This window comes from Centroberyx gerrardi, chromosome 6 (assembly GCF_048128805.1).
Source record: "Centroberyx gerrardi isolate f3 chromosome 6, fCenGer3.hap1.cur.20231027, whole genome shotgun sequence".
Taxonomy (NCBI): Eukaryota; Metazoa; Chordata; class Actinopteri; order Beryciformes; family Berycidae; genus Centroberyx; species Centroberyx gerrardi.
This window is the reverse complement of record NC_136002.1, coordinates 18977797-19121975: the sequence shown is the minus strand read 5'-3', so window position 1 is coordinate 19121975 and position 144179 is coordinate 18977797. Positions and strand designations below refer to the sequence as shown.

Sequence of the window (144179 nt, the reverse complement as noted above, 5' to 3'; positions counted from 1 at the left end):
GGGAAGCTGCAGCGGTGGGCCTTGAGCCTCTCCACCAGCAGGTAGTAGATAGCAGCAAAGTGGTTGTAGCTCTTGTTCTGGAGAGACTGGAAAATGACAGACGATGTAAATGTCGGCCTCTGTACTTGAAGCCATTACTGAAATACACCTTCCATTTTGGGTGACTTAATTATGCCAGTTAGTTCTTAAGATATGCCAAGATGAAACTTTAATTATCCCTGCATGAAATTGGGTCATTGCAGCAACTGAAGAACACGATATAGATATGAGTATAACAAATAAAATGTACTGAAGATAAAAGTACAGCGTCTTCGCCATGCTAATACACAGCTTCTATTTGCTTGAAAATGCTCAGTGGGCAAAAAATACTTGGGCTAATGGTTCAGTTTTGGGATCACTGAGGGAATGGTTCACATACTTTGCATTTACTTTCTGACCTACCCAAACACGTATATCTGTAATGTCAAGTCAAGTCTGTAAACACTACACCACTTTAAGCTCAGGAACCATATATCCATGCTTCACGAGGCTCAGGACATATTCCATGCATTTTCAACCTACTTATTATAACTATCTGTATGTTGTTCCATGGACTTTCACCCCCTCACCCTTCTGCATGAATGCACATAGTGAGAGAATGCTGTTTTGTACACATGTACAGTGATATGTATAGTCCACCATGTAAAGTCCTGCAGTATCCCCTGAACAGTGAGCGTGAGGTCTGGTTGGCCCTGCACCATGTATGCCAGTGTGTACTGATGTCACTGTGTTGTCAGTATATCTCTACACCACATTCCTGCATATTTATTATAGTTGGTGAATTTAAATTAAAAAAATTCTTATGTATCACATACACTACCAAAAGTTTGACACACCACATTTTTCTCTATTTTCACTATTTTCCACATTTTAGAATAATAATAAAGACATCAAAACTATCTTATATTTTAGATTCTTTAAAGTAGCCGCCCTTTGCCTTGATAAATTTGCCTAAGAAACACATTTCAAGCATTCAAGCATAAGCCTTTCCATCAAAATGGCTTTAAAGAAATAGTTTAATAGGAATAGAGTGAGTGTTTTGTCTTCATACAACTTACCTGGAGTTCTCCAGGCTCGCTGCTGGAGGAGCTTCTTCTAGTGAATGGGAAGTGAATGGGGAGCTGGATGTTCTGCTTCAAAAAGGGCAATAAATGTCCCTAAAATTACTCCATAAAGCTTGTGTAGTATAATCAAAGTCTTCTGACGCCAGACGATCGCTCTATGAGTCGAAAAAAACGTAATTTGATCCATTATTTCATGAAAATCCGAGTCGATCGCCATTGCATGTAGTTCCGCATTACCAAACCTCACGGAGCCACCGTGGCCGCGCAAGGTTTGTGTGTGCGATAGTGCCCGACCTCCATCTCGTGAGGTTTGGTAATGCGGAAGTACATGCAATGGCGATCGACTCGGATTTTCATTAAATAATGGATCAAATTACGTTTTTTTCGACTCATAGAGCGATCGTCTGGCGTCAGAAGACTTTGATTATACTACACAAGCTTTATGGAGTAATTTTATGGACATTTATTGCCCTTTTTGAAGCAGAACGTCCAGCTCCCCATTCACTTCCCATTCACTGGAAGAAGCTCCTCCAGCAGCGAGCCTGGAGAACTCCAGGTAAGTTGTATGAAGAAAAAACACTCACCCGAGTTTGTACTGGCATGAGAATGAGTAGATAATGACCGAATTTTAATTTTTGGGTGAACTATTCCTTTAATATAATGAAAAACACAGTACATTGAATCGGGTTTGTCCAAACCTTTGACTGGTAGTGTATATTAAACATATGCTTTGATATCTGCACTGTATTCTGTGCTTTGTTGAATAAATAAAGCTCGAGTCAAATTCTAACACCTCCCTCAGGCTCAGCCCTCACCTCGACAGTCTTGTGCTGGTCAATGCCCAGGCTGTGCATCAGACGAAGGACCTGTTCGCTGTACTCCCCGACGCCCACCTCGCCCTCAGCAGACACCGACTGTTGGTACAGAACGGGCCTCTGCACCGGCACGTCCAGCATCATCCACTTGTGCTCCTTGATCTGGGCCACGGACAGGCGCTTGGACGGGTCCAGAACCAACATCCTGCGGATCAGGTGTTCACAGTCTGGCAGGGACGGAGGGTGTGGAGGGAGGGAGGGAGGGATGGTGGAGAAAGAACTTAGAGGGGTTATGACGAAATTTCTATATCCCTCCTTATTTTAGATCACCGCAATTGCAAAGGAAGCGAGAGTTTCTGTTTGACAATGCTGAGCACTTCTCGGATAAGCTATGAGGAAGCAAACTAAACCACAAAGTGTTAAGCCCTTCTGAATGTGGCCCAGATGAAATGAGGCAGAAAGAACACTTAGGGGCTTAAAATCTCTACCATTTTCTTTTCTTACTCTCTTCCTCCATCTCCTTCGAACAGTGTGGCTACACTCCTTTCCCCTCTCCTCCCCTCCTAACGAGAGCTCCTCACCTCTTGTTAGTGGGTAGATGAGTTTGACGTCAGACACAGCTGGGTTCTTAACAGGATTACAGTTCCCCTGGCTGCGCCGCTTTGGCCTGGCTGCACCCCTACTGCCTGCACTGCATTCCTGCCTACCACCCTGCATCCTTACCCATATACCCTGCTGCTACTGCTAAGGTCTTAAAGAAAAATACCCCTGTTTTTGACACGAGAGCTCTACCGTTTGTCGTTCTTGCCTTGATCTTTAATACCCTGGGCTGTTGTTTTGCATCTTTTTCCATTATGGAGATATCTTTCGATTTTGGACTGATTCATCACTGGCACGGGTCTTCATTCTAACTGAAAATGGACCTTAAATACTTCCTAAATACTCAAAAAAACCTATGAAAATGACCAAGTTACTGAACTTGCAATGCTTTTAATAAATACACTTCTGATTCTTCTGAAAATTCCCCTTGCTCCAATCAAAAAAAAATAAACACTTTGGAGGCACAGTAATAAAACTTCTCAGAACTTCTCGGATCAGGTATTTATGTTAGACATGGTGGTGATTTTAGCGTTAACAAGGAGTTAAGGTGAATTTTCTAGATGCATTAGAAGCCTATGGCAAGTCAACTTGCCGCTCCACTAATGCCCACAGATATCAGATCGCAGCCACAGAAATCAAAACAATTCTGTCGCCGAGTTAGGAGGGAGACCTCACCAGTTCTTAACAGAGAGCCCAAAGACCCGGCTGCCAACGCTAACCCCCTGCCACACATTCTTCCCGGTTGCCCTGCTGATCTACTAACGTCCGCTTGCATCAGATTTTTTTCTACCTCATGCCTGGTGGAGCAGCCAACTGGATTTTTTTTTTCCATTACGTGTACAGTACAGCCAGTGTGTCCTCCATTGCATTTTTACTCCATGCCATGGCATCTAAGCAGCTTGCCTAACTACTAAGCTCCAACAGTTAAGATTTACTTAAATACAATTTGCTTGACCCGGGCCTTACTCAGCCATTCATCTCTGAAGCTTAAGAGGCACATCGCTACAGCCTTGTTTATAGCAACGGCTGAGGCTGTGCACATTTCTCAAAGCTTCAAACCACCAGGGAAAGACGGACTATGCAACTGGCCCAAACTGAATGACTGTCTAGATGGCTGGCTGGCCGGCTGGCTGGCCGACTGACTGATTGACGGACTGTCTCTGGCCAGTACATACCATTACACCACAATGACTCAACTGCTGAACCATTCCAGTTAACACTTGCAATCTGTCAGCGGTGTGGAGTTACACCAAGTCCCCCAATGAAGCACAGCGGTACTCTGATACAGTAGCCGGGAGCTGAAGAGCAGATAGCAGGTACTGAGGCTGACTTTATCTGTTACAGACTACAAAACAGACTATAACCAATACATCATGTATCCGAGTCACTGTCGGGACTGTTGGGAACACAAGGGAAAGACTTCTACAGATAAGGGATAGGACAGACTCAGGGATTAGGTTGTTTGTTGTTCTGGAGAGCATGACTCGGGGCTGTCCTGTACCCCTATCTACCACAAGCCTGTACAATAGCAAGGGAAACAGAGGAGGACATCTCCAGATACAGTCGATAAGATTGGGGTAGACGTAGACCACAAGTTTCACAGTGTTGCCATGTTCTAGCGAGAGTTTATCGTGCTGTGCTGGGCTGCGCTGTGTCCCGAAGGGTTGGCCGGTGAGAGGAACAAGAGGAGAGGAGATCTACTGTTTCTAGATGGAGGAAACGGCACACTCTGTTCTCCTTGTTCAGGGAACTGGGGCTGGACCGGGTGTGTGTGTGTGGGGGGGGATTGGGGGGGCGGAGGGCGGGTTGAGTGTCGGTTTGGCCGCGGGGCTGACATTACACTCCTACATTCCCCTAACGTCTTAATTGTTTCAAGGTCCTGAGCAAACCCTTGTCGACTCCCTCGCCAACCCCCCCTGTGGAGAAAGTGTTACAGACTGCGGACAGGACTCAGGCAGACAGACAGGAGAAACAGACAGACGGAGAGGAAGCCTTTTCGCAGAAACACGGAGAGTGTGAGTCAGACAGACAGACAGGCAGGCAGACAGGCAGGCAGGCAGAGTCTCCTGAAAGAGACAGGCAGACAGACAGACAGGCAGGCTGCTGGAAGCATTCACTGGCTCTTCCCCAGGTTACATAAACAGCTCCAGCTCTGGAGTTAATCTGTTGCCAGCTAGCTAGCACAGCCGCTAACAGCAGGGCTGCTTTGGAACAGTTAGCTAACCTGACTCACCCTGCAGCCTGCCTGCACGCACGCACGCACACACACACATACACACACACACATGGCTGTAGAGAATAGAGGACAATGACGGGCTGTCTCCTACTGTATTCCTTTCAAATGAATGTGGTGTTCGTTAATGAAGTGACCCCCTGACCAGCTATAACCATGGCAGAGTGTGCCAATAAACATTCAACTCAAATAGGAAAGCCTGCTCTACTCTTCTGAGTTACAATGTCTTTCTCAGGATTTTTCATGGCCTTTTATGGTTCATTTGATGGCATACAGTGGTAGAAAGAATTAGGGAGCAAGGGGTATCTGACAAATGTTGGGATGTGGACTTAAACCTAGAAACACATGGGGTGCGTCCTAACTCCTCGCATCACCAGGCTGCTCCATATGAGCTACATAGTTTCACTTGGGCAAAGTAGAGCCGGGGGTCACGGAGAGTTGAACGCGGGAATGTGAGGGACCGTAGCATGTGACTCCATGTAGTGTCCTGTGGTTTTTTTTCCATGTGTTGTGACCCAGAGAGAGGGAGCTTGTCTCACCTTCGGTCATGAAGTAGGGGATGCGGAACCTTCCCTCTAGGACTCTCTGTCGGAGCACAGGCAGAGTGGGCCCATCGAAGGGCAATGCACCACACACCAGCACGTACAGCACCACCCCCATACTCTGGAGAGAGAGAGACAGATGCACACACATACACACACACACACACACACACACACACACACACACACACACACACACACACACACACACACACACACACACACACACACACACACACACACACACACACACACACAGAGAGAGAGCAAGGTCAGAGCAGGGACTAGGAACAATCATTACATCACAGATCAATCAGAGGCATCCAGATGTAAATAGGCCCAAGATTAGTGTTGGCACTTACTCACATACTCTCTCTCTCTCTCTGACACATACACACACACACACACACACAAATATGGTAAATTATTATGATATACAGCAGGCTATAAACTGTGGTTGGGAAATCATATTCCACCCCCTCACCCCTGCGGTGCACATGACAGGAACAAAAGCTGGTGAGTTTATGACATCAAGACTTTGTTCCCACTAAATATACATCAGATACTCAAAACTAAATGACATCAGCTGATTTCAGGTAGATAGGTTCACACTAGGAAATAGATCATATCAATGTAACTTGATAAAATAATCCAAACTACTGTGGTTAAAAGGATTTTTTCTGCTTTCTAATGATGTAATTCTTCTTCTTACCCAGATGTCCAGTTGCGGGCCCTCATACTGTTGGCCCTCGAAGACTTCAGGGGCAGCATAGGGCGGGCTGCCGCACCATGTGGCCAGAGGCTCCCCGGGCTGGAAAAAATTCCCAAATCCAAAGTCTACACAGGACAAAACACAAGGGGTGGGGTGTGAGGGGAGAGAAAGGGATAGAGTTCATATCAAAAATGTAACTTTGTTAAAACTGTAAAGCCTTTTTACAGAGCTATTTTGATCCTTGACCACGTTGTGTACAGCAGTTTCTGTGAAAAGCTAACCTCAAACTAACTTTATCTCTTGTGATTCACCTTGAAAGTGGAAGAATGGTAGAGGTCAACACAAACTGAGTAATTTATAGGTGCGGTGAAGTATGATATGTCAATGAGGTCACACGACTGTACAAAGAAAACTATAACAACGCAACAAAGATGGGTTATACCTTGTGTTCGAGAATGTGTAAATGTCTTGGAGGGGTCTGCAGGTTTTGCATAATGTAATATTATGTGATCTGCATATTTGTACATTGAGGAAATGGGCTTTCATCTGAGGTAACCTCCCTGGAGACTGACATGAGGTCATCACAATGCTGTGTTCTGATTGGTCATCCGTACAGCGCCTAGAACTCAGACTTTATCTTCATCAGAGGAACAAGACAGAGAAGTCAAACATACACTTGCACACACACACACACACACACAACTCTGAGAAGTTCAAGTCTGCCTTTCATTAAAATCCAACTAAGAGCTGCAGTAATATCTGGGTATTGCCAAATCTCGCTTAGCCAACTTGCGTGCCTGCAATCACTCAGCCTACCCCCTTTTATATCACTTTATATCGTTCTCGCTCTCACCCCACCTCCCACTTTCTACCCCCCTACAGTGCAGTGTATGATCCTTTGTCTCTTTTTCATCTCTCTCTCTCTCTCTCTCGCTCTCTCTCGCTCTCCCTCTCCCTCCCCTCTCCTCTCCTTTCCTCTCCTCTAACACACACAAACACACACACTCTTGCATGTCGGTTCCTAGGTTTGTGTGTTTTGTTTTGGGGTTTTAAGCTTCACATCTGAGTGAACTTGCTCTTCCCTGCCCTAAGGTGTTACTTCATCATCAGTGGGGCCCTGTGATGGTGTCATGGGACCTGACAGCTACAGCGGTGGACGATCAAACAAGGCTCACTTAACTCCCCTTTTCTTTTTTTCTTTCTTTCCATCATTCATAATAGTTATATAAAACAGAAAAAAAAAATGTATTGCCAAACAAACAAATAACACTAATAAAAAAAAAATCTAGCTTACATAACAGGGGGTGTAGGGACACACACACACACACACACAGTCAGCAGCGAGAGAGACAGAGAGAGAAAGAGAATGTGTAACCAGTTCCTTTTTCTTCGCTCTGTTCTGCATCAACTTTTCTCTTTACCACCCTTTACCATGAATTGCAAACAATCTATAACCAACTGAATCTACATACATACACCAATTGACCTGCTACTGCAATGTCCTCTTCATCTGCCTTGAGCATTGTTTCAATTACCACCTTTAAGTGATAATTGTTGTTTCAAAACGCTCATTTACAATTATTAATCACTGATATTAACCTGGCTGGACATATTCAGACAGACAGGCACACACACACACAGCTAGTAGCCACACAACCCAGGTTGACCTCAAAGATGTCTTAGGGATGAGGATGATGATGATGAGGAATCTATATTGAAGGCCGTATTGTGACTGGAAACAAAACAAAATGGTAAGGAATATTTTGCAAGTGCACTGGAAAACACAGATAGGAATTGGGTTTGGGAGATTAGTGCAGGACAGACACAACGATTGAGGAGGAACTAGTGGGTGCGTGTGTGTGATCAGGGTGTTAAAATTTTAATCCAATTAGGTACTGCAGTGCAGATAGTGGCAGGTGAGGTGAAATAAAGTAGGGGGTAGAGCGGCGCGCCACAGTGGGGTTTATTACAAGTATGTTTACTGTGCGATGCTGCTGTGAAGGTGAGATGTGAGATGCAGGCAGAGCGGAGCGGAGCAGTGCAGTTGGTTTATCGTCAGAAGCTGTGACCCATTTCATGGAGCTGAATACTGAGCAGACTGGTTGACGTCAAGCGCTCCACCACGCTGCAGGCTACTCCGCTCCACAGGATGGGCGGGGTGTGTGTGTCGCGCACAAGAGTATTAGCATAATATTAGCCTAAACATGTCTCAGTGGAATACACTGCCACAGCTTAAAGAAAAATGTTTGTGTGTGTGCGTGTGTGTGTGTGTGTATATGGAGAATGTATCCTAACTATCCCACCGCAGCACTATTGTCCCGCTGCGGTGGGAGGCCAGTGTCCAGCAGTCAAAAATGTTACCGCGTCATTTCCAATAAGAAAGTATGAGCATCGACATAGTTATGCCTGTGGCTCACAACGTGCTGCCCTGGATTCACTCACTCTCTCTTCGCTCACTCTGAATTCCCCCCAGCTTTCCCCAATCACACTCACGCACTTGTTGTCACCTTCACACCTATTTCTTTTCTCCTCTCCCTCCGTCTTCCCCCTCCTGTGCCTCAGGTCACATCACCTCAGCGTCTTTCCCTCTTTTATTAAAGGGACATTTCAATGATTCACTGATTCTTTTTCCTTTAGTTGTAATTAATTCCCCCCATAAACTATTTTCACTTCGGTCTTAAATGTACTAGATATTTGGTTGTAGTGCTTTCTTTTGATTTGTATTGCTATAAAACCCAATACACCTCCGTGTATATAAAAAATTAAATTAGAGACGGTTTCTCCAGCAGGATCCCTCACTGAGGAGTTCGTCTCCACTTACTGTATTTTGCTTCTACATCATTTCATTGAGCTTTAACACCTTGAGGGTTCGGTGTTCTTCCAATGACATCACACGGCTTAAAACTCAAAAAGTCCCGATAACTCATAAAGCAAATTAAGTCGTAAAAGGCTGTTAATGGTTTCGGGTTATGAGATAATGTATGACATATTTGAGGCTTGGTTGTCCTTTGAGACTTTTTAAACTGCTCTTGCTTTATTCGACTGTAGGCATGTGACAGAGTTTGTGAGTCTGGTTTGAACTCGACCCGTTCCAGTACGTGGAATACGCCTTCGCCTGCTGAGGCACAAGGATTGCCGCAGCCTCCTTCCCTCTTCTGAACGAACAACAGCGCCCCTCTTTTCTACACCCTTTCTCCGCGCTCTCTTTCCCTCCCCGTCTTTCTGTCAGCTCAAGCTTAAAGGGGCTGTTTGAAGTGAAAATATAAAGGGCACCCCCCGCTACCTCGACTCCCCTCTCTTCTCCTCTCCCCTCCTCTCCAGCCACCATGAGCATGACCTTTCTTTGACTGACCGCTGCCTGGCTGAGCTTCATACAGATCGGCCGACCAGGGGTGGCCTTTAGAAGGCAGGCAGGCGTCACTGGACTAGAGGGAAAAAATCCAGGCCAAATATATATAAGAACACCTCTCAGTCTGAAAGTCTGTATGAAAGTTGGACTGTATATCAATAACACCAATACAGACCGAACACAAATAAGAAAAAAAATGGTGGTTCAATCCTCTATCCATTTTTACCATGGTTTGGTGACTGATTGCTTTTAGCTGATCTAAAATGACTTGAATGTCTTTAATGCATATTGTAACCAATGTAGGGGACAAGACTGAAACGTTTAGTCCTACTTTTGGGGTAGCGAGTTAAAGAGAGGAAGACGCCAACCTACTATTAGACAAACCTGTCAAGAGAGTGTGAGGTACAGGATGTACATCTCTGAGAGGTACAGGATGTACATATCTTCTGATATCCTCCCCAGAGAGGTTCAACTTCAACTTCAACTTTATTTGTCCCCGGAGAGCAATTGGTTTTGCAGCAAGACATACAAAACAGACATAGATACAAAACTATAAAGTACGAAACACCTACGCAAGGTACATCAAACGGGGGGGGAGGGGGCACTGCGGACTCGGGGAGAACAACAGTGGTCCCAAGTTGACCTTCCCAATCAAAGAATTGCATACAAAAATAAGGTGCTAAAGTGCTTACACAAATAAAACACAAATAAAGTGCTGAATTCCGGGACATCAGTTACAAGATCAACATGTCACCAATATAAATACAACATGAATATGTAAATACAATACAACAGCCTTATGTAAACAACATAACCGACAACATCATCATAAACAAAATAAAATCGACATAGTTAGCCAAGGTCGGCAACATTGTGAAACATTGTCACAACCATCGCCATCATCATCATCATCATCATCGTCACCATCATCATCATCAAAGAACAACACCATCACTGCTAACTACCCCCCTGGCCTGAGTTCAGAAGGGAAATGGCGGTGGGAATGAATGAGTGCTTGTATCTGTTGCTCTTTACAGGGGGAAATCTGAACTGGGAGCCAGAAGGTAGGATCTGAAACTCCGAGTGAAGGGGGTGGGCACTGACTGATAGGATGGATTTAGCCTTCCGCACTACCTGTCTGTTATACAGGTCAGTGAGGTTACTTTGCTGGACACCTAGGATTTTACTGCTGACTTTCACTATTTTGGAAAGAGCAGTTTTGGCCTTGACGCTGAGATTGCCATACCAGCAGATTACAGAAAATGTTAATACAGACTCAATGTAGGATTTGTAAAAAAGGGTCATGAGGGTCTTATCAACATGGAACTTTGACAGTTTACGAAGGTCTCTCTAATCACAGGCCAGGTAATCTTCTGTTCATGGTTTCCTGCTTCAAATCTAATCTGCTGCGTGGACAATTGGCTGCGAGTCAGACATGTTTGTGAAAATTACTGCTGGGGTAATAACACCTCCAAGTTGTCAACGTGGAACCTCCACAGAGACACGGTGGACAAAGCGACGAAAGATGAACAGGAGAAACACTTGGTTCCCTATCAGTCATCATATGATTCTTTCTGGTCTTTCCATAACTGCCTAATTCACCCTTTAGAGAAGAACACAAGCCACTGGACGTTGGCCAAGTTGAGTATGAAGGGTTACTGGGATGCTCAGTGGGATGCTCATCTCTCACTTTTTTTCTAAGGTAGTAAATTTATCAGAGCCCTAAACAATGATTTCTTTGGACATTTTTGAAGCAAGAAGCCCCACTGTAATGTGAAGTCCTGGGACAGGGGGCCATTTCTGCCTGGAGCCTACACTGTAAAGGCCAAATTATACTTATTATTAATTACACTACGTCAAATTGGTAAAAGCATTTATGGTTCTGCGATGGTGACGGCAGTGGCGCGCTTTGTTAACACGGAAGTAATAACAGAAGAAGTAGTAGTGTTTACATTCTCTGAAACTCATGTTCTGGGATATTTCTCACTGTGAATTCAGTGACATCAGGTAGTCTATATAATTCAGAGATTAGCTGTCCTACAAATGAATGTATTTGCAGCCGTCCTCAGCTAGTCTCTCTTCGATCTGCTTCATGTTGTCTTCACTATTGGCAGACATCAACTGGATACAGGTAAATACGAAGCGGGCCAATCACATTTCTTGTGGTCTTGCTTTGCCCTTCGCGCAGTTAGATTTTTGGAGAGGTGCATGTAAGCTATGGTGGCAGCCTCTGCGGTCGTAGGTTTGACGCAGAAGCATAAATTACCCTTAACTAGGCCCCTGAAGCAGGAACGCTTAGACTTTGTGGCATTCAAATATTATGCCACTGGCTCTGCATTCCCTCAACCCCTCTAAGGTAAACCCGGGAGTCACAAGGTAAATGTCCTGCGTCACAGGGTTTGCCAGACCTCATTGGGACATCCAACCGCTTCTGCACCTCTACCCCATGGCAAACCCTGTCCTCTTTTTGTAGTCAAATGACACCACGGCAAACAGCCCATCTCCAAATGACAGTTACATCACAACAATATCCCTCCCTTCACCGCCCAACCCTTCTCACCCTGCCTTCACGTACCTAAATCTAAGCACCAGGCCTCTTTACGTCATTCCCTGCACCTACACTCCTCTTAAGATAAACCTTGGCCTTTTTCAGAGCAATGTCACTGCAGCCAACAGTCTGTCGTTCCATGACGAACACCTCCCATGGAAAGTGCATCCCTGCCATCCCAATATGCACCTCTCCTTATCTTCTCTTCCTCCCCCCTTTCAAAGCAAGCCAGCCCTGTGTCTTCTCTTTAGCTCGTTCTCCAAAGTAGCCAATCCCTTTCACCACCTCCTCTCCTCCCGCAATTAAACCCAAGCTCTTCCATGACTTGCCCTCAATCCCTGCAAAGCCAGCCGCCCCTCCCTCCACTCTGGGACACAGCAGTAGGATGACATTCTCACCAGCTAGCTCTAAATGCCAGTTGCCTAATAATCGCTCTCTCAAGCTTGTACTACAGAACTCCGGCTTAGTCTCAAATCTCTGCCTTTGACTCTTTTCTTCTTTTTGTCCTCTTTTTTTGTCACTGAGTCACTGGGGAAGGATTGTTGATCTCCTCCGATCAACAATCTGGTTTTGGGGCCTTCAGATTCAGTCAGAGGCTTTTGAGACTCACCCAGAGTCTGCGTCTGTACTGGCCTCCCTCAGCCAGCAGCTAGCTAGCAAGCGGCCTCTGGCCACTTCTCAACACTGTGCCAATGGCCTGGGCAGGTAGTTAAGACATTTCTGAACTACACCGCCGCTGAGATCATAGTAGGCAATGGATCAAAACAAAATTATTCCATGCAGACAACAGAGCTTGTAGCTTTCAGTTGTCAGACAATTGTTGCTGTTCACTGTTGCTTTCACTTGCTGTTAATTACTTTTTGTACGGTTTATTACTTTGTGTACAACATATTCCACCACATATACAAGTCTTGTATCTTGTATATGTGGAGGCATGTGAATGTGCATCAGAGTATATATACACTACCAGTCAAAAGTTTGGACACACCTGATTGAATGTACTATGTTTTTCATTATCTTAAAGCCATTTTGATCTAAAGGCTTATGCTTAAATGCTTGAAATTTGTTTCTTAGACAAATATAAATAGTGAAGTGGATGCCTATGTGTGAATTTCTTTCCAAAGCCTTTGCCTTCCCATCAAGGCAAAGGGTGGTTACTTGAAATAATCAAAAATATAAGATAGTTTTGATTTGTTTAACACTTTTTTGGTCACTGCATAATTTTTATCTTATCTTATCTTTCATATTTTTCTTTCATAATTTTTTTTATAGTTTTGATGTTTTTACTAAAATGTGGAAAATAGTAAAAATAGAGAAAAATGTGGCGTCTCCAACCTTTTGACTGGTAGTGTATGTGTGTCCTACTGTACAGCACAGCTGCGGTACCTGCTATCTTGATGTTCATGTGACCATCCAGCAGCAGATTCTCGGCCTTGAGGTCCCTGTGGACAATGTTGCGGTTGTGACAGTACTCCACCGCCGATAGGATCTGCCAGAACTTCCTCCGGGCCTCCAGCTCACTCAGACGGCCGTGCTTTGCCAGGTAGTCTGCAGCCAGAAAGAAAAAGGGGGAAGGGGGCGGCGATGTGTCATGTTAGAACTATGCGTGGATAACGTTTTACATTAACTTATATAACATGACTGTACAGGCCTTTCAGACACAGTATAATATATCACTTTTTGCTAGGTTCAAATGCAAACATAAAAAAAAAGTCTGCCAGTGTTTGCATGCATGTGCATTTCTCATTCCACTGAGTACTGATGGTTACGCTGAAAACATTTACTTTCTGCTGAAGTGCAGGCCTGGTGCCAACACTAGTTTACACATGATGTATGTTACTGTTTGCTTTTGTAAATGACTGAATACAATATAATGATTCTTCCAAACCCGTGTCCTTACCCTGCGTGAATGTGTGTGTGTGTAAGAGAGTGTGTGTGTGAGTAGGCCAGGGGTTGACAGAAGAGAATGTAGTGTGTTGTCATAGCTGGAGGAGGAAAGGGAGGACCAGACTTCTGAGAACTGGCCTGCTTCTACATAATGTCCACATTAGTAGAAGTTGGAACAGGGAAGGGGGGAGAAAAGGGAGGACAAGAAGGGAGGAAGGAGGACAGGAGGGGTACAGCAGGGAGGCCAAGATGACCCAACCCTTCTGGTGTTGTAGTAATGATGCAGTGAATCTGTCAGTGTATGACTGTGTAGTGCACACACAGACATACAAATGTAAATATGAACCAAGGCTCTTTCCCAATGTCTAACAAAAACATCAGATTTATCTGTTTATCTACTTAGCACCGACTCCGCACAGATTAGGAAGACAAATAGAGAAGCTGCTTGTTTGGGTAGACAAATACATGAAAACCAGGGTCTAGACCCAGTGCTGGCTCTGGGGGCCCACAGGTCATGAACTTTACTCCAAGCATTCAAATCACTGACCTGTCGCTCATTGTCCGCTCTCACAATGACCTCATTGTTTCTCTCACGTTTCACCTTCAACGTTCTGTAATCTTTACAAAGTCAAGCTGATAGGCCATTACAGGCAACCTGATTTTATCCGGCCCTGTGAACTGTGGAAATGGTGGCGTTTGTGGTGTTTGTTGCCGTCGGCGGGGTTCCTCTTCACACCTCTCCATCCACATAGCTAGCAAACTCTTCATTTCACACTCTGTGGCAAACAGGACAGGACACTGTGTTGGCTTTCCTTGCAACTGGTTTGAATACAGACCACCGACCAAACCTGACAACACAACAACCACAATACACCCGACCAACAAAACGTCTTATAAGAGGACACAGAGTGCACAAAATGTTAGGAACACCTTCAGTTGAATTAAAAACCCTGCTCTAACTTGTCTTCTCCTATACGTCCCTTTCATGGATGAGGTGAAATCCATAAGGAATCATAGCTTTCCCTTGGATTTACTCACTGAGTCTACTTCATAGAAAGAGCAAGTGTTCTGAATTTTTTTGTAATCACAGAGCAGACAAGGCTGCTTTTATCTTAGATTTCTACAGATATTTTCTGTCTGGTCTCTGTATTTTAATTTATTGGTAGTTTCTTTAATTTCCTTTTTTCCACACCAGTAATATTGCAGTAATTTCCCTAGTGTACAGATGTCACAGCGAGGCAGGTAGGCAAATCAATTGTAGAAATAAAAGACGACTTTGACAGAATTTTTAACCTAGGCCTCTGTCATGCTATATCAACATGTCACGCCAAGCCAATTTCACAGCCCATTAATGTCAAAAACACTGTGCCATTAACTACACATAAGATGTTCAAAGTGGAGCAACATATGTCCTGAGGGCAGCGACATGCGTCACAATGTAAACACCTCAGCCTCATAATACTCTATTCTCCCAACACAGCACTGAGCAAAGTAGAAGGTGTAACTAGGCCATAACTTGCACTATTAAGTCCCAGGGAGATGATGCTATAGGCGCACAGGTTCGTCATCAGCAGCGTGGTTGATGAATGGTTAACCTCACACAGAATGAGAAAACCTGATTAGATAGGAGCTGACAAATTCCACAGTGGAGCCCGTCCAGTGACCGGGGCAGTTTTCATGCGACGCTGCTAATCAAAAAACACACTGGGCAAGGGAATGTGTCAAGGGCGTCCAAACATGGACCTGTGAGGGGACCAGGACAAAAAACTAATGTGCTGTAGGACTGGTAATAACTGCTCTGGGATCAAACCTCTCTCTCTCTCTCTCTCACACACACACACACATTACCGCACTTGCTTACACAATACTGACCTTATGCCCTGCAATAACCATGCCTCATTGGGGCAGCATCGTGGACTTTGGAGTATGAAATAAGGAATCCTGCTTGGGTGTTTAACACTTGAAACACTGAATTACTGAATAATACAAATGCTGAACGCCAGAAATCATCGTAGCTCTACAAGAATGGCAGCGCTGTATCTGCTGCTGCTGGTTCTAGTGGCTGAAAAACAAGCCATTACTGTTTGAGCAATCAACAGTAAGCAGCCATACACACACAAAAATACATGCACACACACAATGCGGTATGTCGCCCCAGTGGAGGGATGAGTAATCCACTGATTCAATGTCAGCGGGGGCAAGGACCTTAGCACAGTCAGGCACGCAGTGTTGCATTCTGGGAAAGCGAACAGAACAAGTATGAATCATAGGGGTATTAGGGAACAGCTCAACAACCAGTGTGTTCCACTTCTGCTAAGTGCTGGGTGAGGAGCTAAGTCTCTCAACAGCTGCTCAGGTTTGGATGGGACTAACATTATGGATACAAACAGGCTCTTCGGATTGCCCTCTGGCTAGACACCAGATAGCACCAGCCAGAAAGTGGGAGAGAGAGTCTGGAGGACAAGGGGCACAGACTCACACCTTTCTCCGTTTCTACAAATGTCTACATCAGTAATGGATAAATGGAGGACGCCAAACCACTTAAATATGGCACCCATATCACTTTCACACCTATGTGTGGAGTAATAGCCTAGATGTTGGTGGTGATTTAATTTTGGCAGACTCATGAATTTCTAACATGCAAGTATTGGTGTTACTAGTACTGAAGACTTCCATTTGATCATAGTAACTGTCACTGAAGATCTTGGAAATGATGTTACCCCTGTTTGGTCGCCTATTTTTGCAGATTCATGCCAACGCCATTAGCTCTTTGTAGATTTACTGTGACCTTTAGCAACATTAAAGACAAAAAAAAAAAAAAAAACTGCAGGACTTCCAGAATAATAATGCTTCAAGTTCAAAGGTATTCAAGGACTAGGTAGACAGATGTTAGGAAGGACTTTTTAAGCCTTGAAGTATGTTAAGACAACCTCATAGTCAGTTTTCAGGATGTATATGTAACAATCATGTATTACCAGACGATGTGCTGAACATCATATAAGGTCTATTAAAGATCTATAGGCTTGCTAAATTTTAGGGTGCTAATAGCGAATCAATGTCGTTGAATTTTCCATATTTAATTGCTTAAAATAACAATACAAGTTCCCCAAAGGCTTGAGTCTCTTGACTCGTTTTCTTGTTTGTAAACATACCACTCAGTAACAGGCAAGCATGGTACAGACATCCAATCTCATCATCAATGGCAATCTGTGCGACAGACACCATGCAATACAGAAAATGTTATTGAATTCTCAGGTCTTGTAAATCATTTGGTACCAAATAATTATCCCCACTTTAGGTAGACTTCCTCGCTTCATGATTACCTTCTTATATCATATATATATTGTTTTTTGTTTTTGTCTCTCAGCACCAAAATTTCAGAGGATACAGAGGAAACTGATCCAGCAATATGAGGGATGCTTTCTATGTTTTACGGTCAAATAGAAATTGGCAGCATAAATAAATAACAATACAGCTTGATAAATAGCCTGAATATGCTTTTGCGATGAACAGTCTCTCTCTCTCCTTCTTTCCCTTTCCATCAGACAAGAGATGTGTATGACTGAGTCTACTCACTGCCAGCTATCATACTCCCCTCTCTCCAGCAGCGCTTTCTTAAATATGCATGCCCTACATTTCCCCACCACCTTCCAAATTCAAATGGATGTCCCCTGCTCTCTCCCCTATTCTCCTCTGCCTCATCTCCCCTCCTGCCGCTGCCTCTGCGACTCCACTTTATTTGTGGTTGACCCAATTTCCAGGTTTGATCCATCCTGCAGTGGTGAGGCAGGCTGAGGAGGAGTGGACTGATAGACAGACAGACAGACAGCTAGACACAAAGGCAAGTCAACAGTCTGGCATGGATGCTTGTGCAGTGCCCATTACTGTGCCCACCCACCCCCTGCAAGAAGGAACCCATCACTCTCCGCCTCCTCGTGCCAAGCCCAGCTCCGCTTCTTTGTCTTTACAGCTCCAGACACACACACACACACTCGCACACACACTCACACAGACACACACCCCTCCTGCTCCTCATGTACTGGTGTTTGGTCTGACGAGAGAACTGAGAAGAGAGGGAAGGCTCATCTATCGTCTCGCTGATGTGCTGTAACTGGGTGGATCGCTAAACATCCCCAACTTGAATTACTTTGCTTTTTGTAACCTAGTCCCAGGAGGAGACCTAAGAAATCCATAATGTCAGAAAAGAGCAGGCAACTCTCTGGAGGACAATAACGGAGGAAGAGGCGAGATTTGGATTGGCCCTTCATCCATTTGTCCAAATGCAGCATGGCTGAATGGCTTGATCCATCTCCAGAATGTGTATATGCAAATTAGAAATGATTGTTCAATTTCGTGGGATGGGATACTGTAATACGGTCTGCTTCCAAAGCTAAGTCTGCTGCTGCAGCTACCAGTCAGTGTCTGCCTGGCAAATTCAATGCTGCTATTGCTGCAGCTGATGATGACATATAAATGTCTTACATAACAATATTACATTGTGCAATCAGGACATAGCGAATCAGGACAAAATGGTTTTGTAATACCTTGAGATGATCCATGAGGCAATCTATGGATTCTCTAAAATGAGGTTAACTAATCACGATGGGTTCTGGTGTGCTGGCAGAGGGGGGATTACACTGTGGTCATATAACTTCCCTGGGCTAATGGGAGCAGCCATTTCATCTACATACAACAGGGTATGGTGCCTAGTAAAATCTTTTTACTAAACAAACCACATTATCTCAACCTCTCAAACTACACCTCTTTTTCTGTTTTACCCTCCAATGATTCTCTCTTTCTCTCTGTACACTTCTGTAGTTCTCACTCTTTTCCACCACATCCCTTTCTCTCATTCATTTTTCGAGCCTCTGCTCCCGAGCTCTCTGGGTCACAGGAGTAGGAGTTGCTGTTGTTGAGTCAACATCACAAGTGGAACATTGGCCTCAGAATTACAAAGACACATGCACACACACACACACAGCTACTTTGTTTACGGCAGAGCGTTACTACAGTAATCCTATCAACTACTGTGTCTGGAAGCAGGCTAAGCACAAACATTCTCAGACTGTCTAATAATCCAGGTGGATCATGACCCACCTACAGGTGTCCACACCAGACATGTATTACAAATTCTAGACATATTTGGACTGGGTTTGTTAGTTCTAGTTTGCATGCAGAGAACAGGGGGGATTCCAGGGGTCCATTGCAATGGAAAAGAATAATCAAGCAATATTTGGCCTCGGCTTTTCCCTAAAACTTAATAATCCTGCAATGAATGCAATAAATTTAATGAATGCACAAAAAGTCAATGAAGGTAGTCGCTGTACTAATAACCAAAATTGATCCTTGCAGATGTAGGCCTCTGTGCTGCCTTTATTTCCTAGACCTGGGAGCAGAAAGTGTTCTTTCATAACAAAGATGTCTGCCAGTGGGCCCACGTGATGTCCGGAGTGCTGGATCTCGCTGGAGATCACAGTGTGTATGCAGAGTACAGAGAGTGTGCGTGCTGTACATGTGTGGTAGTGATAGAGCACGCGTCACTTGGCTCTATGGCAGACTTAGATAATTTCTTATCTTCAAGTACTACTCTTGCTCTGTTCAGACTTGTTTTTCCCTTTCAATACGAGTCTCTTTATTCGTGCTTTTGACGTTCCCGTGTGAAGCAGGTCTACACAAAATGATATTTGTAATCTTATAGCTATCTCTCCACATAACTGAGAGGTGCTGGCCACGTGGATTCCTTCAGGCATGGAGCAGTGTTTCCTCTGGGAATTTTTGCAGCAATGGGAGGAGGGGAAATTTCACTTTGGTTTTTAGTTCCAAACCAGTCTTTCCATTCTATTTCCATAGAGAGCTGCAGTTCTAAAACATTGCTGCTTAAAGAGTGACATTATACTGACTGGTACCAGGCTGTAAGGCTCATTATTGTACCTTAAATGCTCAGGCAGATCGACATGTCCTGTCCACTTGCAGTATATGGCAATTCTGGGCCTACTTCCTTATTGTGCTCTCATATCTCTCAAAAACTTGGTAAATCACTGACTGGAAATGACTGTCTATAATCAAAGGAATTATTTCCGCGATATGTCCCTAAGATCCAAATTGAATAAAGGGCTTTTATGTTCTCTGCCTCGTTCCAAAATGATGAAAGAGCTGGTCTTTCTCAGTGACTTCAAGAAGGATCTACAGCCCGACTCAACAAGCTATGCTTTTTATGTGAGATCTACTTATGCTTGACCCTTAACCTTACTGGACTACTATTACACTACTGCCTTTTGACAGCTCATATAGCGAATGTTGACTTTGGACTTTCAATACCTTTCATGTTCTTGTTAATTGTATTTTTGCTTATGAATGCTGTATGCTGTGTGCATGCAACTTTCGGGTGTTTTGTGACGCTGCTGGGTCTCTCTTGAAGAAGAGATTTTTAATTGCACAGATCAAATTTAATCTTCCATCTCGACCTGGGTGAGTGAAGATTACATTTAAAAACAAACAAATAAAAAAAAAAAATTTTGTGGGGTGGGGGTTATAAAAAGGATTTTCCTTAATTGCCATTTTTTCCCCAGAACTGGCAGCAACTTTCCAACAGTGGGATGTTCGAACGCTGCTGCTGAATTAGTGTAAAGAAAACACTGGACATACAGCCTGTAATCTGATGGTCATCTGAGGGTCACTGAAATTGGTGGTGTGGCATTGTTGCTAGCTAACATGCAGATAGTAATCTTGATATTTCACATAATCCGTGAAACAAAGACAGTCGACTCAGTAACGGACCGACTAAAGAGAATGGCCAGAGGACAGCCATATATTATATATGACTGTGCTGCACTGGACTGAACAGTAAACCTGTCAGCACCAACAAGTGATTCTGACCCACATACAGTAACAGTCAACTCATCATAATAAATGAGTCTCCCTCTCTTTGAGGGCGCCTCTCTGAGTCTTGCCCTGGCCTGGTGAACAGATGCCATCCGTGATGCCATTCCATATCCATGGCATAAGGCAAGAAAACAATGTCAGCACCTTCAGCAGGGCACATGGCAAGGGCTTCATCAGAGCATGATCTCATCTTTCCATCTAACATGTGACCTTTGAGATTGAGGTTAAGATAACTGAAAGACAAAAGCAAGCTTAAAAAGACTCTGATACTTCCTTGTTTGTAAACACGCACGCAACATTACTGACACAACGGTGAGGCTTTTTGTGTGGGGGGAGGACATGTATGAACTGGGTGGGACAACGTTTTAGACACTGAAGTCAGCTTGGCCTTGTCATTTTAAAAAATCACTCACCAAAGATCTCCCCATTCTTGGCATACTCCGTTACCAAGTAAAGCATGTTCTTCGTCTCCATCACCTGAGAGAGGGAGAGGACGAAGAGGTCGAGGGAGGGAGAAAGAGTGGGAGAGTGAGCGTAAATACACACAGCAGAAAATGGCTAAAATCACTTGCAAGTTATCAGATAATCCAGGTAAATAGTCTCCTGCAGCAAGAGAGAATGACAGCTTAGGAAAAAGAAATAATAATACACATAAATGACCAAACACAGACATAGAAAACATTATGCAACTGTCCACATGGCCTTATTTAGGTTAGACCGCAGTGTCTGGCATCCACAAAAATGCATGAATGGCGCAGGGCCTAAATATGGCATCCATGTAAGAGAATGGAGGTGGACGGATGGTGCTGAGTACATCTGAATGATACTTAAAACCTCTCAGTCCTGACACGGTGATGATGGAGCCTGGGTTGTGTAGGAGGAGGAGAACTGATTTAGAAGCAGAGACACTCAAGAGATGAACAGAGTTAAATGTGGAGGGGAGAATCAGATGGAGAAGAGAGGATGAATCAGACACACCGAGCCAGACATTCACACTAGAAATCCCACGCTTGTTGTTTATGATCAATTTTCCATCTGTTATACTGACCGATTCATGGATTTAGGAAACGAAAGCCAAGTCCTGTGGTTGGCTCAGGTTGTATAATGTACATACAGCCACATTTTGTCCTCAATTTTTATCCCCATTATAAACTGATAAATGACCTATCCACACCGAGGTATTGTAAGGTTGGAGTGCAATTGATTGATGAATTCATAAGCACTAATTGTGATTGTGCATATAGACAGCAGCAGTCCACAGTGAGGGACCCAAAAGAGTAAGAGGATGGCAAGGTGTCAAAGGAGGGAACAGAAGGATAGTAAGACTGGGGTCAGTAAAGAAAAGGCCGCAGAACACATGAACTGGAGGTGGGGTCTAGAGTTGGGTTTTTTGTATGTGTGTGTGTGTGCGTGTGTGTGTGTGTGTGTGTCTGTGTGTGCGTGTGCATTCGCTACCTAGGGCTTCCCTCTGGGCCACAGGGCCACCCTCTGTTTATGAGGTTGGAAAGGAAATGACTAATTGACTTGAGCTGTTTGGATGGATGAGCCGTTGGAAATAATGATACACACCAAAATTACACAGCAAAATGCTGGAGTGTTGCCATATGGTTGTATAATGATAATGAACACCCATTTAGTTTCCCTAAACAAACTAATAGGACCCAAAGGCTTATGTAATACAATTAAGTCACCCCAAAAAATGTTATTGGTGGTTGGGCCATCATGTGCCGGATAGCAAACATCATGGTAACTAGGTGAGATGAGTTTCCCTAGCTACTGTACCAACAAAGAGTGCAGCAGCCAGAACAAATTAATTCTTAGAAAAACTTGGTGTCCCATAAAATTTATGTGAACTTCCCTGGCGCATCTGGACTTGCATAATAGCTAGTATAAAAGTGCCAAGGTGGCATGAGGGGAATAACAACATCTCATTGATGGCAATAAAAATACTTAAAAATTGCTAACGGCATAAATAATTATAGTAAATAATACAGTTTATGCTAATTCGTTACTCTTACAAATTCATAAAACAAAGTTATTGACAGATCTCTTCTCGGCTACTGCAGATCACATACTGTATGTGTCATTTTAGCTACATCAGTGTGCAAAAAAACATAGTGATGCTGTATAGCCTTCTTTAAACAGGAGGGATCCACACTTTTACAAGGTGGCATAAAAATATCGGACATTGACATGCATTAATGAAGCTCTTTAACGTGCAATAAACCTGCCATAGTCTACATTCAACATTGTACAGGTCAGCTGGCAGTAAGTCATCAAACATAAAAAAATGTGGATGTGGAATGGAACAAGGTCCAATTTTAAGACATTGTCTAAATAGAGCTTGACATTGTAGTACAGCACCATTATAGAACATTTCAACTTATTCATCTTTTGATCCTCAACTGTCTACCATACTATTCTGTTTAAACAAAGCCAGTAGCACTTTGATACAGTGCAGAACACACACAGAGACACACACAGTGCCAAGTGTCAGTCAGTCATTAACTCTGCTCTCATATCTTAAACCATCCAGCGGTGGCAGGTCCTGCTAGGCAGGAGTTGTTTGCTAATGCATTAGAAAATGGCCTTGATAGGTCCTGTGCCTCAACACCCAGTCTGGCAAAGCAACATGGAAGATCAACATGGAACAGAATGAATTCTGCTCCACTGCATTGTTTTGTTCACAGACTAGAGTCAGAGGCACTGTTACTAATTCTGGGCCCCCTGAAAAGATGTCACACTGGGCCCCCCAATGCAGCGCATGTTACGTATTACAGTACCATTACATCATTACAGTATATATCATCCGCTCCTCCAGCTCGGGGCCTCATGAAAGTACTTCCCTCCCTCGCCCCCTATAGCAGCGCCCCTTATTAGAGTTAACATCAGACAACCAGCCAACAACAGGTGAAGAGACTTTGTGTGCCACACATGAATGCTTTGACTTGATATTTTACAAAGAGTCAAGTTGGGAACATTTATTATTCACAGAGCCTATGCAGAGAGTGGTTTACTAACTGGAATGTCTGTATATGCTGTCTTCATTCCTTAACATTACTGTTACAATGACAGTAACAGATGGTAAAGAGTGGTGACTGAGAGAAGCAGCAGCCATGGAACAAAGTTAGGTCTAAGCACACAAGACAGAAATAGAATAAAACAGCATGTAAATCAAGAAACAAAAAACCAGATTAAACAGTCCAAACCACATAGTTAGCACAACAGGTCACATGACAACACGGGCTACAACAATCGACAAACTTATTTCCATAGGAGGCAGTGATAAAACACAGGCAAAAAAAAAAAAAAAAAAAAAAAACAGACAGGAGCCCCAACAAATTCATGGCACAGTTAAAATCAATCAAAGCATGGAGAGGATAGTAGTAGCAGATCTTACATGCTTGTCAGACATAAAATGAGGATACAGGGTAGAAGTACTGTAGCTAGAGGCTCACCTGGTAGAGCTTGATGATGTGCGGATGGTCCAGCATCTTCATGATCTGGACTTCTCTGTAGATCTTCTCCAGGTTGACAGCATCCAGTTGGGTCTTGTCAATGATCTTAATGGCCACCTGCAGGACGGACAAACATCAACAACGAACAACAGTAATGAGTTGTTTTCTCCATAAGGAACACCAGAATCCTCGTTAGGGCACATGAGGACTTGTGGGAAATTAGAAATACCCCCACCCGACCCCCCCCACCCCCACTCGCACACATACTAATACAGACTGCTATTTAATATTCTCTAAGAGGCAAAAGTAGAGAGTGTGATCAATTTCAGCTGTGAGTGCAGAGATCTGTTTCTGAGATACTGTCTGGTGCGAGACACACAAGACTAAATACTTAAATACTGCTTATGCTGAATTTTGCACAAACAGCTTTAAGATCCCGGCCATGAAGCATCATCTGAAGGTACAGCAGAGGCAAACACATGCCTCATTGGATATACACTCACCCACAATGACACGTACATGTGTAAATCACACCCCGCACACACACACACACACACACACGCACACAACTTTAGCCCTCTTGGCTTTGATTAATGGTGCCCGGTAGGTAACAAGCAATATTCACGTCCCTCTCAGACTGTCTCATAAACAACATTTCATCAGTGTGATCTGAAGTGTTCCAAACGTCTGAGAGCCAAGCTGGGAAGAGTAAACAACAGGAGACCACAGTTCCCCTCTCAGTAATCACGCCACTATAATATGCAGCTAGCAAACTCTTACGCTTGGTTAGAATCAGCGGTTCTCAAAGCGGAGTCCGAAACCCCACACCCAAAAATCACCCTTTTAGATCCTTTTAAGCATACTCACAGTTAAGACATAAGAATGTGCAATAATGGATGTTGTTCCCTCGCATTGTTATCTCCCTAACCCACAGTACAGACAGTTTTGTAATTTAGTGCTAAATCCCATCAAAAAACCCAAATCTTTTGATGGCACACTAATTCCGGGGGCCTCGAGGAAATTAACTTTTTAAAGCACTTGTACACTGGGATTTCAGGGTTTTTAGCGTTAAAAGTTACACAACAACACTGACACACACAAACACAACTTAAAACCCCCTCTGAACCCTGTTGGCAAGGTAATTTTAGGTCAGTTACAGAGGATTTTTGCATATACACAACGTAATGAGACCAGAAATCTCAGACAATGCTGCAAGAACAGATCTGAGTGGTAGTGAACCAACTAGCCTGTACAAGGTCCACTGTAGGTCAAGGCAGGGCCAGGTAGGGCGGGTGGCTAGGGCTACACCGCGTCACCCCATGTCTGGACTGCAGTAGGTACATGAGCTGAGAGGTTAGTATGACATGCAGGGGCCATCAGTAGAAAAGTAGGTTATGCACACACAAAGGTGCACCTATCTAGGAATGCGCACACACACACTCACACACACACTAAGTCTACTGTTCCAAGTGTGATTATGCTATGGTATTCATTACAGACACACTAGGCCAACATCTCCTCGCCCAGGCTAACTCAAGAGGCAGGCGGCATCACATGAAGTTGATAGTCTGGCTCTTTCCCTGACCTTGGCCACTGTAACAAACAGCCCGGCTCTGGCCCCGGGCCTAGTCTAGCCAAGCAGCTGCATTTGCTCCCTGCACTGACCAGCGCTGAGTGACCTCTACCTAAAAGGCTAAACTAATGGTTTGCAGCCACGTGCCATCGAGAGCCATGTGTATGCAAGTTTTCGATCCAACCAAACATTAAATCAGCTGGCGTAGAGTTTGACCGGAATGAAAACCTGCATTCACACTGCTCTCAATCGTACATGGTTGCAGATTTATGGGCTAAACTGAAGCTGCACCACTTCACAGCCTACAATGACCAGAATAACAGGACAATAACTCGCCCCTTTATCCATGAAACCTAAAAAAAAAAAAAAAGGTCAGGTCTGGGTGACGTAAATCCATGTTTTTCTTTACAGTGTGATTGCTCACGTTCAGCCTCAAAGAGTTGTGAGTTCTACAGATCAAAGGCCGAAGTGTGCAACAGTGTTTTCCCCAGTCTCCCTGTTTGCCTGCCTGTTTTTTCTGTCACTCTCTGTCTCACACACACACACACACACTCCATCAGAAGAGCCTCTTCACACACGGTCTGGCCACTCTTCACACTGCATCCCTGTGTCTCTGTCATTACAATGGAAAGTCATGGCACTCAGTGGTACTAGTCAAGAAAAGACACGAACGCCTCAGCACTGATGATAAAGACCCCTCCCAGAATTTTCTCTGTGGAGAGCTGCTGTATAGGGTATGAATGAACATAAAATAGTCTATTGCTTTGAACAAATTTGATGCAAAATCCTAACATCCAAGCTCTGTTCCTCCTGTGACAGCCCTGTTTTACCCTGAGAATGCAGTTTCACATGTTTATAATATCAATCCCCCTCCAAAGAGCAGTGTCAGTGGATCGCTGTCTGTTAACTGAATACTATCACCATGCATGCATGCAGAACACTTTCCTTTCCAATTACAACGCACTGGCATGGCCTGGCCCTTACAAAGCTCTCGGCACTGCTGGCACAAGAAGCCACTAAATCACATCATTATTTGGATTACATAACGGGACCACCGACCCATGCTGCATGCCCCAGATACAGCAAGTGTATTACTGGGTTGTTTACACCAGCCGCTGGGTTGGTACTCTGCCTGGGTCATTAGCAAAGACTACAGGTGTGTGATCGGTTTAGGAAAAAACAAGGATGTTTGCATTAAGTGTTTCCCCGAAATTTGTTAGACCTCTTACTGGTAGTGATGCTGTTTGAGGTGAACGTGCAGTCGGTGCCCTAAACCTGCACGATCAAAGGTTGCACCATGCACCAGCTGTTGCCCAAACTGCCCCGGTTGTCACACTGGAGTAGCTTAGTGCCCGGTAGTTAACTGATCCAAGTTCATGGACACCGTTTCTATTACTGCACCATGTGGACAGCATTTCGGTATCTGCTGTGAATATTTGAGGTGTCAAGTAGTGCATAAAAGTTATGTAACTCAGTTGAACAGTAGCCTAAGTTAGCTTTTGGCTAACTAACACCGACACCCGACTCACCTCGGTCTTGGTTATGCGGTGTCGGGCCAGCTTCACGACAGCGAAATTGCCCTTTCCTAAAGTGCGCTCGATGTCGTAGAAGCCCACTCGGACCGGACCCCGGATCAGCGGTTTTTGGAGACTGTCAGCCATGACCATGCTGTTCTAAATGGGGCTGTAGTGGAAGAGTAGGAGGTAGCCAGACGGACGGGGACAGGGCTCACAGGCTTGAGCAGCTACAGATAAAGAGGAAAGGAAAACAAACCGCCCGCCGCCGCTCGAAACGTGTCCATTAAAAATAGACAAAGTTGATTTCTGTGTCGCCCTGCCAGCTTGAACGTTAGTGTGGCGACACTGTCCTTCAGTGCGGCGATACGAAGCAGGCCATTTGCTAAGCCTGAGGGCTGTCACGCCACGTTCTCCAGTACAATAGAGCTATAATATTTCAGCCTGAGGTACCTCTATCAGCTAGAGAGCACACGAGTTGACTTGCAAGAGGCATCATGTTCTCTGGTTGACGTGCATTGACGTCAGAGCCATGGGGGTATTTGTACAGGGGGCGGGGCTCCGGAGCCGCTCCACACTTCAGTGCCAATTGGTTGCCAAGACAACCAGACCCACCTCTTACGTCAACCGGTAAAATTGCTATTCTGAAATCTGTTTGCTTGCCTGCCCTCCTTGATTGCACGCATAGGTAACTTTGAAGTTTGGCCCCGCAGGTGTTTTACTAAGCTTCTGTCCGCCCTGAGTCAAAAGTGGTGGGAAAAGGGCTTATTTTACTCATGCACAGAATTACCTATTAGCATGCACATTAGTCAAGCTCATCCTAAAAAATTTGCTCTGCAAGAATATGGAAAAAGTTGTCTTTCAACAAAGTGCATGTTGGGATAACATAATCTCACTAAAGTAGACAAAGAAAAGGATTTTTTTTTACATTCCACAATATGCTTGGTTCTAGTCCTAGGATCTAGAAAATTTCCCAATAGGCCTTACAAATCTCAATATAATATAGTAAAACCTCATGTCAAAGACATTTTATCTTCCCAAGACAGCTACACAACAGCGCCATCTGTTGGCAAAAACCTGCAATTGAAACATTAGAAATTATGTTGTTTTTCAAATGCTTTTATCAATAGGCCACACACAATGCAACCTATCTGTACTTTAGTATCATGCATGTAATATTTGAGTTAAATTCTACACACACACACACACCCCTCCACTCCCTACACTCACACTTAAATGCACCCGTATTACTGAGTAAGGAATGCAAGCACAATGTTTTGCAACCAAACTTTATTTGTAACCCCAAATCTTGTCATATTTGAAATATGATGCTCATTCAGTTGTTGTCCTTAGCTCCTGCAGTGACAGTCTAAAACACAGAGAGCTGTGCAGCGCTAAGCGGGCAGGCAGGCCAGCGCGCCGAAGGCCTCCACTGTCACGCATAGACTTCCTGAATGTAAGAGTTCCAGATGTGCTTTTGGCATTTCCTGTCTTACATCCTCCAAGAACACACTCACTCAGCCTCTCCTTACTGGGCTCGCTGCGCCTTTCCATGACACCAACCCACCGCCCACTTGGTATATTCTCTGAAATAACATGGACATTTGTATTCAGTTCAGTTCATCAGTGATCATTTTAAAGAGTTACAAGACAGGGGACCTGCTTTTAAAAGCAACGCGCACTGCCGCATGAGCAGAATTGTGGTGAGTGAATCCGTGCCATATTCAAAACCGGACACTCCCAAGAAGTCTCTGTCCTTTCGTAACAGTGGGAGGGTCGAGTCTCTCACAGTCAGGTGGAGTCGGGAAAGCCCGCAGCTTTGAGGTTTACTGGGGTCACCGCTGTTCTGTCATCGATGTTTCCGCGTAGACTGTCCTGTTCCCTGACATCAGCTTCCAAACAGGAAGCCTCGCACAGCGGTGACACCACGCTTTGTAGCTTTAGAGAAAGGGTCAGAGCGGACCCCGAATGAGAGACTTCCATGGCGGTAGAAAGCCAACAGGATCTGTTTGTCCTTGTGTCTCATAACATCTGGTGACGTGACTGTAAAAGGGCTGAGTGGTTCACTTCTTATTGTTTACAAGATGAGTAACCTTGCCTTGAGCCGTCAAAACCTGCAATTGTTCCTAGAAGAGTTAAATGTGCAATTCACCATGCCAAATATAGTGCCACTGCTGCTCCACCAAACTCAACTAGCCTATTTATGCTTATTTGGGGCCAAATCCCTGGTGTTGTTGTGGAGTTGCATCATGTCTCACAGGTGCTCATCAAAACTGGACAACAGGAAGATTACGATTCAAGTGGGATGGAATAAAAAGATACGTTCTAACAGTTTAAACATATTTTAATTGCTATACTTTAAGCATTAATATGACTTAGAGGCTTTCCAGACTTTCCAGGCTTCGGATGCTCAGGACACAACACTGAATCCACTCAGGAGATACATCTATGTCCAAATAACCAAAGTCCAGGCTGAAACAAATATGGGTTTAGTATTCCTGCACCATACAATCCAACCAGCAGGGTATAGGGGAAGAAAAGGATGGAGAACGCAACGTTCTGCTATTCAGCTGGGTCGTATTAGTTAGCCAGTAAGATGGAGGCTGAGACTCACAGAGACCAGCTCGGCGTCAGCAGTATTATCCATAGATCTCATTTTCCACCCAACCAGTCTGACTGCGGCAGTGCCGGCTCTGTTCTCTGCAGGTCTCGTAGATGTCATTGGTCACAAAGCCGCTCTCTCGCTCCGGGCATGACACATTCTCATAATCGTCACACTGGGCGTCCGGGGAGGGAGCACACGGGTACTTTGTCTTGACGCCTGCTGGCACGCTGCTGCTGCTGCCCAGAGCCGTGTGATGCAGCTTGGAAATGTCACTGAAGGCGTAAGGTCCTTGTACGGTGCAAGGTGCTCCTGGTGTTGACATCCACGGCTCTGGGCCGCTGGGATAGCTCTCAGTTTCTGTCTTCCTCCTGAATATGAATGACATCACATTACATACATCATCAAAACATGTCAGGTAGGGAGACATACTGCCAATCAGTGATTCTTGACAACTGTGTAAAAACTTTCCTTACTGAGTAAAGTCTTGTTTTTGTTGGAAATGAAAAAACGACAATGATAAAGTTGTTGAAATGTTAAAACTTTGCACTCGTATGTCATTTTTTATCACAAAATTTACAAGCTACATGAAGTGGAAAAAGTTCAAAACTATTTCTGTTTTAGTTGCTATGTGATGTTCCTAAACATAAAGTTTTCTAAGGACATGATAAGGACAAAACATTCATAACAAATTATGCTCATAAGAAATTTTAGCTCAAAACAACCAAAAATCATCTTCTGATTCTTCCTGTTCATACCCAGTGAAGAGCTGCTTCGGTGTAACATATTGATAGACTATAACCATATCTACAAAATCTCTGTTGTCCCATCTCTGAGATAATAGATGTCTTCTGTAATTCCATGGATACATTATAAGCCCAATTATCAAGATTTACATAGAGCTTCTTCTGACAAAAAGGACATAATCTCCACTAAAATTGCTTCTCAGACAGACACTTGAATTAATCTGTATCCAGAAATCCACCTTGATAATCCACTAAAACAACCACATTGTTTTATATTTTGGAGTGTAATAAATAGCATGGTATTTCATCAAAACAGCACTGTTTTCTTTTAGTTTTTTGCCTTTACCTCTTAGCGACCTGTCTGTAGCAGAAGAACCCAGTGACTACAAACAGCAGCAGCAGCAGAGCGGGGATAGTTGCACAGAGGATGTAGGAAACATACAGGGTGTTGTCTGAGAGAGATACTGCAAAGGAAAACACATCACTTGGCATTACTTTACTTAATCGCGCCATTTGAATAATTGGGGTTCATGATTCTGTTATCACTTCACACATTCATTTTTATCACTTTCCCTGGGAACATATAGGGCATTAAGCCTAATTATCAAGCATAAAATGTGGATGACAGGTTTTCTTACCTGACGATTCAGGAAGTCCTATTTTTATCTTCTCATCGCTTTCTGTCGTTGGCAACAGGTTTGGCCTCAGCGATGGAACTGGGGAATTGAGAAATGAGATGAATATCATCAGATGAATATTATCAGAAACAATGTGACATGGCTGTTTGCTTTATAAATGGTAGAACCTTGAACCAGACATTTGAACTGATTGGTCTCACCAACAGAAATAATAAACAAAATACGTGGGAATGTGAAAATATATCTCATAAATGTATAGATTTTGCATAATTGATGGCATTTACTTGTTGATAATGATGCAAAAACAAGCATTTGAAGTCCAAGACTGTGAATACATGTGTTGAATGTGTGTTTGAATATGCTTTCATCCAAATGTTTTATAAGATTGAAGCTTTTTACCATTTTCCTGGCTACCTCTATCCCTAATGGATAAACAAGGCTCTATTCTATAAGGCAAACTATATCATATCATATAAACCACTAAAGGTTGCCTGCAAATAAAATCATATGATAGTGAATTATGAATGATTACGTTTGAAGAATGTACATGCTTTCTGCAATATGCTAAATGTACATATTTTACTATATAGTAGTGTTGTATAACATCCAGGGCCTTTATCGATTTTGACCACTAGAGGTCTTCCTTCATATAGATGCAAGTGGAAAGAAAAGACATTGAGCGTCAGTGACAAAAAGAACAGTGATGCAATGGTTTCGTCTGCCTGTCCTTGGTCCAAGTATAAACAAATGACACATCCTCGAGACCTTGAGCCTGAATGTCAACCACTTGCTCACCATCTATATTCCACAGAAACATGATGCACACGTCCAGGGACAGTATGTGATTGTCTCAAAAGTACCTGTGCGTACTGTGTTCCCGGCTTCAGTGAATGCTGGTACTTTATCTGCGAATGACAGAGATAATAAGAGAGTAAGTTAATCTTATTCAGTCATTAAATCTTTATATATACAGTTCATTTTGTAAAAACAACGTAATTAAAGGTGCTTCACAGAGTTATTAAAAAGAGTTTAAATAAAATGGGCCATAACAGCAAGGATTTATACAATTATACATTCCTGAAACATACAAGAGGAAGATAAAATAAAAAACACAATAGAATCAAATAGAATAGGTGAAATTAACTAGGTGCTCTAAGTCATGCTCAAAGTTAGGTTTTCAGCTTTTGTGTCGGCCATTATGAGTAAAAGAGGCTTCCTCAAAAGTCCCCAAAAAGACTACAAATAGATTAATATCAAAGGATCTGAGGGCTCTCATCCCTTAAAAACAGCTCAGACAGATATTGGGGGTCAAGAAAACTAATAAAAGAATTTTAAAATAATTATTTAAGCTATCAGGCAACTAATGAAGTGACATGAGCTCACTTTCTGGCCTTGATCAGAAATCTAGCTGCAGAAATTCAAACTAGTCACAATACATTTTTCCATTTTGTGACACCAGAAAGCTGACTATTACAGTAGTCCAGTCTAAAAGTAATAAAATATTGCACAGCTGTTCAGTGTTAGTTAGTGAAAGGAACGGCCATGCTTTAGTAAAGCTCTTGCGATAATAAAAAATCAACTTTCACCGTTCACTAAACGTCAGATTTTGTGCCATTAAAAATAAATGGATTCCTGAACAGAACAAAACCAAATGTGCCGAATGTTGACGAGTCCCAGCACAGAACAGCCAGGTACAACAGCAGCAGGTCTGGGATCCACTGGCTCACCTTCTGGGTATTTGCAGACATAGTTGTTCTTGGAGTTGCAGTTGTCATCATTCCACTGGAACAGGAAGTGGCCTTCTTCGTCGGGCGGTGCAGAGGGCTGGTGGTACAGAACCACACACATTTCACCACCGCAAGACGGCTCATCCCAGTGCCAGTTCCTACAGGGAAAGAGATGTAACACTTTAACACCCGATCAACTCTAAACAGGACCATTTACAGCAGTATATGCCTTGTTCCACTCTATAAGTCATAATGTCTCATTCCCACACAAGTGTCTGCCTTTAAAAGACATATTTTCCCATGATATTTCCCATGATATATGTGTGGTTTATCCCTTGTGTTCCCTTATACCATCATTCATCACTGACACAACCAAGCCATTCTTACAGCATGTGCAACAAAGCAGTTTCACTTGCACACAGAGTATAAAACATTAGGAAACTTCAGAGTAAAGACCTGAACTTGGCCTTGCTTCCATCCAGCCAGTAGTACTGTGAAGGGCAGCCCGGGCTGGTCGCCCCCGGCCTGAAGCGCTGCGGACTGCGGCGGAGCCCGATCCAGAAGTCTCCGTCTCCGGCCTGCAGCTGCTGTATGAACCTCTCTATCAGCCGTTGCTCGCTCTCTGTTTCGAGGCTGAGCAACTCGCCGCCATCCAACCTGCAGGCCTGCCGGGCATCCTCGAAGGTCAGCCTCCGCCTGCTGTCCTGGATGTAGGACACCTTGTAGCATGGGCGCTCTGTCCCACGCCGGCAGATCCTTTGGCCTGGACACAACAGTCAGCATTAACACAGTAACACATTAACACTAACACAAGTAGGCTATTGCAGATGGGTTTTTTTTTTTCAAAGACTTTATTGGGACCCAAAGGTGGGTGGCAGGAAGATTAAAAGCAACCACCAAGTTGTTCTGGATAAATTAGTCACCAGATTTTTTTGGTTAGGTTGTATTGCCAAAGCCCTCCCATTTCCCTGTAATGCAATGTGGGTGGAATAAACCATAGGGTGGAAGAATAGAAGCACAAAAACATTTTTTTTTTTGCAGATTTAAACAGACAAGTTTTGTTATGTTGGTCTAATAGCTTGCAAAATAGCATTGGTCTGCTTTAATCATGGGGATGCTGTTAGGTTGGGATTGCACAATGAATAGCCTATACTGACTGAATGATTATGGACTCCATATTAAGTTGCAACCTAACTGGCTTAGGCCACTGGTTGCACGTAATGCATCTGTTTTAAACATGCCAAATAATAAACAATCAAGAAATCAATCTCTCAGGCTTCTCATCTCTTTGTGTATTGTTGCTCATCATTTCCCTATCCCTTTCATTCTTACTAGCATATTGTGAAATATTGTAGATCTATAGATCCGAGCTTCTGTTGCATAACTAGAAGTCATGAATGCTATTATTATTAGCAGTAGTAGTGTTAAAGCTGTTACTATTATTAAAACAACTGTGCGACCTCCTTACTGAAAGTGATCTGAATTCCAAATAGATCTGCTGTTGACGTTTTCAATTTTCCACCACATCATGTGCTGCTGCTGACTGCAGCTTGTTTATCACTTCAATACCTATAGTTTTAGGCTCCTATAGTATTGGCCTATGATTTGTGTGTAACGGTAACAGCACACAGCAAAGTGCGCAACCTTATAGCAATAACGAAAAATGAAAATGAAATTCGCCTATGACAACAAATGCATAGCTCAGTAAGAGCTGCATGTAAACTTATTCAATGCAAAACAAAACTGTCTTGGAGGAAAAACAAACCTGTAAAAGTTTTATCTCGTAAATAGCCTAAAGCACATTGTGTCAAATTGTATCTCAACGCATTTATGAACAGGCAGATTTATGAGTTCACGTCGTGCCTGTTACCGTTAGATAACGTTTCTGCGAAGGAAATTCTTACCATTGATTTTAGACGCGGATCCAGGGTGGAACAAAACGGCGATAACAGTGCCAAACAGCTTCATAAAATCCATCTCTACATGTTCACTCTTGTGTTCTGGACGATTACTATAAAATCAAATATTAGCTACTACTCTGGTTTGGGGTGAAGAAGAACTTTTTCGCCTGTGGCAGCCACGGACTAGATAGAGGGAGCAGAGCAGTCTGTCCAGTCAAAACTGGGTCGACTGGTGGAGGAATATGCATATGGCGTCTGGCTGAGGAAAAAAAAAACTAACTCATGAGAGAGATAGCCCACGATTCCTGCTTTGAAGAAGTTCAAATACTGTGCATTTCAATGGCTTTTATTCTCTGAACGTTAAATCAAACCATTAAGGTATGGAATTTGAAATAGTCTACTGATAGCGTGCCTCTGCACAATTAGCAAAATCACATTTCCCCATATAGGCCTAGTAGCCTAATGCAATTTTATTGGGATGAATAGAGTTCTTTGTGCATATATGCATCATGTCCCCTGTACCGAAATAAGGACAGCCTGAGTATCTCTCATTCCTTCACCACACACACACACACACACATACACACACACACACACACACACACACACAGGCGATTGAGTGCTGTCTGGGGAAAACAGCTCTGAGGGGAAAATGAAGCGAGAAAACAGAAACAGACACAAGGCTGACTTCAAAAAGTGAAATGATGCGTGTTAAAAGTTCAACAACAGCCTCGCTCCGTTCTGTCAGTTTTTCCTCTCTTTGTCCACTTTAGCACATATGTGTTGATCTGCTGTGATTCACTTACAGTTAAGTTTATTGGCCACATGACTGCTGTGGCTGGTGAGCTATGGAAAACTGCAGTGGAGCTCTGAAAATGTAGGGGTGTCCCACAGAAAACTACAAAGAAAAACAACAAAAAGGAGCAAGATGAAAACAATGAAGACTAGCATTTGAAAGGAATCTGGCTACTTTGTGGGCCACTTGTTCAAAACATACGCATATGAAAACACTGTTAGATGCAAACAGGGACAATGAGAGACAAAACAGGCACAGGGAGAGAGAGAGAGATTGCCCATGGAACAGGAAACCATTGCAGAGGAGGAAGAGGAAAGAGACTTTTTTTTTTCAGCGCCATATTTCCTGTTCATCTCTTTAGTTTGGTTTCCAGGCACTGCAACTGATTTCCTGTCCCTCCACAAAATGAAAATAGTCCAATCCAGTTCTTTGATTGTGAAAGTCAGTAACAGCCATATAGGCTACGCAACCAAAGTAGATTATTTTAATCTACTCCATCCAGCAAATTGTCAGACTGTAGTTCTCCACAAGGACTGTGAGCCACTGCACAGATTCAGAGATGCTTATTGCATTTTCACATTTTAATCAAGCACATCCAAACGTAATGAGCTCTCAGTTCTTAGCTCGGCAAGCAATATTGGATTTATTCACACAATGTACACAGTGATGGGTTGAATCTTTACCGGCAGAGATTTAGCATTTTAATTCTTGGCTCCACACTTTAAGATGAGTATTTATGGACACACAGACACACAAACACACACATTCACGACACAGTAGTCGGCCACAACCTCACCACAGCACACAGTATATCTTCCTCTTGTGTTGTATGATTACCAGCAGCACCCATCAACAGATGGATGACCCTGGAAGCAAAGTAATAAACACATGGGTCTCTCTGACAGAGGCCAGACAGTACAAGCTGTATCTGTATGTGTGGCTCTGTTGTCCCGCTACCTGGCTGCGGGCCAGGGGCTCCCTGCAACACTGTTGCTTTTAATGGAATACTGCTCTCTCTCTCTCTCTCTCTCTCTCTCTCTCTCTCTCTCTCTCTCTCTCTCTCTCCCTCTCCCTCTCTCTCAATTCAATTCAGTTCAATTCAATATGCTTTATTGGCATGAATGCCATAATTGCCAAAGCGTCTCAGAACAGTAAACTAAAAAGGATACAATTGATCTAACAACAGAGTAAACAGTGGTAAACAAAGTAGTACAAAACAAAAGTAAACTCTCTCTCTCTCTCTCTCTCTTTCTCTCTCTATCTCTCCCAATTTTCAATTTCAATTTCAACTTGCTTTATTGGCATGACATGTAAATACATTTGAGAAAATAATAGCTACAGAAAGAGAAAGATAATAACAATGACATCTGGTAATCACAATATAGTATTAAAAGTGAACATAAAAAAAAGAAAAAGAAAAAAAAACATCTGATCAAATTATTAAATATAGCCTACAAATGCATTATATACCCTGTAGTACTATGTTTATATGATGTAGTACATTCATGTGAGAAGCTCTATGAATATTATAATATTCAATCTTAATACACTTAAACAATGCACATATTACAATACATATATTGCAATGCAGTACACATTAAGGCAGCTAAATGCAGGTAAAAGACTTTCTATGCATTCTGTCTTGTCCCTCTCTCTCTCTCTCTCTCTCTCTCTCTCTCTCTCCTTCTCTTTCTCCCCATCTCTCTCTCCCCCCCTCTCTGTCTCATGTCTTGTTATTGGTGACACGAGTGTGTGCATCATGCGAGGGGTCTTGATGTTGGACTGTGCCTCTGGATGCTTCTCACGCTATGTCACGCAAGGGCTGAGAAAATCACCTGGACCAATTGTAATTTGTCATGTTTGGGCCTTTTTAAGTCTCTGCAGCTGCTTAGTGAGTTTATTTGATTATTTGGTGATGGAAACAACTTTTGTCATGTGATGAATAACCGGTATGAAAACAATTAAAACTGTGTGATACAAGCACTGTTGACCTTGTTGAGCTTTTTTTACATCTTCAGGGATGTTTAATGATGGGAAACAGATTTAGTGATTATGCGTGCTCTACTGGAATGCACCATGGTAAATTGATGTAGCTGATTTATGTTTTACATATGTTTTGATGCTCACAACAGGACTTTTGTTCTGGGCCGTATAATACAGGTATTATTATGTTATGGATAATCACATGTACATTTGAGAAATGGTTTTAAGTTCCATGTCTGCTGATCAGACTTGGTATGTTCCTTGGGGCGGATGTTTTTGTAGATGACCTCGTCTCCTCAGGGCAGACTGTACCCAGGACAGCACATTGTTTGCTATTTAGGCAACTTCATTTTTCTTTCTTAGTTTTCCTCTGAATTATTTATACATACTTTCTCTTGTTTATTAGAATGGACGTCCATTATCACTTTATTTTTGGGAGATCCAAATAAACATTAACTGTGACCTTGACATCTGTTTGTGAAGGGTAAAGATGTGCCTCTTGGCTTACACCCCTCAACACTGGTAAATCATGAGTCTATTAAATAAACAAAACACTTTGAACACTGTCTACTTTTGGCCAGTAGAGGGCAGCAAAACACAGCTTCTTGGAATAAGGCATAGCAGGATTCAAAAACTCCCATTTTCTTATGTGCAACTCAATTAATGTATAATAATAATGATAATAATAACAGTATTATTAATAATACAATACAACAACAACACCACCAACAACAACAACAACAAATACTACTACTACTACTACTACTACTACTAATAATAATAATATTTTTTTTTATTACTAAGTTACAAAGTCCTTAACAGAGATAATTAAGTAAACCAGAGATAATACAATCCGACAAAGGCAGAGGTTAGAGAAATTAAATATAAAATAAAAGTCAAAAACAGAACAAAACAGAATTAAGAACAGAGCCAATACAGCAGAAAATAAATAAAAGCAATAAAAAACAAAATAGGTGAGTGAAATAAAACAATTAGCAAAAGGTTTTTCTATAAAAGGTTTTAAGCAGGGATTTAAAAGATGACACAGACTCTGCAGGCTGCTCCAAAGCATCAGGTCTCTGACTGTGAAATCCTTCAGTTTTAAGCCTGGATCCAGTGACAGCTAAAAGGGCGCTGCAGGAGGATCTCAGGCTATGTTCAGGCTCATAAAGCAACAAAACATCCAAGATGTAACTTGGGGCCAGACCTTGTAACAGTATGATCTTAAAATCAATTCTAAACTTAACAGGGAGCCAGTGCAGGGAAGCTAGAATGAGGATAGTATGCTCCTGTCTCACACTTTGGCTAAACGTCTGGCTGCAGTGTTTTGTACCTGCTGCAGACAGTTGAGGGAGCTCTTGCTTAGACAGGAGTAGAGGGAGTTACAGCAGTCAAGGTGTGATAAAATAAAGGAAGGGATAACCTTTTCCAGATCAGCAAAGGAGAGGCAAGATCTGATTTTACAGATGTTTTTGCCTGGGAGTCAATGTTAAGCTCAAAATCAAATACTACTCCCAGATTTCCAGCTGTGGGCTTAACAAAGGCTCAGAGGTTATTGAGACTAAAATGACACTAAAGCTGATTACCGTATGTATAAGATACCTGTGCAGCAATATGTTTTGCTGTTACAAGAGAAAATCCATTTTGTACGTTGTCACTTCACAAGTAAACAAAGAACTTACAGGCCTACACACCTTCTGCTTACATCTAGACGCAACATGGATCATCCCTCATCCAGGCAACATAGACAATAACTCCTCTGTATCTGTGGAGTGCTACAGGTGAGTATGTGCAGTTCTGATGTGAATGGGATAATTAGCTGGCTATATGATACGCTCCATACACGGGGGTTACCCATTCACCCCCTAAGGGGTCATTAGCTGTACTAATAATCCCCTTTACTGTACACCTCCACAGAGCACGGTACCATCTCCCCACACACTTCCCAGCGTATCTCCTTTCTTCCCAAATTAAATCTGCATCCACCGCTGGGCCTTCTTGCTGTCGGTTTACCGGTGTGATTGGATGTCAGCTGCCATTGTTGTTTCTTGAGAAAGGAGCCAGTACAGATGTAAAGTAGCCATTATTGCAATATGCTGTCAATTTAATCCTGACAGCCTGGCATGGACCTTGTCTAACAGTATGTTCATTTTATTCTTTCTATTGAAGACAATGCTTTATAGTTGCTTGGTTGCTCTTCTCTTCTCTTCTCTTCTCTTCTCTTCTCTTCTCTTCTCTTCTCTTCTCTTCTCTTCTCTCTCTATTCCATTCTATTCCACATATGTCTTCTGTCTTATGCTTATTATATTTTCACAGGTCACCAACACTCACATCTCACATGCTCTTTTCCACTTTCCCAAAGCAATGAACCAACTTTTATTAGCAGTTAATCTCTGATCCTGACCGACCCTTACAGACAGACAAACACATGTCCAGACATCTTTACATAATCTGCAATTATCATCTCTGACTGACCCCTGCAGCCAGAAGGATTAAAGGAAACAGAGAATGTGATTAGAGTGCAGAAAAATGCCCATCTAGCCGTTTCCAAACGGGAGTCATGGGAGACACAGAGAGGCGGACTGGAGAGATTGTAAAAGAGTGACGCATCGGTGGATAGTGTAACAAATGTCTCCTCTCACCACGGGCGTTTTGGCGAAAACATTGATGCTCCTTTTCATTCTATATTTTGGTGGAACAATGGGGCTTCTCAGTTGAGCAGTAACAGTTGTGGCCTATAGCTATATAGACTACCTGCAAAACAACTCCTGGGACACAACAGAAGAGAGGTCTGACATGTAAGTTGGCTGTGTACTTCGTAGCTTGCGGCGTGCGTGATCACGTTTCAAGCATTCATGGTGTTCCATTCTCAAGACACGAATCCACGATTGATGACTTTGAATCTCTACAGAATGATATTCACAGGAAACTTCATTTCTGCTTTTTGAGATTGAAGGGTTTGATAAGAGTTGCTAAATGCCACACAAAGGATATGTTTTTGGATTTCAATAAATAGAGTTTGTAAGGTGTTATCAATTTAAAGGATAATCTCAGTTGGAAATTAGTAATAGAATATGAATGAATATATAGAATACATATTTTTGTGACATTTGATTTGCCAGGGAGGAACCTAAACTCTAAAGTGCATTGCGAGAGGTGAAAAATAAATGAAAAATGGATGAAGTACTGTATATTCAAAGCCAATTATCATTTTTGAAATATTCAAAATGCACTCTGTTCATTGAAATGCAATAAGGATATTTAGAAATAAATGTTTAAACTATTTCAATGTTTAATGTGATGGCGCACAAATTTCGTTATAGCACTGTATATGTCTCTCTCAATGAGTCAGCCAACAACAACAACTCTCTTCTATTCTCCAGAAATCCACTTTATTGGAGGGAAACCTGAAACAGTTGTGCAGATTAAACTGTGGGATCTATGTCAAAACCCACTGACACATTAATCTGTTGGGTGAGGATTTGATAGTGAACCATGCCAGGAGTCGCTGTTGTTTGAAAGGAGAAGACACGGTGGAAAAGATGGAGAAAGAGTACGTGTGTGTGTGTGTGTGTGTGTGTGTGTACATAGGGGTCTATAATTAGTTGGGGGGAGGGCTTGAGAGTCACACCTCCTTGGTTTTAGATGTCTTGAGGCTGTCTAACACTATAAAAGCCACATTCCACTACTAGATCAGTGACAGAAACACCTGCTCAGGTACCTGCAAACCAAGGTAGGAAGACCCAACTCAGCTCACATGCTTTACCATTGAATAGGACTCTATATTGTAATTATTTCTTTCCAATTGCTACATTTTTATATCACTGAATTGGAAAAAAAAAACAGTTTAATTCAGCAAAACAAAGCTAAATTTGCAACACAATTTGGTTGAAAAAAAATCACGTTATTTTCATTTTCTATTCTATTTTTATTATTCTTTTCTATTTTTTATTCTATTTTTAAAAATTAAATCATTATTTTTTTTATCTTTTTGTCTCTGCTCTGACTCTTTGTGGTTGTTTTGTGGAGGGTAAAAATGGTTATGTTATTATTTTTGTCTGAGTTTTCCCTCTCACACTATACAGGACTGACCAGTCAGACACCATGACTCTTTACCTGTGTCTCCCTCTGGTGGCTGTGCTCCTCCAACCCGCTCTCTCTGTCTACAACTGCTCCTCCGAGTTCCAGAGGATCCCAGGTAGGTGGAACAGACCAATGTGAATAGGCCATTTGCTGCTGTAAATATGTTGGACTGAGTACACTACCAGTCAAAAGTTTGGACACACGCATTTTTCTTTATTTTTTACTATTTTTTACATTTTAGAATAATAGTAACGACATCAAAACTATGAAAGAACACAAATGGAATTATGCAGTGACCAAAAAAGTGTTAAACAAATCAAAACAATTTTAGATTTTAGATTCTTTAAAGTAGCCGCCCTTTGGCTTGATGGAAAGACAAAGGCTTTGGAAAGAAATTCATACATAGGCATCAACTTCACTGTTTATATTTGTCTAAGAAACAAATTCCAAGCATTTAAGCATAAGCCTTTAGATCAAAATGTCTTTAAGATAATGAAAAACATAGTAAATTCAATTCAGTTTCTACAGCAGTAACTGTATCATAAAATCAGTTTGATTCTAATGGAAACAAATTCTCACATTATTGAAACTTATTTCTGTGCAATCGTTTATCTCTCCTGGGTTCTCTTTCTATTCCCCCCCCCCCCCCCCACCCCCCCCCCCCCAGACAACACAGACCTGATGGTTGACTGTGGCACCAGCATGATCACCCTGGAGATCAACCTGTGCACGGCGCAGTGGGCGGGCTTCGACCCCACCGGCCTGGCGCTGAACGGGGAGCACAACAAGACCGAGTGCCAAGGCTCCCTCGACACCAGCGTGGACCCTCCCATCATCCGCTACCAGCTCCCTGTTAACCACAGTCTGGAGAACCCCTGCCGCCAGTCCCTGCAGGTCAGATGGTGTCTTTTACAGTAGAAGGAATAAAGCACAGACTGTACTGTAGGAGAATGGCTGGATTATGTAAGAGGGAGATATTGCCGGATGAATGGGATTGTTTTTTGCTGCATCTGGGTGTTAGATGGACGACACTTTAGGCTTATTTGGCAACACATAGGAGAATGCCATGAAATGATCCGGTCTTCTTCCGTTGTCTTTCTTAGATTGTGGATGAGGTCCCAGACTCCTCGGGTCCCTTCAGCGCTTTCTCCACTATCCAGTCAGTTATCATCACAGGGTACATTGACACTCCCAGCTCTGACCAGGGGGTGATCAGCTACTCCACAGACCTCTACTATCACTTTTCCTGCCGCTACCCACTGGAGTACCTGGTCAACAACACACAGATAGTGGCGTGAGTCATTTTCCATCTCTGGAGTCCCTAGTTTGTGCCTAAGGGATATTTCTATGATCTCTATCTAAATAAGGTTATTACTTTTTCCACTGCCGTACAATTGCTGCTGTCACTGAAGCAATACATAAGATTGAAATTCTCTTTATGTCTCTTTTTTCCCCTCTATTGCATCTCTCCCATAAACTCATGTTAGGTCCTCAGTCTCTGTGGCCACCAGTGATAATAATGGAACCTTCATTGATACACTAAAAATTAGTGTATATAATGTAAGTCGGCATTCAATAGCATATAATTTACTTTATAGCTATATATCGTGACAATTTTTTTTTACCGTTTTATGTTTTATTTCATCAGGACACTAACTATGGCCATCCATTAGTGGTACCTCCAACAGGACTTGAACTGCGAACTAGGGTCTATGTGGAGGTCAAGGCCATTAACCTCACAGGGAAGTAAGTAAAGCACATTTTAAAGACTCAGCTTAATAAATACTCTACAAGCAAATTCATTTATCTGAATGCAAACATCGAAACAGAGCTCAGCACAATGTATTCCTGTGACCAACAGTAACTCACTGGCTCATTGTCATTCTGTTCAGTTTCCATGTGTTGCTGGATCACTGCTTTGCAACTCCCAGTGCTTACAACATGAGCAACAGCGAGCAGCACAACTTCTTCACGGGGTATGACAGCCAACAACATCAATGTATATTTCCTTACATAGGGGGAAATAACAATACTTTTCATTCACCGATTATATCTAAACAATGCTGCTCTTCACTAGCTGTTCAGTGGACACACGGACATCTGTGACAAGCAACGGCCTTTCCAAGATCGCCCAGTTTAACTTTGAGGCCTTCCGCTTCGTAGAGCACCGCGACCAGGACAAGTCCAGCATCTACCTGCATTGCATACTTAGACTGTGTGAGCCCACCAAGTGTCAAGAGCTGCTGAATGTAAGTTGAAAAGTCAAGGCCGATCCACTCTGCTTCAAGGATGTTAGTGACAGCGATGGAAAGCTTGGTGGAGCAACTATCACAGGTGCACGATAAAAGAGGCAATGTTTACAGGGCAAAGATCTGGATAATGCAATGTATCACCACATATACTATAATAATAACTTCATAGTTTCATAATTGCTGTATCTTATCAAGTTATCATGAGTTCCTGTCCTCAGTACTGATCGGGGTATTGTAAAATACCCAATAAATATCAACCTGTGACCACATAACAGTTGATACACTGAACTATAACTGAAAATCACAACTCATACCAGTAATAGAACTATATTGCTTGGTGCAATAATAATAGCGATAATAATAATAATAATAATAATAATGCTAACAATAATAATAATGATTTACCCAACATTTGTATTCCTTTGAAATACAATGCTGCGTTACCACTGTTTTATAAAAGCAATAAGCCACTTAAGTCTGTGCTTTACAGTGATTTAAAACATTGTTCGACATGTAGATCAAACTAAACTGAACTGGATGTTTGTGTTTTGCAGTCTTGTAGTAACAGAAGAAAAAGATCCTTGATTCCTTTTGGAAAGGAGGACAAGGACTCTGCCACTGTTTCAGTAGGGCCTCTCTACACTGCTACAGAAGGTTAGACCCGCTGTACATCAACTCCTTCAGCTATTTCCAAGCATTATCATTTTAGTGAACCATTATAATGAATAAGACCGACTTTCACTGACTGTCTCTTTCTCTCTCATCTTCCCCAAAAGACAGACCCGCTGCAGCCGCCTATGGTGAGTTCAATTTCATCACATTCATAAATCACCATGTACATTTTCATCTCTGTTAGAGGATATTCATTTATGATTTAAAGGACATCCCAAAATATGCTCTCCATTTCCCGTGTGTGCATCAGGTGGCGGCGAGCCGTCGGGGAGGGAGGACGTGAACGTGACCGGCCTGGTGGTCGGCCTGGTGTTCGGATCGGCTGCTGCTGTCCTGTTGGTTCTAGGTGGCTGGTTCGTCATTAAGAAGTTCTACTGGGCCGGAGGACTACCTCATGCCTTTGACTGACAGATCAACTGACCAATCGTCAGAACCTCTTGACTTCATGCCATATAGTGAGATCATGTCACATATGTGATGTGTCATGATTTAGGTAGTCAAGACTCTATATTTACAGTTTTACCATGAAAAACAAGCAAATACTCTGGTATCTTTACAGCTTTTTGTATCTATATCTATAGCATCTGTATTCAGTATCAATATCATTATCGGTTATGAAGGAATAGTCAAACCTGAACTATGTAAGTACTTAAAGAATTGTGTAATTTTTATATTTTCTAAAGATATATGAAATATTAATTCGCTATGAGGTAAAAATGATGGCTCCATTTTTTTTTAACTCTTTGTTAATTTCAGCTACTCTGAAAAGACTGCCAGCCATTGACAGGAGTCTTAACAGTTTATAAATGGTTTTGGGTATCTAGGACTATAATGCTTAAAACAGCTACTACATATTTATCATGCTTTTTTGTACCAGTGGAGCACATTATAATATGGAGTGAATAAACCTGCTGCTATGCTTTGTACAGATTTTGAACAAAAGACAAAATAAAGTTTAAAACTAGATGGGTATTGAGCTCTGTTGTTGTTTCACGTCATGAAATTGATTTGATTGATTCACAAACTCAGTTGCATGAATATTTATCAAATGATTTTAAATGTGTCATCAAATGGGTGGAAAACAATAAATTGGCATTAAATGTAAATAAAACGAAAAATATGATTATATGTACTACAAGAAAGAGGAAGAAATTGAAGCCATGGTATTTAACATATGGCAGTGTTCAAATTAAAGAGGTTACAGAAGTCAAATTATTGGGAGTTAAAATACAAAACAATCTCTCATGGACGGCTCATATTACAGATCTTTCTAAAAGAGTGATGAAAATGGCAGGAATGGTTGGACGAATTGCAAAGTTTTTATCTAAAGACATTCTAAAGGTAATATCTCATAGTCTAATCTATAGTCACATTAATTATTGCTGTGCAGTGTGGGGCAATGCAGCTCAGAGAGATATGAGGAGACTGCAGATCACACTTAACAAGGCAGCAAGAATGGTCTTAAGGTGTGGGTTTGAAAAAGGAGTGAGTGAACTACATATTACAATGGGATGGCCCACAGTAGTAGAGCATGTGAGACAACATTCTATAGTACTAATTTCAAAAATTCAAAAGTTTAAAAAGCCAGTTAGTATTAAGGACAAACTGCTATTAGTACGTGATAAACATCAAGTTAACATAAGAATAAGAGCTAAAAATCATTACGTACTACCAAAAATAAAAACTGAAATGGGAAGACGGACTTTTATTTTCAGAACTGTTAAATTATGGAATTCATTACAATAACTCACTCAAGAACAGTACGGCGGTTGGATTGTTGATTGCAAGATTTCAAGATTTAAATGTAGTTATCATCACACTATTGTATTGCACTGTCAGTAGGTTTGTAGAGTGAACACATGTAGATTAATATGTGTATATATGTAGGTCCATACGGGATAAGTGTCAATGTATGTAGGTTATATGTGTCATGCATGTATGTATATGATATATGTGTGTCAATAATTATGTGTTGTATAATATGAATTATTGTATGCTTAAATGTTTTTAATGTGGACTCTTGGAAGATTAGCCAATAGGCTAAAAGAGATCCAAATCAAATCAAATCAATCAAACAGTTTATAAATGGTTTTGGGTATCTAGGACTATAATGCTTAAAACAGCTACTACATATTTATCATGCTTTTTTGTACCAGTGGAGCACATTATAATATGGAGTGAATAAACCTGCTGCTATGCTTTGTACAGATTTTGAACAAAAGACAAAATAAAGTTTAAAACTAGATGGGTATTGAGCTCTGTTGTTGTTTCACGTCATGAAATTGATTTGAAGGGTAAAAAGGAGGCAAAGAAAATCTTAAACTCTATTTACTCACAACAAGCAGTGTCTATTTACAGATTACAGTAAAATAAATGTATACAGACCATCACCCAGGCACTCACACACAGAATGAAACAAAATGCATTCATAAATATATACACACTACTTACTTTACCGGTACAATGTCAAAGAGTAAGCTGGGCGATGACATAAGCAAATTCACGGACAATGATACAGCTCAAATGCACCATTTTAATGGGACATTAATGGAGTTTCAACAAAATGAAATGTGCAGGTCTCTTTCTCACTGCACTGAATGCAGAATGTCCTGGATCAGGGCAGAGAGTTTGACTGAGAAGTCCTCCTGCAAAGAGCCACCCGGCTGTATGGAGGAGGAAGAAGAAGACGGGCTGGAGGCTTCCTGGACCTCCATCTCTTCTTCCAGTCCCAGAAACAGCCTCTCTATCCGGGCCTGGAACACCTGGCCCTGCAGAGCTGCGCTTTGGCAGAACCGATCCATACTGGCTGTCACTTCAGCCTTGAGAGGCTGCGCGGTTACGAGCAGAGCAGCGAGCTCAGCTTTGAGAGCCCCCACCCTGCTCTGCGCCTCCAGCCTCAATGAGCTCACTTCCTGTCCCAGCCTGGAGCTCATTTCCTGCCAGAGCCCTGGTTTGGCTCCCTCTTTGGCTCCCTCTCCCTCACTAGCACTGATCTCTTTCAGGTGATCGATCACCCCAGAGGTTTTAGTCTGGAAGTCGCTGATGATTTCGGCCAGCTTAGATCCGCTGTGTTCCAGGGTTTGGCTCATCCAGTGGAAGGCGTCCCGGTAGAGAGCTGGACTGGCCTCCGCTTGGGCCTCCGCCAGCTCCAGGCCCTGCAGATAGAGGCTCAGCTGGCCACACAGGTCCTGGGTGCTGCTGCTGAGCGAGCTCTGGAGCTGCTGGGTGAGGGGGGCCAGGCGCTCCCTCATGCTGGCCAGGGCGGAGCTGGGGTGGGCTGGGTATGGGGACAGCCTCTCCCGCAGCTCGGCCAGCTCTTGGCGCAGACGGGTGCACAGGCGCTCCGACTCCACATTGAGTTTGCGCCGCATCTCTTCCACCATGGGGTTTTTGTTGTGATCATCCTCCTGGGAGTAGAGGCCACTGCTGTCTACGTGGCTCTTGTAGGCATTACTGTGCAAAGAGAGAGAGGCAAGTCTGATTACATCTATGCAATTCAAAGATTTCGTGTTGACATGCATACAAAATGATTTCCGGTGTTTACCCGATTTACAGAACTTGATTCAATAAACTTACTCCACATCCTTTGTGAGTTCTGCCTTGTCGTGAGCCTGGTTGAGCTTTGGATCGGCCCAGGCTGCCTCCCTGCTTGTGGTGCCGCGGTGTAGTGGGTACGCTACAGACAAACAAACAAAACACACATCAGCACCTCTTATGCAAAACCTTATACACCTCCAATAAAGGATATTGAAAACCAGTTCAAAGGCTGAGGAGTATTCCATACCTGAGGTTGTCAAGAATGACAAGGCAAAGATCACTACTTTGAGATGCATGTTTGTCTTTCTGTGGAGTGACACATGAGAGAAATGCATAAGAATTACACATTAGAATTTACAAATGACTGTGTACGTTTCCATAAATTATCCGTGAGCTCTGTTTCGTAGACTGCTGCTGAGCTATTTCTTTTTCAATCTAAGACAGAAAGATCAATATGTGAGAGACTGGCTGGCCTTTACCTGTGGATCAGGGTCTGCAGAGTGACTTCTCCTCTCATCTGCCTTATAAAGGTCCTCGTTATCAGAGTGGCTGCCTATGTCAACAGCCAACACGTGGAGGGTCACACTGATAGCAGATCAACACACCAACACAACATACACACTGTCTCACACACACATGCGCGCGCACACACACACACACACACACACACGCACACACACACACACACACACAGGCCTAGCCAATAGCACCGGCGTCCACTGTTGAACGATCAGACAACTTACTAGCGTTCCTGCAACATTGATTGAAGGAAGTGTTAATGATGTCATGTAAAATGTGGGTCAGTACGTACACACTGTTGTAAAATGGAGTCACTGTCCAGTCATTAGTGAATGAATGAAAAAAAAACAAAAAAAAACCATAGCACATAACACACCAACTGAATCTGAATTTATGGACTCACTTCTAGTTTCTAGTTTCACTAATTCCAATGACAAACCTCAGTGTGTTGAAATTTGGTTTTAGCGTTTACCATGAACAGTTTGGAACTCTGCCTGAACGTCTTTACATCTGCTGACACTTTCAAACGACACATCTTTTTACCATTGCTTTCTCTTGAAGTGTTTTTTACCTGATGGTTGTTTTATTTTGTCTTATCCTGCTATTTAAATTTAATTTTATTTAATTTTGTTTTTTTCCCTTGTTTTTATTATTTTATCATAAATGTTATGATTATCTGCTTTTATGTTAAGCACTTTGTGTTGCATTTTATGCATGAATTGTGCTATATAAATAAAGTTTATTATTATTATTATTAATATTATTATTAACACAAAACCCTCCTAACCTGTGAAACGGCTTGCCAGAGGAAATTAGGATAGCAAAGTCAGTGTCTTCTTCTAAATCATTCTTTGTTTCTCTTTTTTTAGTGTTGTATTGTTGCTCTTATTGTTTGTTCTGTGCTGTGGTTCTCTCACTCTTTGTAAAGCAGTTTGGAAAATCGGCTTTTAAGAAATCTTTATTATGATTATTATGATTAATATTATTATTAGGATTATTATTATTATTGTTATGATTGTTATTGTTATTATTATCAGTTCTAGATATGGAATGGCTGAAGCCAACTCTACAACTTTTGCCCTCCAAATACAAATCAATAAATAAAAATGAGGTAGGAGTTTATTGGAACTAAGAGGTTCAATAAATTCACTTTGTATGCCCACAGTAAGATAAGAAGTTTGGCTTGATTCAGTTGTCGATCTTTGCAACGTCCATGGCCCACTTCGCTGGGAATGAGAATTATATGACCATAAACATTGGGGAAGTTTGTTTAATCCAGATTCCCCACACAGTGCCTGCTGTGGTGCTTTAATCATGAATTTTAGCAGAATTTATGCAGAATTCAGTTTATCTAGAGTTGGACTGTTGCTTAATATGCAGACCTGTGCATTATGCTAATGCTTTTTTACAGACAAAACTCTGAGTGCATGTGTGTGTACAGTGTGTGTGGGGCACATGTACAGTGACAGCACCTTTTGTTTTTGCATTCCACATTCCACTGGCATGTTGATAAGACGGCTTCATACATGACCACCTGTCCATGATCTCATGAACCTGCTTTGTAGTCGTCTATGCAGTGCGCAGGGCTTTGCCACTTGGAGCATGGACATGTGGGTGAAAGTTGAACCCTCTTCGGTTAGGTAAGTTACGAGTCGTCATTAAGGGTCGTAGTCCATGGCTACCATGATGAAATATGTAGGTTATTCAAGGTGCCCAAAGTCCATCATTTATTTCAATACAATAACAGTGTGAGACGAGGAAGGCATTAGTTACATAAAGCAACACTGCCAACTGCTTTCTGCACATACACAGTTGACTGTTGAACATAATGCAAAGGTTAATACATACACAAACATACTCACAGAAGGGCTCGCACATACACACACACACAGGCATTCACCCACACCCACCCACACATACAAGCAGGACCAACTTTTTTATTTATAGAGAACTTGACCTCAATTCTTGGTGATGTTTGTTTATATTAATGTTTATTTGTTTTGTAATTTGTGCACAGTTTAATCAGAATACGCTGTACCTTATAAAAAGCTAGGGCAGGCCTGTTATCTCTTCATTTGAATAGGAAGCAAAGGGTAACAATCTTACCTTGGATTTTGTACACAATCTTGCAAACCTTAACATCAAAGCTACTCTATCCAGGTCAAAGGTTTCCATGGCAGCAAAGAGAAAAGCATCAATTTTGTCTAACCTGTCTTTGTACCAAGAGAGATGTTATTTTATTTATATAGAAGTGCTTATGGAAAGTTTCTTTGGGTGTTACACTGAATCTGTGTTCTTTGACTATCAGGGTTAAGAACTGATTTTCAGAAGTAAGATATCAAATGCACTTCGACTTGCAGATAAAACAGACATTTATTGAAGCAAATGTGGTCTGTGCCACACAGACCTTGATCATGCTGTGATTTCACAGTGCCAGACAAAAAAAAATTCAGTATCTGTCTGTATTTCTTCTGACTCAAATGATGCTCTTTTATAAGAGAAACTGGGAGATACCATTGATTTGACAACAAAATGTAAAAAGCAGAATATGTTATAGATTTTAGGTTAAGCTGATATCTGAAACTGATATCTGACTTCTGAGAAGTGGGATGAATTCAATAACAGCTGTGCAGCCTGTGGAGTGCAGTAGAGTATTCTAAAGCAAAGTTGTGTTGACGTGCGTTGGGAGCCAAATCATTAATCAGTTTCATGGTGGGACTGAGAAGAACAAATACAGTAATCTGACCAGGCAGCACCAGGTAGCCGTAGTGTCTCTCTCTCTTCCCTGCTGCCCTCCACTGTCACTGTCACCCTACCTCACAGGCCTCATAAATCATTCAGCAGGCCAGTGAAAGTTATGCCTACCGACTAGCCCACTACCTTGCAGCTCTATCTTACTAATGGACAGATCAGGTCAGGCATGCGACCTAGGATAGATAGGATAGGATAGGTAGACCGAGGGAGTGAGCTTGGTATATCATAGTGTCACCAAGTTAGCTAGCATTTCAATAACGACTTTTTCAGTTATGGCAAAAATGAGACAGCCAGCCAGGGCATTTTTTACTGATCCTGGGTGAGGCTAAGAATTAGAAAAACTGCTGCCGATTCTCTCCCTAAGTCTGGAATAGAGCTGGCTTACTCCTCCACCTGTCCTTTCTTGAGGCAGGTGTTGTTGGGCTAGGACAGAGAAACAATGCTACAGCCATGGGGTCCCAAGTGGTTTGGGTGTCTGGGGTGGCTACGTGCTTCTGCGCTCCTTTGTCTGGTTCATGGAAACAACTTCAGTCAACACATCCAGGAGAGGCCTCCCTGCCCTTCAGGTAGGCTGTCTACACTGTTTGGAATACAGCAAAATGGACTGGTATTTGCTCAATACCAGAAGATCAATACTACATGACCTGCTTGTGTTGCATGCATTTAGTCACTCATGTCATTGATCTTTGTTATGAGTTTCACAACGAACTGAACTGCATGCCACATAAAAAATATCAAGGGATCACAACAGCCAGACATAGAGATTGCAAGGTAAATGAGGGTAGAGCTCTGCTAATCAAAACTCAGTTTATGTCTTATAGGAAACATATTTTTTTAATTCTAACAGGTTTCTACTGCCCGTTGGGGAGCTTCACTTCAGTCCCCTGTCCTAGGGGAACCTATGGGCCAACTGCTGATGCTACAACCATAGACAGCTGTGTTAAGTGTCCTCCTCAGCACTACTGTCCCAGACCAGGTCTGTCTGCCTCCCTGCCCTGTGGCCTCGGGGCCCAGCAGCCTCTGTCTGGGCAGGACACCTGCGTCTGTCTGGGAGAAGGACAAAGCTTCCAGGTGATACACTCCCAATGTTTACACATGATAGCAGGACTAAGCCAGTCATTCCTCCTGCTGAAATGAAAAATTACCTTTTCACCTTTTTAGCTTATTCTAACTATCATACCATACACCTATTTGACAATTTAAACACAAAAAAAAACACATTTTATTGTATTTTTATATCAAAATCAGAACTCTTTAGAGGTGACTTCAATATCTATATCCTGGTTCACATCACATACATCACATGAAGGAAGCAAGATGCTCTCAAAATGTAGTTTCATTGTGACTTTAGGAGGATCCTTGTGCTCCTCACGTTCTGTCACTTTCAGTCACTTATACTCTGTATGCACGACTGCACAGCCTCTCTCCACCATCTGCTTTTCATATCGACAACACCTCGTCCTACTTGTCACCCGTTTGCCTCTTTGTCCTACATGTTTCTTCTTTATTTACATAAATCCTATGAAGATCTTCTTGAGTCCAGGATTTTCTGTGTCACTCTTAAGTCCGAGGATACAGCGTGCACACTGGCATGGTCATCAGAATAGCTTCCTCACTGGCTTACAGAAACCTTAGACTAAACAATCTGTAGCTTCAAGCAGAAAGCGCTCTATATCAAGTTCCCTCACAGCAGGGTCTAGTTTCCCGGTCTGTTGCTGGGTGGCTGGCTGTTGAGCCCTCCGCTCATCAGCTCATATTGAGGGGAAATGAGATTCTTTTCTCTGACTCTTGCCTGGATGTTGGTGTGAGATCTAATATTGAATGAATGAATGAATGAATGAATGAATGAATGAATGAGTGAGTGAAGGAAGAAAGGAAGGAAGGAAGGAAGGAATAAACAAGCAAACTCACATAGACTCATATAGATAGATAGATAGATAGATAGATAGATTGATTGATTGATTGATGAATTAATAGTAAATAGTAAATAGTAGTAAATAGTAAATAGTAAATAAATAAATGAATGTGTATGAGTCAGTCAATGAATAAATGGATTATCAAGTTAGGGTATTAAGTAACAAACTAGCCAACACATGAAAATGTATTTGCACAAAATGGCAGCAGTGTAATATTCACGTTCTCCTTCTAGTCTTTAGCAGCTTTTCATGTTTGTTCCACATTGTTTTCTTCCTAGACCAGCGATGGGCAGTGCCTCTGTGTTCTGGGGTATGAACCTACCAACAACGGAGATGTGTGTGTACACAGACTGTATGATGTCTGCAGGGACGGAAAAACACGTACACAGTATGGAGATTGTCTGGACAAACATCAGTGGACACTTCACTGTAGGCAACAGGTTAGACCTGGTGCAATCATACACACACATGTGCACACTGAAAGTAGAGTAAAGGTGAATGCCATATTTTTCACAAAATGCCTCTTTTTTTTTGCCTGTTTGTGGGGAACTCGTCTGAAAATCTGTGTGTAGTGCTTCAAGGTTGTTGAAAGAGACACAAGTTAATAGGAACAAAGTGTGAACTGTTTACAGATTAGATTGACAAAACCTAGGCCAACAGTTTCCCACCGGGCTGGTGACTACAACCTAGATGTCTTTGCCCTTTCCTCCCTGAAACCGACATTAGCTTACCAAGTACAAGCCTTTTGTCCAGTATTGGGTCCACTTAATATGTAACTATGGACTGCTTCCAGTGACTGATGGTTAGCCCATTCATTGATCTCCCCATGCGATGTGTTTACATGTATCATGGTTGTAGTCTGTGGCAAAAATGACCCTTCACCCAGATACACACTCAAACTGACCCAAGTCGAGTTGAGAATGCCATTACCAATTTTTTTTAAATGTTTTTTAGATTGAGCTACTGAAAAAATACACATAGACCTAAGCTGGTCCAAGCAGGGAATAACTGTATAATAACTGCATGCTTTTAAAAACGATCAAAGTTAATGCAATAACGTTTTTAAGAACATTGCGCTCCCGGCTTTAAAATTGTTTACTCTCATGCAGGTGTGCCAGTCTGCAGAGGACTACCAGGGTTACAACGGAGAGCTGGGGCTGTGTGTGTGCAGAGAGCCCCCTGGACGAGCTGCATGTGGAGGCCTATGCAGAAGCAGGCCTACAGCTGAGCTAAAGCTGCAGTGCCACTTCAGTGGAGACCTGGAATTGGTATGGAGCTACAAGGGTCAGGTGGGTGATGGTACATACAGATTTATGTCAACACACACACACACACACACACACACACACACACACACATTCACGTCACACACAAACATATCCATCCACAACAAACCACCCTTCCTCCTGTTCCAGGTCAACAACAATTATAAGAAATTTACTCCCTACTCATGATATCATCCATATAACAGTCTAGATAGAAACTGTCTTAGCGTAAACAACATGAATAGCTTGAGTTACACTACCTCATCAGACAATGCATACAAAAGATGCATACAATATCCTTTTTATTGCACCAACAGTGAAAGCTTAAGACAAGCGTCTCTTGTGTTACAGTGACCTAGTAATGATAAACAGTGTTATTGTGTGTGCAGGTGTCGGGCGTCTCAGGCAGCGTGCTGGAGAGGGTTTTTAAACACTGGGACTCCCAAGGGACCCTGCTGTGTGACCGTCACCTCAACTCCTCACATCCTGTATACATTGTTCAGACTACAGGTGAAGACATACACACACGCACACACACGCACACACACACTGAAACATGTGCAGGCAGTGTGATATAGTAACTTAACTAATAGCCCTGAATTTACAAAGTGACCACCGTTCTCTCTCTCCATCTCTGTCTCTGTCTCTCTCTCTCTCTCTCTCTCTCCATCTGTCTCTGTCTCTCTGTCTGTCGGTCTTCAGCGGCAGGCTTCCTTGGCCTCCTCAGTGGCCTCCCAAAGGAACTTCATCAGCTGATTCCTGTTACCCCAGAACGGGAAACTCACAGCTCAGCGGGTTCGTTAGAATAACACAATCATTCCTAATCAGATAATATCATCATTAAAACGCGGATGATAATGAATCCTGGATAATTGCTGCAATGATAAAGATCCTTTCCACTGCTGTTTATTGTAGATAGAGATTCTGACGCTATGTGGGAGGGGCCTAAAGATCAAAACATCAGTCGTGAAGGCAGAGAATTGAATTCCAGTGGCAGGGAAGAAGACAGGCGCAGCATTGGGGAAGAAATGAGAGAGCTCAGTGTTACTGGGGTGCTGAACCCCACTACATGTCTCCATCTGGGTGACGTTCTACTGTTCACTGTCAACAAGCATCACTACCCTCAGTATGATGTGTAAGTCTGCTTGTTTGCAACCAGTGTGATTCATGTGTCAGAGTCGGTTTGCAGTACTGACTTGACGTATTATGCACTTTGCCTTAATCTTTGCTTCATGTCTTTCAGTGACAACCTGTACAACACAAACAGGGATTTCGACTGGGGTGCGTTCAGACAGCTGACAGAAGACCTGACTCTGTCTTGGACGCCTCCCAGCCTCTTTTCTCTGGTCTTCAGCCAGCCTGGAGTGTATGTTCTTACACTAAGCAGTCATCCGTACAAACACATGGTAACTAAAATTAACTTAATATAAGCATTAAGTTTGCATACCTTGGTCTGTTCTCTGTCCTCAGAGGCGAAGGCATAAACTTGATAATGTAATGGCCTGAGCACTCTTGTATTTTTACTACATCCATCTATGTGGTAATAAGCTGGTGTCAATAAAACTTGGTTGGGGTGGACCTAACAAACACCCGTAGCCTTGAGACATTCCCTTTTTCCATTTGCTGCCAACAATTCAAGATATAATCCTATTCATCCTTGAAGAAGAATGCACTAGTGTTTGTTGCTATTCATGTTGGACTAACATCGAACAATCCACAGCACCATTATTTCTCTACTATTTCCACAAACTCAACTTCCTCTTTCTACTTTTGCTGTGATCTTACTCTGACTCTGTGATGTTTATACTGGGATAAAAAAAGTTATGTACAAATCAAACTGACCCCCAATCCTGTTCTCCCTCAGTATGTGCGGGTGATGCCTGCTGGCGGCCAATGTTATGAGGCCGGCCCCTTCTTTCCCACCATCCCTCGTCATGTGACCAGGGTAGGGATCAATACCAGACGCAACCTATTGCTGCGGCCAGATTGGCTGGTGACTGGAGGACTGCTGTTTGGAGCTGTGGTCATCCTCTGCTTATGTGTGACACTGCTGGTTAGAATACACACATACCCACACACATACTGCAGCTAGAATATATATTGAACAACGTATTACTCACTCAGTCACATTCACAAACCTATCCCATGTGTAGATCCTGTTCCGTGAATACGGCTGGCCAGAGAAAGAGCCAATCAAAGCGCGGTATCGCATGTTGCAGTTGGGCTACCATATGGATGACTACTCATCAAAAGGTTCAAGGGTGATATCACTGAGGAGGACTCACCGAAACCTGCAAGCCAGAATGACACAAGACTCCATCCAACAAGGTAGAATGCTATACCAGTAACCACACACACACACACACACACACACACACACACACACACACACACACCATACACATGTTACTCATTCATGTTAGAGCCCATAGGCAAACATGCACCTTACATAACATACATGCAAACACAATGTAGAGGCCCATCATGTAACACACCAGCTTATGCACCAGCAATACACAGACACTGACATCACCCACGCACACACACACACACACACACACACACACACAAAAGCACACAAATGCACACACACATAAGCTTGGTTGGTCTCTGAAGACCCTTGTATAGAAAGGCTCCTTATGTAATGCTGAGAGTGACCCTTGGGCATCGCTCACACCCAGCCAATTACTGTTGAATAGGGCTTGTCAAATACCTCATATCACGTGCAGCTACTGATACTAGACCTGAAACAATCTAAATGTCATGGACAATCACCCCAATTGACGTGGACTTATGATTGGTGTATCTTTGTCTTCTGATTACAGCACTCATGGACTATTTACCCTTGCTACATACAGTTATTCACTCCAGCTTATCATTAGACTTAGGCTTATAGTTATCATTAGGCTTATAGTAGTGTTTGTAGGATGCTTATATTATGCAAAATTTCATGCCTTATGCTGTCTCTCTAAGGTTCTATTTTAAGCGAGAGATTAAAGATTAAAGATAAAAACATTTAATATTGTAGTTATGTGTGTGTGTGTGTGTGCAGAGATGGTGGAGGAGTTCTGGGATTATGAACACCAGGTGGATCTGGAGGCATTCAGCACCAACACCTTCTACAGCCTCCTGCTCAAACAGAGCCTGTCTGTCACCACTCGGCTGGGACAGCTCACCACTGAGGTATGTCAGTCGCACTCATACACACACACACACACACGCAGGGGCACCATGAAGAATTCCAAGACTTGCGATAAGATGTTACACTGGCCCACCTCACTCATCCCGATGCATCGCGTATCTTCTCTGAAGGGCCCCTTGTTTCCTTGGGCCCCCTGAAAGTATTCCTCCTTTCCCCCCACTAATGGTGCCCCTGTGCACACGTACACACACAGAATACACACAGTGCATCAATATCCCATAATGCTCAGGCCCAGATGATTGTTTTTCGAATAGTTAATGTGCTGTATGTGAAGCCTCGGGCAACAATTTACACAACATAGCTTTTGTTTGACTTGGCCCAATAATATCCAATAGTATGAAACATTGCTCTGAAATTCAAAAAACTGACATATGACATTCATGTAAATTTAAATCCATATTTAGTCAAATCATCAACTGAAAGCTGCAATATGCAACTTTTTTCAAATGAAAATGCAATAAATAAATAGAATATAGTAAACGTTATGAATCTGTGTCTGTCAGTGTGTGAATGTATACCATGTGTATATATTCTGAAATCCCCCCCTGAAATAGGCTTTTCAAAGAGTTTTGGGATGTTTCGGGGATTAGTATTTGCTGTGGGCAAGTGTTGTATGGGAGCTGTGTTGTGGCTATCAAGGTGAGCGGCCACAGTGCAGGGAAGTCATAGTAACAACAACAATGGCAGAAAACACAGAAACAGTAAGAAAGTACAGCAAAGCTAAATGTGCTGCAGACAAGACCCATTCATTAACATCGGCATTGCTCTCTTTTAATTGCAGATTTCTTGCATTTGCCTTCTACTACTTCAGCACCTATGGTTGCTTTATGTATGTTGGTCATCTGAGCCTCAGGGTAGATGCAAGTTCAAGACAGACAGCTCATCAAGTGTTGAGGCATGAATTTACTCAAATGAGGGGGAAGAGGGCAGCAGTATTAAACACATTGCTCCCTCAAGGCAAAAAGTTGCATGTAGTTAGTTAAGGTTAGTCCTCTTCGCATACCGTAAATTCCCATGTCAACTGTCCTTGGTTCAATCCACTTGACAATATCAGTCCCCCCTTCTTATCTCTCCCTCCTTTTCTCTTTGCCACTGTCCCTTCCCAGGCCTCAAATGTTCCCCTCATAAAGTTCAAGTCTATTGAAACAGATTGGGTGTCGCATCGGAATGCCTCTGTTTTTTGGTCGCGCCCCTCTCCACTCCCTTGCTCTTTCCTGTTTGTACTGTACAAGTGCTGGCTGTAGCGGAGGAGACAGCGGTTGTTGTTACAGCCCTCAGGATAGCTGAGGTGATAAAGATGTAAGGGGAGACGGCACAACTCGCATCCCTGTCTCATCCTGCAAACGTGCCGGTCTCGCCAGTGCTAGGTGTGTGGTAGATGGGGGAGAGAGGGTGTGTGTGTGTGTGTGTGTGTGATTTGATTACTACCTGTAATGCAATGAGGATACTGTATATGGTAATTAATTTGTATCCTTATATGTTTGTGTGTGCATGTTCATGTCCAGGTGAAAGAGCTGTACCAGGGAGTGCTGGGGAAGCTGCAGCTGCTCCACCCACGCTTGTCCATCGAGGAGAGGATGGGGGAGGGATACGAGAGGCTGAGGAGGGAGGTGGAGAGGGAGGTGGTGCGCCGCAGGTCTCTGGCCCTGCAGCTGAGGGCTCTGCTCGACAGTCAGCTGCAGGTTTACATCACATTACATTACATCTCCCGCCATGGAAGCTGCAGTCAGAGATCAACAACATACAGATCGAAACGGTCCTAGCTCTGAAATTTATTTTCCCACTCTATTGTCCTCCTGGCAATAAATGTAATCATGCAAATTCTTTATATCAAGTATCAATCAAGTGTCTCTATTATAAAAGGGCAATACATATACTGAATGTACAAAATATTTTACTCTTCATGAAGTACACTGATGAGTTGAATCCAGGTAAAAGCCATTATCTCTTACTAATTTTTCCCTTTTTCTATGCCAATCACAAATGAGGAGATGTAGATAAAGAGAAGCTAATGAGTTACAGAAGGATTTTTAAGCTTTGAGACAATTGAGGTGTGGATTATGCAAAAGGGGCTGCAACTCAATGTCAGGGAGATGTCCCTGATATTTTGTACATTCAGTGTATTTGCATATTTCAGTCAGAAACAAAAATGAAACAGCAATCTTTAGGTCAGGTAAGTTAGGATGAATGACTACAATAAATGGTGAAAATGTGCCTTCAATTTTCCAGAAAATAACTAATTTAGCATGAACATAATCTAAAAAGACCAACTGACTGGAAATTTGTTTGCATTAAGATCCCAGTGACTAAAATATTCACTATTTGAGACGTTTACTAGATGCTCACTTATCTGAAATGAAATTCAGAGCATTCTAGTTAAACATTACACATTGCAAGTAAAATAATCAGGGAAATGCTAGCCAAGAACACAACTAGATCAACTGTGTTTGGTTTGCTGATGTCCTCCAGGTTCTGAGGCGAGAGCAGCAGGCGCAGCAGAGCGTCCACAGCGTGTTTACAGCTCACCTCAGAGAGTGTACCAGACTCCTGGCCAAGCTTTATAACAACAACCAGCCCTCCTGTGAGCAGCACCAGCAAAAGTAAAGCTTACATTTATTATGTTAAGCACTCACATTAATATAACCAAGTAGAGTGAATCACAATGGAGAGTTTCATAGAATCCATTTATCAGAGAGGAATTAGAGTTCCTCCACAAAGAGTCACAAACAATAAGTACAGCATGTGGATTTGTAACAAAGCTGGTACATTGCAGTTCAGAGTATAGATCAGCCTGCTCAGAAGTGTCATGAGAAATTTCACAAACGTAGAGCCTATTCCTATTATCTTATGAGCTTTGTGTTGTCTACCGTCTTCAGTGTGATGCAGAAACTATCGTCCCTGGTAGTTGAGATGGGGGAGCTGGTGTCTGCAGAGTGCCAGCGGCAGGGTGCCTGGGGGGTGCTGGGTGAGGGTACAGGGGCCAAGCTGCTCTGCCCCAACACTGGAACTGTCCTGACCAAGGAGCATATCATTGGTGAGGCCCTAACCCTCTTTTATCTGCTCTGAGTTGGAGGACCTCATAATCCAAAACCCCTGACCTTGCATCTTAAAGATAAACAGCCCCATCTATTGGTAAAAATGTGCACTGCATGAACAAGTGGGGCAGTTTACAGTTTACTTGTTGTTAAGCGGAGCTTGTTGCTGTAATCTGTAATCAGTTGTTGATTACAACACAGTAGAGATATCCAGTATGATGACCTCACAGCCACCTCTCCTTCCACCTTAACCCAGGTCCAGATGGGTCTCTGCGTGCCTGTGCCTCAGTTCATTCTGATTTGGTCACAGGCCTCATCAGGCCAAATGCCCACAGCCATATGCTGTTGAGCAGCAGCCACACCATGGCAGTGCCTCCTGATTTCTTCCTCCACCCACAGACTGGCCGAGTTATGCCCATAGCTGGTAATGTGGCCTATGATCCTGCCAGCTCCACTTTAGTGTTCACGACCGACTCATGTACAGGTAACAGGATGTGTGTATTTGTGTGTATGTATGTTTGTGTATTTTGGGGGGTGGAAGTTAAATACAGATCAGGGAAAAAACAAGGAATAATCCACCCTGAAACACTTTCAAACTGTTAAAAAAACACCTATTGGCAATGAACCTTGAATTTCTGGCCCATTTTGTTTGTATTTTTTAGTGTATTTTTGTTATTTCTATGGATAACTGGCCAGACGTAGACGACATGACACATGTCACATTGAGATATTTCCAGCGCAGCTACATTGGTTTTTGATAGCAGAAAAACATCAACTGTAAATGTCAAGTTTTAGTGTCAGTCCCTCAGAACAAAACGAGCAAGGGCTTCTTTCTACACTCACCGTTTTGCACTGAAATTCATCACCAATACTGGAAAAACTTTCACTCTCTTGCTCTTAATATTATTATCATTATCGCAATTGCTCTCTCCACCTACACATGTAGCCCAGAGCTGAATGCAACAAGTTCAGGCTCATTCTCTGGGGGTTTTTTGAAAGACATTCTGAGAAATGTATGTGTCAGGCTAAGGGGAAGTGGTAGACCTAAAAATTACATTACAATCCATCATCATAAAATACCGTCTGTAATGCATTGAACATCACACAGATTAATGATACATAACAAAGAAAATATCTGAGGGTGGATTTTTCCTTTAACAGCCTAACATGTGTCACTCTTAGCCCTAGGAGACAACAGAAAGTGGGAGAATCCTCTGCTTCCTTTCGTTCCGTACCCAACCTCCTGCCACTCCGACCAGCCTCTGCCCTGCACCCGGCTCAGAGGCCTCAGACCGGGCCAGAGGCTGCAGCTGGGCGCCCCCATGGCCGACCCAGACACAGGGGTCCCAGTGCCTATCCTGGCGGTAACCATCCACCCCCAGACGGGACTGGTCTATCCGCTGGGAGGGGTGCATGTCTGCCCTCTCACCCGCCTGCCACAGCCCATACAGATAGGCTCTCCCATGCTGGACCCCAGGACGGGGAACGTGGTGCTCACCGCCGGGGTCTGTCTGGATCCGACAACAGGTTAGTGCTGCTGCGGCCCGTCAGACACACAGGTGTGTATCTGTTACAATGCTTCAATTCCAATGTGTTCACCTTGTTCGTCATGTTCGTCTAGGAGCTGCCCTGCCAGTAGGCGGCGTTCTCCTAGCTGAGTCGTTCATGGAGCCTCTGAGTGGGCGGATGGTGAGAGTGGGAGGAGCCAGTGTAAGGGCCGGGCAGTTGGTGCCTCATGCAGGAGGATACCAGGCTCTTCTGGACAGCAAGGTACTGGATTACATTTGGGAAATATATATGATATTTCCAAAGATGATTTATGAGATCTATTATATAGTTTGAATGATATAAATGGGTAACACTTTACATTATGGTTCATTAGTTCATTTTAAATTTTGTAGTTAATCATTGATTAACCACTAACTGATATATTAGTTAACTACTCACTACCTCTTACTATTAAGAAATATGCTTTTAAGTGATTAAGCACATATTAACCGCTGACACAGAGTTTACATATTCATTTCCTCTCTGGTAGCTGCTGGCAATTATAATGCTAATGAATTATGTAGTATGTCCTGTATGCTCATACTGTATAAAGGAGTAACATGGGAACATAGCAGTAGTTATATGATAGTTCTGCTAATTACACTAATCATGCGTGCTCCTCCAAATTTTATAATAATGAATTATTGTAAATTTGTAAGAACAAGAAACAAAGAGTTGAAATATGACACAAAAGATGTACTCCTTCCAATAGAAAGATTCTGTAGTAATATGAAATGAATAACATGAAAGTGGTGCATGATGTTCTGAGCAACAGAATCATTCATCAGGTGTATTAATGATCAAAAAGTGACTGCCTGACACGAGTGGAGTGAAACTTTCTCCCCCAGGTGCTGTCGGCGAGGGTCAGAGTGGTGGAGCTCCTGAAGGGACTAACTGAGGACTGGGGGTCAGACCCAGGCCTGCAGCCTCCACAGCCCCATCAGGGCAGTGAGAGAGGGAGCGGCCGCCAGGACCACCTCCTGCCTGCGGCCCAGGAGCTGCAGCAGGCCTGGGGCAGGAGCCTGCACTGCCAGCTGCAGCTGCACACCAGGCTGGAGGTCCTGCTGGACTGGGCCGCGGGTCTCCAGCAGGACGGAGGCACTCTGGGTGAGATGGATTCACGATTAACGAGCCATTCAAGTTATAGAAAAATCCTAAGTGTACTGTTTGGTACACTTAGGGACAGAGAACAGGATTGTCAGTATTGACAGCAAGAGCAGGAGTTTTGTTACAGAGAAAGTGAATGGATTTGAGCAGCTTTTCCTAAGGAAAAACATCACAAACTCACACTGCACTTTTCTTATTACCTCAGTTCTGGCTCCCTGTGCTGATATGGTCCTCTCCTCCTGCTCCTCCTCTTATCATTGTAAATGAGTTGCTTGTTTTGTACTGTAGGCATTGGAAGCTATCTATTTTCCACTTTAGCCTTTTGCTAGTGTTTGAGAAAATATTGTCCCAGGAGAAAGCCCTTATTCATTATTTCTTTCCATTTTAACTTCTCACTTTTATCTCCACTTGTCATCATCCTGCCATAAATCTTTGTTCATTATTCACTAGGAAAATATACAGTGCATTAATCTTTTTCTTTACTGTTCATCCATATAACTGTTACTGTGATATGTGAGAGAATTTTCAATGTAGCCTAGCCCCTCGCTGCTTCTGGGAGTAAGAACACTTTGATATAACACTGCATGACAGAAAATGTGCAGTCCCTGACTAACTTTCTGCTGCTGTTGGGGGTAAACATTGTTTCTCCAAAATGTCTAGTTTTCAGAAAAAGAGCTTGTGTCTTAAATTGACGATCTTGTATTTTTTACAATTTTACAATGGGCTTTGTTTCATAAGCCTAAGGAGCATAACATTTTCTCATCTCAAAACGTGAAAAAACATGACAAGCACTTTACTACCTTAATTTGTCTGAACCTGCCTGTCCCATATACTTCTCTGAACACATTAAACTAGTTTGCACCAACTCACATGTAACCTACATCCATATTCTATGATTGTATAATATAGTCATGTGGAGACAGGAAGGGGGGAAACTCATAACTATTATATGCAAATATCAGCATCAGGACTTCACCAGTTGGTTGTGCTGTGAGCTCACAAAATCAGATATTCAAGTCCCGGACTCAGGCTGCAAACTCTGAGTCTGAGTCCCCCCACCACTCTGCTATCATGTTCATCAGTGGACCTTCACATGTCAAATTACCCAAGATGCCATGAGAGGGGACTCCATTATTCCATTAAAAAAGCGCATTTTGTCAATCTGCCTGTTTTTATCAGACAGATTGTAATGGACTTCTATATCTGTACATGCTGAGTATATACGTATCAGATAACTCATGATTCTTATCTTGCTTATCTGCAGTATCAGTCTGTCTTTCCATGTCTTTACCAGACTTATCATGACATGTATGTTGTGCTCACTGTACTTTGCAATATTGTGCTGTAGCTAATTTTCTGCTGCTCTGTTTGTCTGCTCATTATATCTTGTGTGCTTTTGCTGGATGTTCTGCTACTTAGTTTATCTGCTTATTATGTCTAATGCGCTTTGCCAGATGTGCAGCGCAATTACTATCCTGATTCATGTACCTTCTTCTTTCCGCATGTATTTTTAGCATTTGCTTTGGTCTTAGAACAGAACTACTGATGAAAGTGTGCTGCCTTTGGCACAAAAGTAAAGTAAAGTAAAGTTCCTGAAATCAAATGTCAGTCTTGTCTACTTAACCTCATTCTGAGGTTGCTCTCAGACTTGGGAAATCAATGCTTTGGGAAATTGGTGGTTGAGCACCTTATTATATCTTCTCAGTTCTGACCCTCTGACTCCCCCTGTGCTGCTCCCACCAGGAGACATGCCTCTCCCAGGCTCAGATGTGTGTGTACCGGCTCTGCTGGGAATGGAGTACCCCGACCCCATGGGATCTGGTCTCGGTGTGCCTGTCTTGGGGTCTCAGACTGACCCTCTCTCTGGAGTCACAATACCACTGGCAGGGACCATGGAGGACCCTGATGGAAAAGGTGCTGGGGAAAACAACAGAGTCTGAAAAGAGTCTGTTACAGTTTATGTAATCCACTTTCATATGATATAAGACAATCAATTGCAAGAGCGTGGATCAGGAGAGGACTCAAAGTGTACAGCTACTGCACCTCTACCCTTCTCCACATGTGTCTTGTGTGCTGTTGTATTTCTCAGGCCTTGTGGCGATCCGCTGTGGGTCTCAGACAGTGGACCCAGTCACAGGAGTGTTGGCCCCAGTGGTCGGCGCCAGGCTGGATGTGTCCAGAAAAACTGTTGTACCTGTTACAGCCTCCTACTGGCTAACAGTGGCTGATCACACTGATAGTGCACAGGTGGGGAAGCAATCGGGAGAGATGTTTTCGCAAAAAACGCCCTTTTAATATAGTCAATATTCATGATTTTGTCTACGACCACTGCAGAGGTTTGAATTGATTCAAGTCTTTTTCTGCTTTAGCTTCAAATTTCATTTTGCAGGCCTTTGAATTCAGTTGGATGGAATTGGTGCCACGAACTTCCTTTTATTGTCACTATTGCTGTGTGCCAGGTGGAGGCGCTGCAGAGGGAGGTGTGTCTGCGGAACAGTTACTGGCAGCAGCAGAGGCAGAGGGAGGAGGAGATTCTCTCCGATCTGGACTCGGCTCTACTCCGGTGTCTCAGCAGAGTCACGCAGGCCAACTCTGATCAGGTCAGCGGGGGGTGACGGTGGGTTTATTTCAAATATCTTATAAACTTCTCAGTAAAGCATGGAAAATGCAAAGGGGATAAACCTTTTCAACATGTGGAAATGAATGAGAGGATATATGAATGGAGGGGAAACCAACATTGAAAAGGAATTCAGGTGAAGCTTGTCATATCCTGCCATTGGTGTTGAAGGTAGATTATGCTCCTTTGTGAGTGAGCCAGCTGGGATGGATAGGTTTCTATGCACAACAAAGAAGAAAGGCAGCTTTTGAGAGCAAGCTCATACTGTATACCCCTCGCCTTCAATATTATCATAAAGCCCCATATTTCTGTGTGTGTGTGAGTGTCTGCCATGTCTTTGTCCCTTAAATGTGTGTGTCTGGATGTGACTTCCTCTGTGATTGTGTGTGTGTGTGTGTGTGTGTGTGCCCGTACGTGTATGTGTGCCTCTACTTTTGGGCTCCAATATGTATGTGTGTGGGCTTTGCTGCAGGTCCAGTGGTCGGAGCCAGAGAGGCAGTTGAGGGAAGCAGCGGTGGAGCTCCAGGAGTCAGCCCAGAGCGAGGCCCAGAGGAGAGCAGCTCAGCGCTCCCACTTGGCTCTGCTCCTGCCTCCACACGTATTACACATCCTCACACTGGGTAAATTGGTTGGCAAGCTGGCATAATGATGAGCATCAAGGAAATTGCAATCATGACCTGCGGTAAATTGTAGCATTACGGTTATATTCAGTGCTTTCCAAAAAAAAGACCTCTGTTATGCCGAGTTTTCATCTAACATGCAAGTTGTATATAATATTTAAGGTAATTTCTATGTTCAATATTGCATGTGTGTTGGTGGGATGTCTTTGTGCATCTGTGTCTGTGTGTATAGGTGACGAGGAGGAGTGGGATCAGCAGTGTGTGTGGCACTCAGAGCTGCTGTCAGGCCTAGACCGGGTAGATGTGTGTATGGAGCAGCTGCAGCAAGACCAAGAAAAATGGATTTCACAGGGAGGAGAGTGGGCTGCGACTCTCCATGCTGTGGTCAGTTCAGCAGCATTACATTCATTGCACTTCAAACAACCTCCTGTAGCTGAATGGGTAGAGCATGACACTGTTGGGTTCGGGGTTCGCTTCCCACTGGGGCCACCCATGGTACTGTAAGGAACTTGAGGAACTTAAGGAAATGTAATATGTAATGTGGCATCTTGTAATGTTCAAAATCTAGCAGTTTGAGCTTATGCTAGTGTGGCACTCACTGTAAGTCGCTCTGTGTAACTTTGTCAGCCAAATGTAAATAGGTGTTCGTGTTAACTTTGCTGGCAGATGCATCCAAGAGACTGTCTTAATTTTGCATGAGGCTCTGTCTGTTTGTTCTCCAGGACGGGAAACCGAGACAGAGAGAGCTGTGGGAGCAGTGTTGTTCCAGACAGGCGGAGTTGGAGGCGGCTCTCACTGTCCTGCACTTTGTCAGACATCTCTCCCAGCTCCGTGCTGACACTGCTCAGGTTAAAACACGCACGGAGTGGACACACTAAATAAATACTACTTAACATAAATAAAGCTAATCTAAATAAGTGCCGCACTGAAGGGCTTTTTGGTTTGTTTTTTCATCAACACTGTTGCCATCAAGTTTGCTTAAACCGCGTAGCTAATAGAGATTAATAGTCAATAGACTAAAGCACATAGTGATTAATAACACAATAATCATGGAGGGTTTTTAGTTAGTTGAGAAATGTTTATTTTGACTATCTCTACTCCTTCTTGTGTTGTTATTAGCTATCTCTCTCTCTCTCTCTCTGTCTAGGCAGTACTGTCTGGTAACTTCTGGTACAGAGACTTTGGTCTGGCCCGGTGCAGTGGGCCCAGACCCTGTGTGAAGGTCATGGGTTTGGTCCAACAGAAGGCTCTGCCTCTACTGGAGAGACTGAGCCAGCTCCTGGAAGACAAACAGCCTGCCAGCCTCTCCCCCAGCACCTGCCGTCAGCACATCTCTGGTACTGGATCATACGGTGGTGGGCAAACATTTAGATTTACATACTGTGTTAGAGAACTTTGAGCAGTACACTCTTTGATACCGCAGCATACATTTCTCATCATGTGCATTATAAGACAGTGGTATTAGTATACACTGTAGATCTGGCATCAATACTGTTTTTCTGCCTCTGTATTGCTATACAATATATGGATTTGCAGCAATGTGGTGCTTTCATACATGATCTTTTACAATTCATGTACTGCAGCACACATTTCCCCAGCACTTTAGCTTGAGCGTGCAGAGGTCTACAGTACTTTTGCAACATGTGCTATAGATAAACAAATCCACAGATTCCTAGAACCGAGGCAATTATCTTTTCATGTTTCGCACAATTGTGTTCTGGTTGAGCTTGATCTCTGACATGTATTTTCCAGGTTTGTCAACAAAACAGACATATGGGTTGGAGATGTGCTCTAGAGTGTGGACAGCCTCAGTGCCTGTGGTGAAAGGTATGTGCAATTAAGGCCACTCAAGCTTTGTGCTTGTGTGTATGTATGTGTGTGTGTAGAAGAGCTGTGATGTATGTATTGGGTCACAAGGGAGCAGGGTGGTGAAGTGAGTAGGAAAACCGCTGCTGCTTTGGTAAGAATCCACCCTGAAGTCAGACACCAAATCTCTTCCAGCTCCAGGAGAGCTGTTCAGTTTCTCTAATCTCCCTGTGGAGGGGGAAGTGAAAAGAGAATGATTATTATGATACTGAGCAGTGTTGAAGACAACGTTGCTTACAGTAAAAGTAGAGATATGTTGTATATGTATGTGAAACTGAAGGTGGGTACAGGAACCACTAAGATTATTACACTTTGACCTAAAGAAGAGTAAGTTTAGAATGATGGTAGATGAAAATCGATGGTGAATATCTCTACCAAAACTGGCCATCTAAAGTAGGCTTCATTACTTCAAAATAATATGTCTTGAGGGAATCAGTGTTATTAGAAGTTAGCCTATAGGAAAAGAAAGCCTCACAGTAGCCTGGGGAGATGCATTGTCTCTTCCTCTGAATTGGCTTGATCTCTGGCCTGCAGTGCGTAAAAGGTCTCTGACAGTTTGTGTTTCTACAGGGATTTCCACCCAGTCTTTGAGGGAGCCAGTCAAGGCTCAGTCCCAGGACACCGCTGCTGCTCTCCAGGCCAGTTCGGCCCCGACGCACAACTCTCAAAGACACACCGCATCTTCTGGCATTCACTCCCAGGGTGAGACTAACCACGCATTACATGAGTGAATGTAAGACCCTTTTCAAATGACTGGAATGAGGAGAGCTCACACTCTCTCTCTCTCTCTCTCACACACACACACACACACACAGGACTTCAAATGCTCATTCTAGTTTAGACTGGCTGTATAGCATAAAAAACATGGCAGCCTTTAATTGTGATTTTAAATATGATTGTGCTCCATTTCCTCCTAGAGAGCCAACCAATGAAAGAGTCTGCTCAACCTACACATATCTGTGTCCCCACAATGTCAGGTAACATAATGATGTGAAGTAACGCATTATAGTATCTGCTTAACTAGAAGGAAAAGTTTTCTCTGGCTTCTCCTATATGTCCTTGCTTTGTCCTCACTCTATGTTCTCCTCACACGTTGTTGTTATTCCCCAGAAGGGGAGTGGGACAAGCTGCTGGAGCTCTCGCCTCTGTTCCAGCTGTTGAAGGGGGTGGAGCTACAGCTGAAGGGGCGGGCCCGGGAGGCGGGGCTTCTTAGAGGAGAGCTCTCTGGTAGGTTGGATGCAGTAGATGCTGCTGGCACTACTTAATGCACACATTCACATTCGCTCACCCACATGTACAGAAACTAACATAAAAGCATAAAAGCACACACACACACACATACACACATACTCCCTCATGCATGTGCACACACTCACATGGACACAAACATTGATTAAATTGAATAAACATTGAATAATCAAGGTAAAGCACTCAAATCCAACTGGAGGCAACTTGAATTTTAGGCCTCATTTCTCTAAAACTAAATGACATCCACATTTCATTTGTGAAATAATTTATAATAGTAATAACTTCAAAAGTGTCATAAAGTGCTAATTACTAAATCTTTTAGATTGCAACCCAATTTTAGTATTCTGCACTAGCACTGCCTATCTGCATTTTTTTTTTCACCCACTCTTGTTTTCTCGTTTTCCAATGCCTTGATGAAGCCCAGATGGTAGACATTTAACGAACCTCAAGTGTTCATGCATATGTTACGTCGTTTGGCTTCAGGGTTTCAGGGTTTAATTGGGTAACTTTCTTCAGACTAGAAGCGATCTCTCTCTTGCTGAGGCGCTGTCACATGGTGCAGCAGAAAACAGAGAGCTTGGTCTAACTGGCTAGAAAACATATTGTGCTTCTTATATAAACTTTCTTAGTATGAATTCAGTGTGTTTGTACTGTGGCAATGGATAGCTATGTGTAGTTGTGTTGTACCTCTAAAGATTTGTCAACACTCAAAGGGAAGATTTGTGATTTTTGGACCTATACATTATGTTTCACTTGTATACCGACAATAGCCACAAACAACATTGTGACCTGTGACAGCTGAGGATCAAACAAGGCCATCTCCAGTTGCTGTTGCTGCTTGTAAAACTAACACAGTTTATAGGTCCAACAATCCCAGACCTTCCCTTCAGTGTTTATTGTTGTGTTTTGGATACACAGTAGGTTACTGCTTACTGACTATGTTCTGGATGCAGTGAGGACGAAGTTACGGCTTACAGAAGCTGGCGACCGTCTGTTCTATCTGTGTTTTATCCAGACAGAGGGAACAGTTTTGTAGACGTCCTGGATGCCCAGTGGGAGTGTGAGGGAGAGCTGATCCCATTGGACCCAGCAGTCCTTAACCCCAGAGAGTTCCTGGTCTACCAGCACGGACTATTCCTGCTACACACTCTGCACACTCTCAAACTGGTCGGTGTCAAACACAGTCCCTGCCTATTTTGATTAATAAGCACCGCTGTAGATATGAAATCATTGTCAGTAGGACTATGCTAATGTAAGTGCTCTCTGGGGGGATTGTTGTTCTCTTTTTTAAATGGTGTGAAATGGTATTCGGGGTCTGCACAAGTTGTCATTGAGGTTAATGCAAAACTTCAAGCTGTCATTGAAGTTAATGCAAACTGTCAAAAGATGACTGGGTGCCGTCTTTTTAGTCAGTGGACAGAGTGTGTGTGGGTGGAAAACAGGTGACGAATCCAACCTGCCCACTGATGCATCAAAGTAAATGTTTCAGTGGAACCTTGGAGGGAACTTGATGAGTAAAACACACTATTCTCACAGTTTTCTGAAATATTCTACACACGAAGATGCAGTCTTACAAGTGAACTGCATACTGAACGTATTGACTGGTGCACAGCACAACATCAAATAACAAATTACTACATCAAACAATGAATACTCTGGCAGCCATCAAATCATGAATGTCCATATCAAATAATAAAATCAAGACATCTAGTGGCGAACAGTAGACCCATACCTTAACATAAAAATATGATAAAGCTGGTTGTTGATTCATGTGTGGATATTTTTTTTTCTTATTTGTCTTGTTCTTTTGTAATTTCATATTTGGCTTTTCATTATACCATATTGACAGGGTGCGCTCGTTTATGGGCGCCTGCTACCCTCCCCGTCACATGATGGGTGGAAACCGATCAGGGTGGAGCATTCTGTTGTAATTGAGTGTATAAATAGACCGTGGTGGCATCAAATCAGTGGTGTCCTCACTTCTTGATAGTGAGCTGTCACTTCTGTCCGTGAACTGAGATATACCAAACCAATCTCTTGTTGCAGTTCAGGGAGAATAATCAGAGTGGGCTATAAAGTCTAGGGCAAAGCCAGTTATACCCTAAGAGTAGGGTATAACTGAATTTAAGTCCCATGGTTTTATTCTAAGAAAAAAGCTTTATTGAACTGTGAATGTTTAATTTGTTTGGCTTGTGGTGAATTGTGGAGTGTTTACCCTTTCAGTTGTTTGGTGTGTGTGGTTGCTTGTTGCCGAGGTTTCAGGGCCTGCAGGTCAGGAGCCTGCCAGCAGGAGGGCCCGCTTTATATTGAGTGCAAACTCCACAGAGCCGCTATGACATTGATCGACCGGGAGCCACAAATATGTGCACCCACACAGCATAGTTAACATATGAAAAGGAGGCGCATCGCAACAGTGGACACTTCCCTTTCCCCTCTCACACCTCTCCCCCTCACTAATGTGCCCATAAACAATTACACATTGAATCAGGCTTCTATGGCAACAAAGCATGCCACTTGGGGTGGAAACATTTACACAGCATCCACCCGTAACAACTACGCTGTTCTTTACTTGTTTGCCCACAGACTCCAGCCATTTCACTCCAGATAGCAGCTAGTCTCCCAATCAACAACTACTTCAACAATGCCTTCAGAAATTCCTTCTTTTACCAGGTAAGGTTAGGTCTTGTGGATTGGAGATTTCCTTTGCATTCACCACTCTCACTGAAATCCATTTAGAGTATATTGTATGTGGTGCTCTATCTCTAGTGTTTTTGACTTTTATTACACAGTTTCTGTGGGAACTTTCACAGTACACTTCAATGCACACTAGTGATGTTCTGCAATTCAACCTTTTAATGTCTTTGTGATCAAACAGTTGAATGCAGTGGGGCTATGTTATGTTAGTTAGATAGTAAATGCATGCCAGATGAAAGTATGGTGTCCAGATGCTGGCCTGCTCAGATTTTTGGGCTGTCATTGGTGTGTTGTTTGGATGACAAGTAAGCAAATATCTGTATTGTAGACCTCGTATTAGTGTGTGGGTGGGTGTTTGTGTGTGTGTATGTGTGTACGTGCAATGCTTTCTCACATCAATGAATTATGCACCTGGATGTGTTGGCAACGCTTGCACGACTGCAGTGTGTGTTATTGAGAACAGCTCTCAGATGTGTATGAATGACTGACCTGTTGGCAGGAGGCAGAGGAGACATTGTTTGTGCGTCGGCAGAGACTCCAGTCAGTCGGAGGCTTCTCTCTGCTCCTGCTTCACTGTCTGTCCCATGTCACGCTTGGAGACATGAGCTGCGACTCCAGCCCTGCCTTCCAGAGGCTTCTCTTCAAGGTACAGACAAACACCCTGTGTGTCTGTGAATCCTTAAAGGTTTGGAGAAATGGCTGCGAGAGCGATTTTAATTTTGTGATTTCAAATTAACCCCCAAATGAGGCTGAACTTTGAATTTCCATTAGTGTCCACTTTCACATACCAGTTCAGAGCAGTGCAACAGCTTGTAGGTTTCACTATATGAAGTGTGTTTGTTTGTGTTTGTGTGTTTGTTTAATTTTGTTTCTCAGGTGCTGCAGGCTTGTCTGGGTGAGCTGTTTCAGGCCAGACTGGGTGTTCTCCCGTCTGGACAGGAGCCCAAGCTGAGTGCGTGGTTCCCAGGCCAAGGGGGCCCTCCATGGGACTTACATGGGACCCCTGCAGGCTCTCATGCTGCCTCCCTGCTTGACAGGCTGCACAGACCGAGCAGAGGGCTGCTCTCCCATGATGTAAGGACTGTACATTTCCTCCAGCTATAGTCATCAGCTATGGGAAGTTTTACCAGCCTGCTATTTATGATTATAAATTCTTCTTTGTGAGTTGGCTTTTGAGATTGTTAAGGTAAAAGCATGATTCGTCATTCTTTGTTTTATTTGTTGGACTCAGTAATGTGCAAGAGTGGCAAGGTATTATTTGTGAGTGAGTCACAGGAGCAATCTTTCATGTTTCTTGTGTGTACATGTGTGTGTGTGTGTTTGTGTGTTTATGACAATAGGAAGTTGAGGGGCTTCAGAAGAAGCACAGAGAGATGTCCCTGTTCTCCCGTGTTGAAGGACTGCTGAAGGAGAGGAGTGCTGAAGCCACAGACACAGACCTGATGGGGTAAATATGGATACCTTGAGGCTTTCTAAAGTTTACGTACCGAAGTTAGCCTGTCTACTAATGTACTGGTTACTGTAAACAGGAAGGCACTGATAGCTCACTAATCACTATCAAGCTATGAGAGAAAATATGGACTCATAGAGAAAGTTCCTAATGCAAGGGAAACTAGGACCATGAAGAGCAAGAACTTTGCAGAGAAAAGACTACTGGCAAGAGTTACACTGTACAAGATGTTCTGGGTTTTTATTTTCCTTTGTTCTGGGTTTGGTCAGTAATCGTGACTCTAACCCTAAATATAACAAACAAAACCCAATTCGCCTCAACTTCAAAATGTGCAAACTTAATGCATAATTTTTCAATCTAATTATAATCTCAGCTAGTGTTCAACTGGACATGTTTCATAAGTCTTGAAATCTTGCCTTATGGTATTCCAGTTGACTAGAAGATGAGACGTGAGTGGCTTCAGAGGGAAATATCCATTCCTCATATTTATAGTTATAAGTACATGTGAGACATGCAAGCAGCTAATTAACAAGAAAGATAACTAAAGTTATGCTCTTGACCTCAGCGTTTTTGTTTACATATTTTTGAGATGATAAGCTTACCAGACTATTTCTTGATTCCTTCTGCCACATTTCCAGAAGCCTTGGATAGTTTTTTTTTTTTTTTTTGGCAAGGTTAGTATTTGTTGTTGTCCATACACTTCGGAATGAATTAACAAAGATTAATGGATAGTTTTCAACAGAGTAACTTTTGAAAAATGTTCATGGCTACCTGTTGCACATGTCTTTGGAGGGAGAAGGGAGAGAACATTTTTAAATATTCTACAATATGACACTGATGTTGAGGATTCTGCCCCAATCAAACAGCAAACTTCTCAAGCCTTTTCTTAAATGCAAGAGAAACTCTGTATGTACAAGCAAGTACATGCTTGTACATATAGGTTTATGGAGGGTTTATGGAGGGATATTTGTCTCTCTTACTGAGGACTGCAAGGTATAGTAGATAGATAGAAATAGTTCCATGAATTGCCAGGTCCTGATTCTTCAGGAGTTTCCTCTTGAGATTTGAAATACTCATGTTAGCTGATTTCAGTGGTAGGAGGTTAAGGCACAACAACATATTGGACTTCTGTCTCCAGCCTGTGAAAAGTCTCAGTGCACATTTCAGTTTGCCCCCCTTATTATAGGGCATGGGCATTTTTTGGAAAAAGGGCAAGGGAAGTTCCTCTATGTGAGATATTTTTGTTGATGGTTCAGAAAATTGGAATTTTTAAGTGTTTAAAATTGGTTATCCTGTTTTTTTTGTGTATGTATGTATGTATGGGTTAAGTGTTGACAGTCAGGGACATGAATGCAGCTCAGCAGAGCACTGTGGTCACTTCGGACACCGTGTTTTTGTTATGAATGTTTTTGGTAGAAGCAGAAAAAAATCAAACTTGTCCGACAAAGTGTTATATATTATATCACGCTGCAGAGATGCTGCTGGTGAAGCAAACTAACACTTACAGTTGTTAGATTGGTTCCTGTAAGACCTGTTTTTGTCATAGTTTGTTTTTCACTTTGTTTAATAGATTTTTGGGCAAAATTTCTTTTTGGATAGTTGAATGACTTTAATTTTCCTTTTTTCGGTGACCTTTGTTCATTTCTGATATTGCTTCAAATCTTACAGTTCATCACTGATCACAAAAAAAACCCATTCATGTTGATAGATTTGTATTTGTTTATTGCAACAAAACAAAAAATTAGCAATAGCTTTCTCCTCAGACAAGTTGTACATGTTTGTCTTTCAACACTAACTGCGCATGCATGGGTCTGTAATTGGATTCCTGGGGACTGTTTATTGGGGCTTGGTCAGAGGAAGTACACAATCACACACACACACACACACACACACATATGTGCGCTTGTATGCACGCACACACACACCTACGCACATACACACAGCTGGTTCTCATCAGTGGTGCCGTGAGTCCATGATTACAAAAAGATTTGCAGAGATTCCAATAGATGAATGCCAGCGAAAAATGGCAACTTCATGCAGTGGCTTTGAGGGCGACGACAATGATGATCAAAATTATTCCACAGACAAGTCCGATGATGTTAAGGGTCTTGGCTGTCCTTGATGCGTCCTCAGCTATAGCTGCTTCACCAACAGCATTAGCATTTTGTGCCTTTAACAAGAAATTGCTTTAATCAGTTTTTGTTAAAGTGGCATTCAGTTTGCTAAACAAAAAGTATTATATGACTGAAGAAATGTAATTATATCAAATTTTAACCAATTTAAGTAAAATAAAGCCATCAAGCCATCAAGAGAAAACCTAGAGCTGCTCTATACAGTTAAATAGAAATTAACTTTTCTAGCTTTTACAACTCAGTGACTCAATTTCACTGTAAGGCTAACATTTATGATCAGGAAAATGTATATTCATGTAAAATCAACTGGGCTGCTTACAAAACGCCCACAAAACGCCCACACTTCTCTTACAATGCAGGAGCAGATAGCAGCAGATGAAGATGAAAAAAAAAATCTAGAAGACTAGGAGTTTGGTATTCAGGAATGATAACCTACCCTACAGGAGCAGACAATAGCAGCAATCCCTAGAGGCAGACAGCAGCACAAAGTGTTGAAGATGGACCATCCTAGGTAGGATGGGGCAGCAACACGGGACTGGCCTCCTTCCATAGTGGCTGTTTGTCTCAGTTGAAATGGACAGTGGTGATACTGAAGTTTGTTAGCCAATGTCTGGACCCAATAGGTTGTGGGGGTTGGGAGTGACAACCTTTTATTCTTTCTGGGTGTGGTTTAAGCAAAAGCAAGGGGGTTGGATAAGGGTGCAAGTTATGTGGACAACCAGCAGTGAAGAAAGACACTATGTACAGTATATGTAGAGAACAGCACCTCTTTGGACGTCATATAACTTGGACTTGACTGATTGGAGAAGCTCTAGAGAGGGAGGAGAGAGCAGAAAAGAGGCAGAAACTTCTCATATTACAGGTTTGCAACTATCAATGGAAGTCTTGTCTGCATTTGATTTGCCGCCTCCTTTTGCATTCTATTTAACACATAACTGAAGTCATATTGCACTTAAATTGCACACTAAATTGTGAAACATGAGAATGCAATTCTAACAGATGTTTAGGATCATGGCAGTCATTGATGTGTCCTGTAGAACTGCTGTCTGACCAGTAAAATTGGCATTTTGCAACTTTTAGAGATCAGTAGTGCCCCTTGTCTTGAAAACCGCCAGTTTGTTGTATGTTATCTCATTCATTTCTTTTGTTTTAAGATTTAATAATCGTTGGTTATCCACATCTGAAATTGTTGTTGCTAATTATTACACAATCTCAAAGCACAATCGGTGCTAATTATGTTCATTATTTTCTTAATTGGCAAGCAGAATTTCTCACTGCCAATGAAACTGATTCACGCCATTCTTAACAGCAGCAAAATCCAATAGGGGATGATATGATGGATCAGTTGCCTTACAAAATGAATGTTCAAGTAAGTAAAAATAGGTACCTACTGGAGTAGACTATAGCAGCAATCCCCTGAGACAGCAGAGACGATTGACCATGCTAGGTGCATTGGAACAACAGCAGGGGAATGGCCTCCATTCATCATGTCTCAGTTGTAGTGCCAGTAAATCAGATGTGCAAGGTAATGTCTGAACCACAATGGCTTTGAAGGATATTTATGGATTTTGGGAGTCCCATGTTATCATTCTGGATGTTTGTAGTGGGTGTATATTGACAGCCAACTGTGAGGCAGTGATGCTCATTCACCTGGCTTGAGATCTTGCTGTCGGTAGGAAATTAATTGGTTTCTGGGACAGTCCCCCCCACTTCCCATTTTACACCTGGTTGCCTGCAATAATTCAAATAACTTCAAATTTTCCATGTAAAAAGGAGTGAAGAAGGGCAGATATTAGTCACTGGAAATATGTTACTCTGTCATGATATCCCATGAATTAGTCCTATAAACAAGTATTTGCATCGACTTTTAAGATAGTTTTAATAATCCCAATCATAATCGTAATAATTGCTATAACTATATGGTTATGGTTTACAATGCTTTCTTGTTCATTTGTTCTACATATTTCAAGCCAAACCTATATCTTTTCAGGTCAAATTCTGAATCCAAGATGTCTTCTTAATCTGCACTTACTCTGCCCATAAAGAGGAAGAAGGAGGAGAAGAGCAAGAACAAGAGATAACGAGAGGTTCACTTGCCTCTTCTTTTGTGTGACCCACGGTTTATGAACTTGCTGTAATGTTTGTCTCTCTGCACTGTGTAAACATGTACTGTCTCATAATAAAGATCGTTGAACAGACATTGTATGTTTCAGTCAAGCTGTCACACATGCAGGTATCTTCAATAATAACTGTCAAAACAGGAAACATTAATATAAAACAGAAATTAATTTGTAGCTTTGTAGTGCAGTGTTGGAGTGGTGTTTATCTTCTGTAGATAGCCACAGGGGGAAGATCTGAGCCGTGAGTGGGCTTATTGTGCGGAGACAGATAAAGAGCATTTAATCAATGACAGCATTGTGCCGTCAGTATCTGTCTTCCCATGAGGCGCGACACCATGGCATTCAGAGTGGTTGGATTCTGGCCTTTCAAAAGTCCGTCTTTCTGATGCAAACACAGAAATAGCCCCATACATTCCATTCTATTTCAATCATGATTATATACTGGCAGCCTTTATTGTCTCTTTACCATCTGATTTCAATTGTTGACATGTACGGTACAGTGGTCCTGCTGTGGTAATTATTCTGATGCACCAGGCATCAACAGCAGCTGAACACTGTGTGCAAATGGCTAGCTATGTTTTGAAGGCTTTTATGAATAACAAATCTCTTCTCTTCTCTTCTCTTCTCTTCTCTTCTCTTCTCTTCTCTTCTCTTCTCTTCTCTCTTTGTGTTCTGACACTCATCATGCTTCTTATCACTGTAATGTCCTTCCCTTCCTTGAAGCCTGTCTAGTGTCTCGATGTGGTCTCTCTCTTGACCTTGGAGATCTCAGTCTTGGAAAACTTCCAGCCTGCTATTTAAAGACTTTGAAAGCCTGTCAACATGGAATGTGTGAGACGACACTACAGTTGTGTTTAAATGAGGACTGTGCACAATCATTCAAATTGATAATGTAATTGATTTTGACTACGGCAATACTGTAAGATTGAAATGCAAGGCCAGTCAAGATGCACAGTGTCATGCATCTGGAATGCCATAATCATAATTTCCTTTGTTTTGTTTTCACCATGGGGCCCATTTCCTTCTCCTTTCCTTCCAACATAAAGCCTCCTTGTCTGCGAATGTTGTTGACTGGGCTCTAACCGTGAAAGCACAGCGACCTTTGAGGGGAAAGGTCAGCTCTCCAAATCCATTTTAGGACATTCCAGTCAGCACAGAGTTGTGTTGCACATTGGGATTTCCTCACAACAGTTTTGTGTGAGCGTGTATTTATCACACTAGAAGTAACTCACAGCTCAATGGGTGTCTTCATTCGACACCAGAAACCAACTGTTGGACACAACTTTAATTGGGGAAATGTCCTCTGCCTTGTTGGGTAGGTTGTTGAATTGTGTAGTATGTGGACAACATCCCACTTGTAATATGTAGACAGTATCCCACTTAAATACCTCATGTTTATGATTTCCTGTCATACAAAGAAAAAGTTAATTCCGTGTGCTGTGTAGACGGTGAAAAGATTCAAAATCTCTATCTTTCTCTCTGTGTATGTGTGTTTGGGTGTGTGAGAGAAAAAGAGTATGACAATGTGTGGGCTTGAGAGAAATGCATTATCATACATCTTTTGTATGCTAATGGCTCTGAGACTGATTGATCAATCAAGCTTTAAGTATATAGCACATTTTGTGCGAGCAACTTGCAATGCAATGCACTTCACATTAAAATTAATAAAATATAAAATAAAATACAGTTAAAAATACATAAAAATAAAGGATGAAATAATAAAATACAGATAAACAATGCGCAAACAATAAAATAAAGCGCAAGTGAGTGTAGTGGGAATTATACTATCGCACTATGTAGACAGTTAGCTACTTCTGCTTTTTACTTCTGCTTTTCATCCAGTTGTAACTGGTTCTAGTCTACTTCCCAGCAAACATTTAGACGTTGAATGACCGTTGTTTGAACGTCCAATCAAGACGTCCCGTTATGGTTCAAAAATAGTTCCAAAATTAAAGTTGCGTCACAGCAACGTCGGAATATGTCGTTACCACGAACGGGCCTATTCAGCTACTCTGCTAAGGTGTGCATTCAGCAGCTTTATACATCCTATATGTCCAGATTAACAATTTATGCTACATGTTCTGAAATGGTCTAACCAACGTCCCGTCTGACCCGGACGTCTGTTATATGTTTTAACAACGTGTAATTTACATGATAATCCTGATATACTCATACAGAACCACTTTTGGCCAGGGACTGCAATCATGCAACAACTCTGTCATCGCCATTAATGCATAAACCTTAATTACATTGTTAAGACGTCCCACCCCGACGCCAAGATCCACTTTAAAATCAGTCCCAAAATTATCCAATTAATGTCCTATAGTCAGAACTGGACATCTATATAACGTCTTAACAATGTATGCTCTGGACCTGGGACTACTGGAATCATGACTTTTTTCTTATAATAAAAAACAAAAACATTAATCCTGACTTTTGGACAATATTTTATTTTTAATACAAACTTGCCAACAACAGCAACAACTATGAACACAGTACCAAAATATAAATAAAATAAAATAAATTCTGGTCAATGGTGAACATGTTTTATCTAATGCTCAGTATACAGTTCACACTGTTTTCACAAACTCCTTTTATGCCCACCACCCCCAGCTCTTCCTGGAGCATGTTTGAGGTGTTCCCCAATGGCTGCATCTATGTCATGCTCTGTGGCACTGGAGCTCCACCTCTTCACAGCATCTGAAGGAAGAGAAAATAAACATGTTAATACAAAACAAAAGTGAAAAAGCAAAAACACAAAAAAATGTGGTTATTTGCATGCATGAGAGGTCAATTGATATCTACAAAATTGTTTATGTTTATTATTTTGGGTATTTCCTACTGTTAACTGTTTTGTGTTGTTTATCAGACCCCAGTCCTGGTCACTGGGGTGGGGCGACACATCTGTACCTTTTCTAAATACGTACATATTTGTCACTTGGGGTACATGGCTGTTTCTTTAGAGGTACGGGGGACAAGGGTACAAATATGAACCCAGTCCTGAAGGTACAATATTTGTACCCTAATTATCTACAGGCCCAGCAACAAGCATTTGTACACTTTTCTGAGAGTGTTTAATTAATCAGTTTTATGATACAGATCCAATTGCATGTGCTAACAGACAAGCCTTTATAGCCAGGCATTCTGCTAATAATATTTCCCTAATAAAAAGTAACAAAATGGATTGTAAGAACAAAAAACACTGTCCAGAGCACTACTTTGGTTACTCTCTTCGTATAATGTGACAAACTTAACCATTGTCAAAGAGATGTGTGATACTCATCCCTGCCTCGCCACATGCCACCCTGACAATAAATCACAGTGAAACCAGTCTCACAGAAGTTGTATGATAATTATTACTTGCACACATCAACATTGACTGGTCTGGCTCTCATTAACATTCCAGACTCTACTGCTACACACCAGGAAGTTAAAGCTCCCACTGGTTCTATCACCACACACACACATGCGCACACACGCGCACACACACACACGCACACACACACACACACACACACTCACACATGATCTGATCTGATGCTATGATCTGACATCAGAAAAAAATCAGTGTTGGTAATAAAACAGACAAATCTATTATATTTCATTAGAATAGGCTACAACACTTTTGTGTAGGTGCCAGGGTCTAAATTTAGCCATAGGGAGGCAGTGTTGATCTATTGCTGAGAGAAAGGAACGGGAAGCGGCTGTTCACTGGCCTAGGATACTCTCTCATCAAGACTGTCCGTGTTGAAAGTAGCCCTCATAAGACGTCAAGTTCACTGAGATTTTGAGGGGATTTAGGCCTATCTTTGTTCTATACAGGTCAACCCACAGGACTCCATGTATGGATGAAGGCATGAAGAGAACGGGAATCCGAATCTACAGCCATGTTTAGTAATGAAGAGATATGCTGCATGTCAACATTAGCCATTTGAACGCGCCAGATGCGAAATGAACTTTACAGAAATAAATAAACTTTACAGAAATATTCGTTCTACTATTTATTCTAGCAAATTCTTTGGGCTGGGGCAAGCACGTGACCACCCGAAACCAAGGAGACAAATGCTGCCTTCAAGGGCTGTCGTAAAGATCCTCATTAGGACTAGAAGGTACATGCACGACCTAACACAGTGGTATAAAACCTCCTTGGGTAGCCTACACGGTGGGAAGTCATATTTTTTAAGATACCCGAAATGCAGCGTGTAAATTAGTGTAGTTACAATGACGAAGGACATGGAATAGGCTACGTGTTAACAATTTATGGTAACCGTTAAAGTGATGTAAGCCAACGTTTGGGTAATTGATGTCCATTTTAATATTCCCCAACTACTTTTATTCCATTGATCCTTTCATTATTATTTTCGACCGGGAGTAGGCTACTTTAATACGCGACGAGCGCTGCACTCCCGCAGGCGGTCTGCATATTTTCAGAGCTCGGAAGTACGAAGTAGGAGCTTACGAGGATCATGAAGGCAGCAAGTTACTATGGTTACTCAAAACGCAGAGACTTATGAGGCGAAAGTTAAATAACTTCAAGAAAGAGTAAAGTTAGCTTAGCCACTAATAAAAGCTGCCCTGTGGAAGAAAGCGGCATGATGGACCAGCTTGAAGACTTCGAAAGTTTTGTGAAGAAAGTTGACAAAATAAGTGAGTAATAGATGGAGCTTATCACTCCGTGCCAGAATGAAGGTGAATAACGTTAGCGTAGAGATAAAACGGCCTGTTAAGTGAACGTTACACACAGTTAGACAAGCTGAAGTTCGAAGACGCGGCAGTAAAAGTTTTCTGGCAATACTGGCACATACTACATTAACGCTAACTGTCTAGCTGGGTTAGCTAACAAGGTTAACTCATGTACTAGTCTTAACATATAACTGAAAGGGAAGTACTACTCGAGATTTCGTAATGGTCCAGACAGTCCAATCAATTTTATGTACATGGACAAGACAACGCTTTTATGGCTTTTCCAAAGTCAGAAACCATAGAAGACTCTAACCACGGACAACATGTGAAATTGGGAGCTGCTATCGGCTACTGTAATAAAAACGTGAATTATTTAGCCTAACTGGCTGTTATTCTATTTAAATTCTACCAGCAGTGAGACGTTCGTTCTCTTTCTCTCTCTCTCTCTCTCTCTCTCTCTCTCTCTCTCTCTCTCTCTCTCTCTCTCTCTCTCTCTCTCTCTCCCCCAGGTGAACTGGTGAAGGAACTAAAATCCTCTGACGCTGATGCCCAGCAGAAAGCAGTTGAGAAGGCTGATCACTATATTTCTGCCTTGGACGTAGATGAGCCATGCAGGACAAAAATCAACAGGACAACAATCAACACAAATCCTCCACCACAGCCTTCGTCACTGGTAAAGACATTCACACAAAGGCTGTAGCCCACACATTACACATTAAACACACACACACACACACACACACACACACACACACACACACACACACACACACACACACAACTCCTTGTTTTAAGGATTCTCTCCTATATCAAGTCCCTTCTTACTGTGTACTGTCGTAGATTTGTGCAATCCATGCTAATAGCAGGTAAATGTGTACTGTCTGTTATGGTATGTACACTGAATTTGAATGTAATCACATAGCAAAGAATATGTATGTACATATCTTATCTAGTCCCTTATCAGTCTTTTTAATTCCTCTCCTTGTTTTACAGAGTCCACAGAATACTTCAAGTGTAAGTCCAGGTGAGCAAATTTGAAAGAAGATCTCCCTCTGGCTGTCCTTTACAATTAATAAAAAAAAAGTGTTTAAGTAGACTTAAATATCCTGCTGAGCAAGGCAGAAAAGGTTTCTTTCATTCACAGTGCAAAGTAACCAGTATCTGGTAAATGTGAAATGTGAAACTCATTGGCCACTTTTACTTTTCTGTCAGCTGAGGTGATTTTGTAGATTATGTCATTCAGTGTTTCTGACCGATCCACCAGTACGAGATGTGTCTTGCAGCCTTTTCTGTTAAAGGGAAAAACAAATGTTATGTTTTGACTCTATCATTCCTCCACTATTTCAGACTGTTGTTCAGTAGAAATAGCATGTTGTGAGATTTGGTCACTAAAAGTTTGTTCATAGGATTTCATTCAGCTTGAAACCTCACCAAGGAGAACAGAGAGAACAGTATTTTCTGTTTTTGGGTGTTTTGCATATGCAGTCTGATGCTCTGTTTCAGAAAGAGAGCCCTTTGGTGCCATGGGAAGAGAACAAATCATTTTAGAGAGATTTAGGGACAGATTCCGATGGCGGACCTATGACATGAAAAAGTTTTGAACATTTGAATGCTCTGTTACACTTTCCCGTGGGGGTGTTGGTCTGAATACATGAATGGGAATTTTTTTGACATTACTCTGAATCTATGAATACCGGTACCTTAGGTTGTTGCCAGAATTTTGCTCTGGTGTTCGGAGTGCCAATTCAGAGTGCAAACCAAGAAACTGTCAACTATATGCACATTGTCCATTGGATTAGCTCCCTTGCCTGGCCCATCAAGGCTATGTTCTGGCTGTTTTTATTTCCAAATTATTTTGTTTTTCAGAGACCAGAAGTTGGCTTCCAAATATGCCCCTCTATGACAGGAAACAACTTAGTTCCTATTAAAATTTAATAGATTTTTATTGGTTTTGGCTTTTCCCACTTTGCACCTGGTAGCTTAGCTACTTGTAATCTTACAGGGCAACAATCATTGCTGATGTATCACAGCACTTTATCTGGATCCAATATGGTTCAGGAGACTGGAGGCAAAAGTGGAGGAAAAAACACAAATTAATTACTTGTGATTACTGAGTGAAATTGAGTGTTATCACTGACAAGGTACTGTGGTGTTTGGAGGTACATTTTCATTCCAGTTTAATGAACCAGATCTACTTTTTTATTTGCTCAATAAGACCCGGGTTCTGTGTGTTTATTGGTTTGTTTATTTGTAATGCCTAGGGGAACTACAGTATGCATTGTTTAGGCCGCACATATGCCTGCAGAGGGAAATACGTATGCGCTCATACACCAGGCAGTATGGTAGGAGTCACACAAGCATGAGCGAGCTCTAAGTTGGTGCGCAGTTCATTCACTACCAGGAAGTAGCCGGTGACTTTCTATCTGTAGTGGCTAGCCAATGCATGAATTAAATATTTTGTTCAGCTGTTTTAGTTAATTAAAAGAACACTGTGCTACCACAGCACAGTGTTAACAGGTGGTGTACTGGGGTTTCACTCACTCCAATCATGCATATCACCCTATTCCACCCCAGCACTGCTTGCACTGCTAGGACACTTGTCAAACAAATTATCATCAAATTAACACCTAGAATTCTTCTTTGAGTAAAACTATCATCAATTTCACTATGACAATAGAGAAGCAAATTAGCAAACTTTTACACGTCTTTGTGGGAAACCGTTAATGTTGAAGTCGAATGTTATTAGTGATGCATTCTATTCACCATAAGCGGAGTAGAAAATAATTTGTGCTTGAGGCACAGGAGATAGCGAAACGGTTTCAAATTACTTTTAACTCCACGGTCATTGCACACTGATTTTTGATACCAATGCTGACTCTACCTTGAACTGACATTTACTATATTGGACTTAAAGCAATGTCTGTCTTTGGGAGAACATTTTCTTTTTTTAGCATAAACAATCACTAACTGCCCTGTGGGGATCAGCAACATTGACTTGAAAACTTTCATTTTCACTTTCAAAACGTAGTCTGAAAATGACACTTCTAATACATAAATTGCTGCAATCTAGACCCCAACAATATTTTTTTTTATACAACTCAAACAGCAATTTTGATGATGTTATTTTGATGATTGGATTTCAGTTATTGGTAATGAAGGAAAAAACTGTATCCCTGAAATGATATGGATGTGAAATATCGCCGTAATTGTATAGAAAATATTTTGACTAATGTCTTTACAGTTCACTCCTATTCTGTTCTAGCATTCGTGCTTATGGGTTTTGTTTTGTTTTTACTAGAGAATTTCATGAAGATTATGGAGAGAGATGCTGAAGACAGGAGACAAAGGAGGAGAGAAAAAGAGGAAAAGGCAATTGGTGGGTGAACTTTGGAGGCCATCGCATTCAGCTGTACTTGCTGCACTGTAGGGCCAGCTGTTGTTTTACATGCTGTTCTTTCATATATTGCTGCAGCGCTCAAAGTCAAGGGGAATGCAGCTTATACCCAAGAAGACTATGAAACTGCTGTGAAGTATTACAGTGATGGATTGGCTGAACTACGTGACATGCAGCCGTTGTACACCAACCGGGCACAAGTAAATGTTTTCATCCTATACCTTTGTTTTTTAAATGTTGGCTTTGTAATGAAGACGTGGAATATGGGAGACAGAGGGAGGAATTGTAGGTTTGAAGAAGGGATTTGAACCCAGACCCAGGCCACAGAGTGTAAAAGTGAGTGAGAGCGACTTCAGAGGCAGTGGAGTAAAACACATGAGCGCTCACAACCTTTTTTTGGCAGTTGAACCCATATTGAGGACCCCATTGATGTTGACCCCAACCTCTAAAATACATGGCAGAAGTGCCAAAGCAATGTTTTGTTCCTCAGAGGAACAGAAATAAAGCTGCTCTTAGCTCTTAGCTCTGAGCTTGTCAAAGGCAACTACAGCCCAGTAATGGGACCCGGGCTTCCACAGGGGCCTCTGTGCAGCCTGAAGGTTGTTGGCTATAGATTTTAATTTCAAAATAATGATGATCAGATGTAATTACAGTCATCTTAGATTCATTCGGTTTCATTCCAAGGGCCCAGTTTCTGCAAAGCCTGCACTACACTATCTGTGGCCACAGCAATCTTACACTACTGTTTTACTTTCTGAGGTCACATTTATTTACTGTATGCTTTTGCTGCCTAGTTACCATCTGTCCACCATTTAACTCTACCTAGGCCTATATCAAGCTGGGAAAGTACAAGGAGGCCATCAGTGACTGTGAATGGGCCCTGAAGGTAAGGCCGGACTTGGAACTGGGGGTCAGCCGGTTGCTACCTCATTCGTCATGGTGTCATCTCAGGCGCCATTCTTTGTGGTCCTGGGAGCCCAGAGGATCATAGGTTTAGTAGGAAAATGGGTTGGATGTCTTAACACTAGGCTATGTTCTGTGCAGCGCATCACTCAGCCAGGAACAGTAATAGGTGCAGGGTGCAGGTCATGAGCAGTGCAGCACTCTGAAGAGAACATTCTGTTTGAAAAAGTGTACAAAATGAATAATGTTTATGGGTTCATCCTAATTTGGTAGTTTTTTTCTAAATGGTCTCTTTCTAGAGGTCTGTTTGTTCCTGGTTACTCAAGCCAAGTACAAGTTCTAGCTGTCCAGCCCTAGTTTTGGATGATAAATATGCTCTATAAAACAACTGTTGTTTGTTTTATTTCATTTTGTGTAATCACATCTCAATAACACATACTATATAAACTAGGCCTATACTATACTATATAAACTCTTCAAGTTCAGAATGAGTATTTTCAATTTCACTGTACCAGTGTTTAACAGTGCGGAAACATTAAACCACCATTATGTAGATGTGCTGCTGTTGAAGTGCTTTAACCCATGCACTCTCCTGCTCATTCTCTCTCTGTCAGTGCAATGAGAAGTGCATCAAGGCTTACCTTCACATGGGCAAAGCATATATGGCACTGAAGAACTATAACAAGGTGAGCATATTTACCCCTCATTACATCTAATCACGCTTCTTTGATTTTTTACACGTCGCTTTTGTATATACATAGCTCCTGCTCAGCATCTTATCTAACTATAACTATAACTATAACTAGAAACTTGCTGCTGAATTAAGGCAATTTTTCTGACCTGCAATTCAGAGCAAAGTTGGTAAGGTTTTTTAGTAATTCTTAGGATCAGTATGGTTGCATATCTCTGCAGGCCTGTTATTGATCCTTAGTAATGCGAGCTCGCAGCAAGCTTCTGTAAAATCTGCTGTACAGCGATTTCAATCCATTCATTGGAAAATAAGCTTATTTAAACATATTGATATCTGGTCAACATTCTCTTTGATACAAATATTGCAAAGTGCACAATTTATTTCCCATCATGGTTTCCGATTTGTTGCTGACACTCTTTTGTGCTGAGATCGTATTTTGGTGAGGCCAGAATCGTATTGATTTCCATGGTTCCGGAAGAGATCAGTGAAGCACATCAACCTATCATATTACCAGAGTGATGTACCAAAAACCTCTCTTTTTCAGTCCAGAAACTGCTATGAAACGATAGTGGAAATTGAACCTGGAAGGGAGAAGATGGTCAAAGGTAAAGAATAATTTTTTTCAGAGGTTGGGTAAGGAAAATTCATATTTATTCCAGTCATTTTGTGGGCGTTGCCCTCATTAGGGCTGTATCATTTCACACCATCTCAAGTGGTTTTTGGAATATATTTATGCTTTTTGGAAATTAAGCGGGAAATTTAGAGGGTCATTTTCATTATTATTCCATGAAATCATTCAAACATTGTTAAGAATACTACTATTGTATATCAACCTCATCCAAAGCACAGAGGAAAGGTTCTCCATAGCCCTCAGTTTGGCTGATTCCTTTTCCTCCTCTACCACAATACAGTTCTTACTCAGCCTGGCAGGGTGATGTGGTCCCCACTGCCTTCCCCCCGTGAGCAACCCATTTAGTTGCAAAGCTACTATAAGAAACTAAAGCTTGATGTCATCCTGCTGTTGCCCAGCCAATAAAGACATTTCTTCTCCTTCCTAGTGTGATTGTGTTCAGTATTGGAAAGGTTAGTTTTTGTTTACAAGGAATAGTACCATTGCAAAGAATTTGCCCAGATTTTTGTTGTCAGTGTATTTACAGATTTGAAGTTGGATGCATATGGGTCCAGTGTTGTAATAGCTGAGAGAGACTAATGGAAGCTGTATGAAAAGTTAGAGAACGATCCTTAGTTCTCTGGTTTAGACGAGCAGTGTGGGCTGTGGTCAGGAAGAACCTAAAACCACTCCCTTACTTTGCGTCTATCACTGTCTCATGTACACAGCTTTGCAAAGACCATTTGTTGTATATATTGTAGCATTACACTTTGAATACATTGGAAACAGTGCTACCACACTGTTCTCCTCCTCTCTGGGTGTGTTGGGGAAAGGGAGGGAGTCATCTCGAGGTGGCTGTTCGCTTTCAGATTGCCCTACTCTGTGGGAGTACAACTATAGTTATACGCTCAGCTGCTCTGGAACCATTTTTCTCTCAGATCAGGTTCTGTTTTCTCATTTCCCCTCTTTCATCTCTTTTCATTTTCTCCTCACAGAATACCTGACCCAGGTGGATTTGGAAGAGGAGAGAGAGAGCCAGGAGAGGAGTGCGAGGGAAGAGTTTGACAAGGGAGAGGAGAAGGCCACAACAGTGCCCCAGCTGCTAGAGAAGCTGTCAAGGCCCGAACAGATCCCCCTCTACTACTGTGGAGGGTTGGAGCTTCTGTCACAAGCCATTACTGACTGTGAGTACTCTATATGGAGATGCCCCCCCCTTCTCTCTCTCTTTTATCCTCTTTGTGCGTCCTTACTCAATAACTTGCTTCACTAGTTCACCCATCTCCTGGTTCTATGGCCAAAATGATAGCAATAGAAGCTCCTTTAGGCCAGGTAGGTAAAGAGGGCATGAGGGAGGAAAAGAGAAAAATCTTCGCCACCTTAGGCAATTCTAGGTCATATTCATGATTCAGCTGTAGTTGTCTTTCAAGTCAACCTCTTTGTTAATACTTAAGTGCCTGCAATGGACTTCCTAGGACATGGCATCAGATGAAGCATGGCTGCGAAAACCAAATGTTTGTTGTGGGTAACTGTCAATTTGTAATACCTGTGAAAATGGAAGAGAAGGGAGACCTGATGCTGTCCACCATTGATTTCTCTTCATGCTCCATTTGCTTGTCACAGTGAGCAAATTTCCAATCCAGTCTATAGAGCCACAGAGAGAGAGCAAAACCTCAGTACCGCCTGGAGGACAAGGAAATACAATAATAAATATTTAAAGTGAGCCCAAGCCATGTCCACTGGGGAGATGGTCTTCTCCTTCTAGCTAAGCTTACCCCTATGCTAAGGTTAACACAGAGACAGATGGTCAATGTCTGTATAGGCTTAGAAGTGTTAGTGTTGAGAGCTGCCTAGTGCTACCGATATAGTGTAGGTCCTAATCAAACCAAATATCATAGTTTCTTTTGTGCTACATGTTGCACCTTCACACTAGCAAGGACTACAGCCTCTTCTCAAGGAGAGTCCCCTTCTCTGTAGTGACTTACAGCTCCTGTGCTTACCATTATGATAGAGGGCCATGCTCCATAAGCACACCTGACTTGGGTGAAGGATAGTATTTCTAGTTTAGACAATTTTTCCTATTCTGCTATATAGACAATCTATGCCTAACCATGAGACTCAAAAGTAACAATTTGTTTCACTGTAGCAATGCTTGTTGGCAGTGTGATTACTCTGGCTGAAAGAAAAGATATCAGCTGGGATCCAAAATATGCAGACTAATACATATGAAAAAAAAAAAGAATTTATGGAAATCTATTATATATAATATATTATATATATGGTAGCCGTATGAGTGATATACTATTCTCAGTATAATTGTGTGCTGATCGAATTGAGTTTCTGATCTAGCAGAATCAGCCGTCCCTTAAGCCTATAATTGTTGATGTAATTCAGTTGCTGAACTGCTGAGTGGGCTGTTCCAAGCCAGAAATGTTGGCTGTCCCATTAACTTACTGTTTTTGAAATCAATAGTAAATTTAGAAATTACTGAGTCATGTTAATGGTGTTGAGAGTGGGTTGGGGGTGGGGTGGAGTGGGGAGGGGAGTGCGTGTGTGTGCAGGGGGTGTGTTTGTGGGATGCCAGAATCACTGTTGAGCCTTCTGGAGCTGTCGTTGGCCTAATTCAGTGAAACATCTGTGATGCGAGGTGCCCATTTGCTAACCCCAGTGACACACCCTGTAACGTTTAGATTAGGTGGCTGGTGAATGGTGCTGCCTGTCTGATGGTCCTGTAGATTTATGAAGGCGTAGCCTGAAGTCCTCTGTAGTCACCATTTGTGGATTAGTACATCACTCTTGAACTTGCTCCAGTGCCAGCGCTTGCTCCTTTATTCACGAAAATAGGGCCTTTAGTTTGTTTGGAGATAAATATAACATCAACAACAAGTAGCTGATTGCTAACATTAGATAATGTTATCAATAGGTGAACTACTGGTGCGAGCAAGTCTTCGCTTCAATTGGACCTTGTAGGGTAATTTGACACAAGAAGTTAAATAAATACCTCCATTCCACTTCTGGTATCTCTAAACTAGCTAAAGACAGCAAGCTGCACTAACAAAACATGGATAATACCATAATACTATGGTTTACCACATATCACTGACAAACTATTTATTTTATGCAATGCCAGCATTATTGGCAAATTGATAAGACTACACAAACAAAGCAAACAAACAAACTTTTATGCAAAGGTAATGTAGCCAGATGACCCTTGCCATTTCAGGCAGCATTACCAGTGATAAAGCAACACCTCATGCCTCCGCTGGATGAGCCAAACTTAGAGGCATCACAGGTCTTTGCTGGCACATGTGTGTTTCACAATGCTTAACATATTCAACTTGTTCAACTCTGTGACAAACCAACTTCTTTGGCTGCTGGCCCAGCCAAAAAAGAGTAAAAGGTAGCACCTGCCTCAAGCAAAGGCCATAGAGCACTTGCCTTTGGACTTCAATTTATTTTGGCAAATGCACTGAAACAAAATGTTTGCCTGTTTGTGCCAAAACATGTTGTTATCTTTGCCTTAATTTGTGGAATGTGCTAGGTTTTTTCTGTTCCTTTTTTATTAACTGGCACAGATTTTTGGCTCAGCATTCCTTGTAGATGGTTGGTTATTGAAGCACTCTCTCCTACTTAGTGAATTGTAGTTTGATCGAAACATGTTTTCTTCTTATGTGTTATCTACAATATTAACAAATGTAATATTACTGTAAAAAAAAACATACAGGACCATTACTGCTTAAAAACTAGCATAGTACTAGTATGCTACTGTGTGATTTGTTACAAATACTGTACTGGAAATTAACTTTATTGTAAATGAAAATTACAGGATAATACTGTGAACGCTGAAATGTTTCTGGTATTGCATTGTATTTTTCAGTATGCCACCTGAAATTCACCTTACTTTTATTGCAAATGTAGTTTATAGAACATTATTGTAAGTCAGAAATGGAGCAGGTTTCTGAAATTTGTAATATCAGTAGTTGCTACCACATTGCTGCTGAATCCTCAATTCACAAAGCAAATACATGAAAAAGGAAAAATATTTTGTATGAAAAACATGTTTATTACAAACAAAACAGAAAGAAATTGAAAATTGTGATGGTCCCTCTCTCCTATTTTTTTTTTTACATCTAAATCATTAAGGAAAGCAATAAAAAAAAACAAAAAAAAGAACAGCTTGTTTATATCACTTTGGAACATATTAGCGCAAGCAGCCAATACTTAAGCAATGTCTAAAACATCTAAATGTCTGGTTACATTTCAAAAATCCTTTTCTCTGGCTCAAACAAGATGCTTGTGTTTGAAACCATGAATGACAGCCTTGGTGCAACAGCATATAATAGAAACTAAAAAGGAAAAATATGAGAGAAAAGACAGTGGGTGAGTGTGAGCAAGTAAAGTTGATATTTAGAAATTAACATAAGTTCAGTTAAGGTGGAATTACGCCACCTTATATACAAACATAGACACATACACATACATGTGTGTGCTTTGTCTACAAAGTCAACACATTCTTTTTTTCTTATTGTAACACAGCAACTCATTGCAACCTTGTGCATATTAGTATTATCAATCAAGGGCCGTAGGACGTGTGTCCTTTCTCCATCAGCTGCTACACCAGTCACCTGTAAGAAACAAACACAACACTGCACATCTTTAATAGTACATTTCAAGATCAATGCACATGACTTTTCATCCAGCATGTGCATGAAAATGGCAATAAGCAGAAAAAAGCTAAACAAAATCATCATTGGCCAAAAAAAGGAATATTGGTGAGGAAATCAAAAGTACTTCTGGATGAAGAGGAATGGCCATTTGTTTATCAGGTCCTCTTTGGAAGGGACAGGTGGGGTGTTAATAACCTTGGATTGCAGACAGCAAGTGCTCTCCATCAAGTTGTTCACCTCTCTTCTGTCAGCTGCTGATACACCCTCCTGTGAATACTCTTGACCCAACAATTTGACTTTGAAACTCTGCGCTGTTAAAGTATCTCTTTTTGGCTCGAGCCAAAAGGCAGAAAAGACACATTTCTGAGTTTTGTAGAAAGGGCCTAACAGCACAATTTATCAAGGTTAACAGCATCCTCAGAGGAGTATTTATTTTGTAACATTTCAACTGAATACCTGTATTAGTTATGACATGCCCGACCCATCACTGCTCTTATACAGGTCTAGTATAGCTTGTCACTCTCAGTAAGCCATAAAACTCTCAAGAATCTTTGTTAGTGTAATGTTAACTCTCTGTCCCTCTTTTAGCTTGTATTGCTATTTCTAATACACCATATTCCTTTGCACCGGCTGTCCTTTGCAAAAAAGACAAACATTTCTCGTCCAGCCTCTCCTTTTTCTTCATTTGGATGAATAAAAGTGTATTATCAGATGATATAATGCCTGTCTCACAGTGCCATTCAATGGAAAAGGGCAAAAGTTACATAACTCACAACTGAAAGGATCTCGGCAGGGCTGACATTACAGGCTTTCTCCCCTCAAAGTACTCCCTCTCTGCTCTGCTCTACTGTCTGTTTACTCCAACTCATTATTTGAGGAAAATAGACCATTCCTCACTCACCTACTCATTCCAAATGTGTTTTATTTATTCTACTCTCTCATGCCCTTGACCGTGAACCAGTGCACAAGCCAGGCTGATCTAGGAGAGAGAGAGACGTTGTGCTTCTGTAAAACCTGGAGGCTGCCTGGCGATGATATATGGTTCTCTGTGTTCTTACATTATCTAGTGTTCTCTCCTAACAGGTACTGGCCAGACCCTGTTCAGACTGAACAATGGCTTCAGTATCATCAGCAGCAATGACACGGTGAGGAGGTAAGGAGACCAGAGGGAGAGGCAGCTGACAGCCCTCAGTGGGGCTTTGACAGATGGACCCAGTGACAGGGGCGTACAGAGACAAAGATGGCCCAGCCTAGAGAGAGATCACCCTCCCCTCCCTTGGTTGTTTGTCTTAGTAAATGATGGCCCAAAAAGGAAAACATTATCACACTGGAGATTGAGATGAGCCATGGAATGAGCAAAGGCCCCATGCTTTGTCCCAGAAAGAGGGGAAGTTTTGTACGACAAGACACAATTATGACTCCCACATGTCAGATTAGTATGGGTATTATTAACTTACCGCACTCTTCACACTCCGCATGTTCCTCGGTGTTGGCACTGTCATTATTCAAGTTGGAACAAAGTGTCCGGAAAGTTGTTGAGGTTCTTGCAAAGAAATTTGCAATAGCCAGTAAGGTTACTGGTGTGAGCCAGGCACAACTAACTGAAATCTATGACAGGTATTTTGTGAGGAAGACCAGTGCCATTCTCACCTGCCTTGGTCACCCTGTTAAAGGGCAGTTTGAGCTGATGCGCTCTGGGCGCTGCTTTAGAGAGCCTACATTTAAGAGTAAAAGAATCAGGGACTCACAGCAGCAAGATTGCTTAATTTGCACATTAAATGATATGGTACCTTGTGCTTGTGTAGGAATTTTGCATTTTGTACTGATGAATTACCTTTTTTGCACAATACTGAGTTATTGACTCCCTGTCTGTCCAGGTATATATTGTGGCAATTTGTTATGTGTTATATTGTGTTTTATGCCATGTGTTTTTATTGGTTTTATTGTGTTTCCATTATTTGTTTTGAGATTTTAATGCATTTTTACCATTACCATTTTTACCATTGTTAACCCTGTGTCCAAACTGCATTTTCCTTTTTTCCGCATTTGAAGAGCAATTAAGAATACCTAGTTTGTTTTCGCTACAGTTGCCTGTTGCAGAAAACGAGGGAACCGTACGCCCAGGAGTTGTGTATGTCCGTTCTGAAATTATGGAGGGTGATTTGCAATGGAAATGGTATGTTGGTGCTTGAGGTACACTTAATTTTCTCTCTTTCTTCACACAGCAATTTGTTCTCATTGAATTGGCAGGAAAAAAGAGAAATAATGCTTGAAATACTGAACATATTCAATAATGGCTTTGTGCTGTTATTGTCACGGTGGTGCTGAAGCCTCCTCTTGTTAAGCCCTCACTTGTCTTTGAGTCACACAAGCTATGTGGGCTTCAACACATCAAATTTCACAAACATTAACTCTTTGTGCCAACTGTGACAAATCCGAAGCTATCCAAAAGCTATCCAAAAGCCATATGCACAAAAATGCATATGACTCTGCAGTGTCAATCTGTGAATGGAACTTAGATGTTGTTATAGTTGTGTTTACAGTCTAGTTTGTGCTTACAGTAAGCAGGTTATCAGGAACATATAGAAATAAAATATATTCCTACCTACAGTGTATTCTGTGTTCAGTAAGCTCATTCTCTGCACATGCCCACATTTTTTGCTTTTAGATGAAAACCAGAAGATGCTGATGAGATGCCCAGCCTCCAGCCAGTCCATTGTTTACTTGGTAACATCAGAACACATTGCAGTGCGGACAGAATGCCTGGCACTGCTGTGTTTGTACTCACAGATGCCACACAGCAGAGGTTTGGCCATTGACAACTTGAATTTGCACATGTAAGAAATTGTTCCATGTTGTCATCATATTGCGATTGATGAGAGCAATAGCACAGCTTGATTAAAAATGCATTTCTGCTGGTCCAAACCCAGGCACATAGTGGGTAGGGAAATTAAAAAGTGAAATATGACAGGGAATTTTGGCTTATATTCTCAATAGGCAAATCATTAATAACACATATTCTATTCCACCCCTCTCCCCTTGAGTAGAGCTGGAATTGAAATAAATTTTTGTATTCATTAATGTGCTAAAGTTATGCGGTGGCTTCCTGTATTTGCACTACAAATAGTCTTCCTGTCTTGAGTTATCAATCTCATTTTACATGCAGTTCACTATGGAGAGTGTATAATTTTTAGCAAATCTTTTTCTCCTTCTTTCTCCTTTTCTTTCCATTTCTCTTTCTCTCTATGTACTGTGCACTTAATCTGGATCTGAAGGTTAATGAAGAACCTCATGGAGTGCATCTCAAAGCCAAAGCAGCAGCAGGAGAACACAGCGGTGGTTGTTCTAGAGAACTTTGCATCAGAAAACAAGTACTACAGATGCACAGCCCAGCAACTACACAAGAGTTTTCATCCTCACACAAAAGAAAATGATGAATGCTATTTCTGCATGAGAAAATACATATCATTTTCAGATACTCTGCAGAATTCAGACTATGACCCATAGAACAGCCTATTATCCTCACATACATCATATCCATATATATTGAAAACGCTTTAAAATCCACCCACGTCAGGAGAGGGCCTCTGAGAAATGCAGAGTGTGACATCTTTAATAAATCAACATGTGCTATCCCAGTGTTAATCTCACTTGAAAGCAAAAGGCTGTTCCGTTTCTCAACCTGTTTCCCTCTCTGGTGCTTCATGAAAATGGAGACGAAAGGACAAGGCAGGCTCTCAAATGCAGCAGGAAATAAGTCGAGCTGTTAAGCAGTGAAATAGGGAGATACATTTTTTCCCGTCCATAGCTCTCAGTTAATTTCTTCACTAGAATGTATTAGCATGAAATACGACCTAGACAGGTTCGCTCTTCATGCTAACAATTCAGCTAATTTTAATGTCCGCCCGCCTACCCTCTAGTGCCAAACAGATATATTGGTGCACAGATACTATTGGCCAATGTTGTATAGCTTATAATCACAATTACAGTCTCGAAGGGTTTCACAATGCTCACTATGAAACAATACATGAAAACGACCCCCCCCCCGCCCAACTTTAGACCCTCAGTGAGAACAAGGAAAAAAAATGGAAAATGGAAAATAAATAGGCCTAGCCTATTTAAAGACATCTATAGAATTTGCCTGTCTAATCGCAGCAGGGAGACCATTCCAAAGAAAGAAGACACATTAAGAAAAAGCTCTGCTGCCTGCAGTTTTCTCTTTGACTGCTGGGATAGATAAGTAGCCAGCAACTTGGCGTGTAGCGGTATATATGGTGCAAAGAGATCTGTTAAATAGCACGGTGTAAGCCCATGTAATATTCTATATTCTATAGCAGAAGCACCTTGGCTTGAAGTCACATCTGGCATGAATTGGCAGCAGCATTTTGTACGAGCTGAAGATTTATAATGCTAGCATTAGGTAAACCGGAGAACAAGATGTTTCAATAATCAAGTCTTGATACAAATGCATGTACTAGGGCTGCAGGAACTGCATGACACTATCAGGTCAGCATGGACCAAGATCCCTGTGGAAGATTTCCAGCATCTTGTTGAATCAAATGCCTCAAAAAGTTCAGGCTGGAAGCAAAAGGTACTAGCTAGGTATACTTAATAAAGTGGACAACACTAAAGACAACACTACTATTTGAGAAACAGATGTGAGGGATACTTTCTATGGAACCGTCAATTTTTTCATCACAAACTAAAACTGATTGGTATTTGAGATATTTCTTGTTTTACTCTCCGAACATAGACGATAGATTTGTTGGTGATTAGATAAAAATGACGAATGTTGAAGAAGCAAGACAATGCTATTTGACCACTCAAGTATATTGCCATACTATCAGTATAATTTTGTTTGGGAGGCAAAGATACCATACTGGTGTACTATGGTGTTTTAGTCCTCCATCAGCCTTGCTACTCACTGGATGTTGACAGAAAGTATACAGTATGTGCTACTTTTGTTTAATGATGGAATATTTAAGACTTTCAACCATTGTCTGTTATTATCTAATATCTCTTACATGTAGAATGTTTTCATATTTTGTTACAGATTTTGCATGCAGCTAAGGGATGCGGTGCCAGAATCTGTCAGTGTCCCTTTTACAACAATACTGGTAAGATATTTGCATAAAAAATTGCGTCATCGTCAAACATCATGCCAGACTTAGCGGTAGAATCACCTTTCAGGACCTTAATATATGTATGTGTGTGTGTGTACACGTGCGCATGCATATGTATGTGTGTGTGTGTGTGTGTGTGTTTACTCCATTTTTCAGAGAAATATCAGCAGGTCCAATCAGCATGTCCTTCCACCTCTGATATCAGCTATTGGCTGTCTGGCTAGAGATGATGTCATCCGCCACAACATGGCTGACAATCCAGAATGTTGGGAGGCCTTTCTGGTCGCCATGGTGAACATGATTACAGACTTGTCCTTTTGTATAGAAGAGTACTGTTCACTTGGTATTTGTGTTGAATTCTGATGCTACAATACCTGCTTCTAAAGAATAATAAAAAAAACCCACTTCAATAAGAGTTTGAATGCCAGAAAATAAAACCAACCATCAGACATCAGACATACAGTAGTTTGTCTTGGATATTTTCACATTGTTTTGCTGGTGCATATGTTCACTGGATGCAATTTTATTCAATGTAGACTTTGCTGGTTGTCATTGCAGAAGCAGTGCAGTGCATGTGAATACAAAGAGATCCATTATCCTATGCTTGGGCTGATCATCAACCTGTCCACTATCAACTCTCCAGCCATACAGGTAAGACAGGTGGTGATGTGTGATACTGAAGTTATTTTGATTGGTGTGGAGTCTCAATTACAACAATTTAACAATTGTATTCTACCTGGGTGTTTTATGGCTGTGGCAAAGACAAACTTCTGCCTCATCTCTAGTTATGTCAATATTAGGCACCCCATTAGTTCTGTGATATCTTAGGCAAGGTTGGCCTGAACTATGATTCCATCCTTGAGTGGATCTTTGGCATCTTTAAAGAGTTCAAATGCTTGTCTGTAAATTGATAGACTCCACAACACTGAAATTCAGTAGTTGAGAATATAGGAAAGATTAAAAGCAAGTGGACAACGGAAGTAGAGGGGGCATTTGTGTGAACCTTGATGTGTGATTTCACCTATGTGGATGTGATAAGTATGTGAAAATTGGTTTGGCCTCTTCTCTGTCTCTGGTTTTTGTAGGAGCATGCTGTTTCCCTCAGTGGTTTGTGTCTGGGCCTGCTGAGTGATAGTGATGGAGGAATCATAACTGTGAGTGGAGGAACTCCCTTCACTGTAGCACTAGAGTGCAGTACCCAGGAGGCCACAGGATTCTCAGAGTATAAGGACTACATACCCCAGCACATGAAAGTTACTTCACTGTATCATAACTCCCACTGAGATTTCATATTGTGAACAGTGTTAGACCAAGAAAAGTATACAAAATTATAGTATTTAGCGATGTCTACAGTTGTTGAAGAGGCTTGCTGAAAAAGTTTTTCTTGTTTGTTTTTCAAACTTGTTCACAGCCTACAAAGCACAAAAAAAACCCCAATTCTTTTAGGTAACAAGGAGAAAATAAAAGACATTTGTCTTGAGTAATGGGCCTTTCCTTGTGCTTGTAAACTCACTGGCAATGTGCCCCAAAAGGTGGGAACAGCAACCCATATTGTTCAGAGGATCCTGTCTGTGTCATTATAGTTGATTAAAACTCCAGCTCCAGGTGCTGTTGTCTGTGCTAACAACTGTTATAGCAGTTTCACACTGTCTATGCAATGCCCTCAGAGTCCTCCATTTCCCATCTGTCTCCTGACTGTTTTAGCCCTCTCCCACTCCCTGGCTGCCACTTTCTCTTCCCTGCCGCATGCTGTCAGTGTCCTTTTTATTTCCTCAATTCTCTTCTCTTCTCTTCTCTTCTCTTCTCTTCTCTTCTCTTCTCTCTTATCTTCCTCTTTTCTCTTCTCTTCCCTTCTCTTCCCTTCTCCTCTCATCTCTTCCCTTATCTTCCTCTCTTCTCTTCTCTTCTCTTCTCTCCTCTTCATGGAAAAATGTTCTTCATTCTCTCCTCCTCTTAACCTCGCATAATCAGTTTACTGATCAGTTTACTGCTGTGTCAATGTTTTTGAAGTAAGGGTAGCCTCAAAGGAACCATTCACCCCAAAATGAAAATGTATTCATTAACTGCTTACCCCTATATCAGTCAAAACTCCATTGAAGGTTTTTTATGAAAACCAATCACAGAGCGGATTAGCCCCCATGGTGCCGTCACAGCCTTCTTCCAAACTATTGAAGTTAACTTCTGCCATAGATCTGTAGGGTTCGCGCATGACCAGGCGCGCAACTGTTGGCACGTTCTAGAACAAAGCAATGACTTTGAGGAAAATATAGGAGATAATGAGATAAATATTGGACTTTTCGACGCACAGTGCAATCATTTGGCTACAAAACGCTGCACAAGCTGTTTGGAGAAATTTGATGGACATTTTATATATATATTTTTTTGGTGCTTGCTTTTTGTACGAACTTCAGTAGAGTTTCGACTGACATCGGGGTGAGTAGTTAATGACCGAATTTTCATTTTGGGGCAAACTATTTACTTTAAAAGTAATGTTTTATCACTGAAATATAGTTAGAAAATGCCAACTTGAGAAATGCGTTCTTTCCTAGCTAGTGAGAAAAATTGTGTTTAACTAAATAAAAAATGGGAAAAAACAGCATGTATGAAAAAATGGAGGTTAAAAATAATACATTATGTGGTAGATCCTGCCAACAAGGCAAAACAAGAACCCCTGCATGGCCTCTTCCTCTTTTCTTCTGCTTTCTACTTTTTCTCTTCTTATCTTTTTCCCTTTTATCATCTCTCGCTCCTTGAAATGCTCACTACAATTTTTATGTTGACTCTAACATGACATCGCTCTACGCTTTCTCTGTCTGCTAACAAACTCCATAACCCCCACTGATTGCATGTCTCATGACATAGCAGTTTTTTCTCTCCCCCTGTTCTCTGCCTTTTTCCTACCACACTCTCACATTCCCTCTGTCTCCATAGGAGCTATTTTTCCTTTCTCTATTTTCTTTATTTTCTTTCTCATCCAACTCTCTCTCTCCCATAGCAGTTGTCTCTTGGTCGTCTGCTATTGTCCCTCTCTTTCACTATTCTGTCTTTTCCCTCCGCTACTCTCCCTCTACTTTTTGTCTATTCTCTTTTAATGCCAGCATTCTTCTCTGTCCTCCAGAGAGCCACAGGCGTGCTGAGCACTGTCCTGCCGCAGTCCCCTGCTGCCGTTCAGCATGCCGTCCAGGGGGGCGTGGTTAGAACCATGCGCCGGCTGCTGAAGGTACATACATATGGCCAAACCTGTCTCGGTTTACCCCAACACTCTACACTCATAAAATATTTATCATCTTTTACCCTTGTCATACCAATATATCTCCAATATGACTTTTATCACCATCTTTTATTGAACTCGTAATTCCTGAAAGAAATAATGAAAAATGCACGCGTCTCTGCATGCAAATAGAAGTCACATTATGATCACCTGCAAGTGCGATACTGCATGTAACCTAAGGTCCTGTATAGCATTCAATGTCATAACGACCTGATGAAGGCATCACTAAAACCATTTTTGGTTTGGTTGGAACCTTTTTGTGTATGCGTTCTTAACAGTTATACCAAATCCTAATACAAGCTTCATGCATCTTTTGACTGTCACAAAGTTAGTGTTTGCATATATTGTACTTGTGTAAGGTCATTGTTTTTTGTGTCTCTCTTCCAATCCAGGGAGCAGGGCAGACTACCACTAAGTATGCCATTAAGACCCTCACAGTGTGCACTGCTGCCAGTCACTTGGCACGGGAAGAGCTGGTGAAGTCTGATAAAAGTGAGAAATGATTGACGTACCACCATTACTTTTATGAGCTGCTTCATTAATCCTTGAATAATATTTGGTTGAGGAGTGACCTAATATGCAAATGAGGTGTGTGTGCGTGTGCGTATGTGTATGTGCATATGTGCATGCAAGCGTGTATGTTTACTGATTCCATGTTAGTTCATGTGTGTTTGTGAGTGTGTGTGAACAGTGTTACTCTCTTCGTGTTTACTATTCATTGTTCTTCACAGGACTCTCCATTTTACGCCGTCTGCTGGGCTCCAGCTGTGATGAGGTGGTGTCAGGGAATGCAGCCCTATGTCTGGGCCACTGCCTTGAGTTGGAGGGAATTGCCAGCAACCTGCTGGGCACGGATATTGTGCCGCTACTGCTGCGCCACGCTGCAGGGAATGCCAAGAGGACGGCTGTGCAACAGAATGCAGCTATCGCACTGGGGAAACTGTGTCGATCCGAGCCCAGGTGCCTTCTCACCTCACTCTATGAGCCACATGCTGTTGATTACATTTAGGATCTAGCCTGAAGGTATACTGATACACTAGCAGGTTGTCAGGTAGCCACACTGACAATGAGCTAATGTGATGTCGAGGGGATGTTATGGCTCTGACTAAAGGGCTTATTCCCATATAAGGCAAATTCATGACTGCTAAAGGGCCCATATTATATACAGTAGTGCAGCAGCTCCTTCGGGCTTGCATATAGCAATTACTTGTGTTTTCTTACAAACATTTTCAGCTTTGAATTAAGTTTTGAACTGAACGGCTGCCACTATTAAGTTGAGATAAGCTTATCAAGCACCTGCTTTTGAAGGGCTACCCAGTGCTTAAGAGTCAATCGGCTTCAGTAGGAAAATCTTTCATGTACAATTTTTACACTTGCCGCCAAATCCCAGTCAAAGTTGTGATTCATGAAAAACTGCTGTGAAAAAAAGCACATTTCAGTGGGTTTCTCTACTTTCAATGATATATTAAAAACAAAAACACATTTCTATATATTCTGTACCAAAGGTGGAGTTTATTTGTGGTACTCTACAACAGGCTCAGCTGAGCTCTTCCTATTCAGTGTCTTGCTCAAGGGCACTCCAGCAGGACAGATGCTTGTTGTCACTGGGGCTTAAATCCGAGCCTTTCAGTTAAAGGATGGTCTCCCTACTCACTACACCACCTTGCTGTCCAGTGTTATAGATATAAATTTCATAGCTTTTTGTCATATTCTACAGAAAAAATCATCATTTTCATAAATGAAGTGTATATCTGCAGTCAAAATCTTCTCTTTTCACTGGTTTTCACACATTTATTCTCCTCTAAGCAATTAAGACTTTGACTGGATTAAGAATACACATTTGGGGACGAAGTTGTTGAAATTAGGAGTAAATGCCCACTACAAAGTAAGTGTGAAAATTGTAAATGAAATTGTACACAGCACTGGTGAATCAAACAAGCTTTTACCACAGATTTAAAGCCTTAAAGGGTCATCTCACCCTTAATACACCTCTGTTATGTTCCTACCTTGATTCACCCCAGAAAAAAATGCTATTATCATGTGAGAGAGAGAGAGAGAGAGAGAGAGGGAAAGAGAAAGAGAGAGAGTTAGTATGTAAGTTAGTTATTTAGGCCAGGCTGTACTGTTGCCATTACTGCAGTATTCGACTAAATAAGAAGGGCATCTCCTAATAGAACCACCACATGAAATTGGAATAGATGAGTTAATTTTCTGCTGATAGTGATACAAATAAAATTAAGCCATTTCTAAGGATAAATGTATCTCATTCATTTAGCATTTGATATGGCAAAATTGTGCTGCTGCTTGTCCTGGAGAAACATGTATTCCAGCTTCACCTGGTCCTTTGGTTCTGGCGTTTGTAGCTTTGTGTCGCCAGCTTCCATTGAAAAATAATTAATTCCTGTTGCTTTGTAGCCTGCAGTCTGAACGCACCATATAAGACTGCTCCCATGGTACATTCAGACTACGGCTACAAAGCAACAGGAAGTCATTTGTTTTCAATGGAAGCCGGCGACATGAAGCTACAAACGCCAGCACGTAAAATCTAGCCGTGTGCCGGGCGAGCGCAGCTACAAACTGAAGTTCAGCTGGCTTCAAATTTTTTCCACGCTCTGATGATGCAGTGAAGCACCAACCAATCAGAGTAGAAGTATATGTGTTTCACTATTTATCCATTGTGTAGCCTTTCCTCTTGAACTTGAAAGTGTTGGCTGGAACTATGTAAAAATTGCCCTTACATCACCATGACAAGATGCTGATGTTCTTAAATCCCTGCTTAGCAATACACATAAGAAAGAATGTTGAGCTAGCATAGCGGTCAAAGAACCTATAAAGACAGAAAAGTCAGATATGTCAGAACTGTGTGCATGAGAGAGCGTTAATTGGAGACAAACTCCTGAATTCAAACATGTTGCACCTTGGGAATGACACAGACGGTAAAAGTGAAAAGCAGCGCTTGCCCCTCCCTCATTACCACCACTGAGGTGCCCTTGAGCAAAGCCCTTAACCCCAACCGCTCCAGTGGAGCTGCTCAGTGGCCAGCAGATTAGACTGTGGTTGTACTGATCAGCTTCCAGGTGTGAATGTGTGTGAATGTGATCAGGGCGTTCCTGAAAAAGAGAGCATTGCTCTCAGTGAAACTCCCCTGAATAAATAAAGGTTAAAAAAAAAAGTATGGACTTCCCGTCCATTACAATACAAATTGTGCTGCAGGCTTTACAGTTTGTCTCCAGTTAACACTCTGGTGTTAATGGCTCTGATGTACTGACTTTTCCTTCTTCACAGGTTCCATGATATAGCCTAGTTATAATCCTGACTCATTCCCTAACATTCTCACACCAGACTGACATGAAACAGGTGTGACAGACTGGAAGGGGAAACTTGCCTGACTGGCTGGATTAGTGAGATCACTGGAGGTTTTTAGGAGGCAGTTTCACGGGAGTTGGCCTTTCCCTGCCATTGAAACACTCAAAATCTAATTCCAAAGACAAATTCAAATATGCTTGTGCTTAATATCTTATTCAAAACATAATTGCAAAGGCTATACTGTAGGTGTACATAAATTCTAAATTATACAGCCCCCTTACCTTAAGATTACTATTTCCATCTTGCTTTTGTTTGGAATTGAAGGGTTTTATTTAGCACTGCAGGGCAGAAAGCAACAAATAAGAGGGCATTTTTATTTCAGCACTCCATGTTGAATAAAATAAAACTTCATCACATACAGTACTTAAGTGAACAATGAAGATTTGCTGCTGTAGGCAATCTTCCATAGCACCTCCCTGATAGGTTATGTGGGTATAATCACTGTGTTAGTATCCTCAATAATGTGAGATGGCAGCAACAAACTAGTCTCAATATGGCCTTTTATTCCTAGGAAAAGAGTTCCTAGACTATAGAGAGAGCTCTGCTGTGACTCTGCTGTGACTCTGCCGAGACTCTGTCTGTCTGTAATTCCCAAGCTCACAATTCACAGGAGACTCGGATCAACTGAATGCCAGCCTGCTGAGGACATTGTCATTGTGTTTGCTTTCATGAGCTTTTTTGTCTGTTTTTTTTTACTTCTTTTTTGTCTTCATTTCCAGACATGTGAACAAGCTTCGAGAACTCCACGGTCTTGAGATCCTCCACTCCTGCATGAAGCTAATCACATGACCTCGTGACAACATGAGTCATTATCTCCTTGCTTGTTATCAATCTTGCTCTCCTCTGTCTTCTGATTTTTGTCTTTTGACTGTTGTAGCCTCAGGCACTCACCAACCTATTGAGAAAAGACACAGATTCACTGATATCACTATCATAGCTGCAGAAATGGCAGCTTTAGTTGAGTTTATTTTACTGTTATGAATCAATAAGGGAGTGAATGACACTTCTTCATGCCCATGGCCTTCTTGAACTAGAGGACCACAATGGAAATAAGTCTTGTACTTTTTTGTGTTTTATACTCGATTGTTTTTTAATTAGGTGTATTACTATATTGTTTACATGTAAATAGTTTTACAATGATCAACTAAATCCAATCAAATCAAATTAAAATCGCTATTCCCATAGATGCTTCAGTATTTAAAACATAATATGAAAATGTTTTTTTCAAGATAGCTAAGCCTGCGTAGATACTAATAAAAGATTGATTTCATTTTAATAAGATTCTGCCCGTAATTGCTTAATCTACATAAACAAGGTCATAAACATTAGCAGCGTTCTTGGCTGCCCTTGTTTTTATACGCCCATGTGAATTTCTATGGTTAATTACTATGAATATATGAGCATGGAGGTGCAAGTGCAGTCTGTTTTACCATGTTTATTTGGCTATTCTTCTCAAATACCATTCATATTTAATAGCTAAATATGTGTCCTGAATCCTTTTCTTATAGACCAAATAATGTATGGGAGAAAAACATAGCTTAAAAGAACAGAAAATTGCCCGGGAGGAAGCAAGAACCAGTTCACTTCTAGTACAGAATGGTTGGAATGTGAAGGCTTGACATTGATTAGACAGCATTAACATATTGGTGGTGTTTGAAGTGGGAGATAGATTAGAGTGATGTATTCCTGTGGCTCAAGGCTGTTCATACAAGCATAAAACCTGGCACTCGTTTATCAGCCTTGAGGGTTTATCTCTTATGTAGCATGGGGAGCCGTTGTGCTAAATGCATCATAATGCAGCGCACTGGTGCTCAACAGCTAATATCACTGCCAATCACGTCAGCCATATGCATACTATGGGATTGTACTCACAAGCGCATCGAATGAAGGTCTGTGAGGGGTTTCTTAAAGGGGCATTTCACCCGTTAATACATCCAATCTCTATTTTGTGCCTCTGTTACTTTCTGTAGTTCATTAGATGCTTTGTTTTGATTTGAATTCCTAAAAAGTGCTTTTCTTTACTAAGTCTATGAAACAAATTATTGATGGGGAAACTATACCTTTCCAGCTGTGTTGGAAACCTCCTCTGGATGACAGCACTGGAAGGACAAATCCTCCCAAACTAAACAAATTTGTAGATAGAAGACTGTTTACAGTTAGATTGTGTAAATGAATCATTAATTTTCTTTACCTGCTTACTACTGAGGGTCACGGGAGCCTATCCCAGTATGCACTGGGTGGAAGGCAGGGAACCAGGGCTAATACACATAGACACACAATCACTCACATTCATGCCTAAGGGCAATTTTGAGTCTCCAAGTCACTTGACTTGCATGTCTTTGGGAGACTCTCATAAACACGGGGAGAACATGCAACCTCCTCAGAGAGAGGGCCGGGGCCAGGAATTGAACCAGGGACATTCTTGCTCTGAGGCGACAGTTCTAACCACTGCACCCCCATGTCACCCCTGCTGATTTAATATTGAACCAAACTACTGTGAGAAGGTCAGATTTATAAAACTGCTGGCATGATATTTACACACCCACTGTGTTAGTTTGTAGTACTGCACCAGGAGTGACAAGTGGAACAGGAATGATGTTGGCTAACACTGGTGGCATTGCATTATGAAAACAGTTTTGATAGTTTTCAGGATTGTGTGCGTGAGAGAGAGAGGGAGAGAGAGTGTGCATAAACCTGTGTTTCGAAGTCCCTGTGGGAAGGCTGATGTCAAAATCTTGGTAACATTTGGGGAGAATTACATATTGCCATCAAAAAAGTCAGTATGACTATGATAGCTGCAGTGTTACTATGCCTCCCTGGAGTGAAGAATGAGGCAATGTGGAGCTTGGTGTGCTTATTAATTTGTCAGAAATTAGTAACCCTTGCTTTTACAGTCACCCATAAGTACTAGGCATTTACCAGGTAAAAAGATGGTAAGAATAGTAAAGAAAATCCGTAGGCCTATAAGACGTGTTTTAATTACTCTTTGGGTTCAACTGTCTGAGCTTGCTTTGGCCCTTGAGTGTGTATTGGAGAACAGCTCTACTGGTGAACTGGAGGAATGTAAAGCTCTACAGTGAAGAAAGTGACACAATTTTGAACACCTTTAAGTTTTGTGTCCGATATATTGTGCATGAGGTACAGACAATTAAACCAATATTGCAGTGCCCCCCAATCAGTGCAATTTTGAAAATGCCGGAACGTTTTGACCTAAAGTTTTGTCGTGTGATGGATCACACCAGGGCCGATCCATCACACACAATTCCCTCAACTGTCCCGACAACTAGAAGAAAAGTATGTGGCTATGTTAACTTTAATAAACCCTTTCCAAGTGGGTACAGCCATGAACACTTACTAGGTAAGAAAAGCTAATGTATAGGAAAGTGTTATCTAGAATCCTAGGATGTATACAATTAATCTTGAGCTACCGCTAATATAAAGTTTCATTACCCACAAATTGTTCCTGGAATTGATGGGTAATAGAGAAGGTGTTTCTGAGAAAGTGTACTACAATATAGTTGCTTAAACTAATTAGTAATACCAAAGGTGTTTTTAAGTAATTCAGTAAGTATATACTTACTTAGTTACAGTTGTAATTACTTGGTAATCTACTATTCTTATCATGTATTTACGTAATAAGTACCTAGTACTTATGGTGAGTGTAACAGGGAGGGTTACTGAGAAATCTAATCCATTTGTAACTGCCGAGAACAAAAGCTCCCAGTAAGAGATGATACCAGCTGCGTGTGTCTGCAAACCAGCGATATCTTCTGCTCAGTTGGATTACATGGTAAAAGGGACACTTATTCACTGAGGCTTGAGTAAACAGGACTGAACAGAAATGAGCAGCCTTTCATGTTTCACCCTGTTTGTTTTCCTGCTTACAGGTATGTAAACATTTTTGCATTTATTTGTCAGGTACAGTAGGCAGGCCTATCATGTTCCTCCTCATCTTTGCCTCTGAAGGTCACTAATGTTTAAATGAGTAAATTACTAACATTTTATTAGGATTTGTAGAAAGTAGCTTCTTAAAACTTGCTTAACATTAGGCCATGTTTGATTCTATCATTGTTAATTCTAAGACATAGAATTGTGTGTTTTGAATGAATGCTTTCTCAATCTCTATTATTAGATAGAGCCATGATGATGATGACTGTTCACAAACTGTATCCACAATCAGTGACTCAAGTATTGAGAGCTAAAATCTGACTTTTGTATTCATCCAATTTGTCTCTCAAAAATATGAATGTAAGGCAAAAAAAAAAAAAGCTTTTCAAATTTTGATTAGGTTTTGTTTTGCAGTGTTAACTGAAAAGCTATAAAATTTTCATTTCCACTGAGTTTTGAAGGAAAGTTTGCAAGATTAAGGGCATTGCACAAGGGCATTTAGAGGTATTCGATATTCATTATTTATCTCAAAATCATGTTCTGAGTACTTGTGTGGAATAGTATATGTAAAAACATCAAACTTGAAGATGTAACCTGAATCTCAATCTTAAATTTCAGTCTCTCAAACTGTGTAAACACATTATTGTCTAAGGTGAGGCTTGTGTCAGATAGATGCCTCGTCCCACCCAGCTCACTCTTCTTTCCCTCTTAAATGAAAGCCTACCAGAACACTTTGCTATCTTTTTCTACCAGATTTAATAAACTCTTAAAATTAAGTAAATACAGTATGTCCACAAATGTATGTGTGTGTGTGTGTGTGTGTGTGTGTGTGAGAGTGTGTGTGTGTGTGTGTGTGTGTGTGTGGGGGGGGTGTTCTGCAAATGAAATTTGGAGGGATGACACATCTTCACACTGTGCTCCAATACATTGATTGGACAAATGGGAGTGCCATAATTAAAGGGCAAATTTTCTAAAATTGAAAGGCCATAACTGCTGCAACACTGGTCCGATTTCGATGAAACTTGCCATTTTGGATGCATTTTGGCACTGTGTTTTGGCATTAAAAACATTACATGGATTGGCCAGATGGGGGCGCTATAATTAAAGGTCAAAATTTCTAACTCTGAAAGGCCATAACTCTTCACCATAAGTCCGACTGGCACGAAACGTACTACTTCAGTTACCCATACAAATTAAACTGATTGGCCTAATCATGGGAGCACTATAATTAAAGGTTAAAATTGTGATGTCTCAGACACCACTGGTCCAGTTTTGATGAAACTTGGAGGGATGATGCATTTTGCCACTGTTTTCTGGTGTTCAAAAATTACACTAATTGGTCGGGGTGTACACTTATTGATGGGGGTGTAATAATCAAAGGTCATCATTTCAAACTTTGAAAGGCCATAACTGCTTCACCGCTAGTCTGGTAACACCTGGAGTCATGATGCATCTTGTTACTGATTGGCCCAAGCGTCGCCTTCATCATTCTTGAGGGGCGACATGTTTACTGTTGCCTCGTTTCTCTGTCAAACTTTGTGCCGGCCACCTGAGTTCACAAAACCACTTGGTTCAAAATATTAATACCAATAATGAGACTCTTGTGCTGACAGTGGGAATGACACAAGTTGGAGTCTTGCTTTGGAAATCATGAAGCACTGCTTGTTGAGGGTGGACAAAGTTCAGAACTCTGCAAAACAGATTTACACCTCATGAAATGCGATCTGTATCTGGATATCTTACCTGGGAAAGGAAAACACATGCTAAAGTGATAATCCGTGAGATTCTTGTATTTCATGATTTTGCCGACACCTTTGGTGAAAAGCAGTCATTATTTTGGTGTTTTGCACTCAATGTAGGCACTGGCCCAACAAAAGAATAAAGCCACTCAATGCAGACTGCGGCTAGTAAACGTTAGCGAAACCTAACAGCCCAAAAGAAAAAGAGTCACATCTGCATTGCTCCTCTTCATCCCTTCTACCTTCTACCTTCTGTCCTACCTTTTTTACCGTTTAGAACAGCAAATGTAAAAGATTTCATGAACTCGCTATAGGTTGAATCACTATTGAATGGTATCAACTAGAGAGATACTAAGAGAGTAGTAAAATGGTTTATTGATATGAAAAAGCTGCAGATTATTACAGAAAATGCACAGATGTCAGGCAGAGCTAAGTTTAAATTCAATCTGTACAGAGTGTTCGCATCAGAAAGTGTCTGCCCACGTGTTAGAAAGTGGAGCCAACAAGAAACTCAATGATTGGTAGCAGTCTGGGGTGACAGTGCTGTCTAGGCGAACTTGGACCGTTGCTATAGAAATAGACCAATATACGAAAATATCTCAAAGGACAAGATTACCCCTTCTGTGGCAAAAGAAAAGTAAGTACAGGCTATACAGTAAAATCCAATGTGATCTCATAAAATTTTGTGAAATGATGAGCACAAAGTCTGAAACACAGATTACGTGTTGTGGACATGAATTATGTGAAGATTACGTTCCTCCACCACAAATTGGATTCTGTGAAAATAACATGAATTGGACACGGCATTTTCACCTAAAGGTTGGCTAATGGTTAAGTTTAGGCAACAACTTTGGTTAAGACTAGAGTTAAGGTTACGGTTAGGTTTAGGCAACTAAAATGACTTGGTTAAGGCTAGGGAAAGGCTTTAGTCATGGTTAAATAAGAAAAACTTTAGCTAAAAATTAAAACTTCACTCAAGGTAGAAATCTTCTTGGTAGAAGCTGGGAATTGAACCCAGGTCCTCGGAATTGAAGGTAAATGCATACGCCAATCCAAAACTCCAGCCGCATCACCCTTATTTTCCACCGCGCTACTTTGTGTTTATAGTCGCGCCTCCTTCACGTAACCTTTTTGTATTGGGAACACATAATTCTCTCACTTTAAGTGTACGGAGCACTTATTTGCATTTTAAGAATTTGTGCTTTTTTCACAAAATTTTGGGAGATCAGGCAGATAAAATCACCTCTGCTGACCTGCCATTTCGGTGTCTTGCCACCCCCTCCCCCTCCTACACCCCTGCATTTCATAGTGTGCGTAAAAAATTAGGTCCGATCTTAATACAGACGATGATAATGAATATAAATACCAGGTGTAAATACAAAGGTGTGTTTGGATTGTTAATTTTCCGGATAGCATATCCAGGTGCAGATCACATTTTAACACCAGGTGTGGTATTGCTAAATATCAACTCTATGACTATGAGTTTTACTTAATTTATCTGACCTAGTACTAAAATTACAATACAATACAAATTAGATGAATCTGCAATTTTTATTGAATGCGCGACTGTAGAGTATGAGTCTATAGTCAAATTTTTGCTTTATTCTACATAATATATATATTTTTAGGAGCACTAACTTGCAGGGAAGAAAGATGAGTGATATTTTTTTTCCTTCGTAGTCAAGGCTGAAAATGAAGATTTCCAGCGTTACCACACAGAAGAAACAAAAGGCTCAACAGTCACAATAGAACGGCTTTTGAAAAAGGAAAATACAACAGTTCATGGCACAGCAGCAATACCTACAGAGGATAAACATAAACGCACTACAGTGGCGGTGAGTGCCAAGTTTCCAGGGACGGTCTTGTTTCACACCACACCACCGCCACCTTATGGGAGAACACAAATCACAGAGGCATCTGCTGCAGTTGCCTCACCAAGCAGAACCGGTTTTGTTTCCAGAAATGGGCCAGATTCACTCACGTCAACGGAAGACAATCTATCAGGCATGAGATCTCACACTGAATCAGAAGTCCCATTGATCTCTACTTATGAGAAGATCGTTTTCTCCTCCACACAAGCCACATTTGAATCAATGATTAATGGCACCTCAGAGCCCGAGGTCCGTTCGTCCACAGACGCAGCGAGGGCCTCTGTTTGGCTTCACACACTGCGTGATAACAGGAATCAAAGAAACACTGACTCTATTACTGTCACATCTGCTGACGGAGGGCCGGGTGTTCCAATGCTATCTGCATCTCATCCTCGTGTAATTGATAACCTGGCTGAGCCACATAACAACTATGATGACAAACGATCTCAAGGCAGGGATGAAATAGGGATTTTGAAATTGGAAAGAAAAGAGTATCCGTTTGGTACAACACAATCCATCTTCCAAACTGATACAGCTGAAGGTTCGGCAAAAGGAGCAATCATGACAAACTTGTGTTTGACCTGCCTGAAAGATCGAAGTGCAGCATCCGCTGAGAAATCTGCGGCTCTGCCTGTGCTGTTAGTTGAAGGTTCCTCAGACCCCGTCAATACGGAGGAGCTCACTTTCGATTTCAATCAACATACAACCTCATTACCTACTTTATTTCAACAAACAGTTGGAGAACGACAAGAAATAATGAACAGAGAGATTTCTTATGGTACTGAACAGTCCAATTTCTCTGTGGATTTAGAGAGACTGGATTACAATGTGACATATCCGCTTTTATCCTCCAATGAAACAGTAAATCATAGTCAAAGCATTTTGAATGATTCTCTTGTCAATATTTTTTTCTCAGACACAGGAACTGTTGGACTAGACATAAAGTATCTTCCTGAGATGTCAACAAAGCAAAAAGAGACAAAGAAACCTTTGAGGCATACCTATCCTAGTGAAACTTTAGTTACTGAGAGACCAGTCTCAACCACCAATCTTTATCGCTCTGCAAAGTCATTTTATACTCTATCAAACCCACTGCAAGATGGAGAACAAGAGAAGTTTGGAAAAATGATGAGCATCAGGGACCAGTCAAAACTGACATATTTCAGCAAGAGTAAGATAAATGCTTCCCACAGTCAAGACAGTTTCTCACCAAATTTCCAAAATGCATTTCCCCAAAACCAAACTTTGGACATGAGCAGTGGGTCAGTGAGCGATATGCCTATCATGGTGAAGGCTCCCCACAGCAATCAAAAGAGCATTCTTCCAGAAGTCAGTGATCACAGAGATAAATCACCTCCACCTGGAACAATGAGGTTGATTGAAGCTCGTAGTGCAGTAACACCCCTCGGCCTAAGGAGGCTGACCACTTCTGCAGTCGAAGATCCTCTGTCTCACTCTCTGACAGGAACAGCAAAATCTTTGATGTCTGTATTGAGTGGCGTTGGCCAGCTGCCAGCTAAACCCAGGTCTCAACCCACAGAGCCCCTATTGACTTCATTACCAGAGGGTTCTGGCACCCAGCTTGCATCTGCAACCACAACGAGACACCTGACAGAAAAGCAACATTCCCAGAGACTCAGCACTGTAAACAGAATTATTAAGCAGGCGGTGTCTTCTGCTGATTTCTCGGTGCCAGCGAATCCAATTGTGAAAGAACAACATACTCAATCCTTCACTGCAACAAAAGTTGTCGAGCCCACAAAGCTGTTTGTTTCAGAATTGAGGCAGAACTTTGATGATGATGTGCCCATGTTGATTCTAACAACGCCATCAAGAAAGTCATCTTCTGAACGATTAACAGTGAATAGACTTTTAGGGAGTCACAAGACCAGTCAATCAAACATCACTCAGGAGAGGACTTTTGATGACAGCACTGATAACCGTGTGAGGCCTACACATCAAACTTTCATACATTACAATGGGGGTGTGATCAGAGAGTCAGTAATAGTCCACAATTTGAAGCTGGGAGACAAAAATGAGCAGGAGTTGACTCTAGTCGCAGGAGATGAGGAGACAGAGATTATCAGGAGAGAGGGCAAGGAGGGCAAAGAAATCAAACAGCTGAAAGAGGTACAGATGGAGGAGGAAGAAGAGGAGACCAGGAAAGATGAAAAATTGGAGAGAGAAATTGATAGAGAGGAATCATTGAGAGCTGAGACGACAGAAAGCAGGAGACAAGAAAAGGCAATCAGTAATGGAGTAGAGATCAATCAAAATAGAGACAGGGAAGAGGACAGGATAGAACAGGAACACAAGGCCAAGACAAGGAGAGAGGAAGATGAAGATAAAGAGACCGCAGGAAAGGAGGATACAACTATGAGACAAGAGAGAGATCCAAGAAGAGAAGCGGAAGTAAGGGACAAAGAAGACACTAGAGAACAGGAGACTAAAATAAATGAAGATAATTCTAGCAAAGACGAAAATAACACAAAGGAGGAGAAGGACAAGGAGTCTACGATTGAAAAGCAGAGAGAGTTGGAGGAAGGAGTACAGGCTAGAAGAGAAGAGACAGCAAGCAAGGAAGACGTAAAACATATCAGAGACATTGGGAGAGAGGACATGCCAAAAGTTATTATGGATGCACAACATTCTGTTCTCTTTGGACTTACTACTAATTCTAAAGAACGTAACAGAGACAAAGAACACGCTGTTACAAACACGTCTTTCTGCCACAATTTGATTAAACAGTTGGGAGACACCGAACACAAAGGCATTCATCTGGGGGAAAATATTGCACAAATTGTGGAAATGAAAAATAGGTCATTTTCCCCTGAAGTGACAAGCAATAACAGACCACTACAAACTCCAGGAACTCGGGGCCCAGAGCTATCAAGAATGGTGTCTCTACCCAAAGAGCCATATACAGGCTTTAAACCATATCTCTCCACCCATAGGGCTACTTCTACAAATCATGGAATTACGTCTTCACTAAAACAACAAAGTACAAAGTACAAAGTTATTGAGGCTACACTTACTGTGACTGCCAAAATACCAAAAATGGTCCCAAACATCTCTCATAGCTCATATAGAATTGGTACTCCAAAATTTACTGATACATTGAAGCCAACAATTTCCCCACACCGTACTGCAACTATTAAATCAATTCTCTCTGTGCTTAACAGTGCTGGGAATCTGTATTCACTCACCACTCCACGAATGGCTATCACAGCTGGGCTGTCGGGTGCTCAGCCCCACTTTACAGTAAATACTTCTACTCTCAATGCATCAATTATTTACAGCATATCAGATCAAAGGCATCAATTTAGTAGGTCAGTGTCAGAAGCAAATTCACTCTCACAGACCACCACTGTAATTTCTGCTGGAGAGAATACAGAACACATTATACCAGCACATATATCTGAATCCAATGCCAAGAACCCTTTAACCTCTGACGTGATTGAAGAAGTAAATATATCTACTTCCCTGGATGCTGCCCCGCCCCGGCAGATGTATAATGACTCATCCCCCAGCCCACCCACAGCAGAGGCCTTGTTGTCTGAGGCCCAAATCTCCATGGGCCTGTTGCTGCTTCCTGGCCAAGGGCAATCTGCCCCGGAGATAACTCAGTCCTCCTCCTCCTCTAACATGTCGTCTGGTCAACCATGCTCATTCACACACTCAGAAAACACCGCTTTGCATTCTTCTCTTGACGATAACGAGCTCAGATCCTCACAGGCTTTGATGACTTCAACAAGCCCTAAAGCACAAACAGATCAATTTCCTCTCAGCAGCGTGCCACCACTATTGTTCCTAATGTTGTTCGGAGGTGACAGTTTACCTGACACCGATGGTCTGAGAGAGCTAACCAGATCAGCCTCTGAGGAAGGGATATTGAAGGCAGAGGAAAGCCTCCATTCCAATTCTGAATACATTAATAATGAAAGTGACCATGATGGATCCATATTAGGGACTGCTGATGAGACTGTGGAGAATGACCTGTTTTCTGTGGAGACCTCTGCTGAAAAAAACTCAGATGGAATCAATACGCACATGGCAGAGAACAGCGATGAAAACAACAGTTCCAGTTTTATAGCACAAACAACCGGCAAGACTGCTAATAAGACCAATGAAATTAACCCTCTGTTTATAATACCGATTGGTGGGGAGAATCTTGCAGTAGAAAACACTGATGAGAGTAACCAGACTGACCTGTCCAATGTAGATGCCAATGATGAAACAAACAATACAGTGAAAACCACTAACGAGAATAATCATGATCTACCCCAGTTAGAAGCTGCTAATGAAACAAGCAATAGCCCTATTATGTTTACAATTCAGGCCACTCATAAGTTTGAGCAACCAATAAATGGGAAATCTGAGCCTCTTAAGAATGACTTTGCTATATCTGCGTTTGACACAAATGATGGGACTGATAACATTGCTATTGTTGAGTCAGGTAGTCCATCCAGAATACAGCCTACTGATGTGACAAACAATGCTTTATTTAATATAGAGATTCATGCAGCAGAAACTACTGATGAAAATCAGCCTGGCCCATTCACAGCACAAGTTATTGTGGGCAACCATACTCTCCCTGCCACACAGACTAATTTTGGAAATGACCTTAAGGTCCACAATATCTCTGCACAGCAGCAGATTGCTAAAGGGATAGCAAATGTTCTTTCTGCATTTCAGATAACCACTATTAAGACCAATCATTATGTGTCTCTGGCACCAGCTGCTAGTATAAGTGATGTTATTGTGTCCAGAGAGCCTCGTGAATCAGCAGTGACCGTTGGTGACAGTGGACGAGCTGTTACTGAAAGGTCATTTCAGACTGCAAATATGGCTGAGCCTATGGTACAGTCCAATAATCACATTGAGCCTTCTTCACTGCGGGAGCCTCACTCAACTCCCACCACTGGTAAAGTAGCCCCTACTGTGAAAAGAAAAACCACAACAGAAACACAGAGCACAGAGGAGCCTGACCATGAAATTTCCATAGAGAGTATTGAACCGACTCAGCACGGCCTGCCTGCAATGCTCACAATAACACGTCCTATCCATGACCCTGACCAAGGCAACCGAGCAGGTATGCCTACGTTAAAGGCCACTCACAGAGCTGGAGGGGCGCATGACGCAACACGCACCATGAGTAAGGGCGCAGAATATTCTTTATTAAAAGAGGTCACAACAACACAGACAACAAACAGAGCTTTTAAAGCCAGCCACGCTCTGCCTGGGAGGACTGATGCAGTACACACAATGGAAAGAGCAAACCCAAACCAGAAGCATACTTTATCTGAAAAGACCTCAACAACTCGGACAACACTCAGAGTTGTGACTGATACTATAGAGATTATCAATAAAACCAGCTGTAGGACAACCGGCTGTGCTATGTCAGGCGAGACAACTAGAACAACAAAGGCCCCAAATGGAGCAGGTGAGATTGATCATGCTGCTCTACAGGAAATATATGAAACACAGGCTAGTAATGGAACAGATCCTTTTTACTCTGAGCAGACTCTTGATACCAAACCAGCCAATGGAAACTCAAACAGTGACCGTGCTGCGCCTGGAAAGACTGCAACACAGACCGCCAGCCTCGACCACACAGTGGCTAGGAAAATTACATCACCTGCCACCAGTAAAGCTGACCTTGACCGTGCCATTGCTGTTGAGACTACAAATAGAAATACCAATAGCGTGACAGATGGGTCTTCAACAGAGACACACAGAGAAGCTGTCGAAACTGAGCATTTTGGCACATTTGGGATACCTGAACAGGTTCAGTCTGTAGAGAAAACAACAACACAGAGACGCCCTCATGGGGAGACCTCTGAAGCTCAGGACATTATTGCAACAGAGGTTACGTTATCTGAACCTGAAGCAATTACTGCACACACCTCTGAAAAGACTTCTGACCATACTGCGCCGAGCGAGACCAACGCAAAAACACAATTCAGCAGTGAAGCAGCCAAAGCTGAGATATTTGAGGCACAGAATGGCACTCAGTCAGAGTCTGCTGTGGCAGGAGGAGAGACACCAGTTGAAGAGTCTGGGCGGAGGCTGTTGCTGTTGGAGTCTGGACCAGAACCGCCTAGGCTAAAACACAGGAGGGCCTCACCTTATCTATACATCTCTGGGTAATCATATCATCTTGTAACCCTATTATGATTATTTGACTACATGTTAAATATGTTAACACAATTATTATTACAGTTATAACAGTAGTGATAACACTTTTTCCAGGGGTTAAATTTATACACAACCGGTCAAAAATTTGGACACAGACTTTAGAATAACAGCAAAGACATCAAAACTATGAAATAACACAAATGGAATTATGCAGTGACCAAAAAAGTGTTCAACAAATCAAAACTATCTTATATTTTAGATTCTTTAAAGTAGCCGCCCTTTGCCTTGATGGAAAGGCAAAGGCTTTGGAAAGAAATTCACACATAGGCATCAACTTCACTTCACTTCTTTATATTTGTCTAGAAAACACAAATTTCAAGCATTTAAGCATAAGCCTTTAGATCAAAATGGCTTTAAGATAATGAAAAACATAGTACATTCAATCAGGTGTGTCCAAACTTTTGACTGGTAGTGCAGGTAGACATAAATACCATGGTTTTATTTTGCAAACCTGCAATAATGTGAATCTGTTATCAGCGTAACAGAAGTTTCAGACGACCTGTGTGGCAGTGGGAACTACACAGCAGAGATGAGTCTGAACCTGGGGAGAGGAGTAGAGCCTGGAGATGCTGTACCGGCCCTGGGGAACCTCAGGGTGGTCATTAACCTGAAGACCAACAACAGTCTGGTCAACCTGGAGGTCACCTCCTGCTGTCTGTCCCCCACCGTCCAGCCCAACCTCACCAGCTCCACCTGCTGCCTCTTCTCCAGGTACACAGGGAAAATCTGAAATTTAGATTTCTGCACTAAGGTGAGCGGGCAGCAGTTTATTCCTTTATTTCGAGAGGAGTAGGAGGAAAAATGGGGTAAAGAATTATACAAGGACAAGCAGACCAGAATAGTTATTTTTAGGTAGTACAGTATAGAGACTAAATATAGATGAGCATCATCAAATACAAGAATTTCACAGTGGGAAATGTTCTGTAAATGTATGGGAGAGCACTCTGGACTGCATTTCATGATAAGAAAAGCAAGTTCCACTTAGTAGTTTTTTTTTCTTTTTTATATGCTGATTGTCATATTGGGAATTGGGGCGAGGCTTTCAAAAGAATTAGGTTAAAGACTGTCATCGACATTTTTTAACACACTATACAAGTACAGCCATGAATAATGCAAGTTAGACTTTTTCATAGAATAAACCTCTGTGACAATTTCAACACAACCTTGTCAAACTGTCAATGCTTGCAAAAGCGTTTACCAAGGAAACAATGTGGCTGTAGCTCATGTAGATCCAGGGAGCTGCAGGTACATTTTGAAGAGCTGAATATTGTCTGGCCAGTAAATAGAGGACTGCTGTAGGTTGATGGTGTTATCTCTGGGAGGCAGCATCACTGAGATGGATGGGAAATTCAATGTACCCACACACGCTTAGAGGGGAGCAGTAAAAATGCACAACCTCTAAAATCTGTCAAATGTGAATAAGCTGGCTGACTGTAGACTTTTACTGCATGCGTCTGAACAGAACACTTGTAATAACAAGGAAAAGTGTTGACACTGGGGACAGGTGTCTTTTTAATGCATTTCTTCCCTGGGCTGAATGATGAAATACAGGAAGAATGGTAAAACATTCAATGTAGCCCTGAAACCATTTACTCAGCTGTAGGTGCTGAGTAAACTAGCCAAGGATCAATGTTTTGATGTCTAAAAAGTCTGGGCCATAATGTTGAATTCAACGTAAACATAACTTATTACCAATATGGATAATCAAAGGATAATAAAGGATCTGATTAAACCACATCAAAGGGAAGCTGACCTTTACCCAACATGATTCCTCATAAGCTTCCATTTTAATTCAATATGAAATATTGATAGCAAGCTGGTCTGCCAATTTTTTTTCTGCTTTTATGTTTATTGGGTAATTACAGCTCCACTGGTTTAGTGAGTAATTACAGCTCCAATGGCAGCTGAATGGAAACTTTACCTGTGAGGTATTCACTGTTATAGTCTCTTCTTTAAGCATTTTACCAGTTATTTATAGGGAAATAACTACTCCACTAAGGTTATATTCTGTGTGTGTTGTGGCGCCTCAGGTTAGCAGCGGAGCCAGCGGGGATCAGGCTGCTGCCCAGTGCCTTGTCAAGCAGTGCCAGCTTCACCATCAGTCTCTTCCAAATGATTAATTACTCAGTAGCGTACCTACACTGTGATCTGAGTGTCTGCCTGAGGAACCGCTCTGACTGTGAAAGGGTAAGACTGTGATGAGTGAACTGTGTAATGAATATGAAAGGATGAGAGAATGAATGGTTGAGAGAGACTAAAATTTAGTGACACGCTGGGTATGATACTGACCGTGAAAACAGGGAGACAGATATGGAGCGAACAGGCTGATGCAAATGGGTTAGGGAGGGGGAGCAAGACGGGAGACCGGAGTGAGTGTGTGTGTGTGTGTGTGTGTGTGTGTGTGTGGGAGGGGTGGTGGCAGGGAGGGGTGAGTGAGTGAGAGGAGGTAAATGGGATAGAGTACTGGGGGTTAAGAATGAGATAGAGAAACAAGTGAGCGAGGCTTAGCTTATTTGCGAGAGGGAGAGGATAAATATGACTTGCCTGAACTGGAAGTGCATGTTAAAATGGGAGGGTGAGATGATGAAAATACCCTGTCAAAGGTACAGCGAGCGGGTCTCCTTTTATAGATGTGATAAGAAGTCAGAAATGAATAGAGGTGCGATAGAGAGAGCGAGAGAGAGAGAGAGAGAGAGGGAGAGAGAGAGAGAGAGACGGAGATGCACAGACTAAGGAAAGGTGAGACTGAGGCCAAGAGCCAGAGACATGCAGTCTAAAACATCTGTCATGTCAGTACGCACTCTGAAGGTCAGATAAGGTCTTGGTGAAGTAAAAGAAAAACACTTGCAGAGGAGCAAAGAACGTTGATGCGCTGATGCCATTCGCTGTCTCCTGCTGTTGTGGAAATGAACACTCGGACTGAGTGGGAAAAAGTGAGTCATCTGACGAGTAAGTGTGAGCGGGTGGAGGTGAGACAGAGGATAAACTTTGGAGACTCGTTTCAGTGTCTCCCTTACCTCACTCACTAGTGATGCTGCCAGTCTCTCACTACGTTTGTTAGTATTGCAAAGTTATTAAATATTAACAGTTAACTGTCTGTTGACAACAAAAACAAACAAATATGTTATGGGTAGTACAGCAGGTCATCATGGTTAGAAAATCCTGCAAAAAAACAAAACAGATGGGCAATGAGTATTAGTAATTTTGAACATTCATTCATGGAAACCTTAACAAAAATATTTTTTGGGGGTTTGCTATTATAAAGTTGCACCTGATGTTTAGTTAGTAAATGAAATACATCAATACACACCATTAAATGGCTAATAAGTGGCCTTTAAAAGATTAACTGATTTTTATAACAGATTTTTTTTGGAATACATTTATGAATAAACTTTGAGTCAATGTGGACAACAACTCAGCAATGCAACATTTTATGTTAATATAAATCATTGACACAATATTCAAAATGTGTGTGAGGAGTATTTGAAGAGACAGGATTATCCATAATAAAAGTTACCATTAAATCACTTGTCAAGTGTTGCCCATAATGATCGATCATTCAAATGGACGACTGATATTCAATTTTAGTGTTTAACTAGGATAATAACAAACTGTTTATAGATAGTTAATTATAGAATGAGACATTTTTATAATCTCTTATCAATTATATACAATATATAATGATAAACTGTTGAACTGAATGATATATTCACCCTTTATGAAGGACGGTTATTATAAAGTGTTACCATGTACATTTGTTTTCCATGTAGTCCCACCTCTCTTTGTGTGCATCTATTAATTGGTTTTTCTACTCCCTTGAAAGGGTTTTTCTGTTCCTGGCAGGCTGCATAATTCTCTGAGACATATCATATGCATACATAAGAGCTATACATTATACATCTCAACTACCTGGTTTGAATTATGCCAGCTCAGAGTGGGCCTCTTAGATGAAAAGAAAGTGGCTTGCTTTCAAGCTAAAAACCTATTTCCAGCTCTCTATTTGTAATGGATGTTTCTGCTCCCATCCTTTTATCCAAACAAAAAACACCACAAAGGGAAAACTTGGTTTAGACATATTTATCAAAGGGGAGCACTTGAGTTATTTCAATTACTATTTCTGTGCATTGTACCCTGTATCTTCTAAGATATCCAGGAAAACCATCCTTCTTCAAAAAGCTAATTACCAGTTAGCCACTCGATCATTTTTCATACTCATGAGCCGCATATTCCCGTCTTTTTATAGCAGTGTGTTCAGCAGAGGAGTGCCTTCCCCTTGGAGGGTCCAGAGGCTATTGTCACCAATCTCAGGAATCGCATATCCTTTGGTCCCATGGTGAAAGAAGTGAAGAATTCTACCTTCCCAGAGGAGATAGGTAATTATTAGCTGTGCCTTAAAACAAAATATGATCAATCTGAGATAACGGAGCACGCACAGGAGATGCTGCCAGACAGGAAATGAGAGATGACCATGCCATTTATCTGTAGCATGTGAGGAATAGGACCTTGTTGCTAAGTGGCTGCGTGTTGTGTCTGTGTGTGTGTGTGTGTGTGTGTGTGTGTGTTTGTTTAGCTCTATGTGGGTTTATCACGGAAAGCTACTCAAACCTAACAAAGACATTTGCAACAGAGTGAGGGAGGGGCTGAAGTGGATTAAACACAGTGTTGTTGTCTACTGAAGGATAGTGTACATATAAAAAACGACTTTCATATCCTGTTTTTATTCTTCTGTTTGGGTTTCAGACCCAGCAGGCCTGGACCTCGTTCTGGTCATCCTCAGCCTGGTGGCTGGCTGCTCTGTTGTCACGGTGACGCTGCTGCTGGTGTGGCTGGCCTACCGTCGCAGGGCGGACTGGCTGCTCCAATCAGCGGCTCCACCACGAGCCTGCTGTGGCGGCGTTGGCTGTCTACGCACAGGAGGTGACTTGATCCTACCGTGACCAAGGAGGAACCACTGCCAATTACGCCGATCACGTCATCACAAAAATAGCGTCAGGCAATTGCATTAGTCAACAGACAGTGGAGCAGTCAATCATATTAACCATAGAGCAGGGGCGGCCAATCGTATCAGCTGGTGTAGACCAGACTAGACGATGAGGAGCAATCCAATTCACGCCTCCTTTCATAGGTGACACAGCTGCTGCAGTCAGATTTCACACTTAACCAGAAGCAGTCTATTATCATTCACTGAAGATAAACAGCATCCATAAATAGAAAAGCTGCTGTGATCGTTTTTTTTCTTTTTCCTCAGTGGCAACAAATCAATACCCTTAATATCCAGCTTTGAGATTGATAGGTGATTAATGCTGGTTTAATGTGATGTATGCATTTGGGGCTTGACACTTATATTGAGGCCCAGTAATAAATAGAGTAATTAGGGGGGGAAAAAGCTGTTATTGGGTTAGAAAAATCGTTGACGCAAATCTTGTTTTTCTTTTTAAATTTTCCAACAAAATGATACTTCATCATGTAACTTGTGGTAAAGGATGATGTGATATGGCAAGTAATCTAAAACGTTAAAACATTACCATTATCTTCTTTAAAAAAAAATGACATGTACCTGTATAGAAAGCCTGCAGAGAAAGTAACCCCTCCAGCAGTGTTGATCTGCCTACAGCGCTCAGGAGGAATTCTGAACCATTATCGATCAACTTGGCCTTTAATTTATGCTCTTAACTCCGACCTAAATGCTTAATCATTTTTGTGGACTAAATAATGGACAAAGCTGTATGATATTATTTCTTACATCACATATTCCTTTACACATACTAGAAGTGATCAATGATAAAATATAATTAATTAAGCAATGGATTAGCCAGAGAATTCATATTCGTATTCATTCATTCATGTTTTATCATAACAGATCACAACGGAGCTTTTCAAGTATTAGATGATGCATACGTTTTTAAATTTGCTAGTTTAGATGATACAAAGGGTTGGAACAATGCAGAAGTACGAAATATTAAATCAAATGCAATTTTTCCTCTTACAACTAACAGCTGGACTTGCTGCCTCTCCAATGACTAGATGATTCACAATGTCACTGCCCTCTGTCATGTATCTCACCAGTTTACCATTCTGTGGTAATATGTTTCTCACGCATACTGCATAAGATAAGCCTTTGATTAAAAAAGTTGGTAAATGCTCTGAGAGATGTACATGGATGGCTGCTCCTTTCTGTTAACACGAGAACCAATTAATCCTCCAGTGTGAAAACACACAGCCAACATGGTCTGAGCTTACTCTAGCATTTACCACAGTATGTAGCAAATTAGACTACACGTTCCTCTCAGTGCCCCCCACTGTTTAAATTTGTTTGGCTATGTTTAGTACTTTCTCTGCACACAGAATATGGATCACAGACACTGGAGTTAGGCTGATTATTTATCAGAGGACATGAGGGGCGATAGAAAAGCCTGTGGCTCTAGCCAGTCAGCTCACCCAGCGTGGCGGAGCCTGCTAATGTGATTGGCTGAGCTGTGAGGTGTTGGTTCCATCGATGAAGACAGACTTCTCCCCTCAGGTAGCCTATCAGGAATCTGATCACGAGCGCCTGGTCTTCATTGCAACATCAATCCATGGGTCTGTCCTAAATAATAGTGTGAGTTAGTGAAGCATGAAACTATGACTGTCAATGAGCGTTAAATTCATCTATTACCACGCCTGCATGCATAGAGAGAGGGAGTTGAGGGGTTGGGGGACGCTTGGGAGAACATTATGTTGCAAGGAATTAGCAATCAAATGAAAGAAATCTACAGAACACTGTCAAATGAAAACACTATTGACAGTAAAGATATATACAGATGACTGTGGCAGGTCTTATTGCGGCTGAGCAAGACCTGTGTAGAGAAAAGCAATCAAAAATCTCATGCTCTATTAATGATGATCCTTTTTCATGTTCTACTATTGGTTAGTCTACTCATGTCTTCTTTTCTCATTTCACCACAACAAGTCTTGACAGCACCACCATAATGATCCACAGTGCATTAGTGTGCTACAGAAGAATGAATCTGTAATTGTTTGAAGTCTCACAATAATGTGTTTACAGCATTCTCCGTTTGGGGTATCTGCAGCCTGATGACAACGGAGACATGTAACCCGTGGGACAAGTCTATATGCAAATCACCCCACAGGCGCACATCAGTTCCCCACCACGGCCCCGCGGGGAGAGACAGCAGATTTAAAAGAAGCAGAGAGGGGAAAATTGTATTGAAAAGGATTTATTAATAAAAATATTTAACAGTGTCTTAGAAATGAAAGGCTGAACAAAGAGACCGCTGGGAGCGTATAAGAAGAGGAGAAACCGCTGCAGAATCTGACCTGTGGGCGTTCTCTTATGAGACACATGGGCCAAAATCCAAATGAATCACACTGCCTTTTATATGAAAGCTACAGAGGAGAAAGACGGAGACAGACAGAAATGGACGGGTGCCCAACGAGGCTTTGTTTACAATTGTGAGCTTGTAGTGGAGATTTGGACCATGCTGCCAGGAGGAAACATACTCAATCTAAATGTGCGATCTGCTGGGAATGAAAAACCCCAAGGGAGATGCCCCTAATATTTATGTAACCACCAAATTTACTTGTGGCCCTCAGGAGCAATTTATTGTGTGTGTGTGTGTGCGTGTGTGTGTAAAAATGTCCTGTATGTGTACATATCCATGTCCATCTCTTTGTTCAAAGTCACAACAACACACTCTTCCATGTCCCCAGATAAATTTAGCCATAAAGGGGGGGTGAATGAAAGCATGATATAACTGACGAGCCCATAAACAGAACAGCAGGTGGAGAAAAAAAGGAGAAAATGGTGGAGGACATATTTATTTTCTCATCTTTCTGAATGAACTCACTATTACCCCAGTCTTCTCTCATAAGCCAGGTACTTTCAAACCTTTTCTCCGCAACAACACTCTTTGCTTTAATGAGGCAGAAAGGTGAAATCCACGATTTGGAGTCTAACAGAAAGCTAAAGTAGAAAGCAGCAAATCTAACACCATCAGCAAACCACAAACAAAGCAAGCAGCAATCTAAGCAAAATGTCTGCAAGTCAGACGCAGTAGACCCTGCGACATCAATCGAGACACTCAGAGTCAGCATGCTGCAATGGCAAATTTACAATTCAACTTTTTCAATTTGCAATTTACAATGCTCTACTTGACTTTATACCACCAGTTCCATCACACACACTCCAACTTGTGTGAGGGCCTCTCTCGTTTTGGCTGAGGCCCGAGGAAGCAGTCTTCCCGAGTCTAGAGAGACAGCTCCAGCTGAAAACAAAAGCCTCCACACACAAATAAGTACACAAGCTTATAATCTCTCTCTTTCTCTCTCTCTCTAGCTGTCTCTCTCTGTCTCTCCGTGTCTCGAATAGGGCTCTGAAATCCAGCCAGACTGACTGTGCAAGTATGAGAGAAATGAGGCCAAGCAATGGTTAGTGTCACAGAGGCATTACATGCACACAATGAAGGTATTAGCTTCTCTAACATTAAATCTCCAAGTCAATTCTGTTCTCTAAGACATTTTACCAACCTGACTTGGCATATATCTCTTTGGATAATACAGAAGTTAAAAAAAAAATGAGCTAAGAGTGTGATAGATTGTTTTGACATGTTTTGAGAATTTGCTTAAATTCCTAAACTTAATATGAAAATATACTATTCTCCTGTTTTTTGTGGAGTTGTTGCCACATCCAGACAATATTTGTTTCCTTTAGTTGTGTGATAATTGCCAAGTAATCCTAATGTGCATACTGCCCTACTTTAGAATACTATATTTAGACGACGTACCTTAGAATCACCTTTATATTACCTGTATTCACACAGACCAGCTGTCATCCTAATCAGGTAAACTTCTCTGACATTTCCAGCTGAAGTGCCCAAACCATCCACAGAGTGCGTTTATCTCCCACAGCAATCTGCAGAAATGAGCTGCTTGAGAATTTCACCACCAGCTCCACAAAACTGTTTCACTTGTAAAGAGACAAACTTTACAGCCTTTTGGAAGTCAAATCCTGCAAAATATTTAAGGCAGCGCTTCATAAATGTTGAGGTCATAACAAGCCTCGTCAATGCATGAGGTTATTTCAGTTTTAATCTTGCAAGACGGCAATGCACATTTAATATGTATCCTTATTTTTAATCCTTAAGGCAAGTTATATTACAGTCATTATTATTTACAGCACTGGCCTGGCTGGGGAGTGAAGGTTTAACACACACGAACACGCACACGCACACACACACACACACACACACTAACAGGGCCAACAGTTGGAGACTGTTGAGCACCTCCACTGGAGCAGCTGGGGGTTAAGTGCCTTGTTAAAGGGCACTTTGATAGTAGTAAATGGTTCATTAAGCAGTTCATTTATATAGAAACACAAATTACATCGGTCATATCTATCAGTGTGCAACTCTGCTGTATTGTGATTGATAGTCTGTTGATGCCATATTGACACACTTTTGTCCAATTGCTTAGTTTTGTATTCAGATGGTCATAAATCATTCCTGGAATGAGGGGCAAGATAGAGAAGAGCATATGTCCGGGCTGGAAGCTAGGTCAGCAGTCTTGGCAGCCAGTTAGAAACCGGCTCAGTGACATTGCAATGCAAACAAGTTCTGTGCCGCAGCTCCTCCCATATATCAACAGTCTAGTTCTGTGAGACTCCACCTGCCTTTCACCCAGCCAGTTACCATTGACTTGAATGTGTATGTACGTTCTACAACTTGCATATCTATGATATCACTTCTTTTTCCTTTCCCTGTGTGAGACACTTTGGGACGGAGAGCTTCTCCGGCGCTATTAATCGCTGTTGCTCTGAAGGATAATCCCTGTTAGTGCGTGGGATTAGAGAGAAAGTGTGTGTGTGTGTGGCTTGTGTCAGGGAGGATCATTGTTCTCATGGATTGTCTTGACGGAGCCCCTGGGAAGTTCAGGAACTTCAGGAAGGATGACTTTGAGGCTGACTGGATTAAGGTGACGGAATGCAGATTTGGCCAGGTGTACCAAGTCAAGCTGAAGCTCTGGCGGGAAAAATGTGCCCTGAAAAACTTTGACACAAGCCTGTGTGAAAACAGCTTTTACAGGTGGGGCTTAATTCATGAAAGCTATGACATAAAGTACCTATTGCCCTGCTACTGTCACATACTGAGATTTTAGCTGTCCGAATCCACAGCAATGCCATATTGGCTTAATATTTACTTACTGAACTTCACAAAATTGCTGTGGTTTCGTTCGTCTTTGCAGTTAGTGGTATTAGATTTTGGACATCAGAGTGTTTCCAATGGTCAAAGTTCAAAACGCCTATTCAACGCAGCCCCTGACTGAGCATTATCTTTGTTTTCACAGCAGAATGATAGACGAGGCGCCCAAGATAGCCAAAGTGAAATTCAAGTACATCGTGTCCATCTACGGACTGTGCAGCGAAGCGAGTGCCATGGTGATGGAATACATGAATAATGGATCGCTGGACAATCTCCTAGCCAGTCACACGTTGATGTGGCCCAAGAAGTTCCAGATGATTCATGAGGCCACCATGGGCATGAATTTCCTCCACAGCATGAAACCCCCGCTGCTCCATCTGAACCTCAAGACATCCAACATCCTACTGGACGATCACCTTCATGTCAAAGTGAGCGAAACTGAGTGAACATAATGAGCCTTTACTAAGGATCTCTTGACAGTTCCAATTAGCTGGAAACAATTTGATTTTTTTTTTGTTTTCATTCTAATGAGCTGTGCAGGGTAATGCATGCTAATTATGGACTCTCCTATATTCTGATGCAACTTTCTCTCTCCAAAGATTTCCGATTTTGGTTTAATCCAATGGGAAGAGGGTTTGAACAAGAAGAAGTTCATGGAGCATCTGACGGCAAGAGGGAACATAAGTTACATTCCTCCGGAGACGTTCACCCAGTGCCCCGAGCCTCCAGGAACTACATTTGATGTTTACAGGTGAGTTGCCAAGGGCATATTCCAACATTGCACCATCAAGTTTTACCTCATTTTTTCTCATATTCAGTCCGCAATTCACACACCCACCTTCCTTAACCTTGCTCTATATCTTTTTTTTCTCACTCCGTCACAAGAACTCTTACACATACATACATTCTCACTTTATTTTTTTCCCATTCACCTCTCACTCCCTCTTTCTCTGCCCTTTGTATTCGCTCGTCTTCTTTTAAATCTTGAAAAAAAAAAGATAAGTTTCTCACCGGTGATTTTCATGAATAATTCTTTCAAAGTCCTTGATCTTAAAGCGGGGGTTACCAGGAATTTCTTTGTGGATGTCATTGAATGGAGCATACACAGAAAGAAGAAATTAGGATTAAAGTGCTTCTGTCTGCTCTGATCTATAGCTTTGCAGTTGTGATGTGGGAGATTCTGACACAGCAGAAACCTTATCCAGGTAGGAAATACTGCATTCATAACACTTCACGTCTTCGCAAGGTGTTTGGCAAAGGTCGTAAAATACACTTATGATGTGGTCACTTATAAATAAATACAATAATATAATGGTGAAGCCACTTTTCAATCATATTATTTAGTACAGTAGTACAGGAAGTCTTTCTAGAAGTGAAATACAATAGTGCGCTGATTACCATACAGCCATTCCATTCATACCATACCATTCATTCATTCAATCATTTGCTCTTGCCACTTAATCCTTTTTAGGGTTTCAGGGTGAACAAAACCAACTTGAACAAAGAGCGTGGGCTTCGTGAAATGAGCATGATGTCTTAAAATGCAAATATGTGTTCTGTGCATGAAAAGTGAGACAAATATGTTTCCCCAGAACAAAAGCAAAAGAGCAAAAGAAATGTGAAGGAGACGTCTAGAAACAGACAGTGGTTTGACATTGAAATAGAGTGGTGAAAAGTAAGGGGGTGGTGGTTGGGATAGTGGATAGGCATATACAGTACATTTCCCTTCAACTCCAGCGACCCAGGTTCAGTTCCCAACTCTTGTGAAGAAGTTTTCCTCTGTGAGTGAAGCTTTAATTTTTTAGCAAAAGTTTTTCTTATTTAACCATGACCAAATCCTTACCTTAACCTTAACCAAAGTTTTAGTTGCCTAACCTTAACCATAACCTTATAGCCAAAGTTGTTTTACTTGCCTAAATGTAATAATTAGCTAACCTATTCACATGTGGAACAGGTGAAAGTGGCGTGTCCAATTCATGCCATTGTCACATAATCCAATTTGTGGTAGAGGAACATAATATTGACATAATTATTGAACTTTTTATTGAAAGGATAAACCCCTTGAGATGAAATATGTAATTTTCAAGGAGGTCCTTGAAACACAAATATATGACAATGTTACACACTAGGCATATCATTTGTGTCCATAACATGTAATCTGCTTTTCAGAGTACATGCTAATTTCCCGAAATTTTCTGAGCCTGTGTTGGAACAAATGTCCGCCCACTCTGCAGCTGTGGTGTTTCTCTGCACTCGTTGTTCTATACTGAACCTCTTGCCTGCCTCTGTTTTGTGGACCCAGGCAGCAGTGTGACCACGGTGCTGATACAGGTGTCGCATGGTAAGAGGCCCAGTGTAGAGATGATGCCTGACCACAAGCCTCGCGAGTGTGACCAGATGATCCGCATCATGGAGCAATGCTGGGACCAGGATCACAGGAAGAGGCCGCAGTTCTCAGGTGCTCTATTATTAGTCCTCATATAAAACAATATGACTAGATAACACTTCTACCAAGGCAAAAATGTGCAGAAGTCTTTAGCCTTTAATGTATAAATACATGAAGTGTAGCGCAGATGTTCCAGGTGTTGCAGGTACTGGTTTTCTAGGACTTTTGGCAGAATTTACACACTCACGCACATGCAGCACGCAAAAAACCGCCCTCTTCTTGAGTCTCAGTTTCTAATTATCAAGTCCGCGGTCAACAAGCTGTCACCTGCTCAGTGTCACACTATGGAGAGAGAACACATTTTGTTCCATCTAATGCCTCTCCTGAGCGAAATACTTCAATTCAAGAGAGATTTAATAATTTACACAAGAGGCAGCAGGTCACTTTTAGTTAGACAAGCAATTACTGTATGGCTCGAAAAGTCATGTTAATGAATACAAATTAGTGTTATGTTTATTCATACACAGTAACTACTCCAATTTGAAATGTTCAAAAAAATAATTATTATAGCTATTATTACCATATCTGTGGGATAATTTAACTGTAATTTATGCGTGAAAGATCATTCTCATTAGTGATGCAATTAAGAAATTATCTTTCTGGGAATTTAGACTTGTACTCTTCAGAGATTAGGATTATGCATATGACCTCAGGACTACTGTAACTGAGTAAGTTTTGTCACACTAAAGACTGAACTTTTAAGATTTCATTCTCATACAGGGGTAATTATTGATTTTCACTGCATTTCTTTTATTACATAAATTCAGGCGAACAGCGCTTGCCTATTGTTCTTTTTGCAGACACTGTGAGGAAAACAGAGACTCTGAGTGAAGTCCTGAAGATCCCAGGAGCAATCCAACCTGACCGAGGACAGAAACCAGACTACCCCTGGCTGGTTTCTCCTACACAGAAAGTTAGTTCTGCTTGCTACTTTAAAAATATTGCATATTACCATCTGTTACCGTCACTTTTGCTGTAATCAGCAGGTCAGGTTAATGCTAATACAAGGAAATGCGTTGGAGAAAGCAGCATAATTTACAGAACACAAAAAGAAAGTACAAAATGTATCCTCTGGCATCTATCTTTCTATCTCTCTGTTTCACTCAGTCAACACAGCTAAATACTATTGCTACTGCGCAGTAAAGTGATTTGCAAAATGCCTATACTTACAGCTTGATTGATAAGTGTGATTATTAACCACTTATGTTGATTGATGTCACAGCTATTAACTTTTGTAGCATTTCTTTCTTTTCTAATTTAGATTGCTTTGCCTGAGATGCCTGACCTTCCCTCAGGTAAGCACAGAGAGAGATGGGAAATCATGTTCATTGCAGTACAAAGCCTGGAGGGCTGACATTTAAAAAGTGCTATTTACAGTGCTATCACATTTTTAATCGGGTACTGAAAAGAACAGTCAACTACTCAGAGAGAAAAGGAGAGAATGAAAGCTGCAACGTTAATTCAGACTCTCAGATCCATTTACTCTGAAATGTTGAATAGATGAATAGATTCACAGTGCATTTATTGATCCACTCCACTGCCAGTCAAGATTAATTCAATTAAATAGTATAGGTACATTGGGCCAAACGTTCATGCAATCCCACTGATCCCTGATAAGATTCAGACACATCCCACAAGGTAAAAACTTCACACCCACAGCTGATATTGATTGAGTTTCAAAGCAAGAAGAAAAGCTTGATTTCCTGCCATTATAAAACAGAAGCACATTACAGTGTTCCATAGTGAAATGTGAAAAAGTGGACTCAACTTGATTAAAGCAAAAATGGAAATCTGGCAATTGCATTGGTTTGAAATTTAATCCAGGCATGTCTGTACTGGCTGTACTAAGTGTTTGCACCATTTCTGCAGATGTTTTCTCAAATCATTTTCCTTTCATTTCACAGATGACCAGCACGGCCGCGACGGCATTCTCTCTCTCCTGTCAAAGAAGGACTTTCACAGTTTCAGACAGTCGGTGAAAAGAGAACATATATCCCTGCTCTTTTCAGATAAAAATAGTCTCCTCCACTACACCGTAGCCAGCGGCGATGCAGAGAGTGTCCAGAGTGTCCTGAGTCTGGGTGCTGAGGTCAACTGTCCTAGTGCCAGAGGTTACACTCCTCTCATTATTGCTGTTCTGCACAGGTCTGTATAAAGAAACGTTATTGGTGCTCTGCTGGCTGTTTTGATGGGTAGAATGCCTAGCAGTTCTTGTAAGGTTAACCAAAAACACTCCTGTCCTTGGATGAGCAATAGCATTATAACAGCAACAGCCTTACAATATCCTTTATCTATTTGGATCTGTTCAGCCCTTTTGTCTCAAACTTTCAAGTGTTTCAATGGGCTCACCTTCTCTACTCAAAGTTAAAACTTAAAAACTTCAAGGAATACAGTACACTAAGAATGAACTTCCTCTCTACAGGCTTCATGACATCATTTCTTTGCTGCTGGAGCATGGGGCAGCTGCCACCCAGGGAGATGAGGACCAGTGGACACCGCTCCATTTTGCTGCTCAGAATGGCGATGACAGGACCGTCCGACTCCTGCTGGACAAAGGAGCGGTGGCAGATGCGAGAGAAAAAGCCGGTTGGATGCCCCTCCACCTGGCCTGCCAGAACGGCCACGAGACGGTGGTCCGACTGCTGCTGTCTCGGCTGTCAGAGGAGGCGGTTGGGGAGCGGGAGGAGGCGCAGGGGAGGACGCCGCTCCACCTAGCCTGCGCCTATGGGCATCTCAGCATTGCCAAGCTCCTCCTCTCTCAGGGGGCGGACCCCAACACCACCAACCGCTCTCTCTCCACCGCGCTGCACTTATCCGCCGAGGAAGGCCACAACAGAGTAGTGAGGACACTGGTGAAGAGCGGGGCGCGTATCGACAGCGTGGACAGCAGAGGCTACACTCCGCTACACCTGGCTGCTCTGAAGGGCCACACAGGCATCTGCAGGCAGCTGTTGTCAAACGGGGCCAGCCCAGATCCCAGGACCCTCCAAGGCTGGACGCCCATGCACTTGGCTGCCGTCAGGGGCCACGAGGCCACCGTGCTCCAGCTGGAGAGCCAGGGTGGCTGCGTGAATGCTAGGGGTGAGAATGGATGGACTCCCCTCCACCTAGCCTGCCACCAGAGCCAGCAGGAGGCGGTAGCTAAACTCCTGGCAGCCCAAGCTGACCCAAACGTGACAGAGGACAGCGGGGGCTGGACGCCGCTGCACCTAGCGTGTAACAGTGTCAACTTCCCAAGTGTCCTCCAGCTGATCTCACATCATGCAGATGTCAATGCAGTAAACTGGGGCAAGGCCACACCTTTACACCTGGCTGCCCAGCATGGCTGTGTGCCAATCGTAAAGGCCCTACTCCTGAATGGGGCGGACGGGACGCTGCTGGACTCATCTGGATCCACGGCTCTCAATGTGGCCCAGAGGTGTGAAAGAGGGGAAGTGGTGGAGCTACTGGAGAAGGAATGCTGACCATGACTCCATGTGGAGACAGGAATATGAAATAGAAACATTACAGTACAATGAAAACAACAATGAACATACCTCTTATAATGTATTCTTTTGTTAAGACTAGAGCTAGACATTAGAGTTTTATAAACTGTGCATTTTGGAGAAGTTAAAATAGCACAAAGAGTATTTGCACCAATTTTATCTGTCTAGTACAGTTCCTCAACAGAGATTTTTGATTTTTGCTGCAAAGTAACAACAAAATTCTGCCTTGTATTTTTATATATTTTTATATAAATATATATATATATTTTATATATATATTTTTTTAAAACCTGATGCCAAATCAGCTATTTATATTGATAATAATACCTATGAAGTCTGCAAAATCCTAGAGGGACTTGGACAGTTGGAAATGGCAGCGAGCCAAGACATGGGGTTAGTGTCAGGTGAAGCACATTACAGTGGGAAAGCATATATTGATTCTTCTCTTTGAGCTATCTTGCCTCCTATGTTTGTTTTCCTGGATAATGGAACTAATGCTGCTGCCAAGTATGGATAAATATATGTAAATATAAATTACTTGCTTTCATAATGACTTATAGAGGTGTTATTTTAATTAAAGGAGAAATGTGTCACTTGTCAAACTATGAATGTATTATGTGTTTATTAACCTGATAATGATACTGATGAAAAAGGTAGTGGGTCACTGTTATTGGTATTATTTAAATATCATTATTGAACCTTTCAAACATATAAATGCATGTATGTGTTATGACATGGCAAAAGTGATGATAGAAGATAAGTTTGATTATCATTCATTCCCTACCAATTGAGGAAAGGACCGCCCAGCTTGTGCCTCATTTACCATGGTGATGCCTATTTGAATTCAATTGAAATGTATGGATTCTTGAGTTATATTGACCTGCACATTTTTATTGTCCTGTGGCCTATTTAGGGATGATTATGAAGCTAGCAATGTGTATGCTGACTTTTGTGACATTTGTCTCTGTCCTCATCAAAGTGAACATAGAAGACATGTTTCTTTCTTTTTGTGGCAGTGACATATTAGGCTGATGTACAAAGAACTAGTGTTCTGGTAGTTTGAAAAGCAACTGTGACACTATCAAAAGAGGCTCCCTGAGAGAGGGCTGTGTATTTCATGTTGGAGTATGATTTATAGTTGAAAGTGTCCCTTTTACTGCAGCAAAGCTCATTTGAAGTCTTTGAACCCTTCACTGGCTTAAAAATTGGAAGTGAACTATACTTGTGTGATTGCTATCTAAACAGTCTGATGACAGCTTAACAGTTAGGAATGCCACGCATTTGTGGCATTCACTTAGATTTCCTCTTTATGACAGATAGCTAACCTGTCTGACAGCGTTTTTTTCTCCTACTAGGCTACTAACATTCACATGATCTTTTCTTCCTGATACTGGTGTGTTCCCCTCCTGAAAATTTCTGGTTGTAATAAACAGGTGTCATGTATGTAAAACACCTCTGGGTACGAAAATTAATGGTTTGTGTGCAACCATAACGTTGTTCTGATTGGCAATTCCTGCAAAATTAAACTAAATCTCCCAGCAGCATCTAATCAGGGCCACCTAAATCAATGGTGCTGCCCCAACCTTTTTACACACACGGTGGCACATCGGACACCTTCTATCAGCCAATAATTGGGTTTGCAGGAGCCTAACCTAATTTAATTTTGAAACAGGGAGACAAGCAGGAAGAGGATAATGTCATGCAAGTTGCTGCTGCTACAAACACAAAGAGCTCAGGAAAGTAAGAAGGCAGCTGCATCAACAATTTTTTTTTTTTTTTTCTTCTTTAATTTCTGTAACAGAAAGTTAATGGAAAATTGTGTGTATTTAACATCTAATGTATGTATATAATATGTAATATCTAAATAAAACAACTTACTTGAGTGTCATATTTTCCCAGTATTTTTCGCCATACAATTATTTCATTTACATATTTTCATATTTTCAAGACAATAAATCACTGTTCTCTGATCCCATTCAAACTCAATATGTGTTTTTCTGCAAAGTGCCCTTTTAACTCTCATGCTTGTCCTTTTACCTGGTTTCGTAATCCCCTCTTGTAGAATTCTTTTAAACTAAATAAACAGGAAACTTGCCTTCCAAGTTGCCTGGTGGCCTTCTCTTCGATTGAACTAAATTACTGTAGTTCAGAATAATTCAATAAAAAATACAACCCAGAATTTAGCCTCGTGGAATGGTGCCGGTGCCGGCAGAATTTGCACTTGCACAAATTAAACAGACATAATAGTGCTGCATTCAACAGCTTAAAAAGGCTCTGTTGTTAAACTCAAAATAACTTTACATACCTAACTGTAACTTTTTAATTAACAGTTCAGATCGTGGGAGTTTTTGGTGGCTGTGCATGAAATGGCAAATTATTACTGTCTGATTTTACATAAACTTCTATACACTGTTCAGACTGTCTGTGTCTACCCAAGTTTGAGAGTTTTGTCAATTGCATAGGCATTGTTTTATTTGCATGAAAATGAAAAAAACATGTTATGTTGTCCAAGCTACATGTTGCAGGATGTCACACGATGCAACCTTGATACACTGTTAAGAAAGACAAAGTCTGTTTGACATTCACAGTTTCCATCTCCATGATACAATGTAATCTAGCTATTAAGCTCCTCAGAGGAGAGCCATTACATGTTCTCTGCAGAGCCCCTCTTAACTGGCAGGGTTAAACTCTCCACTGAGCCGTGGCCTGTGGTGTTAAGCAGCTGCAATCATGACTAATGCAGCTGGGTCTTTTGACCCAGGTGTGCCGCCTCAGCAGGGCCAAGCAGGCATCTAGGCAGGCATCTCTGGCCCTTGCCAGGATAATTGATTGAGTGATCTATCATGTCTCCAGGGGGATGATTTTTTCCAGAGTGATGATGTGGAAAACATTTCTCGCCCCTGTCATCTCTTAGCGACCTCTCACTCTGCAATATGACGGTGGAAAAACAGCCTTAGTCGGTCTCGTCAAATCCCCAAGGTTGTTGCTTGCTGCCGTGCAAGTGACTGCTCTTTTTTACCAGAGAGCTTTTTGGTTAGTTTTGAGCCTGTAAATTCGTTTTTCACCATACTAACCCTTTGAATAAGCACATAAAGAAACACAATACATATCCATTTTTATAAAGGTTAGTCTTTGTTGTCTTACACATTCTCCAAATAGTGATCTATTCCTATAATGCATATCATCTAGAGATAAAACATGAACATCAAAGAAGCCCTTCATTTTAGTATTACTCAACAGCTGCTATTGAATGGCCTTGTTTTCTCCAGCATATTCTTATTCTTCTCTGTGTCTCCTGTTTCCTTTCCTTGGTGTTGTCATTGCACGCTGTTCTGAGATGATTAATGGTGAATCTCACTGCTATCTTTCAAGCCCAGAGCAGAAACCCCTACTCAATACCTACACTTCATGAATACCCTATACATTCTGTAACAACAACATCCCACACTGGAGAGGATTGCATGTCCCATAGCTGCTACAACAAATACACCCGTAATCACAATGTCTCTCTCTCTCTTAATTCTATGCCTCTTTACATCCTGCTCATCTTTCTCTCTCCTCTTTTACGGTAACACTTTACAATAAGGGTACATTAATTAAGGGTTTTTCCATCACTGAATTTTATTCAAAACATATTTTTTTGCTATTTCTCCTGCAAAGTTGATCGAATCTCAATGCAATTTCTCACACACATCACATTATGCATCATAATCACACAAAATTTGAGGTTTGATGCATTCTCAAGCTTGATGACGAAGACGCAAACAGGAAATGAGGCAAAATTCGTAAATGCTTGATGCTAGAGCAACCAAACGTCACATATGTTTGGGATGGGTACCGAAGAGCGTGAGACATTTGGTCACGCTCCATGGCAGGCAAACCTTGCAATGAGAGCTATTTTTTTTATTTCTACTACAAAGTTGACTGTCTCCTCCAAATCTTACACACAGCATGACTGAGCTGCCGACATCATGCCCACTTCACAGAGTTTTGATACTTGTAACTGTTTGGCCTCGACACATGAACAATGATGACTAGGATGCTCAAACAGGAGGAAGGCATAATGCCTAAATGCTTCATGCAAGAATAATAATAATAATGTTACAAATCTCCTCCACTACTCATGCAAAAAACAAAACAAAACAAAACAAAACAAAAAAACAATAATCAGCCAGATGGAGGCACTATAACAAGCAACTTTACATATTTACAATAATTCCTTCATAGGTGTAATTGTCCCCCCCAATAAAATTGATGATTCACATGCGCTGTCTTTTGCACGCGCAAGTCCATTATTTTCAATGTGGCCACACTGCAGATGTGCTGAAAAGCGACAGCGTGACGGTCGCGGTGCGCATGCGTTGCGAGGCGCGACCATGGCGTCCTGAGATAAAAATATCTAAACTTTTTGGAACACCGCAAGCGCACCACATATCACATAGCCTGAAAGCCTGAAATAAGCCTTGAATCGCTCACCATCCAAACGAAGGTCCAGGATCTACCAGAGACATTCTCCATACTCTTGTATTTTTGCTAAATTCTATACAGCCGATGCACAGCATCCTGGTGCTCGTCCAAATTCATGCGGAACATTCACTATCAAAACCACGTCATCAATCACCAAGCATGCCAATCATATCCCAACCTCATCCCAAACTGGACTCTCATAATGTAATAAAAGATATCTTAAATTAGCATTTCGACTGGTCATAATAAATGAGAAATATCTTAAACTAGAATTTTGACAGTTCATAATGTAATTAGAGATATCTTAAATTAGCATTTTGACAGGTCATAATGTAATTAGAGATATCTTAAATTAGCATTTCGACTGGTCATTATGTAATGAGAGATATCTTAAATGCTAATTTACAATATCTCTCATTACATTATGACTAGCCAAAATGCTACTTTAAGATATTTCAGATATCTGTAATGAGAACTACTGGAACTACCACTACTAGGCCTGTACTGCTGCAGCAGCTGTAGTAGTAGCGGCAGCAGCAGCAGTGTTGTTGCTTGCCACTACTGACTAGCTACCACCTGGCTTAACGGTACTGCTGCAGCAGAAGCACCACCACATTCCCTGGAGCCCCTGGTAAAGCTCTTACTGTGGACTTTGACAGCCCTATAAACCCTATAACCCTATAAGATAAGATAGAACTTGATTAATCCCCTTAGGGAAATTCAGGGAAGCTTGCCTTCCCACTGGGGAATTGAAACAAGGGCTGCGATCGAATAGTCAAAAAAATACGTCCTAACTCCTATTCCTAACCACTTTTCCTTGACCTCGTTGGAAAACGTCATGAGGTCAAGGAAAGATGTGAAGGAGAATTCATAAGGACTTAAGAAAAGACAACCGCAGTGCTAAGAGAATCCGACTGCACTTACACTAGGCTACGTAATTATGCGACGGCGGATGTTAATGACGTGGGTCTGCCGTGTGAAACTACAATGTTCTGAAGATGGACTACTAAAGGCGCATCTTACTAGATACTTCGCCCCGTGCGTTCTTACCGTGTTGTTTCATGCAGGCTATATAAACGTGGACAACCCAGTGAAAAATATTGCTTCATCACCAAGGTTGGAATTGAAATAAAAAAGGAATATAGGCTACCAGTCACAAAAGTGAAACGGGTTAGGGGTTGTCACATTGAGAATGGTTGCTCACGCTCAGCCTCCTGTCCACTCATATTTATCGACACCTTGAAATGTTGACTTGATTGTGCTTTGAAGTTGTTATGGCTGATACAGGCCTCTATTAAGGCAAGGGTTTCAGCATCTGTGACTGAAGTCAAATTAATTAATGATATTCCTAAAGGCTGGCAATACAACAACGCTCAGAATGAAGAAATAACTAATGCAAACTGAGCATAGGTTATGCTACAACGTTAACTTCACTTTGATCATTTTACAACAGCAGCGTAACGTTCATAGTTCGCCTCTATGGGTTTAACATATGTTGACAGTTCAAAACATATAAGCATATTAGCAAGTTATGGCATAAGATGGAACATGCTTAATAAGCAACGGTAACTTGCATGATGATCTGCGTCCCTTGTCGGTCATGATCGTTTGTTTTCGTGAACGGCCGAATGGCGCGTCGTTGCTGCCGCAAAGAATTGTGGGATGGCATTATCTCCTTTCCTTTCGTAAAGGATGATCCAGTGTATCCTATGCTAAAGGAGCTAAGTAAGGAAGCATTGAAGCACCTTTCCTTAGCATGTAGAGAATTCGAACAGCTCTTATCATGGCTGCCACTTAGGTACTTCCGGGTCATTTCACTCAGTTAGGAACCTTCCTAAGCAAAAAAGACTATTCGACCGCAGCCCCGGTCTCCTGCGTGACAGGCAGGGATACTAGCCACTATACTAACGTGGAGCACAAACTGTTTGGACTGGCTGGCAGGCTTACTTCAGCGGCAGGCGAACCGTGTCTCTTCGTACCAACCACCAGCTCTTCAACGAACCACGTTCGCTAGCCGCCGCGCCACCTGTTTCAAACTATCAAAATTAACTAGAAAAAAAAAACTTCAAAAAAAGCCTGCACGAGAGATGCGAGAGACACCACCAATCTGTTGCTCCTGCTCCATCTCTTGGTGTCTCGTGCTGGTTTTGACAGGATTGCGATCATTTGAAGGCTTGTTTTCACAGGGTCCTCATTTCTCTCAGAAACACATTTCAGTGAACTATTAACTTAATATAAGAGAAAGTTTCCAAACACGCCCATCAAGCGTCCAATAGCTACTGGTCTGAAATGAGCACCATGTAAAAAGGTTCCCAAAAAAAGCCTCTTGACGCAGTCCAAGCAACAGCTGTACCAGCACCCAGGGGAGTTCATACCTTACTGAGTAAGGTATGAAGCTCAAAACCTCCAGCAAGGCTTTTTATGCCCTGAGCTGCTGTGACCAAACACTCAGAATTCTGATTGTGATGTCATCAGTGCAGCTGAGACAGGCTCTGATTGGTAGAGCAGAGTCCAGCTCCACCCAATGATGTCATAAGCGGTTAGAATGGTGAAGCAAAGCCGTGTTCTGATTGGTGGAGGAGAAACAGCAGGCCAAGCCGCCGATTGAATGCCAAAAGTGAGTTTGGATTATTTGATATTATATTTAGCCTATTATGTAGAACATTATCTCTATTTGGAGCAGGCTTGTAGATGCATGCATTTACAAGTCAAACTTTTCAAGACTAATGTATGTAAAATAAGTCTAAATTGTGCAATTGTGCAATGTGCAATTGAATGTCACACGTCAATTCTTAGGTGTGTGTGTGTGTGTTTGATATGTTGATATGCCTAAATGTTGTCTAACAGCCTTGAAGCATAAACATGAACCCCCCCCCCCCCGAAAAAAAAAACAAAACCCAGATGTCTCACATATAGGCAAAAAAAACAAAAAACAACTTCCACTTCCACCTATAGTGTGAAAAGTGTCAGACCACTGTGCTCCTTAGTGCCACCATCAGATCAACTTTGCAACAACACTTGTTTTGTTTTTTTTATCTGTCCTGCGAAGTTGACTTAATCTCAACCAAATTTTACACACATATTGTATACCAATTGCCTGCATCATGGCTACTCCAGAGAATTTTGATACAAGTAACCATTTGGCCAACACACGCAAATGAAGTTTACAGCGAAGATTCGCAAACCTAATAATTGAATGCTAGAGCAATCAAACTTCACTTACATATTTGCGAAGGGATTCTATAGTGTATCCGATCACATTTGGTCATCATTTATAATGTTACTGTGAGGACAAATTGGCAATTTTGCAAATTGTGATATCTCAGGCATTCGTGTGTGTTTGGCCCATGGGCTTGGACCCCACTAATGGCCATTTGCGGCTACATTTGTTGTTTCCTGCTGTTATCTATGAAGGCTGGCATAGACTGGAAGAAAATTTGCATCATTTACTCATTCCCCATCTATTATAACACATTGTTTTTTTAGAAGCAATTGGCTGCACAGGCTAGCATGCGCTAAGGTTCATTTACTATGAAATGATCTCATAGCATATCTTGTCACAGGCTGAATAAGTGAAGCAATCAAAGCTTCTGTCAGAGATGGTAATGGAGCACTCCCACTGAGGTGAGCTGAAAAATCTCATTCTCACTCTCCTCAAAAGCAAGTGCAGCAGAGCATTTTTGAAGTTAATAAAAGATCAAAATTTCCACATGCTGCTGGACGGAAGGGACTAGAGAGGTTCTCTGCCTCTCACAGCAGGTTTCAAACACATTTGTAACAGCAGGTAGAATTTCAGAGTCCTTAACAACTCAGCCCAGCACACTACACACAGAGGAGGGACTAATGCCTCTATTGTGTTGTAGTCTTTGTTAGTCTAGGCACACCAGAAAAAGAACACTGTTTATTAGTAAGCTTACAAAAAAATGAATGATGTGTTGTAAATATTTGAACTATTTGGCTTGCACAAGTATCATTTGAAATACATAAATAATTGGAGGCTTTTTTTCAAGACTGTAATATGCAATTGTGGGGCTGTTTAATTATTAACTAGACTCAACTGCTCATGACTCATGACTCATGAGTAGCGAGTTCACTTTTAATGTGACAATTCAGGAGGTGGATTTTCTGTAAAAGTTTAAAAAATGAAAAACTTTGTTTTTTTAAAAGGTTTCATACGCCCAATGGTGAATAGAATGTTTTGGAATCAATGCTCTATCATAAACAGTAGTTTCACTTTACATTTTGACTGAAATGAAGGTGACATGAACTCAGTGCGGATGAGTACTGTCTTACTGTATGTGTCTGACATAGAGACTGAAAACTATTCAAGGAAATGATGTTGGACAGTTCAGTTTGGATTTGTAAGCATGAGCACTTCTCCCAAAATTAGAAATAAAACAGCCAAGACTCTCATGATCAAGTCATCAAGAAACACATCTTGGATCTTATGCTTCAATAGGAGACTGTTTTAGTGGACACATGGGTACATAGGGATATGGGCATATTCTGTACTCATAACTTAAAAACTACAGTGAAATAAATCTTAGTTAGCTGTAAAAGGTCAAACTAGCTTTACTATTTACATGCGACAGTGAACACTATAATTAAATCACATTTTTGTTTTACTCTGTGGTGGATGCAAATATTTAAACTCTTATTCAGGGATGAAATAGAAACTTGTAATTATACCCCCTGGCTACACTTATCCAACACTATATAAGTGACTTTTTTTGTTCCCCACACAACTTACATCACTAGTCTGACTGACATGAAAATTGCTACACATAATGCAGCTATCCTTACAAATTACACTGATTGACCTAATGAGGGCACTAAAGGTCAAAATGTTTAACTCAAATGTGATATCTCAGACACCACTGGTCCAAATTTGATGAAACTTGGAGTAATGATGCATTTGGCACTGTGTTCTGCTGTTTT

At 41.8% G+C, this 144179-nt stretch overlaps 7 protein-coding genes and 1 long non-coding RNA gene across 8 annotated transcripts in view; 4 read left to right on the top strand and 4 right to left on the bottom strand.

The window, feature by feature from the left end:
• Nucleotides 1-27698, bottom strand: part of sik2b (salt-inducible kinase 2b) — a 40798-nt gene extending 13100 nt beyond the window's left edge. Inside the window, exons 1-8 of the mRNA XM_071900646.2 lie at nucleotides 27232-27698; nucleotides 24130-24246; nucleotides 21085-21148; nucleotides 13289-13450; nucleotides 6006-6130; nucleotides 5291-5414; nucleotides 1919-2145; nucleotides 1-86 (exon numbers count right to left, since the gene is read on the bottom strand). The exon at nucleotides 1-86 is cut by the window's left edge and continues 67 nt beyond it. Of these exons, the coding sequence (XP_071756747.1) occupies nucleotides 1-86; nucleotides 1919-2145; nucleotides 5291-5414; nucleotides 6006-6130; nucleotides 13289-13450; nucleotides 21085-21148; nucleotides 24130-24246; nucleotides 27232-27369 (1043 nt within the window). The 5' untranslated portion in view covers nucleotides 27370-27698. The remainder of the gene's footprint in view (nucleotides 87-1918; nucleotides 2146-5290; nucleotides 5415-6005; nucleotides 6131-13288; nucleotides 13451-21084; nucleotides 21149-24129; nucleotides 24247-27231) is intronic.
• Nucleotides 27699-28391: 693 nt separating this feature from the next.
• laynb (layilin b) lies at nucleotides 28392-35046 on the bottom strand. The gene is made up of 7 exons (XM_071900672.2): nucleotides 34834-35046; nucleotides 33386-33692; nucleotides 32930-33087; nucleotides 32063-32107; nucleotides 31203-31280; nucleotides 30911-31028; nucleotides 28392-30189 (listed from the first exon to the last, which is right to left on the bottom strand). Exons 1-7 carry the CDS (start codon nucleotides 34904-34906, stop codon nucleotides 29856-29858), a joined length of 1113 nt encoding a protein of 370 aa, XP_071756773.1. The 5' UTR covers nucleotides 34907-35046; the 3' UTR covers nucleotides 28392-29855.
• Nucleotides 35047-41713: 6667 nt separating this feature from the next.
• Nucleotides 41714-45024, top strand: LOC139912816 (zona pellucida-like domain-containing protein 1). Its single transcript, XM_071900730.2, has 10 exons — nucleotides 41714-41807; nucleotides 42360-42586; nucleotides 42796-42986; nucleotides 43180-43252; nucleotides 43341-43438; nucleotides 43585-43668; nucleotides 43770-43941; nucleotides 44499-44598; nucleotides 44721-44744; nucleotides 44867-45024. Exons 1-10 carry the CDS (start codon nucleotides 41714-41716, stop codon nucleotides 45022-45024), a joined length of 1221 nt encoding a protein of 406 aa, XP_071756831.2.
• Nucleotides 45025-47201: 2177 nt separating this feature from the next.
• LOC139912728 (uncharacterized) lies at nucleotides 47202-48449 on the bottom strand. Its single transcript, XM_071900609.1, has 3 exons — nucleotides 48401-48449; nucleotides 48193-48292; nucleotides 47202-48069 (listed from the first exon to the last, which is right to left on the bottom strand). Exons 1-3 carry the CDS (start codon nucleotides 48447-48449, stop codon nucleotides 47202-47204), a joined length of 1017 nt encoding a protein of 338 aa, XP_071756710.1.
• Nucleotides 48450-51865: 3416 nt separating this feature from the next.
• On the top strand, nucleotides 51866-78296 carry LOC144539411 (uncharacterized). Its single transcript, XM_078284267.1, has 35 exons — nucleotides 51866-51992; nucleotides 52274-52497; nucleotides 53621-53782; nucleotides 54452-54631; nucleotides 54997-55117; nucleotides 55523-55742; nucleotides 55851-56013; nucleotides 56472-56660; nucleotides 56761-56951; nucleotides 57522-57525; nucleotides 57671-57790; nucleotides 59315-59491; nucleotides 60279-60409; nucleotides 60686-60843; nucleotides 61101-61322; nucleotides 62027-62371; nucleotides 62466-62614; nucleotides 63241-63499; nucleotides 65243-65413; nucleotides 65589-65746; nucleotides 65959-66099; nucleotides 66589-66736; nucleotides 66969-67120; nucleotides 67459-67584; nucleotides 67884-68073; nucleotides 68489-68563; nucleotides 69173-69304; nucleotides 69520-69579; nucleotides 69713-69833; nucleotides 70870-71017; nucleotides 72434-72520; nucleotides 73044-73229; nucleotides 73421-73618; nucleotides 73885-73991; nucleotides 78117-78296. The coding sequence occupies exons 1-35, from the start codon at nucleotides 51866-51868 to the stop codon at nucleotides 78145-78147; spliced, it is 5373 nt and encodes a 1790-aa protein (XP_078140393.1). The 3' UTR covers nucleotides 78148-78296.
• On the bottom strand, nucleotides 75700-76820 carry LOC144539417 (uncharacterized). The gene is made up of 2 exons (XR_013504942.1): nucleotides 76563-76820; nucleotides 75700-76164 (listed from the first exon to the last, which is right to left on the bottom strand). It is a non-coding gene; the product is annotated as an uncharacterized LOC144539417 (long non-coding RNA).
• A 4466-nt stretch (nucleotides 78297-82762) lies between the features above and the next one.
• On the top strand, nucleotides 82763-106140 carry ttc12 (tetratricopeptide repeat domain 12). Its single transcript, XM_071900700.2, has 21 exons — nucleotides 82763-82893; nucleotides 83439-83602; nucleotides 83923-83953; nucleotides 86228-86305; nucleotides 86402-86523; nucleotides 87150-87209; nucleotides 87841-87912; nucleotides 88462-88522; nucleotides 89523-89711; nucleotides 94275-94344; nucleotides 95279-95367; nucleotides 95860-96028; nucleotides 96467-96562; nucleotides 98245-98308; nucleotides 98471-98605; nucleotides 98873-98965; nucleotides 99400-99468; nucleotides 101433-101534; nucleotides 101978-102077; nucleotides 102317-102545; nucleotides 105671-106140. The coding sequence occupies exons 1-21, from the start codon at nucleotides 82839-82841 to the stop codon at nucleotides 105738-105740; spliced, it is 2118 nt and encodes a 705-aa protein (XP_071756801.2). The 5' UTR covers nucleotides 82763-82838; the 3' UTR covers nucleotides 105741-106140.
• A 22286-nt stretch (nucleotides 106141-128426) lies between these two features.
• ankk1 (ankyrin repeat and kinase domain containing 1) lies at nucleotides 128427-134872 on the top strand. Its single transcript, XM_071900687.2, has 9 exons — nucleotides 128427-128726; nucleotides 128989-129271; nucleotides 129443-129594; nucleotides 129999-130048; nucleotides 131146-131301; nucleotides 132090-132202; nucleotides 132551-132584; nucleotides 133194-133434; nucleotides 133712-134872. Exons 1-9 carry the CDS (start codon nucleotides 128542-128544, stop codon nucleotides 134751-134753), a joined length of 2256 nt encoding a protein of 751 aa, XP_071756788.1. The 5' UTR covers nucleotides 128427-128541; the 3' UTR covers nucleotides 134754-134872.
• The last annotated feature ends 9307 nt before the right edge of the window (nucleotides 134873-144179 follow it).

What these genes read in the sequence shown, in the direction of transcription:
- laynb (XM_071900672.2), bottom strand. Translation starts at nt 34,906, where the DNA reads ATGGATTTTATGAAGCTGTTTGGCACTGTTATCGCCGTTTTGTTCCAC. An exon ending in GGAAGCAAGGCCAAGTTCAG is followed by an intron (nt 33,088 to 33,385) that starts GTCTTTACTCTG and finishes CTTTCCCTGTAG; the next exon opens with GAACTGGCACTGGGATGAGC. An exon ending in TGTCTGCAAATACCCAGAAG is followed by an intron (nt 32,108 to 32,929) that starts GTGAGCCAGTGG and finishes TGTCATTCGCAG; the next exon opens with ATAAAGTACCAGCATTCACT.
- LOC139912816 (XM_071900730.2), top strand. Translation starts at nt 41,714, where the DNA reads ATGACTCTTTACCTGTGTCTCCCTCTGGTGGCTGTGCTCCTCCAACCC. An exon ending in CGAGTTCCAGAGGATCCCAG is followed by an intron (nt 41,808 to 42,359) that starts GTAGGTGGAACA and finishes CCCCCCCCCCAG; the next exon opens with ACAACACAGACCTGATGGTT. An exon ending in CAGCACAACTTCTTCACGGG is followed by an intron (nt 43,669 to 43,769) that starts GTATGACAGCCA and finishes GCTCTTCACTAG; the next exon opens with CTGTTCAGTGGACACACGGA.
- LOC139912728 (XM_071900609.1), bottom strand. Translation starts at nt 48,449, where the DNA reads ATGCATCTCAAAGTAGTGATCTTTGCCTTGTCATTCTTGACAACCTCA. An exon ending in GTCATTCTTGACAACCTCAG is followed by an intron (nt 48,293 to 48,400) that starts GTATGGAATACT and finishes GTTTGTCTGTAG; the next exon opens with CGTACCCACTACACCGCGGC. An exon ending in GAACTCACAAAGGATGTGGA is followed by an intron (nt 48,070 to 48,192) that starts GTAAGTTTATTG and finishes CTCTTTGCACAG; the next exon opens with TAATGCCTACAAGAGCCACG.
- LOC144539411 (XM_078284267.1), top strand. Translation starts at nt 51,866, where the DNA reads ATGCTACAGCCATGGGGTCCCAAGTGGTTTGGGTGTCTGGGGTGGCTA. An exon ending in CACTACCCTCAGTATGATGT is followed by an intron (nt 55,743 to 55,850) that starts GTAAGTCTGCTT and finishes CATGTCTTTCAG; the next exon opens with TGACAACCTGTACAACACAA. An exon ending in TGTGAGCAGCACCAGCAAAA is followed by an intron (nt 60,410 to 60,685) that starts GTAAAGCTTACA and finishes TACCGTCTTCAG; the next exon opens with TGTGATGCAGAAACTATCGT.
- ttc12 (XM_071900700.2), top strand. Translation starts at nt 82,839, where the DNA reads ATGATGGACCAGCTTGAAGACTTCGAAAGTTTTGTGAAGAAAGTTGAC. An exon ending in TGTACACCAACCGGGCACAA is followed by an intron (nt 86,524 to 87,149) that starts GTAAATGTTTTC and finishes AACTCTACCTAG; the next exon opens with GCCTATATCAAGCTGGGAAA. An exon ending in AGGCCTTTCTGGTCGCCATG is followed by an intron (nt 98,606 to 98,872) that starts GTGAACATGATT and finishes TTGTCATTGCAG; the next exon opens with AAGCAGTGCAGTGCATGTGA.
- ankk1 (XM_071900687.2), top strand. Translation starts at nt 128,542, where the DNA reads ATGGATTGTCTTGACGGAGCCCCTGGGAAGTTCAGGAACTTCAGGAAG. An exon ending in ACTACATTTGATGTTTACAG is followed by an intron (nt 129,595 to 129,998) that starts GTGAGTTGCCAA and finishes TCTGATCTATAG; the next exon opens with CTTTGCAGTTGTGATGTGGG. An exon ending in ACAGCAGAAACCTTATCCAG is followed by an intron (nt 130,049 to 131,145) that starts GTAGGAAATACT and finishes TTGTGGACCCAG; the next exon opens with GCAGCAGTGTGACCACGGTG.